Below are 132,685 nucleotides of genomic sequence, written 5' to 3'. Positions count from 1 at the left end.
AAAAAAAATGTAACAGGCAATTTTAGGAACCTCAATTTTTGAGCATTTGTCCATCCGTGCGCCACTGTGCAGCATTTTCGTTCGATTTTCGATCATTCGATGCTTCTGCTCCGCCAATATGGTTTTTGCGCTATATGAGTTTTGATGTTTCTCCCAAAATATTTCGATCCTCCGCTCTCCGAGGTGCAGATCGATGATTTGTACCCGGAATGGGGAAAAAAGGTGGTTTTCTCCATATCAATGTTTGTTCTCGTATCACGGCCACCGATCGAAACGTATTGAAGTCCTTAGTGCAATCTGGAAAGATGCGTGAATCTTGGGAGGAAAAAATTAACAAGTAAATAATTTATTTTGTGTTTTATCATTTTAATCACGTGATCTTCGCAATGTAGAGTCATTTGTTTTTGTAGCCAATGTCGAGCGACCGTTGGCGAATGGTTCTCAGGGAGTTCTGAAGGCTGGGCAAAAGACGGTCCAGCAATGCCCAAAGCGGTCCGGGCGAGTTTTTACCGGCGAAGAAAGAATCATTTGTGGAACTGAAATATTGAACAACAAAAAATTATCACTCAGGTACCCGCATTTCAATTTTAAATGAGTCCGATAGTGGCGTGGTGGTCATTTCAAATTGTTTGAAGTCACAAGTATCAGACTCTACGAAAAGACATAAATCACTGCCAAGGAGAGCGTATTGAAGGTGAATGCACTTTCGATGATTGCAAGAACTGAAAAATACCATGTGTTTTATTGAGGGATTGTGAAGGTAACTAAACGTTTTTGTTTAAACTAACTTGAGCATTTATTGAGCATGATTGACTAGAAGTTTTGATCCAGAATTTGCGAAGATGAACCGGGTGCACCGGTAGGACAAAAGTTCGATTAGGACAATAAATTTCAAAACTGCTATAACTAAAAACGCCAAAATCACTGTGGAATTCGTTTATGTCTATTTGCTAAAGTAAGGGTTGCAGAATCCATTGCCGTTTTAAAATATATAATAGCACGTCAAGTTTTTTTAGATATTGACTGAAAGTGCAAAATTTGATTATTTTGGCCATGCTTTTTTACAGCTTGTATGACAATTTATTTGCTTAATTTGCCACAGAATTTAAATTTCATGTGTATACCAATACTTCTCGAAAAAGTTCATAATACTTTCGATGTCTATAAGTTAATTTTTATGGTTTCGAAAAGTATTGTATTTTGCCATATAAGAGAAACGGAGATTGTTGTATGGAGACTGCAAACATGTTGAAAAAATCGATATAATCCTTATTTAATCGTGAAATATTATATCTGGAATGGAAGATAAAGCCATATTTTGCGTGCTTGGTGGATCAGATCACATAAAAGTATGATATATCATACTTCAAATTTCACATAACCATCAATGAAAACAGTATTTTATACAACTTTGGCAATCTGTCACTAAAAATTATGACGTACTTGAACATTTTTGAGAAGTTCAGCAACCCCAATTCTATTAGACACACGTAAAAATGTAATTGTAACGTTTTGTTGCGCTGTGTATGTTATAAACAATATGTTGAAGGTTCACTAAGTGGTATTAACTTCGTTTCATTTGTCATAGTTTTATTGCAAATACTGCCTGTTCCAGTAAGGTCGAACTTTTGCCAAACGTTTTTTAAAATAGAATTTCGATTATTTCAGCTTATACTTTTGCTTTAAGAATAAACCATTTATTCGATATCAAATTTAGGATCAATGTCAGGTAACACGTGGTTCATTCCAGTTAATGTAACCTCGACATCTTCAACGTCTTTTGAGATAAATTTTCTCACAATCTTCCTGCCAGTAAAGATCGTTGAAATGTTCCTAAACACGTTCGGCGGGACCACATTATGCAAAAGAAGTTTTTTCTACCGAAGCAAGAGAAATCTCACCAAATCCTTCACATGATCAGGAATCCGAATCCTTGCCACAGTAGTTTTTTTTTTCACCAATTCAGCATCTTAATTGCATACGTGAACCCTTCACTCACCTCGAGACATCTTCTCCGGTGCTACTCTCTTACGCGCGCGCCTAACCAAAGAATGCTGCATGAAAAACTCAGTCTGCCAACAACTGACTGTGTTGATGCTTTGTCGGTGGCAATGAAGGGAGGATTACGGCGCTCCCAAGAACGTTATTATCAGAAAAAATCGACATCAAATCTGTGCTCACCAGTCGTTTTCTATGGCTAAGCTGTATGTCTGGGCAACATTTTAAAAACATATTAGAATTCGTTTTCAAGTTACACCCTTTTGAATGTATCAGTCCACATCTTCTTCTTCTTCTTCTTGACATGACGTCCTCACTAGGAACCTACTCCTCAGCTTAGTGTTCTTATGAGCACTTCCACAGTTATTTACTGAGAGTTTTCTTTGCCAAAGTTGCCATTTTCGCATTCGTATATCGTGTGGCAGGTACGATGATACTCTATGCCCAGGGAAGTCAAGGAAATTTTCTTTACGAAAAGATTCTGGACCGACCGGAAATTGAACCTAGACACCTTCAGCATGGTGTTGCTTCGTAGCCGCTGACTCTAACCACTCGGCTACGGAAGGTCCCCATCAGTCCACATATTCAAAGAAATCAGCGATATTTCAACGCTTTTTATTCACCATCAAAACTTGGTCAAAAGTTGGTTTGTCTAGCTGTTTGCAACCTCTGGACGGAGTTTTGAATCAAAAAATCAACAACATTTCAAATTATGCCCTTTTTAGAAACTGGGTTTGTTCTAGGCAATCCTTCTATGCAATTTTTAGTACCAGAGTGTTACTTCAAACTGGAAGGAAATATTTCGTTATGTTTATCTACCAACAGGGTTCTGCAAATGGTGTCGCGTTACGCAAAATTCATTTTGTATTTGTATTGATAAAATCGGTAATGTTGCTTTCATGTTTCTGAAAAAATGTGTATTTACAATTGTTTTTTGTTTAAGAGGAAAATAACCCTCATCGTTTTACAAATTTTCAAAACCAGTTTTTTTGCTCAAAATTGAAGCAATGCTCAAGAAAATCTATCATTGCATAGCACTTGCTATCTGAAATACGATTATAGATTTTCATAAGAATTGATTGAAATTTGAACGAAAAAACTGGTTGATGATTGCTGATGATGGAATGATGGATTCTTGAGCCTTAATACATTCGATATTCTGCCACACGGTGGAGTAATTTGATCCGATACTGGTCAAAATTAATTAAGGGTTCTATGCAGCATTTGGAGGATGTCGTGCTTAGTAACGTGTAGATTAGACCTATTCATTATTTCAAAAATATCTAAACTTCCCAGTCAACCAATACTTTAATTTTACATGCCGAAATGAACTTCTGGTCAAAATTTCAGTCAATTTGGAGTAAATTTAGGTGTGCTTCAAATCAATTTTGTGTTTTTGGGCTATTTTCAAGCTTTATAATATCATAACTACCGAAAGGAACACCAAACCTTATCGGAAATACCTCTACACAGAAGTTTATCAAATTCTACGAACTTTTGTCGAACACGGTTTTATGATTGGAGCAAGCTTTAACATAGTTTGGTTGAGGTTTGTGTCTCGAGGTTCTTGAAAATCTCTATTTTCGGGGAGTGTTTTCTCTGGAAAGCATACCTGTATGAAAACTTCAGATTTTAAATTTCCAGACATGATGACTATGTACATCTAGAAGTGAATCCCGTTCAAAGTTACCATTTATCTTACGAAAACAAATTGTAAAAAATAGATAATTATGAAGCACATTTGTAAAACCGCTGTGAGTGAACCAAAAGCACCACCGTGAGCTTCAAAGAACATAAAAAAATGAACACGTTAGCACTGCCTTTTCTCAGTCGATGATGATGATTGTTTTCAAATCGTTCTAAATGGTCAGTGAAATGCGATCAAAACAATCATCAATTGGAAAGAAAAAGCAATGCTAACTTGTTAAATTCATTCATTCGTCGGTACATGTGTCACGCACGATTTAACTTTCATCAGGTTGCGATGCTGTGCTCGATCTTTGGGCATTTTTTGTAATTTATTGCCTCAAGCAACATGTGAGCAGTTGATGGTCAATGAATTCGTAGGTTTATTATGTTTGATTCCCGTTGACTAGAGCTTGAAGAAATAATCTCAATGTGTGTTTTCTTTACCATATATATTGAGAAAACTGTGATTTCTGGGTACTGTGGCGAACAAATCTGGATCAAACCATGTTTAAACTCAATTTAATCTTACTAGCGTCTTCGACAAACTTTAACAGAATAAAATTAGCTTTCAAATAGTGGTAATAGAAAGTAGTTTTGATTTTTCACATGCCAGATATGATTTTTCAAACCTTAAAATAAGCCCAAAAACACATTTTTAACTTGAAGCATACCGTAATCTTTATCAAATGAGCTAAAAATTTGACCAGACGATGTTCTTAGCATAAGAATTCAGAATACTACTTGACCGGATAGAAATTTGACCTAATTCTTTGCAATAATGTTTCTGGTACAGAACCTTTGGAAAGTGGAGCAAACAATCATGAATTTTGACACATACTAGAGTGATTGAATTTGATTATAAAATTAAATTATGCAAACCTTTCAACGATACCCTTTGAAAAGTATGTTTTTGGCGTAGTAGACGTATATGGTTTTCAGAACGTTTATAGTTTTCAGAACTAGCTGAAACTCAATAACACACTGGAGCTAATGAATCTGATATTTGGGAAAAATTATTCAAACGTGCCAATAAAGTGTTTTATAAATATTATTTCAGAAATTTGTAGAAGACTATAATAGCTTCCGAATGGTGGACCGAAAAATCACTAGAGCCATTGTACAGTGGCCAGTGGGGTTATTGCACCTAGTTTTAGGGCTAAAGTTATTAAACGTCTCTTTGAACATTTTTTGAAGATGCTTCCGACTATAGGAAAGTTGTAGACGACATTTAGGGTCTGCGTTTAGGGTGCAAATGTTAAGGATTTACTAATGGTGGTCTGAAGGATACGAAATTGTACCGCAAAGTGATGTAATTGAATTTGGTATTGATGATAATGATGATTTGATTCTACCATCTATTGTAGCAAGGCTCTGCCTATAGCACTGGAATAATCTGAAAAGCGATTTGATCAAGATTGTGCTGTTGTTCGTGAGCAGTAAGTCTCCTGTATGAAGGGCCAAAAACGGATGTGCGGACCCGCAAGCAGAGACACTTACACGAAACCATTTAGTATTTTGAGGATCATGTTTTAGCACTTGTTGAAGACGTTTACGATTTCAAAATAGTGATCTGAATATCACGGAATTCTGTCACACAGAGGAGTTATAAGATCAGATTATTAGGCGAAACTGTGAATACATTCCCCTTGAAATGTTTGGACGAACCTACATTTTTGAAAACGCTTATTCCTAACAATTCTCCAGCTCATTGTTTTAGCTATTATGGGAAACAGTTGTACTAGCTTTAAGCGTTGGCGCCATTCCTTAAATCCCTTCGCGATTTTTGAGATGCAAATGTGTGTTTTTTTTTCTCTCTCAAATCCATTTGATCGGATTTTGCTCTGGAGAAGTGACCAAAATCTGATTATAAAAGTGCCGGTCAGTGAACGTGGTAATCTAGACCTGAGACGAGACTCGCGAAGTCGGTCTTCTTTTTCTACGGTTGCTAAGATTTTCTTCTTCGATTCTGTGTTTACACAAATTTGTGAGCAAGATGTTCAAGCTTTTACATGAACTAAATGGCAAAGATGAATTGCGATTGTATCGTTCCAAGTTCAGAAAACCTTTTAAAGTTAAATTTCATATCCGCAAACGCAGTAAACATTGCAGTAACAAATGTTTAGCTTGTTTCGATTTAGTTTCGTCAGTGCAAATTAAATTAAATATTTCGCTGAATTAAGTTTTCTAGAAATTATTCCAATACTTTCCACATATTCGCCCACAAAATCAACTGGCTGCATCTGACGTTTCGTGACAGCGAAATCTGGGCTGCATATGACGTTGCTTTTTTTCCTCTTCGCGAGTCTCGTCTCAGATCTAGACCTATCAGAATCCTTGGGCTAGCGTTCCGTACGATTCTATTGGAAGACCAACGGGATGCCGGTACGTTTCTTGCACATCAGCATACAACAATGTCTACGGGCGTATTGTTCAGTCTGTCCAGATGTCAGTTGATACGTTTTCGACAAATCTTTGCTGCTAGCGATCTGTAGACTCACTCTCTGTGATGAATTCTCCAAACGCTGCGAACCTCCAGTCCACTTCAAGCACTTCAATTTCGAAGCCGTCGTCGATAAAGGCGTAGGTTCGTACAGGTTTCGATGGTCCGTACAGGATGACTGGAAGGATTCGGAAAAGAAGTTTCAACTGGCCTTGATGAACATTACAACTCTGCTGCGTTGTTTCGGCAGGGGCCACGGAACTAATTTCTGCCGTCGCTCGTTGTCTATCAGCAGTATAGAGAAGAGGATGATGTAAATATGAGGAACCGTTCATACTGCAAGGCTTCTGTTGTCGCCATGAACCATTGTGTTTTCGTAGGCACTTCATACATAATTTACATTCGCGAACAGCGGCCCACCTTGAGTCTACTCTAAGTTTTGCAAATCGCTTACAATTCATAACGGTTTGGCATCCACCCTTACAGATCAGGCAATGTTTTTCTGGATCGCTGGGTGTTGTTTGTTTCTTCTTGGATGACACCACTTGAAGCTTGCCATATCTGGATTCACATTCCGCGTTCAGGAAACCATCCTTCTGTTGGAGCGAAGTTTGGTGTCTCCACTAGCCGTAGCCCTCACTGAACTAGCATTTTCCGCTGTTGAGTACATCCAGGTACCGTAAAATGGGGTGAAGTTGATCACTTTTGAGCGATTCTGTTCTATAATTCCTAGTAGGATGCATGTATTCTCATCCAAATATTTTTAAAACCTGTACTGGTTGGATGTTTATCGAATTATAGAAACGAAATTTTTACGAATTGTTATCATAATAACAAAAATATTTTTTAGAAATCAAAAAGTGGAATTTTTGATTCCGGGGTGAAGTTGATCAATTACTGTGGCATGTTTCCTAAAATAAAGAAACATGCTTATTACTAAATTTGGGATCACTGATTCCGAATCAAGTCTCAAAAATCTTACAAGTTGTTGATAAATCGGTCAATTTTAGAATTGAATGTTGTGAAATCCAGAATACACCAAATAAAACGCCTAAAGGTATGCAATTTTCTTTGAAATTGGCAACTCGCTCACAAAAAGAACATTTTTATCTCTGAAAATGATTTTTTATCCTCAATGCAAATATAAAACTGGGTTTACAGAACATATATGGAATGTACGAAACAGTTTATTTAAATGGTGTCTTTATATAGCCTTGGCAATAGATGAATGTTTGGGGTAGAACCCTTTAACAGTTCAACGAACATTTCCTTAAAAATCGTAGTGGTTAACGCGCCCCAACTAGAGATCGGGGAGTCGTGAGTTCGATTCTCACTGAGAAGACGTGTAACTTTTTCGCAAATCTTCACATCAATTTGTCCATCTAATCCAATTGCAAATTATATGTAATGTTTAGCTTTTCGGTAGTTGTTAAACTTCCACTCGGCTGGTTGGCCGTAAACCACGATTCATAATTAAAACAAGTACTTAAAAATCTATTTTTCCATGGCATAACTATATTGAACGACAAACCGAATTCAGAAACATCAAGAGCAGCTATCAGGTAATACGATATGACACAACTTGTGATAATTGAAAACGGATAATAGCTCTCTTGGCAGTTCATACATGTGGGTACGGGAATGATCAACTTCTCCCCACTGATCAACTACACCCCGAATTACGGTACTAAAGTCGCTCAAGTTGGAGTTTGGTGTGTTCCTGGTATGTTTTGGGATGACAGTAATCTTTTCACTAGTTCGTACTGCAGCGATGCGTTGTAGACAAAGTCGTTTACTTCGCAAGCTTGGATTGTTGCCACCAAGTTCTCTACAGTTGGCGCCAAGTTTACAAGCGTCTCTAGTTGGTCAATATTTGGTGCCGGTAAAGCAAGAACTTTCTTTACAATCACCTGTACGATCGCTTTTGGACTGCCGTACAACATTCGAGGCGTAAACGTTAGAAGGGTGGAGCAGACGGCATCTCACTGCTTCTAAAGCTTTTCCTCTCAAACATTTCCGGAGACGCAATATGATATCCTCGTTGAAATATCCGCTCATTTGTGTCGAACTGTTGAGAACCAAGAAGAAAAGGCGCCAATCTTCCAGAATACCGCTGAATTCTGGGAGCTATTTTGTAACCTCTTGCCGTGCGTCAAGATGGCTTCGATCGAGAACGCAGACTGCACTGGCTGAGACATCGGTTCGAGATGAACACGCTGTATTGGAGTCGATCGCAGTTCTGGAACGAACTGATTTGCTTGCACCAATGTATTCCTCCTGGAGGGTTCACGAACTAGATGTTTTGTCCTGTCGGGGGTGGCGGTAGTTGACTCTGTTGATACGCGGGTTGATTGTCGTCTTGTCCGAGGTTTCGAGCGGATTTCTCTGTAGGCCGTCGCGCTTTGTTCGTCTCGTGTACGTATACCTCCTCAGCTGCAAGTCAGGAATAATATTTACGCATTGTGATCATGCGCTGCTGATCAGAACAAACTCACCAAATTCCTTTTTCGACACTCCGTTGCAATTCGTCGCTTTTCACATTCCATATTTTCAATCAACACGCTTAACACAAACAGGAGATAGAAAAAAAACGAGTCGCGTGAAACGAATTAAATTGCTGGATATATTACAGAGCACTTTCGAGAAAAACGCAAGCAAATCATCTTCCGAAAAAAAAAAAACACTTTTATCACTTTGAAGAACATGTTTCTACAGAACCCACTTGCAGTTGTACTGTTGTTGCATAATAAAATGCAATTAGCAAATGGTAAATAAAAGTTTAAGTGTACACGGAACCACAAAATCATCCCAACTTTGACTTCTCTTGACGCAATTCGGCTCTTCCGTGGGATTACCCCAATTTGGGTTAACTGACATACAGCTATCATTAGGTAATTTTAGTATGACAGTAGCGAAAAAAAACAACTCAGTGCAAAAATAAATCTACCAGCGTTAGCAAATGCAGTTTACCCAAATATGAGTTTGAAGAACTTATTTTTTGGGTAGTCTGATTTCTCCGTGCATGTTTTATACTAGCTATGTAGGCAAACAATTGTAGATTTGGACGACATTCTCACTATTTCTTAAACGTATTTACTATTGTTTGAAGAAATCGTAGGGTCACAAATTATTAACAATTTTTAAACAAATAGTGAACTTTTCTCACCTTATCGGTTTTTGCTGTATCATCTCTTCATGGTAGACGTGGCAGACTGGTCGTGTCAAGTGGTGGTAGTTTTTTTGGGTAGCACAGTGGAAGGCGAAACACAATGGGCTTGCTGGTCGACGGGTGCGCTTACAACTACCTAAAATCAAGGTGACGTAATAATTCAACATGGCCGCCAGATTTTTCCACTCAAAATAACTCGAGAAAAATAAAAACTATTGGAAACTTGTTTCTCTATTGTACCAAAAATTATATATGCATTGATTTCACTCGCCATATACGTCAAAATCGTTGAACATTATTTAGAAAATTGTTCATTTTATAGGGTAAATATCATTCTTAACATGGTTTTTAAATCCTATCTTACTCAGTTTTTTATTGTGATCTCAGAATTCAAAACGAGCAGAGCGTGTTTTCTGATGAAATTCAAAATGGTGACACAATCCAAAATGGCCGCCAATTTTTTTTAGCGTAAAAATGTAAGCTTTTTTTTCTAAGATGCGATTAATTTTGCTATATGCTCCAAGGGAAATATGAAACGTAAAGTAATATCTAGATAGGATAGATTTTAAAAAATCCACCAATTTGAGTGAACTTAAACGACCAACCTCTAATTTTAGCATATACTAGATATCAGTGACATAAAATTGGAATTTTAACGATGCGTGCCGATGCGGGCTGGTTTCAGCTAAAATTGCTCAATGTAAAACGTGAGTGCTCGAGTACACTTGTTATCCGGATTATTATGCAATAAAAAAAGTGTCGCAATGTATCATTAAAATAACCAAAACGGCTGCTATGGAAAGCATAGATAGCGCCACCGTAGCCTTATGTGTTTGACAGAACAGCAATGCTGTCACAATGTTAAATCCCATATACAGTGGCGCCTTTGCTTTGATGCGGTGAGCACTGGCAAAAACTACCTTCAATGATCCATTCATAAAATAATGTTAAATTGGCTATGTAATGTCTTGAAGCACATGAGCCTCTGAAAAAATAAGTTAATGATTGAAAACATGAAAAACAGTTTGTCGTTAGCAACATTTAAACATAAGAATGCCTCTTTAACCCTTTTATACTCAAACCCACTTTAAATGAGAGACGCTTTACACTTTAGCTTTTTTTTTTAAATGATTTTATTTTTGGCTAAAACTTTGGACTGCAACACGTATATCAAGAAAGTTTTTATAATTCTCGAAGTATTTTTGTATTTAAAAAAAATCAAATTATTCTATAGGCTTCATATGCCTGGGTATACAAAAATACATTTAATCAACCTATCACAGAAGGGGAGCCTGGTGTTACTTAAATATTGTCATATGATTTTCTGATAGTAACACGAAAAATGATATATGTTCCAGAAAAAAATATTATCATATATTAAAAAAGGTTGTAAAAACACAAATTTTTATTATAATTTATTATTTATTTATTCGTAATTATTTCAACGGATCTTTGTGACCTAATTGAAAATTGGGGTGGATAAATGAGTATTTCACTAGAAGGCAGCAACACTTATTAAACGAATGGAACAAATCATAACAATTATCACAAGGCAAGTACGCTATACAGGCACAGTTATTGCAAACACAAAGGCATTGTCTTTAACGTTAATAGAATAAACTAACTAAGAAATAGGTTCCCAAACACAGTTCCTGAATTCTCGAAAGTATAATCCAACTGGCCATGTTGATGAACGTAAAGCAGCTTCCTTGAAATTGACATCGATTCCAATCTTGAATGAGATATAGGGCAACATTGCTGGATTTTTCCACGCTGGGACAAGCATTTTTACTTCGATCGGGGCATCTGAAGAGAGACATTCTTGAACCATCCTGGACATCGCAAGCTCGGTTACATCGTTTTTAATCCTCGTGAAGAACAGCCAAAATTTTTCACCCGGTGCGTTCGTAGGGGCGGTCACATTTGAAGTACTGGTTTGTTTAGTCCCATGCAACAATTGCGACGAAGAGAGCGGCGAAGATCGTGCTATCGGAGGGTGCAGGTTTAGGCTGGCAAATGATTCATCAGTCGCTTTTGCGATTGAAGCGTGCGAAAGATTCTCCTGAATGATTCCGATTTGGCGTTTCAGCTCACAAATTTCCTTATCATAGTTCATCTTCTCATCCATCGGAGTAGCTTTCGGGTTATCCACCTTTTCTGGAGGAATAGCAGACTTCGATTTTGTATTCAAAATACGTTCATTTCTCATCTCGCGCATTAGCGGGGTGCACTGGTTGCAAAGCCACCAAATATTAGGACTGGATCGGCAACAAGTAACTACCTCATGATGTAGTTTTGCGCAAATTGTATGAAATACATTGTGGCAGAAACCTTCACAAGCAACGCTGTCAGCATCTCTCTCGATCGGTGTGGTGCATTGTTTGCATATCGGTCGATTGTTTCCACTTCTATTATCAGCCATTCTGAACATCAAAAACTAGCGTTTTCGACTTCGGTGCAAAGGCAGTAGTGAGTATTATTTCTTTTCGTTTTCTGCAATGCTTGATATTCTCTCGAAAACTTTAATGCGAACGATGAAAACACACAACTAGTCAATCAAACGCACATCTGAATGAATTAACGGAAACACGTTTACTAGCGAATTCTAGAATTAATCACAGCGCAACAAGAGACATCTTACGTACTCAGGCACAACACAACACACGATCGAAAATCGGTAACCAGAGGAAGCTTTAAGAAAAAATGGTAAAGGATAGGGATGTTAAAAATAATTTTTAAAAAATCAACACTAAATTCATATACATGCGAATAAACATTTATATATAATTTATATAAAGCGCGTAACTCTAAACGTTGTCAATCTTTTGCCAACCATTCAAAAATCACTTAACAACCCAATTCCGAACCAAGTTTTGATGGTATATTTTTTCTGATTATCATAGTAAATGAAAAAAAGTTTAAATACTACCGATTTCCTTTGAATTTATCGACTGATACCTTCAAAAAGGCGTATCTTCAAAACGACATTTACAATTTGCTCATAAATTTTCCATCGGCATTAGCCATAGAGAACGACTGTTGAGCTTAGATTTGATGAAGATTTTTATATTTATTTAATTTTTTGTTTTTCGATAATAACGGTGCGGGGAGCACCGTGAAGATGCGATGATGACGATGGATCCGAAATACAAGAAGTACCTACCAGTTGCCCTACTGTTATCGATGATGATGATCATTGGAAAAGGGTTCGAAAAAAAAAATGTTGTTAAAAATTATGCTAGGGTTCGAAACAACATGAAGAAAAAAAAAACATTGAGGCGGAGTCTTGAAGTCGCGCTCAAGTTTTTCTCTCACTCTCCATGGAACACGTCGAATCTACTCCTTGGTCGATGTTGTTCAGGTTTTCAACTCTTTTGCCGGGATCGGGCGCATTGAGAAAGAGAGAAAAACCCGGCGAGGACCACGCGGTTTGGCGCACATACACACATACCAACGGCTACGACCACATTCGTGCTCTGTGGATGGTTTTCCTTCGGCTTCCTCAGCATGGTCCGAGAAGGCGATTCAGATATTCTTTTGACTTCGATCTGAAAAGTTGTTGTCATTAGGAGCTAATCTTTTAACCTTTCATCGCAAAACAAAATCGCTAATTAATATTTGCGCCCACTTTTTTGTGGGTTTCGTCAGAAGAATCGCCGTAAATTAGTGCAATCGTGAGACGGAACTGTCGAAACTTTTTCGATAGTTGGCGGTATTGGAAAGCATAGCAGTTATTTGCATCGGAACCAGGATTCCATTGATTGCGCGCACTGTGATATAAACAATTGTGACGAACTGTGTGGTGAAACATACAATACGCTATCGAACTGTCACGTGTGAAGAGGGGACTTATTGGCAATTAAATATCGAACAGTGCTTTTTTTAACTGATTAGATCCGTTAATTACAATTTAGTTATAAATTATATGTTAGCTTAGATTCGCATTGTCTTGTTTTGAAATTTATTGAGGGGGTTTAGTTGCAATTGTTTAGTTTCTACTTGTTAGAAAGTTTATTTTTCTTTTTTCGAAATATTTTGCTTAAGTTTTGCACGCATTTGTTTTTCGTCTGGCGCGTATGTCATTGCTTTCGCGTATGTCAGCGATCGATCGCATTAGTTCGTGTCTGCTCGGGATGCTTTAAATGTGCCTTGCAATTTCGCAATCGGGAATGGAACACACGCCGGTTTCTTCGCCAACGACGGTTACGAGTGGTGTCATAGTACAGAGTTGTGCACAGGTGGTAGATGATGGTGGTAGATTACTGGCAGGGGGTGTTAGCGCTAGCGTAGGTAGTCTTTCCGATAGCAATCTTAGCTCGACGACAACGACGGCGGTCGCGAGTGACAAACCGAAGATTATCAGCTCGGCGGCCGGTTCCACAACGGCCACACCAGTCAAGGCTTCGTCCGGTGCGTTGACGACCACTTCGGCGGCTACCTCGTGTGTGCCCAGCCCAGTGCTGAGTCCGCCGCGGAAAATCTGGGGACGCAACAACAACGGTACAAGTGAGTAGAGTTTGAATTTTGTTATTGATAAATAGACGGCGTAAGCAAAATATATACACATTAGATCGCCAGTTTCAAGTATGGAATGATGTCACATGTACTAATAACAGTTGCACTAAGGCTCCACTTTAGTTTTGGTCTACTTGATCCCCTTTTCTTCTCATTAATTCTGTCAGGAAATCAAATAAGTGGTGTGGTTTTCACACACTTAAATTATTTTACGGATTCCGGTGAATTTCACCGTAATCTCAACAGCTGAACAGTTCGGTAAAATAAATTAACGGAGTACGGTACATTTTTACAGTATTCCGTAAAAAATCACCGGAATCCGTTAAATTCCGACGAAGTTACGGTGTTTTATTTCACCGAACTGTTCAGCTGTTGAGATTACGGTGAAATTCACCGTAAGAGCTTAGTGTGCATACAGAATTCCGAGTAAACTTTTGTAGATTACAAAAATGCGGTTAAAATGTTTGGTTTTTTTCAGGTTACTTAATTCAATTATGTTCCATAGAGATGGAAATCCAACATAAAGTTTTGCAATAAATTGTTTAAAATGAAGAAGGGATCAATTAAATTGACGTATGAACTACTCTACGTAGTGAAATACATTTATTAATTATGTTAACACAATACAAAAAAATGCACTATAACTGTTTTTCAATACAAAATGCTCTACTGCAGATAGTTATTTTTCAACCTCAACTAAATCTCAACCAATTTATTTTATTTTATTTTTTTTTTTTTGACTACCTAAGATTGATTGAAATTTTTCGGAACCTATAAGAACGTTTGAAAGCTATTAAAAAGTCACAGATTGGCCAAATTTAACTACAAAAACGTGCCAGAACATATACTTATGTATGAAAAATTCAACACGGCGATCATTTTGGTAACTCCAACGCATTTTTTCATTAAATGGAATGTACGAATGCGCGCGAGATACCAAGATTATTTACCGCGTTAATTTTCAGTAATATCCATTTTTGTTTTGATTCTTTCTAAATCGGCCTATCTGTAACTTCTAAATGAATTGAATATGAATAAAATGTATAAAAAAAACCGATGGGGTAAAGATGTGTGAAGTATAATCGAAAGCCTTTTTCCGATCAAAAATGAATACATAACACACGTTACAACAACATACCTACGTTTTCAAGTTTTCCAACTTGAGAATGATGATTCTAAGCACAGCCATTTTTAACAGAAATCATTGCCGATGGAAGCAAAACTGTCCAATGTTACAAAATTTTGTTGAATTTTGTTTTGAATTACTTTCTGTACTGTAACTGTAGTTAATGCGTTCATTTTTCAAATGGGACAAGTCAGAGTCTTATTTTTCCAACAGTTTTTCTTAGATGAAACAGATTTTTTTATTAGAAAAACATGTAGTTCAAAGACATGAATGTCAATTGAGATGCAAAATTATGGATTTTTTTATGTTTGGGGGCCTGGATCTTAGTCTAGTGAATTTATTTATCTGGAATTTTCACCGTAGTTGAAAAATATACTGAGTTTGGCTCAGTAAAAAAATCTCGACATTTGAAACACAAACTTTCTAATTATCGCAAATTTTCCATTTTGTGAAAAAAGCGTTACTACCGTACTGATTCAATTTGAATTCAATCAACTCAAACGAAAAGTTTCATTCCATAAGCTTGTTTGTCTGACCATGTTAATGAATTTTGCAAAAGGTGCACGATGACTTGAATGACTGTTTCATGGATTTTCAATAGTTTTCAGATTTTTCCGCAAAAATTTCGTGAGCACCAATCAAAGAATATAAGATTACGATTCTTAAGACGCCTTTTTTTAAAATTCCGTCGATCCAATGCTGAGGAAATTACAAATTGTTTTTTCAGTGTGTTTTTTGAAAAATGTCACACTTTTAAGTAAAAATTTAGTATACAAAATTCTAAAAATGTTTTTGGAAAAATGAATACGAAATTATAATAACTCTTTGCTTTTCAAATGCAGCTAAGAGAGTTTCAATTGGACGTGTTTGCACAGAGATATGGACAGAACGCTTCTGTATGTTTTTGAGGGGGTGAACCCAAACTTTTGCACGGGAGTGAACTTCATGTATTATATTATTATGATCCTTGATTGAAAGTGAACTAAAATCTAAATTTCACTGACTTTATGGACGTCAATTTTTCTGAAATCTAAAACTTTCAAAATGTTATTTTTAAATTAAGTACAAAATTCATATTTTAGGAATACAATATTTTCCCAAAGTTACACACTATCCGAAAGTTTATGGTCCAACACTTTTATCGAGCATGAAGATGAGTGAAAACATTTGGTTTAAGTTTTAGTACTATTCAATATTATACTTAAGTAATTTTGATGATTTTGAACATGAAAAACAACTCTCGTCGCGTCATGTCGCCGCCATTTCGCTGATTTTCAAGTTAGAGCTATTTGAATAATTCAATATTTTACATATATTTTAACGATATTTTTCATACAAAGTTTTTTTTAACACATTTTTATCCAATGTTCAAACACATTTTGATAAAACTCGGTCAAATACAAACAAAATTTATGTTTTCAGCCAAATTTGATTCCATTTCAAATTAAAAAAAGTTTAAAACAATATTTAAAAAAATACGTGATATATAAACAATCTCTTTTGAATCAATGAAAACGCTAAATAACATATTCAGATTACAGATTTCATTGATTAAGGCAATAAGCCGATAATCGGTTAAGGGAATAAGGCCAAATTTCATTTTTTCCGACCATTGTGAATTGGGTGTACTAGAAGCCGTTTCATACGTCTCCAAACTTTTGCATGGAAAAACGGTCAATGTGTACTTTGTTCTGTGTAGTACTGAAATAGTACTTTAGTACTGTAATAGTAGCAATTCGCTGATGATTCTATTTTTATTAAACTCATAATTAGTCTAAATAAACAACTCAGAATAATTGAACCGTGAACACCACTGATACTTCAGTGTTAATATGTATGAACCAAACTAAGTTACTGCTCCGTAGTTGTAGAATGTGTGATGAATTATAAAAACATATTTAGTAATATTTTATCAAAAATGTTACTTCGCCTTCTAATTTTCCAGTTCCCTTCCCCCTGATTGCGACACTAACCTTTTCTACGTGATTGAGTAATCTTTGTGATATGCCTCTATCATCAGGTTTTTTCAATAAGCTTTGCCTACAAATGCCATTTGAGAATGATCTTTTCTTAGTACACAGAAAGCACAGGTTTTGCTACACTAGGCTTAATGTTTCAATAGTGGAGATAATAAGCTGGATTCAACTTGATTAAACCGCTCAAAATTTAAGAAGCGCAATGATTGTACATGAATGTCTACTGTAAAACTATCGCACTATGAATGTGTCTACTGTAAATCTATCAACTATTCGTTTAAAGCAATCGCAATCATTATAGTACGCCTTTCCTTACGCCTGATATATACCTAATATGATACCTTGTCCCTAAACCATCATTGTGAACTTTTCTAACGATCTCAATTATTTAAATCTTGAGGGTTCGGGCAGAATACGGTTGATTATTTGAAGACAGTGCCAGCTGCTAGGGTCATATATTTATTTATTTATTTATTTATTTATTCATTTTAAACTTCAATTTTGAAAGAGGGAAAACCCCCTTTGAATGATTTCACTTTGGAATCTTTCTCAAAAAGGCACAAAACCTCTTTTCAAAAATCATTACAGAAAGAAAACTTAAGAGCAAAAGGCTCATCCGGAATAGTTCCAAATCGGAGCCGCCGTAATCATCATGAGGGTCCTTTTGTATCCAAATAACTGGAATTGAAACAGCTAAAATCTCCGAATAAGAAGAGTATAATTTGTTCAGAAAGGTTCACTATCTGAAAATATATAAAAAACGTATTAACTAAAATAAGAAATCTCATAAGAATACCCATATAAAATTTTTAAAATATTCAAATTTTTACACGTCAAAATATCACGGATAGAATTTGGTATATTGAGACCCACTAGGGACATAAAGTTTTCATATATATACCAAAACAATATTCGACGAGTTTCCATAAAGTTCGGGCCATTTAGTTGGCTGATATACTCTAAAAAAAACCTTAAGTGTTCATAGATTAACTAAATAATATTTGCAGAATGTACAAAAGAATGTTTAGCATTTTAATTTTTTGCTTAAGTTCTGAATTGTAATCGATGAACCAAATAATAATCGAACGATTGGACATCGTCCTGATGATGGGCAGCATCAAGCCCGAAACCGGTCGTTAAAAAAGGTAATTTATATGTCCTTTTAACGTTTGTAAGAACCATAAGTGTTGTGTCCTGTCTCGCGAAGCGTCGTGTGATTGTGATATAGTTCTTACGTTGCACAAAACCCAAAATAATGAGAATGTGTTACATGTTTATAATATTTTTGATGACTGCAATATTCTCTATGAATCCTGAAGAAGTATTTTGAGAAAATGTGCGAAAATACTGTGAAGCATAGAAACTACAGGACACTGTTTTTTCTTTTTTATTTGTTGGGTCGCGAAAAATTGACTTGATGGCTAGGTGGATCGTGCATCCGAAAAGTTTGAAAACCTATGAACTATTTGATTGCTCAAATTCTTCATTGCGTTGTTCAGATATAGTAGAGTACATTTGGACAATCTATAAGCGGACATATTTCAAATAAATTTAGGAAAATACCACTTGTTCAATGTTTTTTGCTAAACAAATACAGTAAGTCGAATAATAATGCACATTTCTTCAAGATCACTTAAGAATGACTACTGCGAATTGTAAACAAAAAACAAATCAGTTTCAGAATGGCTACGAGTGGATATCGGCATCTTATACTCTAGAATCTTGATTAATACAACATTTATAACAAATCCAAAACCAAAAATTTTAGTCGATTTCTCTCAATTTGACATAGTTGATGATCCTGTCAAAACATTGCGCATTTTTCGTTTTGTTTAACATTTTAATACCAAACATTATTACAGAGGTTAATTGAATGAATATATTTAAAAATAAATATAAATATATTGATATATTATTACCGTAATCGCAACACATAAGTTATTTGAAATGATAAAAACAACAGGAAGCATTCTAGTAAAAAGTATATCATTGCACTCCGCTCATTTAAGTTATTTAGTATGTTTATTATAAAATCAATAAACTGTAAGACATGGTCTTATGTTGAGTATAATATAAATATATAATAACATCAATTATATGGAGGTATGTACAACCTAGTGTTGGATAATTTGCTACAAAACAAAGTTCATATTTCAAATTCTTTCTGCAGAAAATTTCCAAATTAAGCTTTATTTGTTCTTTAGAACAAAAATTTGGTTTACATTGATTAGAAATAACATTTTGAAAGAGTTTTAAAGTTATGACATATAGGTGAATCAGTGTTCGGCTGAAAGAGCATGAGCATGAACATGATTGACCGCCCGCAGATGCTACTCCGTTATTGCAAGAACAGCTGTACTTACACAGAGAACCAACAGACACTACTCGGGATCAGTAGCATCCTCAATGTGTAAATACTGGTGCTCTCATTATTATGACAAACAATAACGGCGCCAGCTGCGTCCGAATGCAGGTCAATTTGGGGATGGGAGGGAAATGTTGACGTGCTACTTGCTTTATGGAAGCCGAGGAGTCCTCTGCACTTCCACAAGTAGACACTGGGAGTTTGGATATGGGAAAGGTTTGAGTAAAGGATTCGTTTTGGTAAACGATAAATGGATAATTTTAAATGAATGCGCTTAACCGGATTCACGATATTACTTGATAAAAGCATTGAACGCCGAACAAGTGTTCGTCGCTCGCCCCACAGGAGCAGGTGACAAGATCAAAGAATCAAACACTACTAACGCGATCCGCGATACTATTCCACCGCGGTACGTGAACGACAAGCGACATGCTTGATCCTGCCCTCGTCGCCCGCCCCCGCAGGAGCAAGCAACCAGATCGAAGGATCAAACACTACTCATGAACCAGTGTTCAGCTGAAAGCCTCTTAAATAAAGACAAAAAAAAGTTATGACATACCATTTCCTTAACTTCAAAAGGGAGAAAAAACTGCTTATAATTTCAGGAAACTAGTACATTTCAACCAAAACTCTTCCAGTGCTCATAATTTATAAATTTGATCCAACAACAAAAATGAAGGTTATTGCCCGAATTATTGAACGTTGTAGCTAAAATCATTGAAAACTGATATTTTTCGAAATTTAAACTAAGTTTCATATATGTCCGCTTATAACTTGTCCAAGTATATTTTTCTACATCTGAACAACGTAATAAAGGACTTGAGCAATCAAATAAAGCATTAAAATTTGTTTTTGAATGTTGTATGTTTGAATCTGGATAGACAAAAAAGACAGTTGCCAAAAAATGATCTGGAAGAACCTTAAAACATTTTTTTAATTTGTACTTTAAAAATGTTAAAAAATGAGCATAAATGTATTTTATTCAAGGGTTGAGCATTATAAAAAAAAAGATAAAAATACATAAACCATTTTTCTAGGCTTCTAGGTTTGAACCGTACGACGGTATGCACAGGAATTTGATGAATGACACTTGAAAAGCAAACCCCAGATGATTCAACATACAAATTATAAAGCATAAGCTAGATTGGCTCGTTACAAACCGTATTGACTCAAAAATTATCGAATATGCACAGTCAAACATTGGAACAGTTTTCCTTAAGACTAGGGAAATATTCTAATTGGGTAACTTTAGGAGGCTTCATTCATTTAGATTAAATGATGCCGCCGGCCACTTCCTTACAAACAATAAGGAAGAGAAAAGGCATGTAAGTTAGGCTTGCATTTCAATTCATATAATGACAGCTCGCCCCGTAGTGTTTCAAAAGTGATTTCCATACAAATTTTAAAACTTAGGATCTTAGTTCAATTTTCAACGCAGAATCGGAATGACTGAAAAATGGATATCTCTAAATGAATCAATTCTTTACACTTAATAGAAACCAGGAAAGAAAACCAGTATTTATCTCTGTCAGTGGCAAAAATTGGTATGATCAAACAAAACATCTTGCAGTGTCGAAAAACTCAGAATGCTGAAGATTTGTCTCTGAAATGCTCTCATGATGCAATGCCAAAATCTTTACCGTACTAACTTCAGAAGCAAAGCGAACACTAAGCACAAAAACTGAAAGCATTAGAGCAAAGAGAAAATATATTATTTTTCTCATATTGGTTCTTTATCTACATGTCCGCTTATGGATAGCGGGTAAAATGAAAAAAGTACCTTAGCAAACTGAGCAACGTCAGTGGCCACACCGAAAAAAGCAAACAGAAACAATATTTTTAAAGAAACGTACATAGTAAAATAAAACTAACAGGAAAATCTAAAAAAAATGCACCCTAGAAAGCTGCAATATCAATGCAATTTCTTGGCGATGCTGGTTTGAGGCTGACTGCTACTAACCCACCCCAATTTCTACTCGCGCTCTACTGGCCAGCCATCAGCTCATATGTTCCCGGCAAATGGTCTTCTTTGGGAAGCAAGCAGGCAAAGCTCTCGCCTGATATGAAAGAAAGATATACAGCAATCTTCGTCGACGATGACGACGGCGACTACGGTACCAAGTGCACACAAAAAAAACATAGAACACGAATACGGCGGAGGAACGCGAGAAAAAAAATCGAGCTGCTAGTGCCACCATAAAGAAAAGTGCCAATGTTTAAGGAAAAGCGGCAAAAAACGTCAGTACACGGAAAGAGTGAGCAACCTCGACGGCAGCACAGAAGAAAAGGAAAAGCGAAAAATATATGTGGGAGAAAAACAGCGGTGCAGTCGTCGTCGTCGTCGTACAAGGAAAATCATTAGGAATAGAAAAAAAAAAGCTCATCGCTTCATGTGGAGCCAGAATCTGCACGTTGGGTGGTTCTATTTGGAAAGGGAACGTTAAAATTTTGTTTGAAAAAGTGAATTATATACAATGATCAATAAATTTTGGCATATCTAAGGACTGTTCATTTTATAAAGTGGACACTTTGTTTTTGCTATATCTTTTTTATTTATTGATAAAATCGTAATCGGTTTTCTGTGCATCGTTCAACTATTATTCTACAATACTTTTAAAATATAAGATCTTAGAAAATGCTTTTGGTTGAAGAGCCAAATAATTTTTCCAAAAACTCCTAAGAAAAGCTGTTCGTCAAAGTTTAACATTATTTTTCGCAAAACAAAAATCCTAATTTTTATGAACATATTGTATGTTTGTATCCTTTACTATTCTACAAAAGGTATAGCTTTAAAAAAAATCAACTATATTCCACCATTCTCTGACATTAGGTAACTTTAGTGATGCACCCATTTATGGCCAAATTTGCTGATACACCAACCTTTCACTCCCAGCAAAAGAGGAAAGTAAAAAACGTGTTCAAAACTGGTCAGGTTTACTAAACAAACTATATTTGTGCAAACGAGAGCCAAATCGTGCGTTTAAACCACAGTCCTAAGCACAAATTTTACTGTTTATGGTAGTTTTACTAAAAAATCTCATACTTTTAAAATCGTGTACGCATATTTATCGATCTGCAGCAAATTGTAAATGGTTTTCTCCGAAAATTTCAATTGGTAATCTCAGAATAACATATTACAAAAATAATAGGTGCAAAATGAAGTCGGTTTTATTACAGCAGTGTTGCCAATTTTGATGATTGTCAATGTACTTCGAAAGGTCATCTAAGAATAAAGCAATTGTGTATCTATTGTGCTTTAAATGTCACCTGGGGACTTAATAAGTAACTCTATGAAGGCGTAAGTCATTTTTCATATCAATACTATATTAGGACTTCCGTCAGGACGTACTTTTAACCAAAAAATTCTACTCATACCGATCCCCTTCAATTTTAAATTGGTTTTCTCTAAAAATATAGGGGGAAAATGATGTTATTATATCTGTAAAATTGTTGTTCCAAAAATAACTTGATTTTTTCCATCAGGCTTCTAGTTGATGATACTTTCGAAGAACAAGCCCTTTTTGAAAATAAAAAAATATAAATTGTCGAATTTTCCAGCCAATTTCTAACAATCATTGATTTTGATAACCTCAAAAAACCAACCGTTCTAATCGTGAAATTTAATTATTTTGGAGAATTTTTATTATCACAACATTGTACAATACTAGTCAAACGATGTGCAGAAAACCGATTATAATTTCATTGATAAATTAAAAAGATACAGCATGCACAAGGTGTCCACTTTATAAAATGAACAGTCCTTATGAACGAATATAATTATTACGAAGAATCATGTGCCCTTATTAAATTTGCACCTCAGGTTGACAATATATTTAATATGCACTTGATCAAACCAATTCCAGAGCCTTATCTGATTTTGCATCAAATGAATTGACTGAATTTATCAGTTCTTTCAAATTCGATTGAAGGATTATTTCTATAAGTTAAAGTTTGTCACTGATGTACCTTTCTGGTTTATACGATTAGAGCAACCCCAGCTCCTGGAGCCGAATGTGCTCCTGTGAGTGCTATGCACGAATCCAGGGCAGTCATTTTTTGCTTCCACTCGGGTTCTTCAGCGCGTCACCGAAGCAAACACAGTAGAACACATCAACCAGGAACAGCAAGCACAAGAAGCAAAAAAAAAACGCGGGAAACGAGGAAATTTTCTTCCCCGCCCGGTGGTGGTCTTGCTATTTTCTTCAACTTCGACCGACATATTGGAGCTTTATCCTGCTGCCAGCTAGCCAGCCAGTATAATCTATAAAATATCGTAGCATAAAATACGATACAGTAGGGAGAATAGTCGTCAGCTTCTGAGGAACGAAAAGCGAACCGGGAGCAGAAAAAAATAGTGCACAAGGTTGAAGCACGGATCGGAGTGAAGGTTTTCTACTTCTGGGGTTGGCAGGATGGTCTTCAGCGGTCGCGAAGAGGGCCACTATTACCAACCGAGCTATGTACCGTAGATTTGGGGGAAATTGATTCGAATTTTATTTCTTGTAGAGCACCAATCTCTATGTTATCTGTAGCAAATGATGGTTGTTTGTCTTGGCTATTGTCGATTCGAGTGTTGTGAAGTTACTTTTTATTCCTAAAACAGATTTAAGCATCAAAGTACATAACGCATCAAATCCCTTTGGAAATTGCCTACATATAGAAGATTTCCGCGGAATTCTCAAAATTGTATTATTCGCAATATTGTTAAAAAAATTGGCAAGCTTATTCGGATTCAGGGAACCTAAATTAAGTATGCAGAATTCAATGATCGAATTTACAGGTAATATATTTCATCACAAAATTGGATACCGTAAAATGGAGTGACAATGATCAGAATGTCCCTCCCAGTAAGAAGTTCAAATCAACAGTTATCGATAGAATATTTCAAATGCACGATTGATGCTTCTCTTTCTTAAATTCATGAGCTTATGAACATTAGGAGTTTTGTAAAAATTAAGTGTTATTCATGTGTTTTTTTTTTTCAACTTTTTTAAAACAATGATTTTCATGATTGGATGACACTACCAAAGATTCATGTCTCATTTGAGTTCTGAAAATGGTATGAGCTAATGAGGTTCACCGTTAAGCTTGTTTTCCTGCATTAATTTGTATGGCGCACGTACTATAGAAAACATACCCATGACAAATGATCAACTCCACCCGAAATTACGGTAGCTTGCTTCTTACCTCGGGTGCAGCCAAAGAGCGCAAAAAAAGAGATGGGAAGGAATATTTGTATCGTGTGGCTCCTAACCGTCTGTGGATCACAATAAAAACAACACATTTCAGGGAGTTCAATTTAAGCTGGTTTCTCTCCTGGCCGATCCGGGCGTGTTTGCAAACGGGATTCAGGATATGCGGACTGGTGAAGGAGTAATCGCCGTCGCCGTCGTCCAGTAGTGCGCTTTTCGTATATGAAGCTGAGACTGCAGCGCGATGTCTAATATGTGAATGGTTCCAACGAATATGTGACGCGGGGCTGATGCTGGAGAAGCAGCAAACAAACAACCCGGTCCAGTCCAAATGGGACATGGACGTAGCCAGGAATAACAATCAGGGAAATATTCATCAAAACCCTACTAAGGATCTTGCCCATTTTTTTTTCAAAATACATCCTTTTAATGAAGAATGGACGAAGGGTTTGTCGAGGAATCGCTCAAGGCTCTCTATAGATTTTCCTACAATTTTTTTCAAGAGTTTTTTCCTCAAGATTCCTACAGGAAATATTCCAGCATTTTAACTGATAATTTTGAATTTAGACGTGGTTCATGGTCTTGTGGCTATTGCTTCTGCTTCATAAGCAGCAGGTCATGGGTCAATCCCAGGCTCGAACTTTGTAGTTGTATCTTTCACCGGCTTCTATCTTCCACTCTTAACCCATATAAGCCTGAGTGAAGGCAAAAAATACTAGCACTCTCACCGCTCAGCGAATACTTAACGGATTTCATCTTTTTTTTTTTTTGTCAGTATAGGACAAATGTACCATTAGTGGTGCACCTAAGGGAAAACTGCTAAAACATGGTGATAAAATCATGAAATATATGATTTTAACGTATCAGTCGATAGATTTCGAAAAGCCTTGCACCAATAATAGCAACACTGTTCCTTTAGTGGAGGTATGTTTTTAGTGACGCAAACCATTGATTTCTCATGGGACCCTCCACTATGGGTACTGAAGCATAGATCATACATCATAGAAAAATATCATATAATAATTTATTTGTGCGAAACATACCAAAACACGCGGCCTCCACTTTTGGAGTTGCCTCCATTAAGGGAGTGTTTGCCCTACTCGTTCACATGTCATGTTTCTTAAAAAGACCAAAGGATCTCGGGAATGTTTCTGCGGTCGGAGATTTTTCGGTGGGTTACTGGATCAGGTCGAGTGAAAAGGGTACTGTGTTTCTGTACTCCTGTAGATGAGAAAATTACAAGTCACAGATAATTTCCACAATCGGCTAATATGTGACCACTATATCCCGAAATTTTAAGAAAAACGCATCAGCGTAAATCTTATGAGAAACGATTGAATTGAACCTACAAATGAACATGTTTGGGTCCCCGTGACGCCTCAAATTTACTATAAAGTGGTCAATTTCTATCTTAACATGTGTGCCAAGCTAATGGAAACGCAGTTTTGTGAACTATTATGTATGATCTATACTTTTCGAGAATTGAAACGGTTTAGTATCCATCAAAACTTTAGCTGGTTCTTCAAGGCATCAAGTCCGAGTGGCCACATTCGGTTCATTTTAAATGGTGCACATATTTTCATTTATAAGGTTGAATATCGGATCTTAATGATTTATGCAAATTGGAATGATTGCCATTGCAAATAAATAAATATAACTTGGCATGTCACAAAAAATAGCCCTTTTTACTCGACTTGACCCAGTAACCCACCGGAATAACTCCAGCCACAGGAATATTCCCATGTTATAGAAACTTGATATTTGTACCAGTGTTCACTGAGTAGTCAGGGTTTTAGTATTTTTGCTTTCACTCAGGCCTATAATCTCTACCACATTTAAAACGATACGTTCATATCAATCGCTAGAACCACAGACGGACAAGAAACCGTTTTCCTTATGCTTCCAATTTTCCATATGCTAACCAAAAACAAGCCACTCTGCCATAAAAATTACCTTACCCCTCTATACCTTCTCGCTTGAACTGGCGTAAATGCAGAGGTATATCCGGTCTACTGTGGGCCAGTTCTAAATTCAACATCAATTCCTTCCCCTTCCCTTAATTGGTCTGCATTCCGACATGGTTACCTTGGCCATTATTACCTAAAGCTAGAAGATCACACTGTGGAACACTTTTTTGTCTCAAGCACCATAATATCGTTATTTACTTAATTTAGGGTTGCCGAGTCCAATGTCGCTTTCAAAAAGTTCATAGCACGTCTTGTTTGCGAATTATTGGCTGTTTAAAATACAGAATTTGACTACACACTTAGATTAAATTACTGGGGTCGGTAAAATTTTACTGGGTTTTGGAACTACCGAAAAAGTCAGTAAAATGAAAACTGTCGCCAAGAGTAATTGAAAAGCAAATTTCACCATGTTTTATTTTTTATCGATGCAAAAAGAAAGCTCTCTGCAAAATTTCAGTGAAAAATCTCTGTTTTTCGATTTCTGACCTTTTTTTTAGTTTACTGACTTTTTCGGTAGTTCAAAAACCCGGTTATTTTTACCGAACAGATTGAGTGTGTATTTCAGCTAACTTGCATGCAGGTTTACCAGCTTGTATGGCAAATAATTTGTTAAATTTGCCACAGAATTCATTTTTTTTTGTGTTTGAACAATACATATCAACTAAATTCAGAATACTTTTGATGCTTTTCTGATGGTTTAGAAAAGTATTATACTTTGCAATATTATAATTACGAAAAAAAAATTTATACAAACTGCAAGCACGCTGTAAAAGTCGATTTAATCTTAATAAAATCGTGCAATTTTTACCAATTTATATTTGAAGTCCTATTTTATTTGCTTGGTGAATTATATCACAAGAAAGTTGGACAAATCATACTTTAATTTTCATGTAAACATCAAGGAAGCCAGCGTTTTATACAACTTGAACTGTAGCTCAAAATTGTGACGTGCTGGAAACATTTCTGAGGACGATATCAGATTCAGCAATCCCAAATCTACTAGAAACATATAATTTGATGCTCTATCACGCGAAAAGGGTTGGTTCCTTGTGTTCAGCTGATCTGGCTATACTGGAGTAGCAATCACGGGTGGCCTATCAAGCTCAAGATCATTTTTAGCAGATGATGTGTCGAATTTCTTCAGAAAATTCTCAGTTGTTTCTCCAATAATTTAACATAAATTTCCTTAAGACTTTTTCATAAAAATCTTCCACGAATTTCTCTGAAAGTATTTCCAAAAATATCATATGATACATTTGCACATATCTCTACAAATGAATTATGGAATTTTTGTATCATTTCTTCAAAAGGGCAAGAAAATTGTATCACCAATCTTTTCAGTAAATTATGCATAGATTCCTTCAAAACACGTATAGATTTTTTTCTTAAAATTCCTTAATTTTTTTTGCATTTCTTTTGAAAGCTTTGGCAAGCATATCCGGTTGAACGCATCTAGGAAATGTAACTGGAAATTCTCGAGAGACAATCAATTTTAGAAAAATATGTTCATTTTTTTTTTTGTTCTTAAACAAAACATTGAAAATTCTTTCGTATAAATCTGAAACTGTTCGAGGATTCTGCATTTAAGAACTTCATGAATTTTCCCATAAAACCATTCCAAACCTGCATTTGTTTCTGGAAAAACTCATGAAGTATTTTTTTGTTTGGAAATCAAAACAAAGAATTACTTCATTCCTGTGAAATTTCTGGAGAAATTGTACAGAAACCTTGACGTAGAACTCTGAGTAGACCCTGTAGGAATCTTGTAGGAATTCTTCAAACACTTTTCAGGATGCCTACAGAGATTTTGGTTGGAATACTGGAGCAATTCATTATATCTCCTAGGTCTCCTGTTGTCACCGATCAAATTTTCAAACTTTTTTTCCAATCCATCCAAAACCGTTACCTAAACTCATTGCCTAGTCTAAAAATATGATTATTTCGCATTATGGACTTTGGGACGTTTCACATACACAACGAATGATCTCGATGATGGAAATCCTGGCTACGCCCATGAAATGGAGTGCTGAGAAAAGTGGAGTCTTCTGATGTGCATTGGAAAAAATAGCAGTACGAAGCTTTCTCCTTGATATTTCATGTCACACAAATGGAAGTTGGCCAGCTGAGAAATAAAAACTGCGCACTTCAATGGATGATTCAGAACTTGATCGAGATGGATTACATGTAAAGCTAATCAAAGAATGGGTTCATAAAGTTTGTTCTTATAATTTTTGAAATTCAGTTGAATAGTAGATCATACAAGAAAGCAACGCACAGGACATCAGTTCAATCCAATCAGTGCTCAAACCTGATTGGCTGACAGGAACAATTCTGGTTCCACCTATCCAACAGGATTTTTCTACGATTTTGGATCAATGTTATTCGCTTCCAGTTGATCAATTTGAAGGGTCGCGGTTTTCCCGCACCCTCCGCGTCAAACAAGGAGCGAAATGTAATAACGCATCAAGAGGAAGCCCGGGTAGGGTGATTAGGTGACCTATCTCTGTTTGGTGCTGCGTGTGACTTTTGTGCGCACCTCTAATACGGAACGAATTTTTTAGAGGGGTTCAAGGGTCGAGCCTTAGATTTAGCCTTTCGCTATGTCATGTGTCAGAATTGAACCGGATACGTGCCTAGTCCCTTCTCTTGTTTACCGTGATGGCAGTGGTCCACCAAAGGACCAGGGATTCTGTGACCGTTGGAGTTGTTGATTGTGGACATATTTTTTTGTGATTACTTTCTATCCAGTTCAAATGCGCGGACATGAACATCTGCCACCTGGAATGGGCTTAATTTAGGGTTTAGTTCGGAGATCGTGTGACCCTTCATTATCTGAACAAGTATGTAGGTTAAATTAGATCGTAGTTCGTGGCATACAAACGCATTAATTTACGAAACCTTCTCTTAAAAGTACGGTGCGTATTAAATCTGATCCGAAAGGACAAAGCATAAACACACATTTTGTTTTTTTTTTTCGACCAATGGTAACCACCGACCTCATCCAAAACAGAAGCAGTTTCGATGTATATGGATGAAAAAGGTAACATATGTGATATTTTGGACAGCTAAATATACGAACAGAGAATGATTTAAGCTTAAGTTGTTGCTTGTTGTTGAATTGTATACAATATATTCAAGAATGTACTGAGATTTTTTCCAAGAAATTCTCCTGTTATACCTCAAAGAGTTTTTCAATGCACAATAGAGAAAAAATGCTTTATTTTCAGAAGACCTTTTAAAGCACAATGAAACCCATCGAAATTGACATCACTGTTACAATTAAATCAATTGATTTTTTTCCATTTATTATTTTTATAATATGTTATTCTTTTCAATTTCGTTGCTGCAGATCGATAAATATGCATGCATGTTTTTAAAGGTATGAGATTTTTCAATAAAAACTATCATGAAGATGAAAATTTACACTCTAGAATGATGTTGATACTCACGATTTAGCTTTCTATTCTACAAATATCTAAACCGATTTTGAAAATGTTTTTCCCTTTACTTTTTTGCTGAGAGGAAATCACTAGAGTGACCCAAAGTTAGAGATTGGTAGAATATTTTTGGAAGATTCAAAGCTCTATTTTCATAGGAATAGCAAAGGTTATCAACATACAATATGTTCATAAAAAGACAATTACTGTTATGTGAAAAATATAGTGTAGCTTCGAAGTTGTATATTTCCATAACACTGTAGAATAGTAGGTGGACGATGCACAGAAAACCTAAAACTATTTCATTGAAAAATAAAAAAATATATAGCATTAGCAAAGTGTCCACCTAATAAAATTAAATTCCTTAGATTATGTAGATATTCTTCCAGAAATTCCTCAAGTGTTCTTTCACAATTCTTTTCGTCAACAATTCCGCAAAGCATTCTATTAAAAGTGTTATCTCGAAACACAGAAATCGCTTAGCGACATTTCAAAAAATAATTGAACAATGATAAGTCCATAAACTATTCCAAGTTTTTTTTTCAGTAATTTTTCATAGATTCCTGCCAATTCTGAACTAATAATTCCACAAATGATACCTCTAGGAGTTTCAAAGGAACAAACCATTCAACTAATTGCTTCAGGTGTTCGATCTGGAATTCCACCTAAATTAAATTCCTCTGGGAATTGGGATTTTGAATATTAATATAAAATAACTAACATATTAAAAAATATGAATAGGGAGGCCTATATTCGTATTTCTTCGCAACTATGTTTTTAAAAGCTGATCATGGAAACATGAAAAAATCGTGTTGAATATTTCAATAACTATCAGGAAACTATGAAAAATTGACTGTATTTGCTCGGGAACAACTCTAAAACTGTCTTCGTAACACTCTAATGTTTGGCAAATCAGGAGTCGTTCTTCAATTCAAAATGATTTAGTAAGTCAAGGGCCAAAAGCAGCTTTAAATGCTTATAAATTCATTCCGTACTTTACTTTTGATGGCACTACGTCCTTCAAGACATGACCTGCGCCTCAATGCACTATGGTCCAGGAATCAGTTTTACGCGGAAAGATGTATTTTGAGCTTTAGAATGAAACATTAGACAAAAACGGTCTTCTACAAAGTTGTTTGTATTAGTATGTTCCTTTGTTTGGTGTTATTGAAAATTAGGGTGGACCACATTTTCATAGAAATTGTGTATCTAACATTTTTATTTATAGAAATTATATTATACATGCTTCAGAAAAGTTGTAGACCATTCAATTTCAAGCAATTTTGCCGAAAAAAGTTTCACACATCCGTAATTTTTTGATATAATATACAATTTTATTTTGTCTTTTGAATGCCGTCAAAAGACATTTTTTATGTTTGCCCCAATCAGAGATATTCACAATCAAAGTAGGCATGTTTTTTGAGAAAAATAACAATTACTCCCAAACGGAAGGAGATAGCGAGTTTCTTCACTCACCAAATTACGCATTTTTTAAAGCTCTAAAAGTGTTTCATAGACTACTTTGATGATAAATTTGAATTGAAAACTCTAGAGCCAGAAAACCAGTTTTGTTCGGACCACCCTATGTCACCGTAGGAAAAAAGCTCTAAATCGGTCAATTTAAGAGATACAAAAAAACTTTTTTAGGCAAAGTTGCTTGAAATTGAATGGTCTACAACTTTGCTGAAGCATGTATAATATAATTTCTACAAATAAGAAAGTTAGTTACACAATTTCTATGAAAATGTGGTCCACCCTAATTTTCAATAACACCAAACAAAGGGCTTAACTAATACAAACAACTTTGTAGAAGATCATTTTCGTCTAATGTTTCAATCTAATGCTCAAAATGCATATTTCCGCGTAAAACTGATTCCTGGACCACTGTGTAATGTTACGTCAACTAATTCGGTCCATGGCTGCTAACCTCCAGTTTCTCGATCGCCCCACACTTCCAAGATCCTGCTCCACTTGGTCAAACCACCTAGCTCGTTGCGCTCCTCTTCGTCTTGTACCAGCCAGATTCGAGGTGAACTCCTTTTTTGTGGGATTGATGTTCGGCATTCTCACAACGTGTCCCGCCAATCGTACCCTTCCAGATTTGGCGACTTTCTGGATACTGGGTTCACCGTAGAGTTGCGCAAGCTCGTGTTTCATTCTTCTCCTCCATACGCCGTTCTCACATACTACGCCGTCCTAAGCACACGTTGTTCAAAAACTCCTAGCGCTCCTCCTCGAGCATTGTCCACATCTCATGCCCGTAGAGGACTACCGGTCTTATCAGCGTCTTATACATGGTACACTTAGTACGGAGGTGAAGTTTGCCAGACCGCAATGTCTTGTGGAGTCCATAGTAAGCACGACTTCCGGCATTGACACGTCTTCGAATTTCTCTGCTGCAGTTGTTATCCGACGTTACCAATTATTTGAAGTAGACAAATTCGTCCACCACCTTGAACTCATCTCCATCGATCATCACGCGTCTTCCAAAGCGAGCTCTCTGGAGGAATCCAGCCAGCAGATATTTCGTCTTCGACATATTTGCCTTCAATCCAACCCGTTCTGCATCACGTTTCAGCTTGGTTTACTGATCAGCAACCACCTGGAACGTTCTTCCGACAATGTCCACTTCGTCAGCGAAATATATGAACTGGCTGGATTTATTGAAGGTCGTGCCCGCATATTGAAGCCCGTCTGTTTCATAACACCTTCTAGCGCAATATTGAACATGGGGCAGGAAAGACCATCACCACGTCGGAGTCCTATGCGTGTTTCAAACGGGTCCGATAACGCACCCGAAATCTACACACAGCATTGTACACTATCCATCGTTACCTTGATCAGTCTAGCCAGTTTCATGGGAAAATCATACTCGTCCATAATCTTCCATAGCTCTTCGTGGTCGATGGCCGTCTTTCCATAGGCCGCTTTGAAATGTATGAATAGGTGGTGGGTAGGAACTTGATGTTCGCGACACTTTTGAAGGATCTGCCGCAACATAAAAATATGGTCTCTTGTCAATTGCCCGTCCACAAAACCGGCTTGATAACTTCCCACCAATCTACTTGCCAGTGGCGATAGACGGCAGAAGATGATTTGGGAAAGCGCTTTATAGGCTGCGTTAACAATGGTGATCGCTCGATAGTTCTCACATTCTAACTTGTCACCCTTTTTGTATATTGGGTATATTACTCCCTCCTTCCACTTCTCCGGTAGCTGTTCAGTATCCCAGATCCTGGCTATCAATCGGTGCAGACAAGTAGCTAACCTGTCCGGGCCCATTTTAATAAGCTTCGCTCCAGTCCCACCCTTTCTAGCTGCTTTGTTGTTCTTGAGCTGTTTGATAGCATCCTCAACTTCACCTATTGTGGGAGTTGGCACGTCTTCCTCATCCGCCGTGATTAAGCCATTCCTCCTGCTGCCTTGGTCTTCCTTCTCTGCGCCATTCAGGTGTTTATCGTAGTGCTGCTTCCGCATTTCAATCACCTCACGTTTGTCCACCAAGATAACTCCATCCTTATCCCAACACATTTCAGCTCGCAGCGCAAAGCCTTTGCGGGATGCATTGAGTTTCTTGTATAATTTACGCGTTTCTTGAGAATGATACGGCTGCTCCAACTCTTCCAGGCAGCGCTTTTTATCCCGGAATAGATGGGTTTACTGCCTTCGCTTCCGTTTGTATCGTTCCACGTTTTGACGGGTACCTTGCCGCAGCATAAACGTCCGCGCTGCATTCTTCTCGTCCAAAACCGTCTGACACTCCTCGTCGAATTCCTTCCACGAAGCCAATGGCGCCTTCCGCTGCGTTTTTAATGGCTGCTTTGTCATTACTCCAGCAGTCCTCAAGAAAAAGGACTTCGGTAAGCTCTCCCTCTTCCGGCAACGCTACTTCAAGGCTTTGCGCGTAACCAGTTGCGACTTCGGGTAGCTTGAGTCGTTCCAGATTGTACCGTGGCGGACGTCGGTACCAAATGTTGTTCACAACGGAAAGTCTTTGGCGCACTTTAACCGTCACAAGGTAGTGGTCCGAATCGACGTTTACGCAGCGATAGGGTCCGACACCCTTAATGTCTGAGAAGTGTCTTCCATCAATCAAAACGTGGTCGATTTGCGATTCAGTCTGTTGGGATGATTTCCAGGTGTACCGATACAGAAGACTGTGCTGGAAGTAGGTACTACGTATGGGCATGTTCTTGAAGGCGGCGAAATCAATCAGTCTAAGGTCGTTTTCGTTCGTAAGCATGAGTGATCGTTAGTAAGTGATCGTTGAGATCTTCGATAACGATTTTGACATCATGGCTTGGGCAGCTTGTAGAAAGCGTTCCTATCGTCATTGTCACTTGCTAGGTGAGGGCTATGCACGTTGATTATGCTGATATTGAAGAAACGGCCTTTGATCCTCAACTTGCACATTCTGTTGTCGATTGGCCACCACCCAATCAGGCGCCTCTGCATTTCGCCCATCACGAAAAAAGCTGGGCCAAGCTCATGTCTGTTGCCGCAGCTCTGGTAGATTATATAACCATCCCTATACGTATGTACCGTCGATCCTTTCCAGCAAACCTCCTGCAGCGCTACGATGTCGAACTTGTGGACCCTCAATAATTCGGAAAGAATGCGGGTTCTTCCCAAGAAATTGAGAGACTTACAGTTCCATGATCCGAGTTTTCAATCGTAAGTCCGTTTACGATGCCTGGGTCTACGCTGATTGTTCCGGTGCGAATTTACATTGTGTGCTTCCTGTACTTATGTTTAATACAACTTAGAGTGTCCATCCCGGGACATCCCGGGACAAAAAATCCCGGGATTTGATTAATTTCGGGATTTCTCGTTTCCCGGGATTTTATTTGTGATATCCCGGGAATCCCGGGATTCCCGAAATTTACGTAGAATTTGATGAAAACCACTGAATTTCAATTGTTAATGACATTTTTCCTTACTATCAACCTAATCAAGAATAAACAAGTAATTATTTTCATGAAAATATCAATTTACCAAGTAAGAAACACATAGTTTTATTTGTCTAGTTGCAAAGTTGTAATGCTTTTTTTTCAACATTAGCCATTTTTATAAGCCTATGCTGAGATAACAAATTTGAAAGTACACATAAACTACCACAAATTGCAAGTCGGTACCATCTGTAAAAAGTAGGCACTGATAAAATTAACTGAGAAGTTTTCAATCTCGTTTTTCATACAAATATTCAAAAAAAAAAATCCAGGAGATTGGAACATGTTTCAATTTCAATGAAACTTTCATAATTTGCTCTTTACTCCGTGCAATGGGACTTACATGCGTTTACTTCTTATTATGGGACAATCCGACTTGGTGTTCTTTCCTAATTTTACTGAACAAAAAGTGATTTCTAGTTAGTGCAGCTGAAAGATCATTAGAAGATATAATAAAAACTAATATCAGCTCAACTTGGACCAAAATGCAGATGGCACTGACTTGCGATTTACGGCAATAAACTTCAGTCAATAATTTTCAGTAATTACATATGTTTTAGCATAATCTACAATAGCTTCAATGATCTTCGATCGTTTCTTTTGTTCTAAAGTTTTTATGGCTTTTCAAATGTTTGAAGCCAATTGCTTTAATATTATGACTTAAGTTTTTATCATGCTTGCATTCATAAATGTTATAGATAATTTGAAAAAATACATAGCAAACCCGTAATTAGTCAAGCTAAGTTTTGATTTCTGTTAGGTTTCTTCATCAGAATATCTGAAATGTGATATGCTATAATTAAAATATTAAAATTTACATTATCTGTTTATTTCATTGAAAAAACATTGTATTGTTAAATTTGAACTTCCATTTCAACCGAAATGCCAATTTTATTAAAAAAATTTAAATCCCGGGATCCCGGGATTTCCCGGGAAAAGCATAGAATTTTGTCCTGAATCCCGGGACGAGAAAAATGGTCGGGAATTGGACACTCTAATACAACTGGCTTGTAAGGCCTGCACCAACTCCCTGTCTCGCCGGAGGACCATCGTGCACAGCACTGTTTAGAGTCCCACGCTGGCACTAGGACGATGATCAGCCGCTCCTAGCATGGAGAACAGACACTGTTTTGAGCCACTCCTAACATGGAGAACAGGCGCTCTTATAAGCTACAGCCTCAGAAGAGAGGAGCCCCCCCTTTTCCTGTCCTAAGCACATCTCCAAAGCGTGCTTATTTGAATTATGACTTCAATAATAGAACAATAATTTTGTTCAAGATCTTGATATTCAAGAGAGGCTTGAAGGGCCCATAAAATCAATTCCTGGATTCATAGGAAAGAGATTGTTTTTGCATTCTCATTGAAAGATTTTCAAGTAATCCTCAAATACCTGGCGGCCCGCGCTATGTTTGGAAAGCATTTAGGTGGCTCCCATAAGCAGATAAGTTGAGAACCACAGCGCTTGTAGATCTAAATGCTTATACTCAATGGTGTTGTATAAAAACTTTAACAATCCCATAACTAAAAGAATCAACATTGAAATCAAAACATAAGCCCAGAATTATCTATAGAAATTTCATAAGCTGTTCGGTAATCCAATCCGCATGGTTATTAAATTAATTAACTCATTACGCGTGGTAAAGATGGACAAATTATGGGTGAAATTATGAAAAAAAATCCACGTGCTCGGCTGGGATTTGAACCCAGGACTCTTGTATGCTAGAAGATGGCTTGGTGACCCAATAACTGAGTTGGTTACAAGTTTAGAATTCAAATCCCTACAGACGGCGCGGACCCCTTTCATAACCCCATAGTTTGTTAGTGATTTTCCGAAGAATTTAAAAAAAAAATCCTTAAATAAATTGCTTGAAATATATTTGTGAGAAAAATTCTTTTTTGTGTGGATATAAAATCCTGTTGATCTTATTCTGAGCAATCCTATTTGATGTTAGGATATTAATCTTTGGCCCGTCTTGTAAACGATCCGAGGAAACAGAACAACGATATAAATCTACCTTGCGAGGATAACTGCCTGTACGCTCATTGCTTACATCCTATACGTACTTCTAACTAGGCTTGTCCATCTGGTTGAAAACCGTTGACTTGCTTCAACCGTTATAAAAAAAACAACGATGGACAACATTGGACATATGCTGTCCTGGTTTTGATTGTCGGAATTCTCACACAAAAAAAATCAGAACCAGCACATCTTGTTCTCAATATGCGTCTCCAAGCATCTGGACAAGTTTTTTTCATTCCTGCGGACATCCTTCTAAGCATGAAAAAAATCATTCCTGTAAAGCAACAACACAGCACGCTACTAAAGAAGCATTTATTTAGATTAAAGCATTTTTTCTGTGATTCGGTGATCACAATGCGCGTTTGCTTTCCATATCGCATAGTAGGTTTTTTTATGCTCGCTACCTTCGGTCTGTCCCTGCCGGATCGCCGCGTTTATTCCAAGGAAGAGACCATAAATGTACGTCTGGGAAGAAGGTAAATCGAACACACGACTGCAGAAGGACACTGGGAGCACTGGGAGAAGGAACACGAAAGGGTAATTTTTATAAGCACACATCGCCAAGAAAAGCAACAGCCCGGTGGACACGAGTTCAAGAATCTTATGGGCAGTAGAACTGTAGAGAACCGAGAAAAAAAATCTGTTGAAGAGGTTTTGAGATGAACGTTAGTTTTATTATGTGCGTAGAGGACAAAAACGTGATTTGTTCGGGATATCTTTTATGCATCTTGTAATACAAATGAACCTTTCTCGAATGCATGCAGGGATTAACGGGTGGAACACCTTGTGAGCGATCTGTGAATGTGGTTTTTGGGCGCCACATGGCCGCATGGATGATTGCTTCTATTTGATATCGATCATTCAATGGCTCATGCAGGCCCGGATTTGGAGGGGTGCCGAGGGGGCAAATGCCCCGGGCTCCCCGATCAAGGGGGAGTAAGTAGCTAATTCCATACGACGATCATCGGAACTATTCCGTTTCAATGAAAATTCTTTTATTCAAAATTCAGCAAAGTGACACAGGTTTTTGGAAAGATACTGTCAAATTAGCAGTGCCCTATGCCCTGAAATAATCTTGATAAGATGAAGATACTCGCTAATTCATACATTCTTGATTGTACCATCAGGATACTGAAACTACTATTCTATCGAACACATCTGAATTATACCAGAAATACTATATTTTTATATTTTACTGTTCTACATTATTACATTTTTTTTTATTTTTGATAAGAGCTTCAAAATTGATTAATATCTACTGAATTTAAATAATTACGAAACTATACCATCATCTGCAATTTGTCGTGCATAGTTCTTCCAAACTTTTGAATATCTGGAACATTAGAATTATAAAGCAAGGAACTTAGTCATGAGCCTTGGGGAGAGCTCGTACAGCTATTTCTGGAAGATGTTAGTTGACCGAGAGTGAAGCCTATGTGCTTTCTGAAAGCAATTGCTCCTTGTTCGCAAATACTAGCCGTGAGTTCCTTTCCTGTTATGAAAACCAAATTGAGTATTTCAAATCATACTGTTCAATGCAATAATAAGTTTTGACAATGAATGCATGAAATCAGTAAATTTCTCCACAATAAAATAAAATAGTTAAACGATTTGCTTATTGCTTCAATAATGCCTATCATTCAAGTCCATTTATTGGAAATATCTGCGGTAAAATTGAAAAAGATACGAATATAATATTTGCTATTGTTATCCAAGTCTCGATTAATCAGATAGTCTTCATTTCAACTGGAACATTTTTAATTTTGGACTTGATTGAGAACAATTCAATCAAAAATCAATCTAATCATGTGCTATATGCGACTTTTCAAGTAGTTTATACAGATGGTTTATATTACACAATATTCACGAAGTGATATGGGTATAGTCAAATTCGAGTAATATTAGAAATGTTTTGATTTTTCCGGATACTTCACTCTCATAGAACTTAACTTTTATATGCTTAGCGTTTTCCGCTCATTTTGTGCCAAGGGCCTCCGTCAAGAGATCTGACCCGGGCCCCCCGAAGCCCAAATCCGGCACTGGGCTCATGAGTAAACACATATCGGTAAATAGACGACAGAGTAAAGTGGTGCAAAAGTGTGGGTGGGTAAAAGCTTTTTCTAGATATTTAGCTCATTTCACAACAAATGATGTGAACGCCATGGTGATTCGAAAGCTATTCAAGTAGGTAAGAGACTTTCATACCCTTTTATTTTAAATCGAATAAAATTTAAAAAAGATTTAGCCATTTATTATTTTTAAACCATAAACTGTGATTTTCGATCATAACATTCCAGCACATGTAACAAAATAAATATGCAAGTTTTTATTCATATTTTTTTTAAAGTAAAAACGCTGTTTGGCATATTTGGGGCTGCTTTGGGGTAAAATGAATTAGCAATGTATCATAGTGAAATTTTATTATGATGAGAAATTTTATTGCAGAAACATTAAGTTAAAAAGTGATGCCAACTTATACAGATGGAAGAAAATTATAGACATCATGTTAAAAACTGCATTTCATTGTGTTCAACCCGTCTTAACTCGCCCCGATGTGCCTTAAATGTTTGAAATCGTATTTCGCAAAAATAGGCAATATTTCGAACAATTTACTAACGAAACAGTTTTGTTTTTATTCTCAATATAGCCTTGGCAATATTCGATTGTTTTGAGAAAAATCCGTCAACAATTAATGAAACATTGCTTAAAAATCTGTTTCTAGAGAAGATTCCAATATGACGTCAATCGTTTTTCGGGATTTCTAGACCCCCTCTGTCACGCTTTTCCAATACCTAATAACCCCTGTACTCGTAAAAATGCACCAGACAAAAATGCCGGTTCGGTGCCTTCCGGACCTTGAATACACGAAGCCCAGCTCATTTCATGGTTTGCTGAACGAACCAGGCACAACACTTGGCCTTCAGAAATAATCCAACACCTTCCGAGCCTTCACAGGGTCAGCTGTCTTCGATTTTTCTCCCCTTCAAGCCCGCCGCTCGGTCGTCTGAGAATTCTATAAAAAATTTTACTTACCCATCTCATACTCGCAGTGGGATTTTCCATGACGGTGCTCAAAATTCTCAGGAGATTTTCTTCTTGTTTCGATGTCATCTCAATAGTAACTGAACCGATTGTTATGAAATTTTGCACATGTAAACAATACACTCCAATCTAGTTATCCCCAGATTTTCATTAATTTTTACCCACGGACAAAAACGTTACACACAAATAAAAATGGTGCATATTTTTTCGTTACACGAAAGTTCACTTTTACACTTTCATAAACCCCTAATCTGCCCATAAAAGCGTAACTATCCCATATCAGTAACTAATCCCATATCAGAGGAACGCCAATTCAGCGTCGATAATGCCTGTATAAATGCCCAGCAGAACATCATCGTGTTCAATACTAAACGTTCAGAATTATTTTGAGTAGCTTCTCACGGAAATATAATTATAATTACATAAAAATTAAGAAATTTCTCTGTGGCCTGTTTTTAATTGCAATGCAACAAAAGTAAAGCCATATCATACTCACCACCTGGTCAGAACGATGACTAAGTACAGGGCAAAGAATTTGTATACTATACACGGCAACGCGGATCTACTCAAATCTGAGTTGTTTCAACGCAAAACCGTAGTTGAGCCCAATAACCCAAATTTGGCTAAATTTCCAAGGCCTCCGTTAGGTACTTTGTCTTTGAAGCCATAAGAAAAATTAACTTAAATTTGGTTTGATTCAACGCAAAATTGAGTTCATTCAACCTTGAGAATAATGCATTTACCCAAATTTGGCTTATTGGGCAGAACTACCCCCAGTGGGTAGGTGCAGCTCTCTCTATTTTTGACAACATTGGTGGAGAAGAGAGATAATACCGAGAGATTTTGGGTTGAGAGAATAATCGATATACTTAATGTTGGGTAAAGTCAACTCATTTGCGTAAAATCAACTTGCATCGCGTAATATTTATAGTCTCTTTTGCCGTTCAGTTTGTTTTACGATTCCGATTTTGAAAATGCCATCAAAGTGTACAGCGTCATTCTGTGCAAATACACCAAGCAAATCCCTGAAAAATGTCAGCTTTTTCCGGTTTCCTAAGGATCGTATCCTAAGAAAAAGTGGGTGAAATTCTGCCGACTACGCCTCGGTAAAAGTGTGACTGACAATTCAAGATTTTGCAGCGTAAGTTACAAGGGATTGGTAATATATGCTTTTTCTATTGTCTCTTATGAAACGATAGCGGAGCTCGCCCATATGAATGTGAACATCAACAAAACAGCTGGTGCAAAAGTGGGGAAATGAACCACGGCACACAAATTCAACGCTTCAACAAATTACTTGCGTTTCATTCTAAAGAAATGGATTCACACTTCCTTTTTTTGTCTGTTATCTATGGTTCGATTATCCGAAGAAACATTTGCTTTTCTGCAGCTCATTACCATCATCAGCTTTAGCAGATTTCGTTGCGCTTTATGCGTTTTGTACTGTTTACTCTTAAACATCCGAAAAATATAGATGTGTGAGTGGAATTTGACTCTGGAGTATAGATTATGCTTCCGATAAGCTGTCAAATTCCATAGTGAAAAAATAAGACGTCATCCCTCTGGTAAGTTATTAATATTATTACACACTATTAGCTATTAGTTTCCAACATTCGCATTGAATTACAGCTATATTTTAATTACGAGCATGATGTTTACGGGCCCAGATAGCCGTAGCGGTGAACGCGTAGCTATTCAGCATGACCAAGCTGAGGGTCGTAGGGGCCCAGATAGCCGTAGCGTTAAACGCGCAGCTATTCAGCAAGACCAAGCTGAGGGTCGTGGGTTCGAATCCCACCGGTCGAGGATCTTTTCGGGTTGGAAGTTTTCTCGACTTCCCAGGGCATAGAGTATCTTCGTACCTGCCACACGATATACGCATGCAAAAATGGTCATTGGCACAGTAAGCATGGTCCGGAAGATAGGCGCAGCGAGTCATCGAAAACATCTCAATTAATTTGGGTTCGAATCCCAACAAAGGAAGGAACCAAAATACACATATGAATCATACCAAAAAGAAAAAATAGGAAGACAAATAAAGGTCGTATAAAACGCTGACCTGACATCTAACGAACAAAAAACTGCAATAATATGTTTGCAATTCCGTTGCAAATCAATCAACTTTTTATTGAGAAGTTGATCAACATAACGGCCTCTTCCTCCTACCAAAAGAAACAGTGCTGAAAAGTGCTACTTTTCAGCAATATTTTCGGTGCTGAAAAGTAGAACTTTTCAGTACTGTTTTGGTAAGCGTCAACCGTGTGAGTCGAGACGAGTCGTTCTCACCACGGGTGACGTGAGGCGACTAATGTTAATCAAATGGAAGCGAGTCGACACCTCACAGACTCGTCTTGCCTTACATGCTGCACAGAATAAACACAATTGCATCTGATTCTTGAGTTTATTTTTTGTTTGGCGTGAAGTAAGAATTGTCGGAGTCCTATAGCGAGGTGACTCTCGACTCGAGCGAAGTGACTTTCCATTTGGTTTATACGGCGAGTCACTTCACTAGAGTCTACAACCGTTGTGCGATCAGGCTCCGACACAGGTTGGCGATTCTGATGTGGGATCGGATCGTCCAGCATTTGTAGTCAGCTGCTGTTTGTACTTTATTCACTGTTCATTCCTCTAATAGGGAATATGAACCGATGGGAGCGAGAAAATTTGTGACATTCATGGGTACTACTGTGTCACAGCCTACGTGATTGAAAAATACTGAATTGAAACTACGCTTGGCTGTATGCCTTTGTGGGTTCTCTTAAAATGTTTTGTTTGTGCTTTTAGAGTTCATCCAATTGAAACGGCATTTTTCGAAATAGCAAAAAATATTGTATGCAACTCGATGCAAAACTCGATTTTTTCAGCACTCATAGTATTTATCCAACTCGGCGGGCCTCGTTGGATAAATGTACAACTCGTGCTGAAAAAATCATCATTTTGCAACTTGTTGCATAAATAACTATTTTGTGTTTCTATTTTTGACCTTAAAATAATGGCTTCCTTCATGCATTAAATACACTTTGGCTAAAACTTTTATATGTTACAGACAGTAACTATACTTTAGCAATTGCCAACATAGAGCTAGGAAATGCAGCCATATTTACACTTTAATAGTGCCCTTTTCCACTCTAATACTGCATTAATGAGACATGTAATGTAGTATGACATTATATGCCATACTTTATAGTAGCATATAAAGTGATATTGATGCAACTACGGTTACTTGGGAGATGATAAAATTTGTCACTAGCGCCTCCTAGCAGATGAATTCTCAATCAGATCTGCTGAACAACTTTGCAGACGACACTAACCTTCTAGCTCATTTAGATGTTGAGATATCCGTTAGAGGCCAATTTTGAACTCCTCGTGTCCACGCTATTTATTGTGATGGTAGAGAACTGAATTGACATTAATGTATATTTAAAATCTATTTTTCCATGCCAAAAAAAAGGCTTTGGGGTTTTTCATAGAGTTTTCGACATGTAGAATCTAACAAAAATAGTCCGGTTGAAAACCCCGTGTAACACCATCGTGACTTTCCCTTGTAAGCCTCTGCTGCGAACTTTTGCTTCAAATTACTCTATATAGAAAAATGGAAATTTCCGCAAAAATAAATTAGCTAAAATTAGTAATTTTGATATTAGGCAACTTACACTTTTTCCGTGAGATCATATTTATATGGCTCAAACTTTTGTCCCACTGTTTATATCATTTGGCCCACTATGGGCTAAAAATGGTTTACAAACATTATTACAAAATCTAATACAAATCAAAGCATCATTTGTCTTTTTTAAAACAACAAATATTTGCCACTTCTCTAAATCTAAATCGATTTCTAATACTTGGAGAGTATTAAGCAAGTCTCTCACCTGAAGAGATTTCGAACCGTTATGTCATTAACAACATTTTTTCCGAATCGAACTAGATATCTTAAAAAGATACTTCTGCCCCACTCGAACATGTGCCCACCTTACTTCTACACATACTGCGTCAATCGGCACAGAGAACAAAAGGTCAATAAAAAATTAAGAAATTTATTGCTGTTTCGTATATATTTCTGGCCTTTTGCCACTGTACCTTATGTGAGTCTGTCTTCCGCGACCGTGAATCTTAAGACAATTAGAAACGAAGTAAAAAATCAAACACCATTACAACAAGCCTCGGCTGACCGACAAAGGCTGATAAAGAGTCGGCGACAAGAGTTGCAGGGCTAAACTAGTATCGGCAGCCGGAGCGGCTAAACGTGAGACCATAGCGATTAAGAAAGTGCAAAAAACCGGCATTTGGCCGAATCTGTGTTTTTTTTCCTCCTTCAGCATGCTTGCGTTGGGCTGCAATGTTGCAATGGAAACGCCGTCTCATATATCTTGGTCGAGAAACCTGGCGACGTGTCTTTCGGAAGAATTTAGCTTTGATAAAAAGTGCGACGAGATACGACTACCTATACCGTATGCGGCTGGAGACCACCAAAAAATTCGTGCTGGCGAGCCTAGTTTTTCTTAAATCATTTGTTGGAAATATTTTAGTGAGGTGAAAAAACGAGATATACAGAATTATGGAAGGTTTAAATCGTTTGAAAAAGTGAAATGAATTGCTTCAAGGACAGTTTAGGTCAGATGCTTTACGAAACACATGTGTCGAAATCAATTTCTGAAATCCATGTTATGTAATGCAATACATACCCGACACGCTAACCCCTAAAATCCCGTAAAAAAAACTTGAGTTTCCGGAGAACAGTAGGGAGCCGGATCATATTCTTGGGATTTTTGATTCACTTCAGCTGTAGTTTTTTTGAAAGCTACAAAGTTCATATTTTACCACAATATACGTCCTACTGAAGCGCTTCTTATTGCAAAGTTTTAGAAAATTCGGCCGAGAAAAACTCCCCATGCCAAAGTGAATCATGAAAGTGCCCAAATGGTTCTGCACCCTATCAAATCAAATCTTGAGCAAGCACAAATTCACAGGTATAGTCCTAGATCAGTTGTGTAAGGGTTTCCTGCTTTCCATTCGTTACCCTAGGAACTACACATTAACTTTCAGACCAGATTCACGTATTTCTCGTTATTCGAGAGTTACTTTGAACAGGTCTTTGGGGCCGTCCATTAATTACGTATGGGATTATGGGTGGAGGGGGGGGTTTGAGATTTCTTACGCGCCATACAATTTATTTTTTATTTTCATACAAAAAGTCTTACCATGGGGAGAGGGAGGGTTGAAAAATCCCAAAAATTGTCTTACGTAATAAATGGACCGCCCCTTTGCAATAGCTGAGGTACGGTAAAATAATCAAATGGCTGCCTACTGAATAAACTTGTGGAGACTTTAACATTCTCTCGAAGATTTGGATGTTATTCGTGTGAAATTACTGGCCATGAAATTGATGAACATAGCTAAACATGAATATGTCGGGATATCAATCTATACTAGGTATCAGAAGGCCAGCTCCAGAGGCACGTTCCCTGTCAAATGGGAGATTTGTCAGCATATTATCCATACAAACTTCGAAGATATACCTCTGTACAACCTACGTATCAAATTTCAAAACGATACTGATACTGGATGAGTCAATCTGATCGAAGATCATGTCAGGTTTAATGGACATTTCTGTATCTGCAAAGTTTGACAGCAAAAGCAAAAATGGTAATATTGGTTTATAAAACACTCAGACTGTGAACTATTAATTTAAGAAGCAGGTTTTGCCCCTGTGAGAAACGTAATGTCAGAAATAATGAGAAGAAATAATAATATTGTAAATTAAACAACATTAAACAATGACCATTAATATATGAGCATACACAGAAGTATCGAAGCGTAAAAAATGTAGAAAGTACAGTTATAACGGGAAGTTGTCATGTGCATATCATTATCATAAGGATCCAATTTTCCTAGTATAACTATCCGTTACATACCTGATAGCAACATGAGTCAATGAACTATACACATGCTCGCTGCATATGTTTTCTGCATTATGCACCATCCAGTCCGATTCGTCCACTCCCAGTGACCTCGAAGCATAACGGGATCCACCGAAACATGTTCGAAAACCCGTTCGACCATTTAGCATAATTAAAAATTTGACGAAATTACACACTTGACCTCGAGAAATTACAACACCATATCGCGCCCCGTCCAGAGCAGGAACCAACACAAGGCACGTGCTCGCATCACCTTGTGTCCCTCGTCCCAATTCAGCAGAAGTAGGAGAAGGAAAAATTGCAACACTTGAAAGACTGTGTGCGAAGAGGGGTCCCAAATTGGGCGAAAGTAAATAATGTTCCTCCTCGTCCTGGACCTTCTCCAGGATGTGAACTGGGATGAGCACGTGTAACAATATTGTTATCTCAATGTGGAAGAAATATTTTAATCAAAGAGATATTAGTACTTTATTTTCGCATTTCTTCGAGGGCTGGAAAGTGCGACATTGAAAGAGTCACCCTTCTCGGGATCAAAGGCATGCAGAACGTGTGAAGCGAACATTGCGTTTACTCCAGTACTTCCCAAACTGTGTATCGTACACTCTGATGTACATGATGACACATGATGTAAGTGATGGAACGACACCGACCGTGTCCTTAAAGATTTATTGAACAAAAAAAATGTTATTTTACATGTTAACATGACATTTCCAGAATCAGACACTAACGTATTTAAAATTCGACACAAATTTACGTCATTTGCTTGCTTCTTTTATGTGCATCCCAAAAAAAATAAACATTTTTTTTTGTTTTTAGCACTTTTTCAGGTGCGCCTCAAATTGATTTACAACTGGTCGGCTTTAAGTCAGAGTGTACCAAGTGACAATTTTGATAATTTGAGAAAAATGGGTTTAAATTCTAACGCTCTGTAATTTTTGAGCTCGTTTAAATTTTGGTTCAATATTTCTGCACATCTTTGTATTACTTTCAAACAATATAATGTGAAGTGATAGTCATAAAAAATCATAATCCAAACCTCTGATAGAACGATTTTTTGATGGACTATGTGTACTTGGTCCACTCTGACTGAACTAAAGACCACCGTTCAGTGAGTTGGTTCACACTGACTGAACAATTTCTAGGAAAATAACAATCATTTAATGCTTGCATGGTCATACTTGGTGCATATCTCCAAGATAAGCAGATTATCAAGACCCTTCAACACCAGTAAAGTAAATTCTCCAATAATCCATATCGTCAATACCGAAATCAGTGGCATTACGATAGCTTGAAAATTAAGGTTTTGCATGGTCAGGGCATTGAAGACCAGAAATATTCAAATATGCGTTCAGTCAGAGTGGACCAAGTGAAAATCTTGAGAACCGACCAAAATATGCTGGTCCAATAAGCGGGTCCTAGGACATGCCATACATACACCATAGAACTACCAAAAACTTCTATCGGACTCTGAAATTGACTCAAAAAATGCAATAATCAATTAGTTTATTGCTTTTCAACACTTGGTCCACTCTGTCTGCACAGAAATTGTTGCAATTTTTGACCACCGATCCGAATTTGGTGAATGGTCAAAAATCAAAATCAAATGCATCGAATTAAGTAATATTTATAAATTTCTATTGAAGGATAAGTATAAGAATCATTCAATGTCGAAAAATCTGACAAATCTCTTGAAATGTTTTTCATTTCCTCGCATTCCTCAGCGCGCTGAGTATTTTCGCTGTTATGGTAATAAGCACTTGGTCCACTCTGATTGCACACCTTCATCGATTTTTGTTGATCATCCAAAGTAAATTTATTACATATCTCTCGCAATTTACAGCATTCATGATATCTGATTTAAGTGTAACGGAGGTAAGGTAATTTCACATCTAATAAGACAATAAGCCAAATTTCCCAAGTTTTGTACTTGGTCCCCTCTGACTTAACGCCGACCAACTGACTTGGAAATCAGAAGAATCTGTTTGTAACATGGTCGTGGTCATACTCAAAATTTTGGTTTTTAATAAACTGTTCAAACAATCATCATAGTGTGGTTGAAGTAGCACAAACTTTTCCCCAAATGTCGGTTCCTTGAATGTCGTGTATTCGAATGTCGTTTCACCAATCGTCAGTTACCCGAATAGCTCAGTTCCCCGAAAAATTTTAATCGCTCATAATTGTCTTAACTTTTTTTCATTTAAAGGTAGTGAACGAGCCGATCATCGGATATACACCCTTCTTTATTTAATTGCCGATTCTTTCAGTTTTACCGTCTTCAGCATTTTTGGCTATATGATTAGGCAAGAATGATCGATTATTTCAATTTTGTTGATTGCTCATCAGCACCCTGTCGCTTAAGACAATTCTTGCACCTTTTTGAGTTGCATTACTTTTCGCATAACTTTTCGGGGAGGCGGGTCATTCGGGGTAAAAGCTTTCGGGGAAACGGGTCAATCGGGGGACCTGGCATTCCAGAAATGACATTTGGGGAAATGGCATTCGGGGAAATGACATTCGGAGAAAACTAGTACAATCGTTTTAGTATTGTTTTGATTAACAATCAAATATGCTATTGTGATTCTATTGGATGCATTAAATCTAAATTCTTGAAATGCAAAACTTGCTTCAATCAATCAGGCACTTCTATCATGTAAGTCAATTGTGTTAGAAGGTAGCTCAGTAGAGTCTCGGCTCCCTTTGACGTACACAAATTTTGTATCGGTTTCTTCCTCCCAGGTAGAATCAACCACTTCTACCATTTATTTTGTCCACATAAATTTTCGCAAAATATCAGTAATGACGAATTTCATCCAGAATGAGTCGAAAAAAAAAATCGTGCTCGATAACCTTCGATTTGGATTACATTTTGCACATGCTTTTGATATGGTAAAATAAGTGTTTTCCATAAAAAAAAATCTATACTTTTGACTCAAGCATAATTTTTTAAAATGATGTACAATTGTTTGCAAGCAATTTATTTGAAAAATTCTAACTGTTTATCAGAACGTAGTTATTTTGACAAAAAAACATACAACTTCTTCATAGAACATTTTTCTCTAAAATCAACAGTTTCGTAGTTAGAATTTTTCACAAATATTGCATGCAAAAAGTTATAGGCCATTTTCAAAAGTTATTCTTGCGTCAAAATGGTCGATTTTTCTATGGAAAACACTTATCCTACCATAAGGAAAACATGTTCAAAATTTACTGCAAATCGAAGATGGTCGAGTTCTGTGACTGATCGATTTGACATGGCATTCGTCTGATGTGGGTAATATGACAAAAATATAAGAACGGCCAGGCCTACTGTGCAGAGTGCGGATTTTGAAACGATTTGAAAATAAAAAGGAAAACACGAGGGCAATCGTACAAATCGTTTCAAGCTCAATGAGATATGCAAATTCGTTGGGAGAATTTAAAAAAATATTGGAATTAGAACGATAAAGGCGCTGTTTCCTTCATACAATTGCTGTGATGTAGATAAATCAACCACAGTAGCCTTGAATATCTATTGGCGCGATCTATCGGTACTCAAAGTGTCAAATCATTTGTTTTATTTTTTCCATAATTGTATGTTGAAAAGCAAACAAATGAGCGAAATCAGCCTTATATCTGGGATCACTAAAGCCTGATTTGCTGCCGACAAGTAATTTCTTGGCCTTCTTGGGAAATGAAAAGAAATGTCAGTTCGAACGGGAGTCGCTGTAGAAGATTTCTGCAAGGAATCGGCGAGAAATTCCTTTTCAGCAGTAAATTAGGCTTAAGGAAGAAAACCTCACACATTGAAAGTTGCTGTTTGATGAGCTCCATTGGCGGATATCTAACTTATGCTTTAGCTTCAAAGTGCTAACAATACATTTTTAACTTGATAGGGCACTATGGTGTTTCTCCAAGTGAGGAATAACGGAAATTGCATGTTTAATGTTAAAAGAAACAATGATGGCATACTTCATTTGAGTAAGAAAACTGCTCTCAATGTGTTGAAGGTCGATTGAACCTCAAATGAACGAACTAGTAAAATAACTGTTTTGAAGAACTTTTGTATCCTAACTGATACTTAGACGATCAGTCAGCTGCAGGACAAATCAATAGTACAACTTCAAGTCGGTGCCGATGCTGCACCTTTCACCTGCAGCAAAAGGTATCGAGAGATCACATTTCATTTCAAACTAGTGGTCCCGGCAAACTTCGTCTTGCCATCAAGTAGGCTGTTGAAAAGTGCTTTGAATAGTCCCATACAAAATTACAGTTCCGTTCACTCTCGTGTTTCCAACTTTCCTGGTAAATTTCCTGGGATTTTTATACACACAAACACGTCGGAACCCTTGACGAACATAGCGGAGAAATAATCATCCAGATCCGTTCACCCGTTCGTAAGCCATTTCGTGACATACAAACACCATTCCATTTTTATTTATATAGATATTGCAAATCAAAAAGTTTCCTTGGACCTCACAAAAACTGCTAATATTTTTTGCAGAAATTTGCTGGTTTTTAAGTTACAAATATTCGGACAATTCAATATTTTACATATATATTCATACTAATTTTATTGAGAATATATTTATCCATGATGAATGTTTTTGTTCAAACTCGATCAATCATAAACAAAATGGGTGCTTTCAACAAAATTTGATTGCATTTCTAATAAAAACGTGTTTTAGAAGAAATGATTGAAAAGAAATTGCTAATACGTGAATAGTCCTTTCTTGAACTATAAAACACAATATAACATATTCAGATTACATATTTCTTCGATTAAGGCGATGAAATTAGTTTTGGCCATACTTTTGTTTTGATCATAGTGCGTGGCTAACGAAGTTAATACCACTCCATTGGGCTGACTAGCCTAGCTTTAAACGCCATTACTAGCTCTCTGAAACAAACATAATAGTTATTTAGGCAACAAGTTGCAAAATGATGATTTTTTCAGCACGAGTTGTACATTTATCCAGAGTAGTGTGTGATCCTTTGACTGCGACGCTTGCTCCTGCGGCGGCGGGTGATGCAGTCAGGATCAATCGTGTTACGCGCGGAGTGCAGGGGGGGGGGAACAAAAGAAGAAAAGTGGCGTGACCCGCATATTGTTTCAGTAGTGTGTGATCCTTTGACTGCGACGCTTGCTCCTGCGGGGGCGGGTGATGCAGTCAGGATCAATCGTGTTACGCGCGGAGTGCAGGGGGGGGGGGACAAAAGAAGAAAAGTGGCGTGACCCGCATATTGTTTCAGTAGTGTGTGATCCTTTGACTGCGACGCTTGCTCCTGCGGGGGCGGGTGATGCAGTCAGGATCAATCGTGTTACGCGCGGAGTGCAGGGGGGGGGACAAAAGAAGAAAAGTGGCGTGACCCGCATATTGTTTCAGTAGTGTGTGATCCTTTGACTGCGACGCTTGCTCCTGCGGGGGCGGGTGATGCAGTCAGGATCAATCGTGTTACGCGCGGAGTGCAGGGGGGGGGGACAAAAGAAGAAAAGTGGCGTGACCCGCATATTGTTTCAGTAGTGTGTGATCCTTTGACTGCGACGCTTGCTCCTGCGGGGGCGAGTGATACTGTCAGGATCAATCGTGTTACGCGAGGAGTGCAGGGGGGGGAAACAAAAGAAGAAAAGTGGCGTGACCCGCGTATTGTTTCAGTAGTGTGTGATCCTTTGACTGCGACGCTTGCTCCTGCGGGGGCGGGTGATGCAGTCAGGATCAATCGTGTTACGCGCGGAGTGCAGGGGGGGGAAACAAAAGAAGAAAAGTGGCGTCACCCGCGTATTGTTTCAGTAGTGTGTGATCCTTTGACTGCTAGTGCAGTGAAAAAGTGTATAGTGTTTCGTGGTAACCCCAGCGCGGCGACGGAAAAAAACAGCTTTACATCCTGGTAAAATCGTACTCTATTATTACATGCTCACCTATTACAAATTGAAACTAAATACGTGCCAGGGTCGAAAATATAATTTTCGATTCGGGAAGTGTAAAAGCATTTCATATATCCATTTGATATCTGAGTGTTTTTATGCGGGGCTTACTGTAAATGAAAATGACCTCAGAATGTGTGTGTATTTACTGCCATTCTTGAAATGGGTCGTTGGAATTTCAGTAGAGCTATCACCTTTCATCTCCTGGGCTAAAATTGTCTGCAGATATAAAGATATCGTAGGGTATCAATAAATACATGCATACAATTTTCTTCCATAAAAGCACTGCCGGTCAGTGGGAGGTGGATTGTATCACACACACACACACACACACACACACACACACACACACACACACACACACACACACACACACACACACACACACACACACACACACACACGAGTTGTACATTTATCCAACGAGGCTCGCCGAGTTGGATAAATACAACGAGTGCTGAAAAAATCGAGTTTTGCAACGAGTTGCCTACAACATTTTTTGCTATTCCGAAAAATGCTATTTCAGCTGGATGAACTCTATAAGCACAAACAAACATTTCAAGAGAACCCACTTGGGCGCACATCCATGCGTAGTATCAATTCAGTATTTTTCAATCACGTAGGCTGTGATACAGTATTACCTACCCATGAATGTCACAAGTTTTCACACTCCCATCGGTATCAGGTAAGACAGCACAAACAGTAGCTGATTACAAATGTTGGACAATTCGATTCCAAATCAGAATCGCCAGCCTGTGTGGGGTCGTCCATAAATCACGTGGTCATTCATGGAGAGAGGGGGGGTCTGGCAAATGATTACGGTCCACACAAATTTTAAAATTTTTGTGTGGACAAATGACCACGAGGGGGGGGCGGCCTGGAATCCCAAAAAACTGATCACGTGATTAATGGACAGCCTCTGTCGGAATCAGATCGCACAACGGATCTAGAATCAGATGTAATTGTGCTTATTCTGCGCGGCATGGAGGCGAGACGAGTCGAATGAGGAATAATTGTCGACTCGCTCCCATTGGATTAACAATAGTCGCCTCACATCACCCGAGGTGAGAACGACTCGTCTCGACTCACACGCCACGCAAATAAGCACTAATGGCATGAAGAGACTGGGTTGTTCGGTTGACGCTTACCAAAACAGTACTGAAAAGTGCTACTTTTCAGCACCGAAAAGAGTGCTGAAAAGTAGCACTTTTCAGCACTGTTTCTTTCAGTAGGAAAAGTAGGCCGTTATGTAAACTATTAAATAAACTATCAACTTCTCAATGAAAAGTTGATTGATTTGCAACGGAATTGCAAAAAATAATTATAAACTTGCATATCTTCACATCAATTTGTCCATCTAATCCAATTGAAAATTATATGTAATGTTTAGTTTTTCGGTAGTTGTTAAACTTCCACTCGGCTGGTTGGCCGTAAACCACGATTCATAATTAAAAACAAGTAATTATAAACTGTTGGTCACTGGATTTGAATAATTGTCTACTTGTAGCTTATCTTAAAGCCATGATCCTGTACTTGACCTCAAACATTAATAGGGTGTTTGTAATCATCTCTTATAGATTGTAAGACTAAACATTTTTTAAAAGACTATCGGCCCTCGCAAATAATGTCTCAAAAAAAATTAACTATCTCAAATTATAAAAAAAACATTTTTTATAATAAATTGAGGAAGTGAAAAAGGCACATGGACATTGGTTTTTATTGTTTTCAATGAGAGATCTTTGTCGTTCGGATAACTTAAGGACACTCTGTATGCGTGTTTAGTAAATTTTGAGTTGCTAAATCCGTTGCCGCTACCTGAAATATTCCAGCACATCAAAATGAGGTACAGGTCGTTCAGTTTGTATAAAATGCAGGTTTTACTGATATTCAAATGAAATTTATACCATGATTTATTAAACTTTTTGGTGATTCAATCCACCTAACACACAAAATAGGACTTAAACTCTTGAATGAGACATATTTTGACTAAATATCAATTTAATGGAATTTTTAAACATGCTTACAAAATTCGTTGTTTCTTTCATATGGCCAGATACAATGCTTTTCCAAATCATCAAAAATTACCTTCTTAACCTTCTCTTGGATCTTTAAAAACCAGACGTTCTGTGACATTTTTGAAAATAGGTGGCAGTATTTCGATCCCTGAGAAAAAAAAACTTGTTCCACTGTGTAAATTGAGTATTCATTATTTTCAATGCATCATGTCAGCGTAATACTGGTTTGTAACTTAAATTTCCCAATATTGTTTAAAACTCTGCAATAAAAATAAAATTTGTTTTGTGATCTAAAAAAAACTTTAAATCTTTAGAATAGAGCTGAGAAAAGCAAGCTATTTTTTTTTATTTCCAGTAATACTTTTTATTGTTACGTTGTAAAAATTAAATATGAAAAAAAATAAACTTTTCATGAAACATTAGTAAGTTTTTCACCGTCAAATTTTTCCCACAAGTGCGCCGCGCCATTTTCAGAAAATTGGTAAGGGCTCCACAATCTTAAGAAGTTTGGGAACCTCTAATTTACCCAGGTAAAGAATACCAAAAAGAACTCGAGTAATTTGGTCCACAGAGCAGAGCGAGATACGAAATTGCAGTTCGATGATCAATTAAGAGCGTTTCCCTTTTGCACTATTATTATCGGGAACGACAATGACGTGTACGTCACGTGTAAGGAAGCGCCCTGACGATATGCGAGGAAGGAAGTTGAGGGTAGTTGAACGATCACAAGCCGGCAGCTTCCTTGAACCTGATGATGCGGCTTACCGTACGTAGAAAGTGAAAACATGTGTTTCGCACATCGCATCGCACCGGTACGAGACGGTGGTCGTATACCGGGTGCAACCTGTTCTTCGCCGGGTGGAAAATGCAATGTCAATGTTACCAGCAGCATTGTCACGGGAGCCGACTAGGTATGTGAAGTAGGACATTGTTCGTATTGTTACGAAGCTGTGATCAATTATTGTAAAAATTCTGTTAGATACATATGTGCACTAGCCTGGGTCACGGTTATACGAAAAATTTAGGTTCGCGCTCCAGTTCACTTTTTGGATTGCATTTGGGTCCCATAACAACTGTGCAAAATTTCAGCTAGATCGGTGAAACTATATTTTAGCGCCAGCCGTTCAAAGTTTGTATGAGATTTACTATGAGAAAACTTACTTTTGCAAAGAAAAATCGCCAGAGGTCGCCCATTGACCTCTATACAAATTCCGAACGCAGACCTCGATAGGTATTTTTACGATGAACAACATTGTCGAAGACCGCAAAGCTATTGAGAGCTGATATTTGGTCACAATATGCGTCGTACTGAAGCGTTTCTTATAGCAAAGCTTCGGATAACTTGGCCGAGAAAAAAAAAAACCATGCCAAAGTGAATCATGAACGTTCAACGCTAAAAATTTTTCGATAAAAATATGTTCACTGTGTTCCGGTTGAAAAAAAAAATACAGTGAACACTAGGGCGGTTCAAAATTTAAAAATGTTTGAGAATCCAATCCCCCATATGTTCCTAACCATCCTTACCATAAAAATAGTGTTCTGTGAAATTTTCAGCTTTCTAGGTGGTGATTTAAAGGTGGCCCAAAGACAATGTAGGTTTATATGGAAATTACTATGGAGAAATTTTGAAATATGTTCTAAACACGCTAGTACTGTAATGTGAGTACAAACTTATTATCCCATAGTAAAAACTCATTCTTCAAACCATAATAAAGATATTTTCTGAAGAGAGAAATTCAATCCAACGGATAGCAGAAGAAATATTCATGGGTTTGTTTGCTATTATTTAGCTTAATATAGGATTATAGCCCTGCAAACATGTACAAAAATCCCAAATAAAATAAACTCAAAAGGGATTTGTTTCTTCAACAACATCCTTCATTAAGGTTTGAGGAATGAGTTTTCAATATGGGATGATAAGTTTCTACTTACATTACAGTACTAGCGTGTATGGAACATTTCTCAAAATGTCTCCATAGTAATTTCCATATAAACCTACATTGTCTTTGGGCCACCTATAAATTACCACCTAGAAAGCTAAAAATTTCACAGAACACTATTTTTATGGTAAGGATGGTAAAGAGCATATGGGAGATTGGATTTTTAAACATTTTTGAAATCAAAATCGCCCTAGTGAACACATTTTCCTGTAAATTTTCTTCATTTTGAGCGAAAAAACTGCTTCTGAAAATTCTGAGATCAATGACGGATCCTGTCCCCTGAATGTATCCAAGTAACGCTATTTGCATTCATCACACGAATTATTTGTATTTGACAGAATTTCGCGTTTCAGTAGCTTTAGGAAATATTCGTAAGATTCACATTTCGTTGATAAGCGTTTTTGTATTTTTTTTTTTTTGCGTTTGTCTTTTACCTACGCGAATAGCACTAAATGAAAATTCTCGAATACTTATTCAAACAGTCGTAAGTCAGAAGAGTTAAAAAAAACCTTACTTTCTACTCTGAACCATCTCGATTCGTTCGATTGATTTCGATGAAATTTTCAGGAAAAGTCATAAGTGAGTTATATTTGTTATATTTTTGAATCATGCAATGAAAATGTCGAATTCGGTGATGGGTTTGGAGTTAGGACCAAATGTGTTGGGATGCCTAACGTATATCGAAATGGAAATGATGTAACAATTCAAGTAACGTTATCAATAATTTCATTAGACAAATTGTAAATTTGCAAAAAAAAGTTCTAAGGTCATTCATGTGGAAGAGCTTGTAAAACATCAAGTTGAGAAGAAGGCTCTATTCCGGTTGGGTTGTAAGACCAATTCTATTTATTTTTAATTCTATGCGAAAAATCATTACACTCAAGCCGTCACACGACAACTGCACAAGAGGTCCCAAAAATGGCCATACGAAGCCCTAAAAGAAACTTTCACCTGTCCGAAAATGATCTGAACCACTTTATAATTCATGACATGGCATTTGTTCACTTCTGGGTACAATACTCATGAATTTTTAGCTGTCAACGTATCAGTGCATTATATTTTGGTTACATCCCTTTTGGCTTCCAACCGAAACCGAGATCCGGTGACTATGTTTCTGGAACGACCACAATAATTCTCTGATACATTATGTCAAGTAAATCAATGTAACATTGACTTTATGAAGTTTCAGGCAAAGTGCAAGACAAGGCAGCATTTCCCCTATAATTATCATTATACAATATCATAAGTATCCCTACAAATTTGGTCATAAGTCCAAAACTATCACCGAATTTTAAATTTTCAATGCATAAATCAAAAATATAACCCATAAATGATTTATTTTTTCTGTAAATTTCATCGAAACCAATCGAACGATTGCGAAGTTGCTGTACGATAAAATAAATCCGAATGTTAAGTCTGTTAGTCCGTGCTACACCCTTGCTTAAACATGTATACCTGAATTCGAACTTCCAACATATGAGAAAGTTGGCTATTTCAATTTCAAATAAAAATGTGGACCACCTTAGTTATAAATATCACCAAACAAAGAGTCTTACTAATACAAACAAGTTTGTAGTAAACTGTTTTCGTCCATTTTTTTTATTGTAAAGCTCTTAATGGATCTTTCCGCGTAGATCTGGTATCTGAACCATAGTGCACTGATGGGGAAATGGTTCTGGTGGTCGACCCAGGTACTGTCGTGGAACCGTGAGGTAAGAACTTGTGAAGACCGCATAGCTATGTTAGGCGCTCCTTCCTGATTGTCGATTCATCATTTCAGAACCTCACAATATACAAATGCAGAAATGGTCAAAAACCTAAGACTGCTTTCAGTTACCTAATAACTGTGGAAGCATCCTTAGGACATGAAGCTGAGTAGAAGACTCTTCTTAAGCTGTGATGTAACGACAGATATAAGAAGAATAACGTCTATAAATTATTGCACTCTCAATTGGTGAATGCTCGTCGCATTCCTAATAATATTAGTTAGATCGTACACAGAAGCGTCACTTGATGCTTTCAACGTAATAGATGAAAGTTCTCTTACCTATCATTAAATCTGCAAAAAAAAAGTCTGTTTTACCTGTTCATTTCATTACTTCCAACTACCATGACGTTAACAATTTTTCTACGTTCATGCTAATTTGGCGAAGGTGGTCCGCCATGTTTGAACCTTTTCCTAGATCAGTTATATTTGCTGTAGGAGTAACAAAAAAAATCACCAGAAACACCGAGGAGGGTGCCGATGCGTGAACTTCTGAAGCGGGCAACCATTTTCGAACAATTACAGAAAGATGGTTCGGTTTTATATGTAGTTATAATCAGAAGCCTAAGAAAAAAATAAGAACAAGAAGCTCTTCCGTCCGAATGACGGATGTCCGATTGAGGAACCAAGGGTGAAAGCGCCCAACAGCCAGCCGTGCCAGATCCACCCTTAATTACAAATTTTATCATTTTTAATTATGCCCGTGCTACGCTGGCCGGTCGTTCAGCCTACCAAGAATCTAAAAACTGTTAGGGAGTGGGGTGAACGAGAATCGCGATTTCCCGGGCTATCAGTGCGTTTGTTTGCATTTGCCAAAGGAAAACGGGGACTGGCCGAGGGTTAACCGAAGTTACAGAAATAACCATCGCCGATTGGTGGAAGGCGAGTATTTTTTTCTTCAGGCTGCTGTTTGGTTTTAGGTGGGAGAAGATTTTTGATCTTAAATTAAATAAGCTGTAATTGAATGAGAATTCTCGCACCCTTTTGCGCGCGAGAGGGAACCAATTTGTGACGGCATCGGCGATTGACGGTGGCTCGAACTCACAGTGGTCGCAGAAATATTGTAATCTAAGCGGTTGCAATTATTTGGATCTAAGATTGAATTATGCATAATTTTGATACGCAATAATTACCTCGAAATTTTGTGACTCAAATAGCTGTAGTGGCAAAAGCACGGCATTAAGACCATGCTGAGACAGGTTCAAATACCGCCAGTCGGAGATTTTTCGGATTGGAAATTCACTTTATTTTCCAGGATATAATGGTTGCCTCCGTGTTTTTGCCAAATGACAAAGACAAACAACTCTGTTAATAACAGTGGAGTTGTCGGAGTTAATGGTCCTGCTGAGAAGCATGCTCTGCGGTAGTTGTAAATAACGCTAAAGAGATGAATAATAAGTTTAATGTGAAACATGTCGGAATCTTAACATGGTTGTCATGGAGGAAAAATACGACTCTTACTTAAAACTAGTTTTGCATTTTAATCTCGCGGTGAAGTACCAGCTATGGACATAATGATTCCCTATTTCGCCATACGTGATAATTTGATTATATTCAAATTTTAAATCATTCAGTGTGTTTTAGTAGTATGATATCAATTCAATCTTGATGTTAAAACATTCAAAAATATTCAAAATGTGAAAGTTTCCGAGAAAACACATATGGCCAAATAGGGAACCACTTTAGCCATAACTGGTACACTTTCCCTATATAAAGCTTATTTTAGTAATAATGAAAAACGAAAGTAATGTGTATATAACAAACGTTTCCACGATAAAATTGTGTTATGTGATACTAATAGAAGATTATAAAAGTACGTCGGCATTCAAAATGTCGAACTATTCAGAGTTATTTTTAGTAATGACGTAAAATGGAAGGTGTGTGTATATTTATATTATATGAAACAGGAATAAGGGTTTATTTCGACACTTGTAGTAACGAACAATCCATAGTTTGTTTCAAAATTACATAACGTAACGTTGCTATAAATAAAAGTGTTATCATAAGCATGAAACGATCTCACCAGTTGATAACCCATCCTTGACTGCACACGAATATCTTTTCGCACTCAAACAACGCGAACTAGGCACAATTGATCTTGCATCCATCGCCCCACAGAAGCATACAATGGAATCAAAAGACCACACACTACTTTATAAATATTCTTTTCGAATGGCTTAAATAAAAAAGTAATTAGTTGATACAAACCACTGTGATTAACGACACGCCGAAAAATTGCGGAGAAACATCAAGAAGAGGGAAAGGGTTCAATTCTGGTGGGTAGCACAGTCAGTCAGTGCACTACAGTGTGGTGGGAATCATCGAACTTAACGCAGAATATGAACCTTAGCGCTTCGGAAGATTTTTCCATTTTGGAAAGCAAACAACCGCATTAATCACTGAAGTGGAATAGCATAATGGAGTTATGGTGTTTCCTTTTTTGAAATTTGATCTCTGATAAAAGTTTTTGGCAGTTTGGTGGGAATGATTTGTTTGACGTATTTTAATTCTATTTTTGGCTTGATAGATGGAATCACGACTTTTTTGTTTTTGGAAAAAATATATTCCAATTAACTAGACTCATATTGGCTGACTTGTTCTTATCGAACGAAGTTTCCTCAGTAAAGGGTTATCTCACCGGTCTAAAATCTTTCCGAGTTGGACTTCCTTGGAAATTGAAGTAAAGGAAGTATTCGTAAGTGGTAAATAAATACAGTCGAAGCTTGCTATAACGACATCGCAAGGGACCGTCGTAATAGAGAAAAGTCGTTATAGAGAACAGTTATAACATTATAATATTGTTCATAGGACCGAAAAATGTCGCAATAGAGAGCTTTTGTCACTATAAAAGTTGTCGTTATAACAAGCTTCGACTGTATACCTAACCAGAATTGGCCATGACTTAAACTTCGGTACATCCAATAGTTCATTTTCATTTATTTAGTTAACATCTCTGAACATATAACACTGAATCAATAATTTCATGCTACAACACTCGGTTCGTGGCCGCATCTCTCCATCCTCACTTCTGCCACACGCACCAACGGGATCCGAAGCGAACATCTTCTCCGCAGGGTTGCTGTCCGGCATTCTTGCAATATGGCCTGCCCAACGTACCTTTTCAGCTTTGGCCACCTTTTGGATACTAGGTCCGTCATAGTGTTGGGCGAGCTCGTGGTTCATCCTTCGTCGCCACACACCGTTTCCCTGCACACTGCCAAAGATCGTCCTAAGCCCCCGGCGTTCGAAGACTCCAAGAGCTTGAAGGTCCTCGACCATCGTCCACGTTTCATGCCAATAAAGGACTACGGGCCTAATGAGCGTTTTGTACATGGTACATTTGGTGCGGGTGTGAATCTTTCTTGACCGCAGCTTATGGAGCCCATAATAGGCCCGACTTCCACTGATTATGCATATCCGTATTTCACGGCTAACGTTATTGTCAGCTGTCAGCAAGGATCCAAGGAAGACGAACTCGTCGACCACCTCGAACGTATCCCCGTCTATCGTAACACTGCTACCTAGGCGAGCCCTCTTGCGTTCGGCCCCACCAACTAGCATGCACTTTGTCTTGGCTGCATTCACCACCAATCCAACTTTTGCTGCCTCGCGTTTGAGACAGGAGAATAGGTCTGCTACCTATTCAAATTTTCGGCCGACAATTTCACATATCATCCGCGAAGCAAACAAATTGACTGGATCTCGTAAAAAAAATGTACCTCGGCTGATAAGGCTGGCCCTCCGCATAACACTTTCTAGCGCAATATTGAACAACAGGCACGAAAGTCCATCACCTCGTCTTAGTCCCCGGCGGGATTCAAACGAACTGGAATGTTCGCCTGAAACCTTCACACAATTTTGCACACCTTCCATCGTTGCTCTTATCAGTCTGGTGAGCTTCTCGGGAAAGCTGTTTTCGTCCATGATTTTCCATAACTCTACACGGTCGATACTATCGTATACTGCCTTGAAGTCGATGAAGAAGTGATGCGTTGGAACCTGGTATTCACGACATTTTTGGAGGATTTGTCGTACATTAAATATCTGGTCCGTTGTCGACCGGCCGTCAACGAAGCTGGCTTAATAACTTCCCACGAGCTCGTTCACGACAGGTGACAGGCGACGGAAGATGATCTGGGATGTTGCTTTGTAGGCCGCATTTAGAAAGGTGATTGCTCGAAAGTTCTCACCATCAAACTTGTCGCCTTTCGGTAGATGGGGCATATTATCCCTTCCGTCCACTCATCCGGTAGCTGTTATGTTTCCCAGATTGTGCCGGTGCAGACAAATTTCCAACCTTTCCGGGTCCATCTTTATTCTTTCAGTTCCGATACCATACTTACCAGCAGCTTTATTGTTCTTAAGCTGATGAATGCCATTCTTAACCTCGTTTAAAGTGGCGGCTGGTTGGTTATCACCGTTTGCAGTACTGGTGAAGGCAGGTGTCAGGCGGTGTTTTTTCGACAGAAAAAGGTGGGTCTGCTGTTGACGTTTCCGACTATAACGTTCCATGTTCTACCGTCCCTTGCTGCAGCATGACCGCCCGCGCTGAGTTCTTGTCCTCTAGAACGTGCCTTCATTCCTCGTCGAACCAATCGTTCCGTCGACTCCGTCCCACGTACCCGACGTTGCTCTCAGCTGCATCGTTGATGACTACTTTCACTGTTCTTCAGCAGTCTTCCGGTAATGCACCCTCGAGGTGCTGCGCGTATGAAGTTGCGAAATCCGGTAACTTAAGCTTCTTTATGTCATACCGGGGGCGGCCGTCTGTACCAGACGACGGAGAGTTTTGGGCGCAGTTGAACAGATAGCGGTCAGAGTCGATGTTAGCGCCACGATAGGTTCTAACATCGATAATGTCGGAGAAGTGCCGTCCATCAATCAGAACGTGGTCGTTTTGTGATTCTGTCTGCTGTGGTGATCTCCAGGTGTATCGGTATGGAAGGCTGTGCTGGAAGTAGGTGGCCGGATTCTTGGAGGCTGCGAAATCAACAAGTCGTAAGCCGTTTTCGTTCCTCAGCCAGTGGGCGCGGAGCATTCCCATAGTCGGTATTAATTCTTCCTCCTGGCCAACCTGAGTGTTTAAATCTCCTATGATGATTTTGACGAATTGGCTTGGGCAGCTGTCGTACTCGCGTTTGAGCTGCGCGTTGAAAGCGTTTTTACATCATCAGTGCTTCCGAAGTGAGGGCTGTACACGTTTATTATGCTGAAGTTGAAGAACCGGCCTTTGATCCTAAACTTGCTCAGTCTCTCATTGATCAGCCACCGCCCGATCACGCGCCTCTGAGTATTGCCCACCACTACAAAAGTTCCCAGCTCGTGTGTGTTGCCGCAGCTCTGGTAGATGGTATGGTTACCTCTAAACGTTCGCACCATTGATCCATTTCAACACACTTCCTGCAACGCTACGATATCGAAACCGCATGTCTTCAGTACATCGGAAAGTATGCGAGTACTTTCGATGAACTTGAGAGATTTGCAGTTCCAATCACTAGATCTCTTACGTCATTGTGGTCTCGATTGATTCTCTCGTTGATTATTCATTGCTTGACCCCCTAGATTTTCGGAGGACCATTCCCCCTACATGTTTGGAGGGCCGTAGTGCACAGTTTAGCTTAGAGTCCTTCTCTTGTACTCGGACCCGCTGACGCTGTTGTGAGACGCTCCTCTAACATGGCGTACAGACGCTCCAGGTTTGCAGAAGCAAATCCCTTCTCCCCTTCTCTATCAGCATACGACTAAAATTCCCACCGGGGTTGATTACCTGATCTTCCCTAAGGTTGCTCGTACCCCGGCCAGTACCGCGAGGAGGTCGGGATAGGAGTTGCTGGGCAGGAGGTTAAGGATCACACAGAGGGGTCTATTTTATTCCTTCAGGTACGGGAGGTACCGATGGTACACTATGCCCAGCATTTACCAACCAACATCTAATAGTCTTAAGTGCTAATTACCTCCGAGAAATTTTCATAATTTTTGATACAAGCTCGAAGCAAAATATGGATAAGGAGTCGGTTCTATATTGACTTCTACAGATGCTTTTAGTCAAACATATTTCTACCATATGGCTATCTACCACCTAAAAGAATAATTGAACATCATTGATAAATATAAAGCTATACATCGGCTAAAATTCCATTCGAAATCCGATAAATCTCAGAACTTTTCAGAACTCTGGTAATAACTGACTTACGATCACAGCACGATTTATGTACATTTTAACATTTGAAAAATATGTTTCTACAACAAATTTGCTACGTACAACTAGACATAAAATAAGGTACAATTACATTTTGTTTTTTTTTTCCAAATGGTGAGTTAATTCCATTTATTCAAGGCTTGTCAGACTGATATGATAGAGAATCCCTTTTCTCCAAGATTACCAAAAAAAACATACAATTTTATTCGGCCTAGTCGCTTCCAATGTTGCCTAGAAATTATCCCACGTTTTTATGACTAATCGCTGCGCGCCCTGGATGCCTTCCAGTCAGATCGCCTATATAAATATATTCCGGATCTATCCATTGTAACACCCAAGAACACTTCCAACAAGCTCGGAACTACCAAAAAAATTGAAATTCCCACAGAATCTCATTTACATACGAAGACTCATCATCATCACCATACAAATCCTTGGCAGCAAAAAACAGTAACCACTGAAAAAGTTGAAACAAAAAAAAAACTGTCCTTCCAAGGTGTGCTCCGTGATCCCACCGATGGATTGTATCACCGCGCACTCTGCGCATATGCCTATAGGAAAATTATACGTCAAGGATCCTTCTAATCTGCTTCTTCCACCACTTTGCCGAGGACGGAAGGATTGGATGCTGCCTCGGCATATGATGATGATGCTCTCGGTACAGACAAAACAAACAGGAGCAGCACCTTCAACCCTTTCCTTCTGTTTCCTTCCGACAAACGACGACTAGGACGAAGACCGATGTGGCATTGTTCTCGAAGGTAAGGGGTCAACTGGTTTCTCTCACCCCTAGCATCATCACGCGGGATAATGCGTTCTCGCGACTTGGTACGGCATTCAAATCATCGTCCTCGGCACGTAAATTTGAATAATCAATCGTGGTGGCTTTTTGTGATAGTTTTTTTTTTGTCTTAAAGACACCAAACATGAGATCGGGCGCCTAGTGAGTGAGAACTTTCTCGGAGCATCAGCAGCCAGGTAACAACGACGGCGAGGTCATTGCTGATAATTTATGCATGCGGGATAAGTTTTTTTTTTGTCTTATTCGGGATTCCTCACGTAATCAGTTACTTTTCACGGGAACTGGGAGAAAGATGCGATTCCGATGCCAGGATGGGCATTTTTTTCTGGCTGCAATATCGTGATGCTTGCCGGGCTGGCAGCTGTGCTTACGTCTTGGGAACAGACGGACCAGAAAAAAATGTAGTGATGCTTCTCAAACTCTGTGAATATCTAAACATTTTTTTCTATCTCCTGAGATATGTTCCTTGTGGCGTTTTCGGTGGCTGAAAGCTGTAGAATTTTTTTCAAGAATGGGTTATTATCCAGCAGATATTGGAATCGTTTTCCCGGCTCTTTATCACTTATCCTACGAATAAGCATTAGGAAGAGCAGATCTGAATGGAACCGATTAATAATATAGTCCGAGATTGCTTCGGTTGGTTTGGAAATTCTATCACGCAATCTTCGACTGCCGTTTTCGATAATCGATGCTTTCACGTATGGGAAAATAACTGTTTCACTTTCTTTTTCTACGTAAACTGGGAACAGCTTCTGTTGATGGATACCGTTATAATATTCTGTTATTAATAACAGTAAGCTTCAAAATGTTGCTTTGTGTTTTTTCTGTTGTGTTGAACACTTCAATATTTGCTTGAGTATAGCCTCAGAAAAGAAAAAAATTTGCGCAAAGTGTAGTGTTTTGTCCGTTGATCGTGCTGCATGTAGAAGCAAGCGAGGATCGGGAACACATCGTTTGGCTTGCGTTTGTCGTGTAATATCACGAATCCGGTAAGGCATGAATATGTCATAAATCAAATCACCAACGAAAGGTGGCACCCAAGTACTTACTTTATTCCACTAATCAATATCATTTCCATAACAACTGTTCAATCGCTAGCTATAATGGTTGTCTAAAGGGTGTTTAATGAAAAATAAGAATTTTTCAGTCAAATAGCAAAAAAAATCAGTGTTCAGTATTTTTTATTAAAAATATGATGTTTATTCTTAAAAAAACGTCAATGAATATTAAAGAAGAGGCCCTGACCAGCCGTACGACGCAACTTAGTCTCGATGCTCTCACAAGGGCACTGACATCCACCTTCCGGATCCTCGTGGTCAACTGCTTCGTATACTTGGCCCGCCAATTTATTTTTGTACACTGGGGCACTGAGGGAGCCGAAAAAATCCTGAATGGGACGGCACTTGGGCAAGTTGGTCGGGTTCCTTTCTTTCGGCACGTATGGTATAACCGTAAAACCCTATAACACGCTCGCGGAGTGCTTTCTGTTTCGACGCCACCCTCGATTGAACTGATAGCACCTGAACGAAAAGAAACATGCCACTCATTTTTAGGGAGTCCAGAGCAGTGCTGGGAATGGTAATAGTAGTAGGTTGAATTTCGAGAAACTCTCTTGATTCTTCCCAGTACAGTAGTTCAAAAACGTGAATCTCATCAAGTAGTCTATGTTGCGTGCATGAATTTTCCAAAACAGGAGTGTCATTGAAAGCTCTAAATGCGGGAAATGCAACGGGAAATAGAATATTTATCTACAGTAATATTGGGTAGCCCTTAGCAACGGGTATTCTATTTTCAAGGCGACGGGTGTGAGTTTCACTGGCTTCGCTGACTGTGATTTGCTTTAATAGGCTACTGTAGAGTGAATTTCAAAATTTTTAAAGTCTTTTTACGTTCTTTGCTTTAATTACAGTAAAGTATTGAAATCATACTAAATTTTTACTGAATTTTTACTCATGCTCTTTCATTATACATTCGCACTAAATGACCAGTACACTGAAGTCTGCCAAATTTCCATTGCTTAATGATATTCTCCTCTTTGTACCGTTTTGATTCATATTACGGACACTTAAGAACTCAGTGAAGTATAACCCAGCATAGAGTATACAAAATAAATCATTCTGTATGATTCCTTAGCGCTATCGAGCGTAGGAAGCCCTTATCTTTCGAATGGTAAGTAAAGAATACGTTTCCACAACTTGAATAATTTTAAATAAATCAAAATGTGTGGCCTTTTCATGATTCTTATTCCGGACGCTTCCTCACTTTTATCTCATATTCCGGACACTTTGAATCGAATTCCGGACAGCTTATGATAGTCATTAATGGAACAGTCAAATCATGAATTGAAATCGTCAAACCACTAAAGAGACATCTAAGGTAGTTGGGCATTATAAATTTTCGAAGATATTTTTGGAAAAAGCTTAATAAAACGAGTTTCGAAATTAAGAACTTTTCAACGGCAAAAATTGAAACATTTCGTGTGAAATGTTTCCCATACAAAGTAGAGTGTCCGGAATTTGAAGCTGTCCGTAATATGAATCAAAACGGTACATTTGCAGAAACTCGTGATTCATGCGTCTGCGCCCACATCATTTTCTAGTATCCCGCCAAGTATTATCTTCTGTAGTGAACGCTGGAAAACACTGAACACATGTCGCAATAGTACCAAGATGCAAGCATATTCTTAAACAACTTCAAACATATCGCCATCAAATACTACCTTAGCATCACACAATGGGCGATTTTCATAAACACCAGTGGTTCCCAACCTTTTTGAAGGGGTCGCACCTTTTCGATTTTTATAACTTTGCACGGATTCCAAAAAATAATTGTTATTGAAAACGAAATTTATGAAGACGGAATGATTTGTCTGAACTATAACCATTGAGTTAGTCTTAAACAATATACAATTGCGTGACGCAAAAAAATAGAGTTTTTTTTTTGCAATAAGAAGCACTTCAATACAACGCATATAGTGGCTAAATATGAATTCGGAAGCTTTAAAAAAACCTCACTGCAGAATTTAATGAAAAGTGACAAGAATATAATCCAGCTCCCTATATTGTAATAACACTGAAATGGTATTTTCTCAATTACTATAATCATCTCCAGACATTCATCAAACAGTTCCTTAGAAATTCAACAAGAATTTTGGCGAAAATGCGCTTGTGATCTTGTTTGGTATGACAAGAGCATCCTTACCAGGCACAAGAGTTTTTTAATGTTCCACAATACATGACTCTGGAGGAGTTCACCGATGATATTGGGAGATGACTATACGTAGTATCTTTCCTGAACTTCACTAAAGAATTTTTAAAAACGATCTTGCCAAAAACCAATCAAATTGTTGTTGGTCTTGTTCATGGGAAGATTCCAACAACAGTCTTGCCATACAATACATTTCCGGAATTTGTTGACAGTCACCTCAGAAATGTCCCCAAAACCTCCTTCAAATCACTTTCAATATTTCCTCAGGATTTCTTCTAAAGATATTATTAAAAAACTACAGAATCCTCGTTAGACATTCTCTATAGATTTAAACTGAATGATAATAGAAGGTATTTTCTCTTGAATGATTTCTAATAGATTTTTTAAGGAACGTTCATGAAATTTATGAGAGTTAGTAATGGGTCTAGGAGAGATACCGTTGAATATCTCCGCTGGAATTTTAAGCAGACTTTATCAAAAAATCGTCCAGAATTATCTTAAAATTCTAACCATAATTGTTTCTACAGTTGTGGAATGCTCCCTGTATCTATATATATAAATAAAAATGGAGTGGTGTTTGTATGTCACGAATTAACTTCAGAACGGGACACCCGATTTGCACAATTCTCTCACTGTTGTCTTCTTGAGGGGTTCTGACGTGTTCGTGTGACGAACAAGTTTAGGGAAGTTGTCGGAAAATTTGGTAAAACGGGGGAGTCCTAATATGTCATTTTGTGTGAGAGATAAGATGACATTTTTCAACAGCCTACTTGATGGCAAGACGAAGTTTGCCGGGACCACTAGTAAATCTGCGAAGAATCTGTGAAATGGCTTCTGCTGATAACTTAAAAAAAAATTCGCCTTTCCAATAGAATCAGTCAATATTTTTCGAAATAAATAATCTGGAGTCCCACTACTGATTGGGCAATGGTCCCCCCAGGATTTTTTTCAATGATTTCACTAAGAATCTGGTTAAGGTGAAACAGTTTTGAATCAACTTCTAAGATTGCATGGAAACTTCAAAGGCACAAATCTCGCGAATGAAGCATCCAACAACAGTGTACTTTTTATTTTGGCTTTGTGCACTAGCAGAAAGCTTAAAATAAGAAGATCAGAAACGTTTGCCAACTGTTCCACCAGTTTAGTGCATTTGAAAACGTGAGTAGGGGTACAAGTCGGCCATTATGCCGGCCATCTTTGGATTCCGAGATGTTTCACCTTAAATTGCAAATGATTAAGCCAAAAAGTATGCTACAAATATTCAGTGGATACCTTCAAAAACGTTCTTAGTAACTACTTCTAATTTAGAATCACTATAAAAATCTCAATAATTTAAGTCATTTTTTGCAGTGACTTCGCACCCCCTGAGAACGCTCCACACCCCACCTAAGGGTTCGTGGACCACCGATTTGGAAACCCTTATATAGACTAACAGTCAAAAATATGTTTACCATCATAGTTGTTACTTTTCTGATACATTTTTGATATTCTGTTTTAAAAAAACAAGTTTTCGTGACAAACTTTTGATTAGGGCCTTTAGCGAAATAATGGGCTTTATTATTAATATCCATATAGGCCACTTCTGTGATTAACGTTGCGAAAACCATTATAAATATCATATCATACATAATCAAGATGAAATAAATCATGTTGTGATATTCAATTATCCCCTGAAATAATTTTAAGCTGTCATCAAAGTAAAATTCATAAAAATATTTAAAAAAAATCCTAAAGCCCTAAATCAGAAAAGTGCAAATATGTACAGGGGCCTTCCTTAGCCGAGTGGTTAGAGTCCGCGGCTACAAAGCAAAGCCATGCTGTCTATGTTCAATTCCCGGTCGGTCCAGGATCTTTTCGTAATGGAAATTTCCTTGACTTCCCTGCGCATAGAGTATCATCGTACCTGCCACACGATATACGTAAGCAAAAATGGCAAATTAGGCAAAGAAAGCTCTTAGTTAATAACTGTGGAAGTGCTCATAAGAACACTACGCTGAGTAGCCGGCTCTGTCCCAGTGGGGACGATAATGCCAATAAGAAGAAGATGTACAGCTAAATTCTTCACAATCCTTTAGTTAACATCATAAAATTATAGTTTCTTTTCCAATCTATCAATATGTCAAAATTTTATTTGTTTACAAACATTGTAATTATAAATACGGGTGTAATCAGTACAGTATTTTGCTTTTATTTGATAAAAAATTCTTCTAAAGCATATAAAGTACAATTCGATTAAAAAAATTAAAAAAGAGAGACTCATTCAGTGGGACTGTTCAAAGTCCGGGTCAACGGAACATTTTTTCGATGGTGATCCATCTGTGTGCGGATATAGTTGAAAAATATTTTAGAATACACAAGCTATTATGATTTCACAAATTAATCTCTTCTATAACAAGATATTCTTCCTGCTGCTTAGAAAAAAGTATTTTGTGTTAGTTGGGATGCATATTTCAGACGTCATCCGTCGACTCCCATAATAATCCAGTCACATAGAGTGACAACTTTCGTGAAATTCCAGTCGAGTCATTTTTATCAACTCGACTTATAAAATAGACCCCTAATACTCCGACCGATTGGTAAAACTGCTCAAATCCATACTTGCGAAGCTAAACAATTATCTCGTCTTTTCCAGCTGCCTTACAGTTCTTCAAATCTATCACTCTTTCTTCACTCTTCATCGAAACAGTCGTTTCGCTTTCTCGTTGACTAGTGCCAATCACATCCCGTGCCGTTTTGATTACAGTTTCGTGGATAGAGTCCCATAAGCTGTCGACATGCGCAAAAAACGTTGATTCTTTCCAACTTCTGGTCGAGCTTCTCGATGTACTATGCAGCTAAACCGTCCTTTGATCGTTGGATATTGTTATTTCTCGAACTACTGACGCACTCAAACTCCTCTACTTATAACGAGATGATGATCCGAGTCGATATTGAGGTTCAGGGATTCTATTGACATCTTGTTCTGGGCACTCTCCATAGCCCATATCTAGTCTCTTAAAACTCATCCTTATGACCTGAATGACTTTATATTAGTTAAAGGGTCATAAAACTAAATAATGAATAAATAGAACTCACCCTTCATGTAATTGGACTTTATCGTTCATTGGTGCACATGTATATGCTGATTTTCATTTCCCTTCACTGTTAACACACAGATTCGGTCGTCAACCGGTTTCCATCGAATATCTTATTTCATTCAATTATTGCTCAATAATAATAGAGAGTAATAGATGTAGTAATTGAATGGAATGTTAACTATAAAATCCAACGATCGGAATCCACATTCTTAGGTTTGGGACGACATTATCAAAAAGTTAGAAATAATAGTCCGATAAATATAGGAAAGCGTAGAGATAAGTGGGTTTTTATCAAAGTCAACGTTCCAAACAAACTTTCAAAATTTTTATAGACAAAATTCTCTTCTAGAAGTCTACGTAATTTATGAACCGCGCCTTACGAGATGGCCATATCAATGAAACTAACATCCCTATTCCTTGTAAGTTTATGATTCCCACGGTGCAAATTTGGTCAAAGCCCAACCATGTTTCGCTCCTACTCCACAAACAGTTCCGGTACCATGATAACCTTGCCGTGTACTAGTCATAATAGCAAAAAATGGCAGTATGATTCAAGCATTGATCATAGTTGAAATAAAAACGAAAGTGAAGAAATCTTCGTTCGGAGCAAAAAAAAAGTATCCTGCGACCCGCTTGCGACGATTCATCGTCTGGAAGAATATGCAAATCAAACGCACACAAAAAATGGTAACTCAAATCCACTGGGTTAGCAGCAAAAAACGAGACCTCGGAAAAGATCTTTAGGGACTTGCTCATACGCAGCCCCCCGAAACGATGTCCTAATCGAATTGGGATAAAATAATGCTGGTATTTCTTTATACGTACATTCAGCAGGACGAAATGTGAATTATGTCAACGTAGCGTAGTCAAGTTTATTCATGGAAAAAAAGCGTGCGCAGCTTTTTAGCAAATTAAAGAAGCGTATAAAACATCATTTGGTCTTTTTGAACTTTGATTGTGAGCACAGAATGTGTGTTTAACATAGATTCATCAATACACAGTTTTAAGTTGAATTAGGGGAGATCCCCCAGTACCGGACACTTAAGCCACTAAATTCATAATTCGAAAAATATTGATTTTATGGGCTCGTGTTACTCATTTACGATAAATATTATCATTTTTATAGTGTACAAAAATAAATTTGAAAATATAAATATGAATTTTGACATTGAATTTAGATAATGAATTTTAGTACCAAATTGATTGATCTTGAAAGGAGGCACCCAATACCGGACACGATCTGGAAATGCCTATAATTCTGTAAATTTGAACATCATTGAATGTGTACACTATGGGAATAGTTTATAATTACCAATTCAATGCATTTGCAACATTTACAAGAATAATTTGAGTTTTCCTTAGTTTGCAAGATGCCTATCAAAAACCTCTTTCATATTTGATGAAAAAAAGCACATTTTACGATGTTGTTCTGAATGTTCATTCTTCTTAATTTTATTGCATGTTTTATACCATGATCGACGGAACCCATGAAAAATGAAAGTATTTTGAGACACTGATGCAATAATTACAAAGATAACATATAACACATCAAGCTGTCCGAAACTGAGGGACAGGAGATGCTTAACCAAAATTGTAATTTGTCCATATTTAGTTCAACTATGGTACAAAATACATTCATACTATCAAATAAGAATTATGCTCGATCATGTTTGCGGGATCCAAAGTATTTTTTCATATTCAAAATATTTATTAAAAAGGCTCAAAATTAAGAAGATACGTCAATTTTTTAAAGATTTTCAAACTTTTCTATTTTTTTTTTTAAAGGCATGCATATTTCAAGGATGTGTTATTCTACGCAAACATTAGTCTAAATAATAGCTTTCTTTTCTACTAATACACCATCTTGATTGGACCATGATTTCTCAATGTTTCGACTTTGTCCGGTATTGGGTGCTGTCCGGCACTGGGGGATCTCCCCCTATACGTTTGCATATCGCGAAGATCACTTACACTTGTGAGAAAAGATGTTGAGAGTAGTAAACTGCCCATATTCGCTCAAACAGTCCCAAGTATATAGGAAATCCCATAGAACATGGGACTATTGTGCGTATATAGGCAGTAAAGAAGCAATGCTTCCTCAAAATAAAATATGGTATAAAAAATAGATAGAACAATGTCTACCCAATCCAATCGATTGTTAACCTATTATTCGGTGATGATTGCTTTTATATTGCATTTTTTTAAGATGAATTCGTGAAAAAAACACCACATTTAATCATCACTATGTGTCGTCAAGCACCGAACGGTTGTTAACTCTTTCACAACTCAATTATACGTCACCGTTGGGGTGTAAGCGTATCATCATTCCATCCCTAACCCCACACACAAAGTCGTTCGATTCGAAATTTCCCGCCAAATGAAACTGCTGGGAATTGGTTCCTAACCAAAGGGGTGTGAAGTTTACTCTTTAACTCTTTCCCGTAGTACTTCAGCACATTGATTCTAATCTGATAAATCAGATTTTTTTTCGTGAAATATGCAAAAAACTTGGTAACGCGATAAATTGTTTGACGATGTTTTAACAACTTTGAGTTGATTTTTTACCGAACCACATTTACATAGGCCGTGTAGAAAAAAGCGGCTTCAAATTGGCTGTTTGATCGCTGCCGCCGCCACACCGCCACCGTAATCGAGTGTGGATGTAAATTTGTTTGGAAAAATTATGATGACTTCTGGCATTGTCGGTTAAGTGAGTTAAGTTTTTTTTTCTGTTCAATTGTGATTCATGAGGCGTTTGAGGAATAGGTTTTCTCCTGCATGAAAACTACTGAAATAATTGATGAATCTGACAACCAACAATTAACCCTATTATTGAGTGGAAGGTTCATTATTGTTTTCCTTATTTTTTTTCATACGTGCTATGTTAACAGATGTAACAATATCAAACTAAGGTGTTGAAATTTCCTATAGAGCTGATTTGCCCATATGCTTTGAGAATTATAGAGAATTATTGCGTAGATACTAACTGTTTTCGAACCGCACATGTCAGTTATAGCTTATTGATTTTTATCCAAATGAAAAATCTTCATTTGTGTTCATTTCTTGGGCAAACGGGAATATCAAAATAATGTCCCGAATCCAACGAATTTCAATCTCATATCTCAATCTGATACTGAAAAGATGTAAATTTGGTAAATCTCACCGCGATTGCTCACCATCTGAAAATATTTAGACAAGATCAATATTAGTTCGTTGACATGAAACCAAACTCATTCATTAGCAGAATGGCACGATTGAACAGAGCATCCTCTAAGACAGGTCTGCCAACCTTTTTTGCCTTTTTTGCCATAAATAGGTTGACAGATGACAGTTGACATATTATTAGTTATTCTCAAATAACTGGGAGTAGAAAGAAACTTTTGAACTGTAAATTTTAACCATGATCCAGAACAGGATTTAACCGAAGGATAAATAACTATCAAACTGTAAAATTTTTACTAAAAGATTAACGAATCGGTCTGTGGATGAATGTGAAGTCAAGGATTAGATGCTGGTTAGCATTAGCATTAAGCATTTCGTACAAATTTGTGGATGGTACAGTCATATATCATTGTATGAGGGTTGCTTTCTTCCCGTCCTCAGAAATCTGGGACTACCATTCAACTCTTAGACAAGATTGACGCATCCTCCAATGGTCTATAGCTGTCCTGTCTACGTCCTTGCGAAAGCTGGATGATTAATTGTACACCTACATAAGAAGGATGCAGAGAACTCTATGACCTTTCATAGGTGTTACGGGATCTTGTGGAATGTTGATGGAAAGGGTTGTGTCATAGTATACATTTGGTAGACGTTCTGGCCGACAAATGTTTAATATTTACGCGTTGTGATCATGGGCTACTGATCAGAATAAACTCATCAAATTCCTTTTTCGAAACTCCTCTGCGTCGATTCTTCAACAATGAACACTACATAACATAAACGGACACGCTTCTTTGATCCGTAACTTAGCACTACCCATCAAACTGCACGCACCACGCAAACATCGACAAAAACTACAGTTGATAATTTATCCCCAAACGAGCATCCACAAACCGCATTCATTTTTTAAATCAATACGGTTAACACACACAAGAGATACATAAACGAGTTGTGCAAAATGAATTTGACTATAAGCTAAAAAAAAATTACAATACTTATTACCACAAATCATTCTATAATCACCGAAAAGAAAAAAAACTTTGAAAAACATGTTTTCATAGAACATTTATACGTTGCATAGCACCATCCGCCGAATCTAATTATCACCAGCTGAATTGAAAAACGCGGAACGAGGTAAACGTGACACAAAATTCAAAACGCAGCCGCCTGCGCGCACGGCTTGCTGTGATCTCAAGTTTAGGATCAGATGCTGGTTGTCCACTTTTTATATAATTTTATTCTTTGTCATCTGTCAGCTCATATTTTGTTATGGATTCGTTAATCAATCAATAAACATGCCAGATAATATTTTGGTCTTATTTCTCAACAAGATAAAGTTAACACTGCCCCATGCTTTTTTATAAATTTATGGTCTTTTATCTCTTATATCCTACAAATCTACAAATTAATAGACAAAAACCAAGTTGGAAGCATCCGTTTGTCGTAAATGTTACACACAAGTCACTTGTTATTTTATATATGTTTTAAATATCTCTTCGAATATCCAGCCACAACCGGTGTTTCTACCCTAGCTGTTACGGGAGAATGGTTATGCGAACCCCTGAACGCTGTCGGACTACGTGCAATTATATGTATGTCAAACTTCGGTGTTTTCGGCTTTGCTCTGTCGTTGTTGATTATAAACAACAGCAGGAGAACCAAGTTTGTTCTTAGACGAAAACACCGAAGCTGTAAGTAATGTCCTATTTTTATGTTTATACTAAAGTATTTTAACAATAAAATTTAGCTTTATAGCATGTGGCAATGGAAACTACCGTGTGTTCATCATTATTGCCCTGCTAAAAGAACGGTGTATTTCGCTGTTTGCAATACTGTAAAGAGCTTCGACTGCTCATCTCATGTGTCGAGGCTAACCACATCTCGCGATCAGATGGGATGGAGATCGGTTGCTGTAGAGCCAAAGGACAACACACTACATTGGATAGCTGCTCATATCTTGGACTGGACAACGCAATGCCAGTTGTAACATACCGTTTTACATGCTAACTAACTTGCATCGTAAGGTCATAAGTGAACTGGCGCTAATGCACGTCCCAAAGGTTCAAGTGGCAGAATTAACTTCGAGTGTATGAATTCGTCCGCTCATCTAAGCATCAACCATACATTCTCACTTGAGTTCATCTGATCCTAGCGATGAAAAATGGAAAAACTTCAGCGCGTTCCTGCCTCGAAGTGTTACGGGGGGGGGGGGAGTGTTACGTGAGAATGGTTATGCGAACCCCTGAACGCTGTCGGACTACGTGCAATTATATGTATGTCAAACTTTGGTGTTTTCGGCTTTGCTCTGTCGTTGTTGTTGATTATAAACAACAGCAGGAGAACCAAGTTTGTTCTTAGAAAACACCGAAGCTGTAAGTAATGTCCTATTTTTATGTTTATACTAAAGTATTTTAACAATAAAATTTAGCTTTATAGCATGTGGCAATGGAAACTACCGTGTGTTCATCATTATTGCCCTGCTAAAAGAACGGTGTCTTTCGCTGTTTGCAATACTAGATGATTATGCTCTTGAGTAATTCATATTAGGACAACTTATTATGATATTTTTCAGTATTTTGCATATACTCTGGTAAGTTTCATGTCATTTTAGGCATACATATAACCATTGAAAATTTATTCACGGAGTAGAAGATATATCTACAGTGAATAATGGGTCATCTTTTTCTTTTTCTTCGTCTTCTTTCTGGTGTTACGTAATAATAGCGACAGAGCCTACTTCTCATCTTAGTGTTCTTTTCGGCACTTCCACAGTTATTAACTGAGAGCTTTCTGCGGTGGACTTCGAACTTCAATTCATACGATAGATATGAATGCGAAATTTTAAAATAGTATTCAACCACCTAAATAAGTAATTTCTTATGAAACCTTGAAAACGACAATTTTGAGAAGCCTTTTAATATTAATTTAAAATAAACTATTAGCTAAAGGGGCCTACTTTAGCTAAGTGGTAACGACCGTGCCTACAACGCAAAGCCATGCTGAAGATATTTGGGTTTGATTCCTGGTCGGTTCAGAATCTTTACGTAATGAAAATTACCTTGACTTCCCTGGGCATATAGCATCATCGTACCTGCCACACGATATGATGCGTAAATGGTAAATTCGACAAAGGAAACTCTCTGTTAACAACTGTGAAAGTCCAATTTGAACATTAAGCTGAGGAACAGGCTCTGACCCAGTGGGGACGTAATGCCAAGAAAAAGAAGAAAAATTTGCTAGCTACCGTGACTAATTTGTTGACCGTTTTGAGTCATATTACGGACTTTTAAGGCCTCTGTGAAGCATAACTCATTAAAAAGCATATTAAATGAACCATTCAGTATGATTCTTCTGAATTATCGTGCCTACAAAACTTTTGACTTTTAAATGGTGTGTAAAGATTTTGAATCACCAAAACATTGAAGAAACAAATTTACATGGATATCTATGGAAAATGCATATTAATATTGAAACATTTCGTGTGAAATGTTGCCCATACAAAGTAGAGTGTCCGGAATTCGGAACTTTTCGTAATATGAATCAGAACGTTACCTAAGTTTTATTTTATTATTCCCAACACATTCTAAAATATTTCAAATTGGCCTATTGCTACGACAATATAAGCATAGTGTGCATTGCATATTTAACTGCTATTGATTAACAATAAACAACTTATAGTTTAATCGGTCATTAAGCCACACTCTAAATTTTTAAAATCGCTCCGCGCTGAAATTTTTTTGGATTGGTCGCCACCAGCGAAAGAAATTGATCAAATTTTGAGCGCAAAAGGCTGCATGGTTTGTTTTGAATTTGTGCTCTTGAAATTTTTAAGTGCGGCTTCAATGCATCTTCACCTTAAACAATATATTTTGTTTGTAATTTGTAATTAGTGTGTATTTTGCTGTAAACATAAATTTGTGCCTGGTATAAAGTATGCATGCCATAAAAGTATCGATATTTTGTGTTTCGGCCAGCGAACTTTTGCCCCACACTAGATTCGAACTCTCGCCTCACCTGTGGGGCAAAAGTTCGTTTAAGCCAATCACTTCTAATCAATCGATTTTAAAATCGTTATAACTAAAAATCGGGTAAATATTTTGACACAGTGTGGTATTTATTCATTTTGAACGGGTATAGTTTTTTTTCTGTAAATATTGATTATTTCACTAAGGTCGAACTTTTGCCCCACCTCACTATACAAAAGCAAAATGTGCTGTCATGTCAAAATATGTCAGTAATTTTTCATTTTTCTCGTGAATGTCAAATTTTGTCTTGAGAATTATTCATTTTGTTATTTCTGAGATCATACAATCTATAATACGAAACTTTGTAGTTTTGTATGAAACGACTGAAAACATCAATTTTTTTGTTTCTTGAAACAAACAAATGTTTATTTCTTGACATCCCTCTCCCTAATTTTACAATACCTAATATATGGTTTGTCATATTATTCTCTCTCTTGTGGGTAGCTTAGCATGTCAAAGAATAACTGATTTTGCTATTTTTCTATCTTCAAACTGAAAGCACCAATTCTTGATCCGGCACTATTTTTCGTCCCATTCATACGATGTTGATAGAAAGACAATTTACACCGTCTTCAGCCAAAGGCTGCACAGACTGAACAATCACGAACATTAAGCAACGGACAACACGAAATATCTAGTAGCCCAGTGATGAATTTTCCGTTTGACGAAAAGTTTTCACCGACCGAATCGAACCCACGCTTCTTGACACACAATACGCCTAAACGACTGTCGCCGCTAACCGCACGGCCACGAAGCCCGTTGGCCTACTTTGTATGCAAATCCTGAAATTGGCACAGAATTCGTGTAGGTCTAAAATTTGCGCTTTTCCCCTATTTCTTCTAATATCCATTTTTTAAACAAGATTTCGTACATATCACGCCATTTTCATTCATCTGTCAAAATGTGTGTACTTAACACAATTCCACGATTCACAAACTTTATGAAATATGTATTCGTAAACTATACGTTTTACAGTTCGTAGATAGGGCTTCCGTATTTTTATTTTTTGCGTTTGAGTTGCAATGTTCGTTTACAAATCTGTAATGCTTTATTTCACAATTCTTTTCTTTTGTCATTTATTTGTTCTTGTAATTTCAAATTTAGATATAATATTGTTCTTTTGTCCAAAAATATCAGTTTTTGAATGCCCTTTTGAGACAGATTTCAAACAAAACAATGTCAAAATTCGTCTTTCTATTAAATTTAAATGTCAAAATTTACCAATGGCTTGCAATTCTTTTCTCCCTGGGATATCTTCTGCATTCGCTCTTCCTTCGTGCCCGCATCGATATGCGCCAATCATACGAGCAGAACCACCACACGTGATAACCGAAGATCTTCTGCTCAGGATTGTTCTCCCTCTCCCTTCGATGATCGACGACGACGAGGGTTACGACTGCTGGGAGGTGTGGTTTCAGACCCACAGGCTTTTTTTTTCTCGTCCTCTCAGATGCACGTTTCCAGCAATCGGATACGTCGTCCCGCAACGGGTTTTCAGCCTCTGTTGTGTGATTTGCCCTTCGTGGGTCGTGATTTCTGCAGACAAACCCTTCCCACTCTTCTGGTTTTTAGGTTTCGAGAGTTGTTTCCTTTCCTTTCCAGTTGTCCCGCCGTGGAACCGAAGACGGAGACGATGCTGTGAGTTTTTTTTACGCTTTTCTTCGGGAAGGGATGAACCAGTTGGACCACCACGCACGCATAAGAAAGATTATTGTCGAAAACGTTAGGCTAGGGTTGTAACGGTTTTTCGCAGCATCCTTTTGTTCACAACTTTCCGAGCAGCGCGTTTTAGGCGCCGAATCTTTACGCATTTTCTCCTCATTGAACTTCTTGACGCAATAAGAAGGCGATTTGCGAGAAGAGCTGCGTAAAGTTGATGGGGAAATTAATGATTTATAAAAAATATGAATGATAAAGGCATAAATTAGAAAAGAAAAAAAATAGCGAGCTGGAAGGAGATGTTTTCCGGCAGTTGGCGAAGGGGTTATTTTTTCGGCTAGGTTCTCAATCCGACCGTTATTTTTAAATGCTTCTACACAATACTAGAATGATTAGAATGTTTTGCTAAACTTGTTTTATTTCCTTTTCTTTTCAGTGGTTGAAACGTCTACTCCGTCCAACGAAGCCGAGCTTCAACTGTACCGGGTGTTGCAACGAGCTAGTCTGTTGAATTATTACGACACGTTGCTGGAGATGGGTAAGATTTGTTTCGTAAATTGATTGCATCTTTTCAGTTTTTTATTAATTCAAGCGGCACATGGGCGTTGAATCTCTAGTTATAATAGTGTGCAAGGTTCAGGATTGTTAATTCAGCAACAGCCAGCTTAGTTCAATTAGAAAAATGTATTAGATGGGACTGTCACTGAGTTGCTAATGGTCTTCTTCTTCTTCTTTCTGGCGTTACGTCCTACTGGAACAAAGCCTGCTTCTCAGCTTAGCACTTCCACAGTTATTAACTGAGAGCTTACTATCCCAATGACCATTTTTGCATGCGTATATCGTGTGGCAGGTACGAAGATACTCTATGCCCTGGAAAGTCGAGAAAATTTCCAACCCGAAAAGATCCTCGACTGGTGGGATTCGAACCCACGACCCTCAGCTTGGTCTTGCTGAATAGCTGCGCGTTTACCGCTACGGCTATCTGGGCCCCATGTTCCTAATGGTCATACAGTATTATAGTGCCACGAAATTAACAAACTCATGCAGACAAAGAAAACGCACCTTGTCCATAAAACAAACACTATTAAATATTGTTACAGAAAAATGTATTAAAATTACACAAATTAACTTACAGAAAACAGTTGGTTTTTAACACATTCTCTGTGTAACAATATTTCAGAGTGAACGAGACAAAGTTTCAGCTTAACGTATAACAAGATGAATGCTTTTTAGACCCCCATATTGAAGTTTGGCGATGATTCACGAACGAATTGTCAGAAACTTTTCAACAAGAGGCACTTCAATACGACGCATATTGTGGCAAAATATGAGCTCAGTAGCTTTCAAAAAACCACACTGCCGAAGTGAATCAAAAGTGCCAAGAATAGGATCCAGCTCCCTATGTTCAAGCCGTTTGAGTTAACAAAATCCAAGGTAAAAAGCAATGAAGCAAATTTCGATTTTATAAACTACCATCTGCACGCAAACAAAAAAAAATCTGCTTAAGGTGAAGATGATTCGAAGCCAAACCTCAAATTTTCAAGAGCACGAGTCTGGAGTACCAAATGTCCTTTTAAGCTTAAAACTTAATCGATTGATCACTAGCTGGTGATGACCAATCGATTATGTTTTCAGCTCAAACAAGTGTTAGGTTATCCAGATATGTGCTCTCGAAAATTTGAAGATTGGCTTCGATTCATCTTCACCTTAATACGAATTACTACTAGGGTTGCTGTACACAGCAACAGCAACAGAATTACTCAGAATTGCTCAAAATCTCACTCAAAAGCAAAAGCTGTCCCACTTAGAATATTATGCCGAAGCTCGGCTTTAGGAAACCGAGATCCGCACAGCCGACCGCTCGGCAATGATCTCGGTTTAATTGTTTTAACTGATAAACTCGGTTTACGATGAAGCATTTTTTCTGAACGTTTAACTGAAAATCTCGGTATGAGCTAAACTGACATATCAGCATACATTAAAAACAAATAAAATTGAGGTTACCGAGAACTTTATTAGATGTATTTGTGATTTATTCCCATCATGAGAGTCTAAACTAAGTTTGAGTGTGGGCATACGTATTTGAGATTTCATTCTACATAATTTTAAACCATAATTGACTCATTTGATTGAACGAAAACATTTTATTTCATCGTTTGAAACTCATACAAACTTACTCGGATCCGACTTAGATATCAATTTGAAGACATGACGGTTATTGAAATTGACATGCCATCGAAAATCCTTCTACGTAGTCCACACACTTAGATTTTTTTCAAGAGCTCGGCTGTGCGAATCTCGGTTTCCCGATTTTAACCGAGACTCAGCTAACGAACTGTCCGGTTGCTTAGCAACGAAGCACGATTTACTGATACTCGGCATTTGTTTCCTGAGATCCCTGTGGGGCTGTGCGGATCTCGGTTAAAATTAGCCGAGATACGGTATTCTAAATTTAGTGTGCACAATTGCTTTGCGACAGATGAAAATTAATAGCGGCATTTGAAGACTGTAATTGAAGAGAAAAATGCACATTGATCTTACCTACTGAGGATATCATGCAGCCTTACATCCACCTGCTTCAATATTCCCATTTTTAAACTTATTTCCAAACTTTTTTCAATGTTTTCACGTTTTTAACTCGTAACTTTCTGTAGACAAACTACCGATGAGCTTTCTTGTTTACAAACGAAATCAATATGGCGGATAGTAAAAGAAAATGCTGAGAATCTCGATAAAGCTCAATGGGGAACCGATATGTCGGCATTTCAGAAAACTGAGTTTCGTGAAAACGTTGTTAACGATGATTTTCAACTGATTTCTCAGCAAATTATGTGAATGCCGAATGAGCTCAGCAATTACAAATACCGAGCTCGCAAATAGTTTTTAAGTGTGCACCCGTAAACACTGAATAAGAAAACTGAACAAAACCGCTGATTCCTTAAAACTTCTGCAAACTTAACTCATTTAATTTGACTTATTCGTTATTAGTTTTAATATGCATTTTTTACTTTTCCAAAATCTTGAAACCATTTCTCAAGAAAATCTGGTAAACCATTTCAGAATTTCTTCTTTCAACAATAATAATCATTTACCGAAATTTCATGGAAAAAATTCGAGGATTTTATGCTAGAATAAGGTTAACTTCCAGAACAAAAGCAGTCCGAGGGAAGAAATTTCACAGAACATTTGATGATTTCAATCTAGTCATAGACATTTCTTTGAAAGCTATTTTTTTATATCGAAAGGACCATCGAGATACGGAGCGATCGAGACAAAGAACATTATTTTAATGAAAACTAGATTGAAAGTCACTCCGTTACAAGGAAAATCATAAACAAACAAACTTCATTTCGAGTTTGCAAATTGTTCTGAATCACCATCAGCTAGTGATCAATCGATAAGGTTTTCAGCTTGAACGGGTGTTCGATTCTTCAGATTTGTGCTCTTGAAAATTTGAAGTTTGGCTTCGATTCATGTTCACCTTAAACGGCGAGTATTTGTTTCCCTTGTCTCAGACAAACCATCTAACGGGCCGTCCATAAATTGCTTGGTCATCTATGGTTTGGTCAAAGACCACGGCTCTTACAAATTTCTAAACGTTTGTACTGGCAAAAGATCACGAAGGGAAAAGAAGGTGGTTTTGAAAATTCAAAGTAAAGACTACGTGGTTCATCGGCAGACCCCACCAAAATCTTAAGAGGAAAATGCTGTTTAACAATAATGATTGGGCTGCTGTCGTTTCCCTGAATATAATTTCCCGGAATGCCACCTCTCCGAATGATCCGTTTCCCCGGGGAACCGACATTCGAGGAAAAAGTAGCACAACCGTTTAAGATAAGCTGCTCTTACATATGTCTAACTATGTTTTATTGTCATACCACTGGATTTTTGTTTTCATAGTTATTCTTCCTTCTTTTAAAATTGGCTGTTTTTTCTTATTGTATTTTCAAAGGGTGATTTGTATGGTGTAATATTCCTTATATGCAGTGTTGTTCAGACTCATTTCCCCGAAAATAACATTTTCCGAACTACGAAGCCACGAACTACTACAACCATGCTCTATCTTCCTAAGATAGAAAAGCAAATGGTTAAGCTTGAGTACTGCACACAAAATCGATCAATTTTGATCCCAGAGAGCCACAATTCATGTTTCGGTGAAATGAAATGAGTGAGTGAGTGAGTGCGAATCATTTCACCGAAACTTGAATTGCGGCCCACCGAGATCGAAACTGTCGGATCCCATGTGCAACACTCAAGCCCAACCACCTCCCCCTCCATCTCAGGAATACAACGCACAGTTATAACAGTTCATGGCTTCACAATTCGAATTTCGGGGAAATGAGTCTGGTCAACACTGCTCATATGTACAAAATAAATTGATGGAATTTGTTTTTCTGCTTTCATAGCATATTCTCCCTTCTTTTGAACATATGCTGTTCTTCCTAAGCTTGTTGTCTTCGTAATTATGTAGATTTATAGAACAAAATGACACTAGAAAATTTCTCTTGTCTTTGGTAATTTCTTTTCATTGCTAAACTTAATAGCTACAAAATATCGTAATCTGTGTGCACTAGGGTGGCTCATATTAATCAGGCCACAATAAAATACTGTAAACATTTGAGCAGAATCCATCAGCTCTAAAGAGGGGCTGAACGAGCTTGAAGTTTGTAAGGAGAAAATCGTCAAAATATATAAAAATTGTACGAACGGTTCAACTTATATTTCCGACCTGTATTTGATTAGTTTCTAGAATTTTTGATTTAAAGATTCTCCAGTCAATAAATGAAAAACTGCAACAAACCGAAAATCCTGTCGTAAAAAAAAACAATATTAAATAATTAAATATTAAATGCGTTCACTATTTACCATTTACCTGGATTTTAATACCCCAAAAATTTCTTGCTATTTTTTCTGGGAAATGTCCCATTCTGGGAAATGGTTTCCTGGGGAATGGATTTCTGGGAAATGTCCCATTCTAGGGAACGTCATTCTGGGAAATGTCGTACAATCCTACGGTCACCCCATTCACAGTCCTGCGGATAGGACTATCGGAGCCAATCGAACATGACCGGCAGAGAGTGCTAGAATCGGTGGGCAGTATTGTAATCGTAGAAATGTTTAAATGAACACAAAATAACGAAAATAATTTACATATCAGGAAAAATTACCAAAACTTTATTGGTATTATACCAAAGTGCAGTTCAGAAATATTCGGCGAAATTTGACCTCAATCCAAGTGTTTGGTTTATCGAGAAAAATATAATTTTGCTATTGTTCGAATAAGAAGGCCACTTGAAACCTTGAACATTTTCCTAAGTTGCCACCGATTTTAGTGAGATTTTTACGTTGCCATTTCTTAAGTTTTTCTCTCCAGTCTCTGAATAAAATGTCTTTACAACAATCCGGAAGTCTTGCCATTTAACAACATATGAGTTATGCCAAGATAAATTTTTCTTCAGTTTTCCTGCGATATGAAACTGGCAGCATTACAAAAAAAAAAAGTTATTTTTCAAAAACGCTCCCATTTTGTTCAACTTTCGTGAGCCGTCCCGAGTAAAGTCCAACATCAAAAAGAAAACAAGTTCATGTTTTCAGCATCAAGTAGATATCACAATTTGATATCGATTTATCATTGAAATGTTTGATATCTTTATTTTTTTAATTTTCGCTCTGCTATCATTTTAAATATTAGTAAATGTGTTCATTTTATGTAATTATAAATTTATTCGTGCTACATGTATAAACATTATGTGAATATAAAAATAAAGTATTTATTTTGTCGCAGGCTCGTTTCGATATCAATCAAAAATTTATACATCTCTGTGAGTTCTCGATTTGCCCTCCAATTTGCTGAAACTGACAGCAAAAAAAGTTTTCAATTTGATTTCATGGGACCAGTTTTTCTGCTCTCAGTTTTGATACTTTAACCGTTAAAAATACCAAAATGACACCAAACTGAGTTATCAAAATCGGCGACATCACAACATCAAAATTAGTTTTCAATATGATCGCAAGCTTTGCTCGGGGTATCATCATTCATCACATATTCAAAAATATTAGAGCTGTATTTTTTTTTTATTTTGCTATAAAGCTGTCCACGTTTCGGTTAGGGTGGTCCAAAAACGGCTTTTTTTTCAGCCCGGCTCACCCCGGGAGTCGTTTCAGAGCTCCAAATAAACAAATTTGAGGGGTGTAATTTAAGATTTTGCTCCATATAAAAATGTTTTGCTCCATATAAATATGGGCAATCTTAATATTAGATAATATAAGAAATATGCTGAATGCTAAAAATATTTGAAAATGATATCCAAGCAACACAGTTTGTTTCTCATATCTCTTGAAACTAATCTGAGTTGAAAATTATTGAAAATATGACATACAATTGCATGCAAGCTGCGTTTCAGTACCCACAACTCAAGAAGATTCATCCCAGTTTCAGATGAGTTGCACCTCACGTATAGTGTAACAACGACAAACTGCCTCACCAATGCACTATATAAGCGACAACATTGCTTTGTTGCTTTTTAATTTACTGCACCCTTCGGAATACAAGTTCATCACTGGCGAAATATGTACACGCCCCAGAGAGCTAAAGTTTTTGCTAAAACTTTCGCACAATATATGAGAAACACCATATAAACAAGCAAACCGTTGCTAAAACATGTTTTCGTTGTTACGTGGTATGTAAGGTGCAACTCAACCATATTGCAACTAGATTGAAACAAACAAACTGCTAGCTATCAAAAACGTAGTTTAGTGCAACTTTCGCATAACAGGTATGAATCTTCTTGAGTTATGGGCAATAAAAAGTAACTTGAATACAATGAACTTAATGCTTTAAATGCAAGTAATTTGATACTTAACATTAAAATTGTCATTTTGGGAGAAGTTGCAAGAAATTGTTTGAAAAGTTACTGAACACATCTTGACAAACATGACTTCATTGATGTTTTGAGAAGACATTTGCAACAAATCTCGCCGTTTCAATAAAGTTAAATGTTAAACATGGAGTGAAAGGCAAGTTCATTGGAACAGTTATGAAACTTCATATGCCTTCAATATTAATATGCAACGAAACTAGTACTGGCTATGTTACAAATGCTTTTATTGATACATCTTTGAAACCATTTTCGGATTGCATTTCTTTGAAAGATGCCTCTCGTGCTACTTGAGTATGCATTTAGCGATGTTTGAATCATACACTGTTTTGTATTGTAACACGATTATGTTCTGAGCGCTGGCCCGCTCAAATGTGTTATGAAAACTGTAAACTTGACTGCCCAGCAAAGTTTGAGTTGGTTGTAAAATTTCATTTATTTTATAAAATTAAAAAAGTCCTCTTAAACTATCACTGCATGAATAGTTATTAAGAATTCATTCAAATACAGTTCCGTTGTAAACCCCGCCAACACATTCCTAGGAAATTCTGTAAAAAACTCTTTAACAATTCTTGGAAAAAACATATAATAAATGCACACACTTTTAAAAAAAGAGTACAGAATATAGATTAGAAATAACTACGGGGATTTTTTTTAGGTTTTTAGGGAACTGTCTGAAAAATATCGTGGGAAAACTTTTGCAGAAATCCTAGAAATATATTAGGTGGTAATATCTGAAACAAGTCTTCGAGATACCTTTATACACATTTTGAAAATAATTCTCTAGGAGTTTCTGGTGCATGGTGTGCCAATACACGCATTTTATTAAACTTGCATGAAGTTTCGATATTTTTTCAAAAAAAAAAATAAGTTGGTTATCAAGAAAAGCTTACTGTAAAGTTCCAAGAAGTATCATATCATTATTCTGTTAAGAAAAGATGTTTTCCTTCTTCCTACTCTCATTACACCATCTAGTTTAAATGATAGCTCATGGGTAGAAAATAGTATCCTAAAATTATGATCATTTCATTATGGAATTTGGTAATCTTGATATCAGGTATCCAAGATAGTTAATAGATTACCATTATCAAGCGATTTGAGACGTATTTGAGGTTTTGTCCAACCTGGAGGCCCGCCACTGTTAGTTGATCCGTTCTAAAGCGAACTGTAACCATGTAAACACAATTTCTTTTTCATATGGTTTGATTAGCAGCGCTACCAGCTAAATAAACAATGTTATATCAAACATAAACCAATACCCTACAAACAAATTAAAGGAACTGACACCCAGTCTATAGTTTCTCAGCAATCCAAGTTGCTATCTTGCTGTACATGCGTCATTATTAGTCTCTCTTCATTTTTAAAGCAGTGTTGCCGGCTACTATAATACTTTTTAACGTTATATGAAACATTGAATGGCACTCAATGTATCCTTAAACATGTCGGCATATTCAAATTATTGATCTTGCATCATATTCTCGTAGTTTCACTATCTATTAAAAGAATTTTCTTTCATATTAAACATAACATAACACTTTAAAAAAAACATCACCCTCAAATGCATGTGCATTTGCTCATACATTTTCAATCCAGTTATTTTTATTTTACACCGAATGCCCACTGTACTCGTATTGAATATTTTTTGTTTAGCATATGCAGAGTTGCTTAATATCAATCATATCAGCTGATGGCTGATGGTCTAAAACTATCACTATCACTAGCGAGCTATCAATATAACTTTGATTTGACAACCAACAGCAGTGATGCGACATCGCACTCTAGATCATAATCACTGCGGAATGAGTGACCACGTGGTAATTATCCATGCTATTACTGTTTTTCAGTGTTGTTGGTCAGTTTCATTCTATCTGCAACACTGTCAAAAATATCGTACTGATAACTTGCCATTTTAACTGCTTAATTTAAGGCTGAACTTAACCCATCAGTGATATCCATAGTCTATCGCCATCAATGCACTTGTGATGGAGTAGACAGCATGATGTTGAAGTGATATAGATTGATCCGAAATGTATCGCAGTCGGCCTGTACAAATCAGCAAATTTGAAACGTTGATAGTGACAGCGAGCAACTCTGAGCATATGTACTTTGAACCGCATTCAAAGTACCCTAAAGATACCACTTTTTGATAATGCGGTTAAGTTTGATGGTGGGGGACTCACAACATACTAAACGAAATAACATAATGTCTGTTAATCTGTTAAGCAAAAATAATGCATTAGTTAAACGTATTAGTATAACAATTTTCATTGAAAGCAATAACATTTGAAGCTTTATATTCGATATCTTTTCAAGAGTATAATTTCATTCCAATTCATACAGACGTATAACGGTGTTTATCATGCATGCTTCTTAATTTTAAACGCTTTTGAAGGTGATTTTTGCTAAGTTAACATTTTGCAAACATGTTCCAACTGTAATAATACCAAACAGTAGCTTGGTTGTCGATTTTCATGTGGTTACATACATGTGTCGTGGGTTATCACGATATCTTCTCCTTCTTCTTGGCATTACGTCGCATTACTGGGACAGGGCCTGCTTCTCAGTTTAGTCTTCAATAAATACTTCCACAGTTATTAACTGAGAGCTTTCTTTGCCAAAGTTGCCTTTCTCTGACAAATAAATTATATATGAAGAGCCTAAGCAAATAATAATCTGAGGGTGATCCGAACAAATTGGGAACAGCCTCTTTCCGCACTCACGACACTGATTACTCAAAATAATGTTTTATAGATCGAATGTTATTTGAAGATGCAAATTAAACTAAAAACTTTATGAGAAACATTTTCAAAATCATATCATGTATATTTCGGCACTACTACTATTTATTACTAGAGATCTACTCTAACTGAAATATTGCCAAAAGCATTTTAGCCTGTAACGTGGCTTGAATTTACAAGCGCCCGAAATTTTCCCTGAAAAAGTTTCATATTATCTCAATAAACAATTAGGTATCTTATTGGGATATTTCATTGACCGTTATAAATCCTTTATAAGATTTATAAATTAACGTATCTAATTTAATGATTTCATTATTTCAGGTGGCGACGACCTACAACAGTTATGTGAGGCTTGCGAAGAAGAGTTTCTCGAAATCATGGCCCTGGTTGGAATGGCATCCAAGCCCCTTCACGTGCGAAGGTTACAGAAAGCGTTACAGGAATGGGTCACAAACCCTTCCGCTTTCCAGAGTCCTCTCACAAGCATGGACACCCCATCCAGGTTGACCTATAGCCCCGGTCCAGGGTCTATAGCACGCAGTGTCGGCAGTTACCCAACAGCATCCGCACCAACCTCCAGCTTCATTGCGAACCCCTCATCGAGTACAAACCTGCAGCCGTCATCTCTTGGGCAACTAGCCACTAGCTTAACAGGCAGTATAAGTAGCAACGTGGTCAGCCCTATCGGATCTACCACAGCTAATCCACTGCAGCTATCGCCCAGCCTTACCGAAGATCAGGTCATAAAGATTATCCAAGCAGCGGAACGACTGTCCCGAACGATTCCCCGACATCTGGAACCACGGCAGCAAAATGTCAAGAAACGAACCACCCGAGACCTGGAGCAGGTGATCGCCATGAGCGAACACGACCCTCGTCGGATGGAAGAGATCCGGAAGTATTCCGCTATCTACGGGCGCTTCGACTGTAAACGAAGGCCTGAGAAGCCGTTGACTCTACACGAGGTGTGCGTGAACGAAGCTGCCGCCCAGATATGCAAATACGTGCCGGCTCTTCTCACCCGACGAGACGAACTGTTTCCACTGGCTCGGCAGGTCGTCAAGGAATGCGGTTTCGGTCATTCTGCCAGTATACGACTGACCGGTTTATGGTAATTTACTATTTGTTTCTTTACTTGTACAACAAACGGAGCAATTAAATGTTTGATTTCATACTCAACAGCCAAACGCAACCCAGTCGACACGAAGAGATGGATACATCGCAGCAGATGAAACGAGCTCGCTTATCCAGCGATACCAGTTCCGATCTCGGAAAGGTACATAGATTATTTCAGCGGCGGTGACCCTCCAACAGTTCCAACGCTAATTTTGAAGTGCTTTTCTAGCTGCTCATAGATTCGTACAATTGATCGCTTTTATTCGTAAATCTTAGCTATTTATCAGTTCCCGCACATTTTGGTTACACACGCAGCAAAAATTACGGCTTATGTTTCTTCCGTTACAGCTTCCTCCTACCACGCAATATATGTGCCTCTGAGCTTCCGCTTACGCTTCTTCCACCCTGGTTAATAACCGGAGCAAACGCTTAGAACCCGCTTAGTGCTTAGTGCTTAGGACGCAGAATATTAACCAGAGCTTCCTCTTCCGTTGTTGTTACTGTTGATCCTTGCTTATAGAGTTGGCTTTTTTGAGCATTTAAGTATCCTTTTTATTTATTTACTTTATATTTATTTTGTTTACAAAATTTTTTTATTCGTTGATATTTGTTTATATTCCATAGGTATTTATTATTTATTAACATATTTTGACAAGGTGATAGTAGTTAGGTAGTTTCATTTGTATTTTGTTGTTACTAGTCAATAGAATGAATGAAAACAGCCATTCATTTTTTGTGCATGCTGTAGTAAATAGGATTAGTTTATGTCAAAACTAATCAATGTTGACGATTATCCATAGACAAACCAAGGGGCACGACAGCCTACTGATCTTGAGCTAGATCATGAGTTGCTTTTGAGCAACTAAGAGCAACTCGACTCGTTCGTCATTTCGTGCTCATAGCAACCGTCTGTGTTGAGTTGTTTGTTTTACAGTGAAGAATGTTCGTAGCGTGTCGTATGCAACTGGGAATCCTTAGTATTTTTCTGATTGAAAATATGTTCTTTCAGCTTTGCCCAAATTATGATCTTTTATTGAACAAATTAGCAATGATTCAGTTGCAGTGCAATGCAAACTATGCATTACCACGTTGATGTAAAAGTACTGGTAGAAACATAACATAAAAGTGCAGCAGGTATATCCGTCGGCTTAGAGGAGCCTTTAATCAATTAACTGATAAAATGTTTTGCAGTTAGTTCCTTATAAGAACGCTACATATTCCATGACTTGTTTGGGAATGAAATTAGGGAGCAATATCATTAAAATGCCGACAAAATCGCTAAGACTAGCCTCATCATTTCAATTTTATCTCACATTCTTGAACATTTTAACAATGAGCCCCCTTTTTCATAACAACAATCGTCAGCAATTCACAGACATCCACCCGACATATGTTGAAATCAGATGAAAGATCGGACTGGAAATTTAAGTTGACTATTAAGGTGTGCAATAAGTATTAGGGTGATTCAAAACATTAGTTATGCTTCACATCGCTCATTTGATTCTACATAAATTTCTCCCAATATTTGAGCTTATTTGGACAAAAACTGAGACTGTTCAATCCCTTCATTTACTATGGGAATTACTATGGGCAAAAAGTACTGTTGAAGAATTCCTGGTTGGATATAAATTAATGACTGATTACTAAGGCTTCCAGTTTAGAAACGGTCTTCGGCAAAGTTTTAGCATACGAATGTATTTAGTAGTATCAGCGTAGCTCTAACACTCAAGAGCACTTAGCCGAACACTATTGAATTGCTTGCATTTTCCATAGTAATTCCCATACAAATTTTGAAGAGCTTGTTAAAACAGGCACGGGCACCATCTTCAGCCATTCAGCTGCACAGACTGTAACTTAACACTAGACAATGGACAATCATACTCCTCCCGAGATGAACTAGCCCAGGGCTAAAAATCTCGTTAATAAAGATAGAAAAAAAATCATGTTCCAGTGGCACAGCCGAGAATCATTCTTGACGGAAAGCTTCAATGGCTGAAGCGGGAATCAAACCCACACCCTATAACACGATGCGAGACCTGACGACACTAGCCACCGTCTTAGTTTTCATTCAAATGAGCGAATTTGATCTAGAATTGAATGAATGGCGTAGAGCAAAAACTAATTTTTGAACCACCCTAATAACCATAGAAGCGGGTTTGTAGTTTGTACAACATTAAAAGTTAAGGTAGTTCAAGTCCATGCGTCAATAATGTACCAAAAAAAGTATTAAACAAAAGTGCATTTTCTATTTAAGCTTTGTTCGCTAGCAGAATGTTCAAAATAAGAAGATCAACTTCGTACGTTCGTTGTTTCTGCAGATTAGTGTCTTTGAAATCGTGAATTGGGGCACAATCACACCGCCATTGTGACAGCCATGGTTGTTTTTAGACATGTTTCACCTTAAAATAGGACAGAACTCAATAGCAAGTGTTTTAAATAATTACTCATTTATGATTTGAGCTTATTTCCAAACTAAAATGATATGGTTCTTCAACAAATCAAAGAACTTGAGAACTTCCTATTGAATCAAAACCACAATTTAGACCAAATCTAGAGAACCAAACGACTGCGCTGACAATTTGATTTGTGCCAATTGGCACATTTTCACTTCTGAACATTTTTAGCTCTCCAGATTAATGAAAGGTTATCTCTTTCTATCTGATTTTTAGTTTTGAAAAAAGCACAAATCTCAAATGAATCCCAAACTATCAATGTAAAATGAAGGAAACAGGTGTAGAAACTAACTATAAGTAGCAATCCTCGCATGTGAGAGGCTCATAGACCATTTACAACTCTAATTCATACGACGAATCAGTTCCAACTCCCTTAACAGCCTTAGCAATCGCATACTTTTCTTAACATTGATAAACTTCTTGAATCACTGCGATGTTTACTTTCCCAAATATTCTTCTATCAAATCCTGACCCAATCCGAATCTGCAAAATTTTCACTTTTCAAACCAGAACTGGGGTAATTTTTTAATCCCAAACCCGACTTGTCAGACCCTGGTTCGGGTCGGGGTTTGGGTTCAAAACCCCGAAACCTAACCATCTTTACCGAATATCATAGTGTTTCAACGCAAATTTGCAAGTTTATCAAAGTTTAAAGAAATGTGTCTTAGTTTGCACGGTGTCAGCAACTATCCGTTCTCCATTAGATTCAATGGTACCGTAGTCCGGGGTAACATTGATCTGCGGGGCAACATTGATCGGTATGATCCTTCTCGTTAAGTATAGTGAGCATGATTTCAGCAAAATCATTTAAAACATTTATTTAAACATACTTAAATCTTTTGAAAACCAAAATACAATATATAATCACTAGCGGTGGGTGCCAGTACTTGTTTTAAAAATATAAAACTTGCGACATTTGCATTTTCAAATAAAAAATTTAAGAAATATCCCAAAAACTGATCAATGTTACCCCGGATTACGGTATTCAAACCCGTGGAAATGATACGCATGGTAGCTCACATTTTCATGGAGATGACCAAGTAAATATGTAGGAAGTTCGATAAGCAATAGATTTCGCGGTGTGATAAGGGTTATAGTAGACCAAAGTAGCTAAAAACGCAAAGAATTGCGTACAACAAGGATGAATAGTCGTAGGGGAAGTGGTGGTAAAATGAACAGGGGTGTTAAAATGAACACCTTACTGATTGCAGACAAAACAAATTAATTATTTGATTAACTTTTAACCGATTTTATTAGAAATGTATTACCGTTTTAAGCTATAACCTTTGAAAATTGTATGATGAACACTTCTCAAAACTTAAATTGGATGTGTTCATGTTCATTTTATCACCAAAAACGATTCATTTCACCTGCATACTGTAGATAAAACACCTTATTCAGTTTTCGTTATTAATAAAAATTTGAGAAAATTCAGGCTATGACAAATTTCTTGTCGTTGCTTTAAAAACGCTTCGTTTTATAATCATCTTAAACCAAAGAAATTTGTTGTTTTCCTGTAAGCAACAAGAAAATTATCCTTAAGGTTTCTAGTTTATCACCACTTCTCCTACTTTTGTTTGTATGTTTCATTATGTGCATGGCTTCGCAAACGCAACGCAATCGAACCGAAGCAAAATTTTGTGAGGACATTGTTGACGTATTGATCGACGTAATGTGGCCGAGGATTATTCTATAAAAAAAAGTTATTATCAGCCTCATAATTTGAGTAGTTCATTTTGTATCATTAGCATACGTAGTTTCAACATATGTTTGACTAAAGGGAAAACAAAAGGGAATATTACATACAGTTAATTTAAAAACAGAATTGTTTACGTTGTGTTCTCGAAATTGTGTTTGTTGTTTGTTCAGATACCCGAAAATGAGTATTTTAATACAATAAGTTGATTGGCACTTTGTGTTGTAAATTCGTTGTACAGTGGGCTTCCTGCTTTGTCATTTACAGTTGATCATTGTTTTGTAGGCGTTATACACTGCTCCTCTTCGCATAATTGTTCCATGTATATAGGAAATCCTATATAACATGGGACTGTTATGCGAATAGAGGCAGTACAATGGTCGATAATATTTTAATTAAGCCTAATATTTTTCGAAAATGTGCAAGAAGTAGGGTGACTTGTTAAATTTACTGCATGGAGATTTTTTTAAACTTATTTCAATCAACCTAAAATTTGCATTGATATTCCCATATAGAAGCGCATCTTGCCGTCTCTTGAATAACGAAGAAAACAAAACTGTTGAGTACTCTGTTAGTTCTACCTGTTTAGATTATAAGGGGAATATTTTTTGCTATTGATAATACTAGACCTAAACTTTTTCATAAGTAGGTGATGTATCACACTGTCACCTACACTGATAGTAAATCAAAGTACAAAAACCAGTAAATTTATTCTTTGACCTATACATTCGTTTAGCAGAGCTGCCATATCATAAAATATTTGAACATAGCATGAGTTGCACATACTCACATAACAGTCCTTTTTAAATAGGAAAGCCCATAGAATATGGGACTATTATGCGAGTATGGACAGTGAATTGCACTCGTTTGAACGTTAAAAAGCGACCGTAACGATAACAAATTATATTTCGTTGACAAATGAATGTAAGCCTTACTAAAGCATTATGCAATCTCTATTGTTTCCTTTACCACCACAAAAACTTAAGTCAGTTTCTCCCTACCTGGAAACTGAACAGCTATATTTGATTTTCAATCGGGCTTAATTGAACTGACTTAATAATATTTAGAGCTAAAATTACATATTGGGATTCACGTTTAGTAACACAATTTAATCATATGTGTCATTTCAAAAGGATTACTCCATCATTATTCATCATTGACACAACTTGTTACTATTATTACTAGCTGATATTGAAAAAGACAGCTTTTTGCATGTTTTGAAATATTTTTCTTGTTTTGATATCACAAACTTCTTCAAAAAAGCTCAATCAGAACGGTGACAATTTTCATTAAAAGAAACTCTGTTTTAACTTGTTTGCCATATCAGTCAAATACTTAGCGTATTGCTACGAATACCAGAAATAGAACAAATTATATTCACAACTCAAACCCAGAATCTTTCGATTGCCTTAGAAACTGAACACATTATCACAAACAAATCGACGTAACACTCGAATTGTTTTCATCGTACAGAAAACAGCACTCAATTCTAAAATTTGGTAGTTGGCTAACGGGTCACTCGTAGCGCTCATAACTCTTTTGTCGAGTTTGACATTTGCGCACTACTGCCCCCGTTACGTCTGTGCGTTTGTCTGTGACGTTATGATATCATTTCAAGAAGTGTATGTATGTATGTAGGTAGCCACCATCCTTGCTTGAGTTTTGCTTTGCTTGCGGTTCCACTCAACAGTAAGGACAAATTTCATTACCAATCTGACTTCAACATACTGCTGTATGAAGGGCCAAAAGGGGGGTGGCGGACCCGTAAGCAGAAACATTTACGCGAAACTTGCGGGAAGTAGAGAATCTCCTTCCAACAGTATGATCCAACAGATTGAGCATTGGATTTTGCAGTACTTGTCGAGCTTTCAACGGGATGGTTTGTTAGAAGAAGGGCGCGTCAAATTGATTACAACTGTTGGAGAGAAAAATATAAGTTTCAAGAGAAATATATCATTTCAAGAAATACTCCTAAAATGTAGCAATTCATAAAAAAAACTGTGCTTTAGTGCGCCTCGGCTAAAGAAATGACTAGGTCGAAATAGACGGTTACTGTTTTTTGTATCTCATTTTTCATTCAGTGTAGTTGTAAATTTGATACATCACCCTTTCATGCAAGCGTTTAATTGTAGTATCACCACGACCAAAATATATTCCCGTAGAATCATTATCTTGGTATTTATAGTATATTTTAGAAAGGTATTGGAGTTCGACTGAACGAATAGCGTTTTCAATATTTACAATTAATACAATTAGTATCAAATGTTCAATTTTCAGATATTATGCGTTGCTTAGGTATCATTTTCTATAACGTATACATTGTTTGCGTATGAATACATTTTTTTTTATCGATTTTAGTAAACATAAATCAGAGTTATATTGTTAATTTTAGATATAAAGGTGTAGCAGAGATTGTATTGCAAATGTTCCCATTTCCATAAGGTAACAATTGATTATGCCTAAAATATCAGGTAGGGTAATAGAACAGATGGGATAAAATAAATGTTTTGTTTGAAGTTTATAAGTCTAATCTCAGGCCTATAACATCCCATTTAGTTATTCGAGAAAAGCCGATTAAGGTGAAAAAGCTTGGAATCCAAATTTCATACTTTACCAGCACTCCGAAGACACAAACCTCGCACAGGAAGCATAAAAAGCCGGTGTTATTTCTTTTTCGGTTTGGTGCACTATACGCTTACTGGGAAGTACCATTAATGGGTAAAAGAGTACCCATTTTCAAGTGGCTTAACTCATTAAAAGAGTTAAGTCGACTTACCCATTTAAGAGTATTCTCTTCGAACTTCAACTAATGGGTATTTTTCGCCCTTGATCTTTGGTTCAAACATGAGTAATAAAACCCCATGGGAATTTAGTATGTACCGTCAAGCTACCATTCACCGTGCATTTAAAAAAAATTTGCATTTCAATAAATTGTATAACTTTTCCAAATAATTTGATGCGTACTAGAATACCACTACGTAGCGTGCAATTATATAATAATTCAGGAAAAAATATAAAACTAGTGTTGGATAACAAAAAATACTCTAAATATATGTTTGAAAATGTCATGTTAAGGTCGCCTCGTACCGTTCTATGACACCATTTACCGTGCACACTAGTGCACCATTCACCGTGCATATAGTTTTCGTCATGATTTAATTTTGTATCTTGAAGAAACGTTGGTAATGGAGCAACTATGTTGCTAGTAGTGTGCGCACTCATTTTTAAGAGCATTAAAATCTTCATTTATAATAAAAACCATAAAAAGTATAAAAATTTACTAAATAAATATTTTTTTATTAAAATCATTATAGGAGGTTGGACTGTATTGTCCAAACCATTTCATATTCACTCAAACACCCAATATGAAGTTTTTTAATCACGACATAACAATAAATCTAGTATTACCGAATAATTTTAAGCTTTTTACAGTAATGCACGGTAATGGGAACCATACATATTGCAAAGGGTCCATTTACCGTGCATTTGGGTTTTGACTGAAACACAAGAAAAAATATAAATTGCATAAAATTTCATTGCTCATACGATGAAATACATCTAACTAGTAGTATCCACAGGGTAAACTTGTTGAAATTTTGAAAAATTTCATACTCTAACGTTAAAATGAAAAATGGTAATTTTTGGCGTTTCTACTAAGAGTGTTGAAAAATCTCATTATCAAACAGAATTCATATGATTTTGACTACATAAACAAGGTTTTTCAAAATGCTTTGTGACAAAAACTACTTCATTTTATCAGCTTTATCTTATATTGCTGACAAAAGAATAATTTGTGAAAATTGTATGAATATTCTGTAGGAATTTGTATATGTGCACGGTGAATGGAGCCCGCACGGTGACTGGTGACTTAACGGTAAGTCAAATGTAGTAAAAAAAAGTGATATTAGGATTAATAGACTGTAATGTTATAGACTAGAACTTTAATGTATGTCAATTGATTAACGTAGAAAAGTATATTAAATTGATTTCACATATTGTTGTAGAGTACGAAACTATAATACAATATAATAATACAATACAACAGCTGTTCGATCAAGTAAAGTATTTAGTGCATCATTGATTAGTAATATCTTCATTCATTGATTTTAGACAAAATAGTTGTCAAGGTTCGGAATATATTCAGCAAAACATGTTTTGAGCAGTTTCAAAAAGGAAATCATTTTGTCTAAAACCATACTAAATTATTTTACTAAGGATACGATGAAATTTTCATAAACGGCAGTCAATATCATCTCCTGCAGTAGGTTCACTAGTTTTCGAAAGGACTCGTATTGGTCACTCATTTGAAAATGAGTGACAAATAGTAAAGCGCATTACATAACCATAGAACATTTCTTTTTGATTGAATGACACTCAATTTGTGAGACTCTATTTTACTGGATCACATAAATTGATTGTCATTCAATTGAAAAAAAAAAAGTTCTGAACCAACAAAAACTTTTACCCATCCGGTAATATTGCACCCGTGTTACTTGTCCTCTTTCTTAAGTTATCATGGTAACAGAGTCGCTTAACATACATTATAACTTAAGGTGAAGCTGCATCGAAGCCAAAACTCAAATTTTCAAGAGCACCAATCTAGAGAACTGAACAGCCGTTCAATCTGAAAATTTGATCGATTGGTCACCACCAATCGATTAAGTTGTCAACTCAAACCGCTGTCTGGTTCTATAGATTTGTGGTCTTGAAAGTTTGAGGTTTGACCTCGATGCATCTTCACCTTAAACAAACACAGATTTCAAGCTAAATGCACTCTTTAAACATCCATCTTATTCCTCAACACCCTGCCACCAACAGAAACAACTAAAGCCAATCCTAACCATTATATTTTTGATAATAAAAACTACTTACAAAAAAATAGAATTATTATTGTAATTAGCTTTATTTCAAAACTAATGTAAAAATACAGATATAATTAAAGTTTACGATTAACGTAGTTTTCAAATGGGTTGGGAAAATGTACTGTAAACAGTAAAGGATCAACAAATAGAAACCATTATCTGATCAACGTAGCTACAATGTTTAAAAATTTGTGAACAAACACTAATAAAACAAAATCAAATTTGAAATCCGGCCATCAAAGCACAATAGAACACGTCAACAGAAGTTATTTGTAAAATCAGAAACAAAATCTCACACAATTCGGCTATCGGACATGCACAACGCAGCCAAACGGTTTTCACAGAACAAACCTTTTAAACCTGGCTTCAATTCTACATGTGCTAGATGTACCGCTTACCGCTTCACGCTTCCGCAATATCAAGTATTCTTAGTTATTTATCAGTATTTTGTACAAAGTAGTTTTAGATAGATAAGGTAGATGCTCTGTAGTAAATGCTTAATGCTTTTGATGTCCATTAGTTCACAGTATGATTTCTTTGTTCAACTCTCAGATATTAACATACCGCCGCCCTGTTTTTTCTTCCCAGGAAAATTCCGATGACAATAGGGACCTCTCGAGCGCGTCGCTGTACCAGCACATGGCGGACAAACCGTTTGACTTAACCGATTCAAGTAAATTTTCGTGAGTATGTTAGTGGTAAAGTTGACCCTTCCAGAGGAGCCGACATTTTGAGCCGGACACCTCCAAAGACCCACTCAAAATTGAGTCAAAAATTTTACCGCTTCTGGAAGATGTCGAATTTGTTGCTGTATTTGTGGCTGAAACTGTGAATACCGGAAACGTTTTTTAATTCTTGCACTTTTCTTTCTAATTTCAGATTCACTCGATCCGAATTTGATGACACAGATTCTCGATTTAGTTTTAGCAATTCAAGTTCGTCACCAGTTCAAGTAATTGAAGCCCTTAACCTTGTTGGACGCCTCTTACAAATTTTCCTCTTTTTAAAATCCCACTTCTTCCAGACTGGAAACGGAATCGACCGGGATTTGAACGAGCACGAGTTTTCCGACAACCTGAGACAAGCGGGGCGTTCGCTGTTACCGCACGACAGCTCACTGGGAGTGCAGGTCATATCGTCCTCCGGCGGCCACATAATTGCGGTGGCCAACCCTGCACTGGCCCTAAGTCCGGCGCTGAGCGAGGCCATCACCATCAAACGAGAGGCGATGTCACCGGAGTTATAACAACTGCACCGAGTAATGAGGCAACGGATTGTACAAAACTTCAATGAAAGATAGGCGTTTAATAGGATATAGCTTTGGTGAGGGATTAAGTACTAGTCTAGTAACTTTTCAAAAGTTCTAAATTATTTCCGTACTAAAGTTTGGCAATTTCAATCTAGATTTATTTTGGCAATTGTGATCAAACACGCTAAATTTCTACAACGTATAGACTGTTTCTTTTGGTTTTTTTTATATAGGATTTGTTTTTATTTCCTTTTTAGGTCAAAATTTTTTCTGTTCTTGTTTTTGAAACAAAATATTAAACGATATCAAGACTGTCTTTATTACAAGGTAATGATTTAAATCAATTTTAGTTCTTTTACTTTTTTGATTATATTAATTAATGTAAATAGTTACTGCTGAAAAAAACATAGCTTTATACACATACCTGTGTATATTTCGTAGCTGTAATACAGTTTAGTTATTTAGTATCATTTGCACAAAGTTGTGTATCAATTTCTCAAGGTGTATATTCATTCATAATAAAGCTCAAGTTATTCAAAACCTAAAAAAACTGCATATTGTATATTGCTTGGATTCATTTCACAATATATTATCGTGATATATTTTAATTGCATGGATTACTTCAAAACTAATAAAAATGTACAAATTGCGATTTAAAAACTGGTAAACTTATTTTTATTTCATTAAGAAAAAACCCTGAGTATAGTTCTTCATTTTACACTGGCTCATTAACCTTCTCCTTGACCCAATCGACAAACTTGGCTACCCTGGTGTAGACTCCAGGAACCTCCGCGCGGGCACATCCAATTCCGTACGACACCACTCCAATCTGATAGTAGTAAAAGTCGACACCATCTCGCTGTGGCAACATCAGTGGGCCACCACTGTCCCCTTGGCATGAGTCCTTGCCACCCTCCAACACCCCAGCGCACGTTACCGACTCGTCAAATTGCTTATCCGAGAATGCCTTGTTGATTTTGGCGTACAAATTCCGACACTCTCCGTTCGCAATGATTGGAATTTGCAGTTCCTGCAGGACATTAGCCGATTTGCCGCCCTCCTGGGTTCGGCCCCATCCGGCAACGAACGGTGTGTAACCCTCGAAATTCCGACTACGGATGGGATCGCTGATCGGCATACAAATGGGACGGACAGCGTCTAAAACAGTGAAAATTAAGCGATTAATATATGAATCAAATTAATAACGTTGTTACTTACCATTGAAAGCAACATCTTCCCCAAGATAAAGCAATGCCAAATCGGAGTGGCCATCTTTCTTATCATAGCTGGGGTGCATTTCCATCTGCAAAGGTAACAAAACAAAAACATCATTAAGAACATTGAATTTAAATAATAATGAACTGAAAGAAATATTTTTCTTAAATGGTACATATTTATAACATTTCATTGCTTTCTAAAAGAGCGAGATTTTAATAATAATGCTATTTTTTATATCTAAAATTAGAAATGCCATCAAACTTGACCTAAGGTATACATTTTTACATCAATTGCAATTCAATGATGATTTTTCGAAATTGATATATATAACACAAACAGAAAGATTGCCCAGATTTTCACATATTTTTCTCGACAACAAAAATTGATTAAAATGTACATTTTACCTGCATTATGCTGGTTAAATGAACGGTGGTAGGTCATTTGGCATAATGGACGTTTGGCATAAAAGTCGAATGGCATTATGAATCTAACACCAATTATTTCTCAAGATGATATTCGTTTTCACGTTTCTATTGAATCCCTTTGACGACATCAGGCCTATTTAGGAGTTATTAATTCAAAATGACACTTTATTCAACAATCATATGCTCTTCAATATACTAAAGCATATTAGAAAAGTTATTACCATTCATTTCAATATTAATTCTTTTTTTTTTAATTTCGCTATTGGAATAAATTTTTGCACTAAAAATTTGATGTATTTAGCACAAACTTACCATTCTTTCAAACATATGATGTTCTTTCGTGAAATACAAATGGATTTTCGATTTTTCTGTAGTTTTATAAAGCATATTAAATTGAGATTTTCTGAAAAATAAAAGAAAATTCAAAAGGGAGCTGATTCATAGTGGGGAGGGGATATTGTGAAAAAGGGTCCAAAAACAGCGAATTTTCGAAACTTTGGACGCTTATATTTCAGAAACAGTTATATATAAAATTATACTTTCTACGGAGAAGATTTAGGGGTAGTCGGGGCGGTTTGGCCAATGGGGTGGAATGAGCACCCCTTGAAAACTGCATAAATTCTTGAAATTTCATCTGATATAACATGCAACCCCAAAGCTAACAAGGAAATGTAGCAATAGACATGCTACAAGTCAGTGTTCTAAACTCAAAGAAAAATAAATAAATGAAGTTTGAAAAAACTGCCCATATTGCCCCGAATGGCTCTTTCAAAGTTTATAATTTTAAAATGATGAAATTTGACTGTTAGAATGATTTTAAAAATTTAATCTTTTCGCACGGAGTGTTCATAAATACTAATAACTTTAAAGTGTAGTGAAAAAAATAGTTGATTTTTTAGATTATATGAGATAATTTTACAACCAAAAATAGGGTGCTCATTTCACCCCATCGATAAAAAATCGACCCAAAAAATTACAAATTTTAAAAAAATTCCAATTTATTCGGTAATTTTATAAGACAACAGAAATCATACAGATCTAGTGTATTGATCTAAGAATTGTTGGAAATCACGCAAAAATCCTAAATTTCAACCAGGAAATGGACAAACATAGTACACATTAGTTTGTTACTATATGGAGCTTACATATTTGTTATGACGTTATGTATGTAAAGATGCTTAGGATTTGGAAGAATGATTACTTCAGCAAAGTTTAGAATCAAGGTCTATAAGCTGCATGTCTGCTTAATTAAAAAAAAAACTATCACTAGGAGGCGCTGGTGACCATCAAACATTTCACATTTATATATCTCTAGTTTGAGTTATATTAGAAGACTAATGCCTTTGGCAATGTTGTTCTTGCCAGTAGGAGGAGCTAGTGAGCATTAAAATTAAAAACTCCCATATTCCAGTATGAAGATCAAATAGCAGGCTGTGTTTTCAGTAAAGCTGCTAGTTAGCAGAGTTGCTCGCTGTCACTATCAATAAGTAAAAGTTGCTGATTTGTACAGGCCGACAGCGATACAAATCGGATCATTCCATATCATATCAACATCATGCTGTCTACTCCAAAATCAGTGCATTGATGGCGATAGATTTCAAATTTCTTGTCTCAAATAATGACAGCCATTGAGCTACTGATCAACTTTCCCGAAGACGCCATTCTTCTAAGTGGTCAGAGTCCTGAGATATTAGCAAAACAAAAGTATCGTGCTCACTAACGCCGCCTGGTGGCGGAATTCCGAATTTGAAGGATCACAGCATTTCAGCCCTTGATTGTCTAAACAACTTTGTCGAAGATGGTTTTTCTATATTTAATCTTGATCACGAGATATTTTATGTTGAACATGAAAAACCAAGGGCGTCCAAAGTACAACGAAACGCGACTACCGAAAGGTTAATTAACTATAAGTAAACAAGTTTCGCAATTATCTTGGAAAACCAGAACGTGTTGATAATTCAAAAAATCTTTTGCTCAAAGCGTTAACTGCCCATAAAGGCATAACTGTCCCATATGGAAAAAGTAGGCATTGAGAAAATAACGCTCAAAGATTGAAGTTTGCCATCTCATACAAACCTTCATGATTTTCCAGTACATTTCTGCATACCACATTCATTCAGCACCAACGCACAGATAACTCATTTTGCTTCTATTGATGAGCAAAAAATATAAACTTGAACATAAATCTAGTTTCGCAGTTGCTATTGAGATTGAAAGTTCAAATAGCGACTGTTATGCCTTTATTTTTCAATATGGGACTACACCAACTTCATATATTTCCACAACATTTTCAAACATTTTTTTTATTTTTATACGTAGGTATAGTGAAGTTTATATTAAAACATGAATTTAACGATGAAAAAAGGAGTTGATTCGAAAATCAATATGGGACAGTTATGCTTTTATGGACAATTAAAAGCTATCAGAAATCATTAAAAAGAGGGTGCCAAACATTACGATATTAATGTGTCTACTTCGGACATCCGATTGAAAGGAAGACGTTGATTGAAAAGTTCCAATATAAGAAAATGCACGAGAATCCCAAGGAATGTCGATATCAAACTAGTTTTAAACATAAAAATTGGGTTTAGGTCTATCCACATAAACAAGATTCGAAATATTTTATTGAAGTATTTCGTTCCAAGGAATGATTCTCCCAAAGATTATTGTGTCATCATATCCGACTTTCTTAAAAAAAACATGGTCGGTAGAAATTTTACAGAACAGAAAAGCAATTACTTTCCCATGATGTGAGAAATAAAAATGAAAGTGTTGTACCATCAGTGCACCAGATTCCGCTCATTTAAGGGAAGTTATGTGTTCAAATGTTTATTATAAAATAACTATTGTGTCGATCAAAATTATTTTTAAGTCACAATATAGCTCCAAGTATAGGTAATCAGTGGCAAAGTTAAAAGAATTGGAAAAACTATCGTAATAAAATATTTAATTGCTTTTGTTATTGTATCTAAGTGTTCCTATTTCCGCTCATGGTAAACAGATTTTGGGACGAACTTACTAAAAAATGTTTCATTTCAAATTTCGTTATTTATCCTGATATTTTTTAATGTCAAATCATTGCTACTACTGCAATAAAGAAGGCTGTATACTAAAATCAACATTTCTTTGAAATTTTGTTTAATTTTTTGCATAAGCGGTTATTGGAACACACAAAAATACCTAATGGTCCAATAACCGCTCACGAAGTCTTGTGTTTTCAATATAAAGAATTATTTTATCAAATGAAAATAATGTCAGACGACTTTATTTAAAAGTTGTTAGTATTGCTAGAATATACCCGTGCGAAAAATGTTAATTGTTGACACGAAAAATATTTTTTACATTAGTGAGCGGAAATAGGGGCATGAGCGGATACTGGTATACACTGATGGTAGTTATAATGTTGTCGAAGGATTTGAACAAACATGACTAATCAGAAGAAAACTGAATTGATAAGAATAAACGTTTTTTTTTTGTTTACATGTTACTTATGTTATTGTTTATTAAGGCTCCTTAACAAATGTTTAAGTTCAAACAAATCGTAAATATATCTGTTAGTTTTTCAAATTATTGTTTAAAACGAGGCAAGTGAAAAGGAAGGATACATTTTTCAGAAACTTTTTCTGTATTTCTCCTTCTGTTTTACATAAAAATCAATTTCATATTTGGTGATAGTATTTGGTCAATTGAGTCCGCGGCTACAAAGCAAAAGCATGCTGAAGGTGTCTGGGTTCGATTCCCGGTCGGATCTTTTCGTAATGGAAATTTTCTTTGACTTCCCTGGGCATAGAGTATCATCGCACCTGCCATACGATATACGGATGCGAAAATGGCAACTTTGACAAAGAAAGCTCTCAGCTAATAACTGTGGAAGTGCTCATAAGAACACTGCGCTTAGTAGCCGGCTCTGTCTCAGTTGGGACGTTAATGCCAAGAAGAAGAAGAAGATTTGGTCAATTGATTCTGTTGGTCGCTCCTAACTATGGATGTGAGAGGCGGAATCAATGATCAATCGGTCACTAGGTGGTCATGCGAAGTGGCATTTTTTTTTTGTTTCCGTACGGCTCGGTTTGTACGATTTGGACAGTATTTTTTATGGATAAATTCCTGACCCTGGAGGGATCTGTTCTGCTTTTTACCAAGCAGAATGTTACTATATAACGTCAAATGAATAATATATTTTATTTATTTTTTTTTTTTTTTTTTTTTTGCGGCGAATAATATTGTTCATTCCGGAATTCAAAAAGAAAAAATAAAAACAATTAATTATCAAATTATCTGTTTCCATCGCCAGCTTTTCAGGCGAATCCTGGCTTTACCTTTTCCAACCCCCAATTCCGTAGTACTTATGAGGGCGTCGGCGCGGTAAATGGCTGGGCATGGCGTACCATTGGTACCTCGCGTACCTGCAGGAATAAAATAGACCCCTTTGTGCGGTCCTTAGCCTCTTGCCCAGCAACTCCTATCCCTACCTCCTCGTGGTACTGGCCGGGGTACGAGTAACCTTGGGGAAGATCGGGTAACCAACCCCCGGTGGGAACTTTGGTCGTATGCTGACAGGGAAGGGGGGGTTTGCTGTTGCAAACCTGGAGCGTCTGTACTCCACGTTAGGAGCGGCTCACAACAGCGTCTGTTCCCCATGTCAGGGGCGGCTGATCATCGTCCGAGTGCCAGAGAAGGACTCTAAGCTAAACTGCGCACTATGGCCCTCCGAACATTTAGGGGGAATGGTCCTCCGGAAATCTAGGGGGTTGGTGTCAGGCCCTGCGAGCCAGCCGTAAAAACACATCAGCACAGGAACGTCAACGAGAGAATACGGACCGGAACAATCGGCAAAGACCACAGCGACGAAAATGGACTAGCGATTGGAAACTCGGTACGTGGAACTGCAAATCTCTCAACTTCATTGGAAGTACTCGCATACTCTCCGATGTACTGAAGACCCGCGGTTTCGACATCGTAGCGCTGCAGGAGGTGTGCTGGACAGGAGCATTGGTGCGAACGTTTAGAGGTAATCATACCATCTACCAGAGCTGCGGCAACACACGCGAGCTGGGAACAGCTTTTATAGTGATGGGTGACATGCAAAGGCGCGTGATCGGGTGGTGGCCGATCAATGAACGAATGTGCAAGTTAAGAATCAAAGGCCGATTCTTTAACTTCAGCATAATCAACGTGCATAGCCCACACTCCGGAAGCACTGATGATGACAAGGACGCATTTTACGCGCAGCTCGAACGCGAGTACGACCGCTGCCCAAGCCACGACGTCAAGATCATCATAGGAGATTTGAATGCTCAGGTTGGCCAGGAGGAGGAGTTCAGACCGACGATTGGAAAGTTCAGCGCCCACCGGCTGACGAACGAGAACGGCCTACGACTGATAGATTTTGCCGCCTCCAAGAACATGGCCATTCGTAGCACCTATTTCCAGCACAGCCTCCCGTATCGGTACACCTGGAGATCACCTCAGCAGACAGAATCGCAAATCGACCACGTTTTGATCGATGGACGGCACTTCTCCGACATAACCGACGTCAGAACCTATCGTGGCGCCAACATTGACTCCGACCACTACCTGGTGATGGTGAAACTGCGCCCAAAACTATCCGTCATCAACAATGTACGGTACCGACGCCCGCCCCGGTACAATCTCGAGCGGCTGAAACAACCGGATGTCGCCAATGCGTACGCGCAGCATCTTGAGGCAGCGTTGCCGGATGAGGGCGAGCTCGATAGGGCCCCTCTTGAGGACTGCTGGAGGACAGTCAAAGCAGCCATTAACGACGCTGCCGAAAGCGTTGTCGGATATGTGGAACGGAGCTCAAGAAACGATTGGTTCGACGAGGAGTGCCAAGAGGTTTTAGAGGAGAAGAATGCAGCGCGGGCTGCAATGCTGCAGCATGGTACGCGGCAAAACGTGGAACGATACAGACTGAAGCGGAAACAGCAAACCCGCCTATTCCGGGACAAAAAGCGCCGCCTGGAAGAGGTGGAATGCCAAGAGATGGAGTTGCTGTACCGTTCTCAAGAAACGCGGAAGTTCTATCAGAAGCTCAACACATCCCGCAAAGGCTTCGTGCCGCGAGCTGAGATGTGCCGGGATAAGGATGGGAGCATCTTGACGGACGGACGCGAGGTGATCGAAAGGTGGAAGCAGCACTACGATGAACACCTGAATGGCGCAGAGAACACAGGCACAGAAGGTCAGGACAGCGAAGGCGATGGCTACGTCAGCACAGCGGATAGCGGAAATCAACCAGCTCCCACGATGGGGGAAGTTAAGGATGCCATTCAACAGCTCAAGAACAACAAAGCCGCTGGCAAGGATGGTATCGGAGCCGAACTCATCAAGATGGGCCCGGACAGGTTGGCCGCTTGTCTGCATCGGCTGATAGTCAGAATCTGGGAAACGGAACAGCTACCGGAGGAGTGGAAGCAAGGCGTTATATGCCCTATCTACAAAAAGGGCGACAAACTGGAGTGTGAAAATTATCGTGCAATCACCATCCTAAACGCCGCCTATAAAGTGCTATCCCAGATTCTCTTCCGTCGTCTATCACCTATAGCAAACGAGTTCGTGGGAAGTTATCAAGCAGGTTTCATCGACGGCCGCTCGACAACGGACCAGATCTTTTCCGTGCGGCAAATCCTCCAGAAATGCCGTGAGTACCAGGTCCCTACGCACCATTTGTTCATCGATTTCAAGGCGGCATACGATAGTATCGACCGCATAGAGCTATGGAAAATCATGGACGAGAACAGCTTTCCCGGGAAGCTCACAAGATTGATCAGAGCAACGATGGACGGTGTGCAAAACTGCGTGAAGATCTCGGGCGAACACTCCAGTTCGTTCGAGTCTCGGCGGGGACTACGACAGGGCGATGGACTTTCGTGCCTGTTGTTCAATATTGCGCTTGAAGGTGTCATGCGGAGAGCCGGACTTAACAGTCGAGGCACGATTTTCACGAGATCCGGACAATTTGTTTGCTTCGCGGACGACATGGATATTATTGGGAGAAAATTTGAAACGGTGGCAGATTTGTTCACCCGCCTGAAACGCGAAGCAACAAGAGTCGGGCTAATGGTGAATGCGTCGAAAACAAAGTACATGCTGGTTGGCGGAACTGAGCGCGACAGGACCCGCCTAGGAAGCAGTGTTACGATAGACGGGGATACCTTCGAGGTGGTGGACGAGTTCGTCTACCTCGGATCCTTGTTGACGGCTGACAACAATGTTAGTCGGGAAATACGAAGGCGCATCATCAGCGGAAGTCGTGCCTACTATGGGCTCCAGAAGAAACTGCGGTCAAGAAAGATTCACCCCCGCACCAAATGCACGATGTACAAAACGCTCATAAGACCGGTAGTCCTCTATGGGCATGAGGCGTGGACTATGCTCGAGGAGGACTTGCAAGCTCTTGGGGTTTTCGAACGCCGAGTGCTAAGGACGATCTTCGGCGGCGTGCAGGAGAACGGCGTGTGGCGGCGAAGGATGAACCACGAGCTCGCTCAACTCTACGGCGAACCCAGTATCGTGAAGGTAGCTAAAGCTGGAAGGATACGCTGGGCAGGGCATGTTGCAAGAATGCCGGACAACAACCCTGTAAAGATGGTGTTCGCCACGAATCCGGTCGGAACAAGAAGGCGTGGGGCGCAGCGAGCTAGGTGGATTGATCAGGTACACCAGGACCTGGAGAGCGTGGGTCACAGTCGAGGATGGAGAGAAGCGGCCATGAACCGAGGGAATTGGCGAAATATTGTTGGCGAGGCTTTATCAAGATAATTGATGTAAAGCCAAATAAGTAAGTAAGTAAGTAAGTAGTTATGAGGGCGTCGCTGAGTCGGTGGTCTCTCATTAAGTAAGTGCTTCATCAACATTTCCTTCATCTATCCCACCTTCTCAATTTCTCTTAAATAAACAAATTTTGAGTGATTTATCAAACGTTGTGAATTGTCTACACCCTGAGAATTTGATACACTTTGAAAAGCTTAACAGGGAGATATATAAATAAAAATGAGTTTCAGTGGTGCGTTTTGCCCCAAGAAGCAGTGCATCGTGCCCCGCATGAATAATTATTCACACAAAATTTTTGTTTGAAAAAAGATAAATTTTTCAACAATCTACTTTAAATAAGGAAAAAAATAGCACAACACCATATAGGGTGTAGGCCCAGATAGCCGTAGCGGTAAACGCGCAGCTATTCAGCATTACCATTCTGAGGGTGGTGGGTTCAAATCCCACTGGTCGAGGATCTTTTCGTAATGGAAATTTTCTCGATTCCCAGGGCATAGAGTATCATCGTACCTGCCACACGATATACACATGCAAAAATGGTCAATCGGCAAAGAAAGCTCTCAGTTAAAACTGTGGAAGTGCTCATAAGAACACTAATCTGAGAAGCAGGCTTTGTCCCAGTTGGGACGTAACGCCAGAAAGAAGAAGAACCATATAGGGTGGGGGCACAAACCAACTAGGTTCGTATATTTTCACGTTCGTTTGGTTTTCACGTAGGCAACAACATTCATCCATCAATAGTCCTAATTTTGGACACATATTGATCCATGTTATAAACAGCAAACTACTTTACAAATATCTGTTAAAAAAAAAACTCAGTTATGTTTTTAGTGTTCCATATCTTATACTAAATTAAAATTCGCACCGTCAGTTTGCAATTTTGAACCTAAAAACAATAGCTGTGTTCAACGAGCTGCTCGAACTTGGTTGCAACCACTTGCGAGTCAGCTTTTGGTGTTCATTGAGCCACTCCAACCTACTTCGAGTCGCTCGGGTTTGTGTTCATTGAGCCGAGTCCAACCAACTCCGAGTCGCTCGAAACAGGTTGGAAGCTAGAGTCCGAGCTAGTTCAACCAGCTCGAAGTAGCTCGTGTTTTTGACGTTTAAAAACGTAAACATTGAAAAAAAAAGCAAAATTCCGAAGCGATACGGATTGTTAAGTGCGCGAATTTTTTTTTCACGTGGAATTCCGGTAAATTAGTAAAAAGAGTAAAAAGAGCGTTCATTGAGAAAGCAGCTTGGAGTTGCTCGAAGTAGCTTTGACAGTTATTTGTTGACAAAAAATACGAGCTAGTACAACCAACCCCGAGCAAGTTCGATCAAAGTCATTGAACACAGCTAATGAATGCTGAGAGTATGGAACAAACTGGTCAGAATATGGCGCTGTCTTTCATATGGAACTTGCACGGTACTTGATATTCATCTTTCATAAATTTGTCACCTCCAATTCCCATTTACAGTTCACTGAATCATAGCGGCAAGAACCTACTCACCTTCACTACGGCAACATCAACGTGGTTCGTTTCAGTATCGGTTGATGTGTCATGCTCGCCTAGACGAACCGAAGAGCTAGAAATGGGAAGACAAAATTGAATTTCAAATCGTGTCATCATCCAATATTGACCCAACAAATCTTACAGATCTTTGCGAATGCAGTGAGCCGCAGTTAACACGTGACGGTTGGTAATCAATGAACCGCCGCATTTGAACGAAACTTCTCCGAGAGCATTCTTGTATCCGATCAAGGCCATCCACGGCCAGCCATGTAGGGCAGCCGGAACTCCACCGACAACGCGGTTGTGCTCTACTTTACTGTATCCGCATCCGGTAGCGGGGGTGGGTAGTGTCGTTAGAGCATTATTCTTTGGTTGAGTTGGACCTTCGGTGGATGGAGCTGGAGGAGCAGGAGGTGTTACCGTTGGCGGAGGAATTGGAGGAGCTGGTGTGTAAGCTTCTAGAGGACAACATACATTCGGCTGTATGTAGTTGCAAATTGCGTTCGATTGTTGAATGAACCTGACGTATTCGGGATCTTTTTGCCGTTGCAAGAATTCATTCAGTAATGAGGGGCATGCTCGTAAACCTGTGAAATTAAACTGTGTTTAACGGGTAAATCGGAAGATGACTAACAAATATCCTTACTAATGCAATTTCCTTCTTTATTATCCGGTCCAATGCAATCAGCTAGACGGATGGGGGCCAACGATGTAGGGGCCTGCGTCGTGGGCCTTGGAGTGGTGGTAGTTGTGGTAGTAGTTGTAGTGGTCGTCGTCGTCGTTGGTACTTCCACGAAAGGTGAACGAGTTGTCGGATTGGGATCATACTGCACCCCATCGGTACAACAGAGTACGGGATAACCTCCCGAAACTCGATTGCCACAGTTACGTTGCGACGCGACTAAGAAATTCACAGTCTGTCTGCTCCTATCGTACTGATAGAGGCGCACTAAGGTGGGGCAATTCGGCAACGACTGACAGACTCCTATTACACCGTTTGGTGTGTAACATGATCGAGCTGTAGGAATTGATAAAACATTAAATATGTAGAAAAATTTAAGAATCAATTTTGCGTTTGTCATTGGCAGTAGTTCGTGTAAGATAACCATTTATAAAGATTTATATACTTAGTTGAAAAACCATCTCTCAAGACCTTAGTTTTCTCCATAATAATCGACAAATCATATACTTTGTTAAGAGAATTGTATATTTTTGATTTTCATCTTGACCTTCGTTTCAATTTACTAAGGCCCTAATATTAGTAGGGACCTAAAACTCTCCAGACGTGTTATACCATTGTGACACGTGCCAACAGCATATAGGGTATCCGTACTATTATGGTGGAACTATGCATGATGTTTAAATTTAAGTCTTATTTCACTATCCAAAACCTAACTATTGTCGTATTTTAGAATGTTACTGTCGTAGATTGACAATGTAAGTATTTTGATTATAGATCAGTTTTTTTTTATCTGAGACAACTAATTGCTAAATAAGAATTGAATAATAATTGTTGATATCAGGATACCCATTAACCCGTATAGGCCTGAGTGACAGAAAAAATACAAAAACTCTCACCAGTGCGCATCGTACCTTCGTACTGTGCGTACACGAATTCTCTCTACTCTTGGAAGTTTCAAAAACTACCTATACTGCCGTTATACGCTTAATTGTCCCATGTTCCAAAATATGCAATTGAGAAAAACGCGTCCACATTTAACACATTTGGGCCTCGTATTGACCAGGTGTGTGGTAAATTAAAATAAAATCTTTACAATAGTATAAATAACAGAGTGTTCATAAGAATCAAAAGTTTATATTATAGGAATAAAGTAAATTTAGCAACAAAATTCTAAGTGGGACTGTTATGCCTAGAATTACGGAGTTTTTGGTGAATTTCTACGCATAACAGTCCCACTGATAGTAGTGACCAATTCTGGGCTAAGCATACTGCTGTAGATGATCGGTCTTACGTATATGTAAATTGTACCGAATGTAGAGGACGTATATCCTCAAGACTATGTTAAGGCACCTAATGAAAGCTAAGGTTTGATATGTCGCTAGATAGGTCTCAGGACCGCCAATATAATAGCCTCTTCATCTGGGGAAGAGGGTAACCAAAAAAACCTGTTATGTTATCAAGTCATCCAAGAACCTTTGAATTACCCTTCTTTAGCCTTGATTTGGGAATTTATGAGGTTTGATGTTACCAGCTTGGTTTCAGAACCGACAGTTTAGAGGCCATTTCCCCCAGAGAACCGGGAATTCGGAACACTCCGGCATGTGGTGAAGTCATTCAAATACATTTGAACCACCTTTAGACTTGATTTGCAAATTCATAAAAATTGATATGTCACCAGCCAGGTCTCAGATTCGCCAATTTAATGTCCACTTCCACCAGTGAACCGGTATTCGGAACAACCCAGCATGTAGCCAAGTCATCCAAAAACGGCCGAGCTATTTTTATTTAGACTTGCTTTGCTAAATCATGAAGTTGATTTGTCGCACGCCATGGACTCGAAATTAAAGTGGTTACCGATTCGTCAAATGGGATTATTTCAGTACTCCCCGTGATGAATCCAAAATTACGGTGAATTTCTAATCGATGACTGCGGCTCCAAAAACTTGAAGAATTTTGTGATTGACCTGATTCAACTGAAATTCATTGAAAAACGGATGGGAAATAATATTTTGATATTGAAAATTTCAATAAAATTTGACGTTACACACTACCAAAAAATCATGTGATTTACGTCTTTTGGGATGCACATAAAAGAAGCGAGCCGAATGACGTAAATTTGTGTCAATTTTTAAATACGTTAGTGTCTGATTCGGGAAATGTCCATCACAGTTCCATAGTTTTCGTGTCCTTTAACATGTAAAATTACTTTTTTTGTTCAATACATCTTCAAGGACACGTTTTTGTGTCATTCCATCACTTACATCATGTATTATTCAGTCAAATCCAAAATTACGTCCACTGTAATTTTCATTATTTTTAAGAGTGTAGGTTCGCATGAATGATGAATGCATCCCGATAATACAAACACATAACACATGTTGTATTCCACATAGGACGTAAAACCAGCGTAACAAGATGTTCAAAACGATTTTCCCAAACACCAGCTAGTTCAAAGACAACTGAATATTGTGTTCGAGAGCAGCGCAGCGAATTGTATAGTGTGACAATTATGCGTAGAAATACATTAGTGGGACAGTTATGCGTGGAAATTCAACAATGGGACAAATTGACTTGGCTTGCTTTTCATTGAGTTTCCAAACAAAGTTAATTTTTGATAAGTGTTTTCTAAAACTATACGTAAAAATAAACTGTTTGATGACAAAAAGTTAAAATGCACAAAAAGTAACATGGGACAATTATGCGTATAACGGCAGTATATCAATTAGGGGATCTGGGGGTATTATGCCCATAGGGGGCAAAACGCGCCACCATCGATTTGGACGAACGACGTGTTTTAGAATGCTTTTTTTCACCCTAAATCATAGAAAATGGATACACTGAGAGGCAAAATAAAGTGCCCACCTCACCAGTTTTCGAATTTCTCTCATTGATTTGGTTCACATTAAAGTTATCACACTTAAATCTTTTTTGATATTTTATTTTTGATATTCTTTTAAAGTTGCACTTACGAAATTTTGATAAAAAAAAAGAATTTTACTCAAAGAAAAAGAAAATCAATTTGTATTGAAAAAAAATAGTGACAAAATAAAGTGCCCACTTCCTTCTTGGCCCCAGAAAAGATGATTTAAGAAAAATAAAAAGCAATTTAATAGTTAATGTGTCCTCCTTTGGCCTTAAGGACTTGCTGGAGGTGTTTCGGCATGCTTTTCACCAGGTTTTGTAGGTGTTGTGGTTCTAGTTCTTCTCAGGCGCGCTCCAAGGCTTCAAAATAAATATTTTTGTTGGTAACACCAGTTTTGTCAACCCTGGCACGAGAATCGCCCACAAATTCTCGATGGGGTTGAGGTCTGGGCTTTGGGGAGGCCATTCCAGCGGTTTAATCCAACAAGACCGGAAGAAAGACTTGGTCTTCTTGGTAGTATGCTTCGGGTCGTTGTTCTAGAGAAATATGAATTTCTCTCAAGGCCCGTCTGGATCAGCGAAACCTCCACATTTTCCTGCAAGATGTTGATGTAGGAATCTGCCGTCATTATTCCGTCGGTTTTCACAAGGTTTCCTAGTCCACTCCATGAAAAATACCCCCAGACCATCACATTTCATCACATCACACCTCCATGCGTCACCGTTCCTTGGATGTAGCGCTCCTGAAGCTCGAGCTGTTTAACCGAAAGCGGCGGGCTCGTGTGTGGTGCAGAGCGCCACATCCAACGAACGGTGAAGCATGGAGGAGGAAATGTGATGGTCTGGGGGTGTTTTTCATGGAGTGGAGTAGGAAGCCTCGTGAAAATCGACGGAATAATGACGGCAGATTCCTACATCAACATCTTGCGGGAAAATCTGGAGATTTCGCTGATCCAGACGGGCCTTGAAGAGAAATTCATATTTCTCTAGAACAACGACCCGAAGCATATTGCCAAGAAGACCAAGTCTTTCTTCCGATCTTGTCGGATTAAACCGCTGGAATGGCCTCTACAAAGCCCAGATTTCAACCCCATCGAGAATTTGTGAGCGATTCTCGTGCCAGGGTTGACAAAACTGGTGTTACCAACAAAAATATTTATTTTGAAGCCTTGGAGCGCGCCTGGGAAGAACTAGACCCACAACACCTACAAAACCTGGTGAAAAGCATGCCGAAACGCCTCCAGCAAGTCCTTAAGGCCAAAGGAGGACACATTAACTGTTAAATTGCTTTTTATTTTTCTTAAATCATTTTTCTGGGGCCAAGAAGGAAGTGGGCACTTTATTTTGTCACTATTTTTTTTCAATACAAATTGATTTTCTTTTTCTTTGAGTAAAATTCTTTTTTTTATCAAAATTTCGTAAGTGCAACTTTAAAAGAATATCAAAAATAAAATATCAAAAAAGATTTAAGCGTGTTAACTTTAATTTGAACCAAATCAACGACAGAAATTTGAAAACTGGTAAGGTGGGCACTTTATTTTGCCTCTCAGTGTACAAATACTTTTCCCAATATGTTTTCATGTGATATTTCTCAACCAAATCGAAAAAAAAACGTTTTTCGCTAATTTCGTTGCACTTTTCTGCGATTTTCAATGTCATTTTTCAGGTCGATAAATAACTAGATTTCTGAAACTATTACCGAGAGCCAACTTGTACACTGTCATTGTTTGTATTACATGCAAAACATATGTTGAATTTGTCCAAAATAAGCTTATTGAAGGACCTAAACTTTAATCAACTCACGGGGCAAAACGCCCACCCCTATTTCATAACACCAAAACAGCCGTTTGAATTCAAATTCTACCAAACGTAATGCCACGTTCAAGTTACGCAAAAATTGGAACCTTACATATGTATATTTTTCACATCAGCATGTATACTATTATTGAACAAAAACATCTGAACGAACGCCTGGATGTATGCAACCTATAAACAAGCATGATTGTGTGCGTTAGTTTACAGCATGGCTAATGCCGAACTCAAGCGGGGCGTTTTACCCCGCAAATCAAAACATTTGCAGTTAAGCAAGCATTTTTTAAGAACTAATTCATAAACCTCAGTGCGCATCGTACCTTTGTGCTGTGCGTACACGAATTCTCTCTGCTCTTGGAAGTTTTTTCAAAAACTACATAAAGCAATAAAACAGTACCGTAATTTCGGGTGAAATTGATCATTTTTCACTGTTTTCTTGGTATGCTTTCTAAAATATTATCAATACCATACAACTTAATGCAGGAAAACAAGTACGACGGTGAACCTCATTGGCTCATGTACCGAAATTTTTTAACAAATGTGATATTAGTGCCAAAAATCAGCTCTAAAATTAAAAATCGGGGAATCCCATTCCGGGGTGAAATTGATCACTTTCCAATGTTATTGAAGTTAGTTTTGAAATCAACTTTACATACTTAATTTGGGCCTGCTGAATCCAAATATGCTTGCCAAATTCTTAACGATACAATGTTTATGGAAATAATCAATAATTAAATTTCAAGAATATCGCGAAAAACGCCTAAATGTAGGCAATTTCCAAAGGATTTTCCTACTTTGTAGCAGAAAATTGAATTTTTCAACAGAACGAGCAAATTGATAAGAGTTTTGATAATAAAATCTGTTTCGGAGATATATTTTTAGCATCCTCACAAACTTTCAGGTTTACACCATGTCCAAATCCTTGTTTAGAACTAAAAGTTTATAGATGATAATCAATTTCACACCAAATTTGGTTCCAGAATTTTACAATATTTTCATAGAAATAAATATTCTGTGGCACAAAAAACTTCACTATACACAATTAGACATTATTTAAGACAAAACACGTTCATTTACTATAGGTTGCAATGTACTTGGTGCACTATTAGTAAGAAATAAAATCGCGTGACACGGTGATCAATTTCACCCTACTGATCAATTACACCCGAATTTACGGTACTTTTCAGTGCTACAAAAACAGTACTTTTCAGAGCTAAAATTAAAAACGGTACTTTTCAGTGCTACTATTTTTAATACTATTGATCCCTTTACGATCCTTGTTTGGACCCGTGCCTTCGATTTTTCGTTGGACCCGTTGGCGAAAGCTAGCGGTGGTAATCCTTCTTGGACACCGTCTTGGGAAAAAACCTCTCGAAGGTCACGTCTTCTTTCGTTTATTAACTTAACATGGTTTCAACAACAATGAAGGGTGAATCTCTGAATTCACAACTTCCTTCCGAAAAAGTGGGATTTAAAACTGTCACTAAACGTGGCAAGAATGGAAGAAAGGACGTTTCCCCGGAATGCGAGTTTTCTTCCAAGGGTGAAATGAATAATTGTATTGAAATGAGCAATCCGTTCGATGCTCTAGACAAATTTTCCGAACACCAAATCGAAGCAGCCTCTAGCCCTGGTTCTTTGATTCAAGTGAGGAAGCAAAGAGTGCCGCCTATCGTGGTCAGTTGTTTCGAATTTGGGGTATTTAGGCAGGAGATCTTGAACTCCATCAGAGGAATCAAGGTTTCCTTCCAAATCGCAAAGGAAGGAGACTGTCGCGTTTTGCCGGAAACTCTTAAACTTCTTCTCAAACATCTTGAAGAGACGAAGTAATTTTTTTTACTTATGACGACAAAACTGAACGTTTGTTCAAAGTTGTCTTGAAAGATATCTTAAGATCAAGAGATCAAAAATGGATTGAATGATTTACTTGGATTTTCCCCAGTCCAAGTAATCATTATGAAAAAGAGAACCCAATCTGGCATTCTTAGGAAAGGGCTTTCTCAAGAATATTATTTAGTTCACTTTTAAAAAAGATCTAAATAATATTAATGCTTTAGAAAAAGCTAGACTTATGTTCGATGTCCATGTGACATGGGAACATTTTCAGAAACCTGGAGGAAATTTCCAGAACCCACCCAGTGCCGTAGGTGCCAAAAGTGGGGTCATAGTACAAAACATTGCCGCATGGATACTGAATGCATGATTTGTGGAGGTTTTTCTCACGCTAAAGACATCTGTCCTGTGAAGGATGATACCACAAATTATGTATGCGCAAATCGCGGGGGCCATCATAAGTCTAACTTTTGAGATTGCCCTTCGAGTAGGCGAGTCGGCGAGGCTCGTGCCAGGCAGATGAACGGTGATGTTTTTCGTTTCCGGAATTCCCCTGGTAGGGTATCGAACAATGCTCATTTTTCAGTTAACGATCGCTTGATTAAGAATCATACCCATCAGGTGGATTTAATCATGCTCATTCACAAACTAATTTTGTTCCGTCGGATAGCCGTTCGAATCTTTTAATTTCAAGGAAAATCCTATGCCGATATCGTAGCAGGTAATTTAAACTCCTCCCATTTTCATACTACGAGTAACCGTTCTAATTGTATCAAATCAAATGTAAAAACCCTACCGTCACTGAAAATTTCTATTTCGCCTCTTCATCTACCAAAAATCCTAACGGAAAATTATCAAATAATTTACTGATTTTAATTTTCTAATTGAACAATTGATTTGATGCAATGTTCAAAACCACCACTATGACTGAAGCAGTCCAAGTTGGTGTAAAATTTACAAATCAAATTGTTATTGGATTACGTTTCTCTAATGGATCTAAATAATAATTTAAACATTTTAAATTGGAATGCTTGTTGGTAAAGAAAACGTTCTGTTTAATTTTCTAACAGCTAATAACATACATATAGCAGTTATTGCTGAAACTTATTTGAAACCTGGATCCAAACTTTTTTGTATATCGTAATGATCGACTTAATGCGGCATGTGGGGGAGTTGCAATCATCATTCGTAGGCTTATAAAACATCAACATTTATCGTAATTTGAAACTTTAAGTGTTTCTTTTGAAACATAGCTTGATAAATATACTTTCATAGCTGCCTAATTGCCTTTTCAATGCTCTGGGCAGCAAGTTAATTTGATCCAAACTGACTTACAAAAATTGAATTGAATAAGTCAATTTTTTTGTCATTGATGACTTTAATGCAAAACATCGCGCATGGAATAATTCGCAAAGTAATTCCAAAGGCAGAATTGTATTTGATCAGTGCTCTTTAGGATATTTCTCAATTCAATACCCTGATAGCCCTACATGTTTTCCTCTTCTAGAAACCTTTCTACGATTGATTTGGTCTTAACCGACTTGGTCATCTTTGTAACCAACTGGTTACTCATGCTGATTTTGATTTTGTTCATGTCCCTGTTACATTTCAAATATCCCATGAAGATATTCTCAATCCTATCAGCTCCACTTTCAATTATTTTAGAGCCGACTGGAATATATATAAAACATATATTGACTCTAATTTTGATTTCTTTACAAACAAAACTTGATATTGACAATGCTCTTGAAACTTTAACAAATTCCATTTTTGAAGCCAGATATCATGTATACGCGCTTCATATCAAGAGCATAAGATCAGCTTGCCATCACATCTGCACTGGCTCATGCGCCGTCTCATGAGAAAATCTCAATGTGACAATGCATTTGAGCCTCGCAGGCAAAGGTTTCAGAAGCAAGGAAAAGGGATTAAACTATAGATCAAACTGCCCGTAGGCAGTTTCAAAGGACTGACGTGGTTCAACGCGGTTGAGATTCTAGAATTTGAATTGAAAAACTTCGGCTGGCCACCGAAGAAGCATCGGCATAGACCAAAGTCGTATGCTTCCGTGGGGCTATTGTACTAGGCAAACATAGCTGTATAAAAGTACTCCTAGTAGAGTTACATATTTCTCAGGAGCATAGAAATGTACTGACGAGCCTCCAACCAATCCGTCTCTCAGCTCATAGGAATCCTAGTGTGCTGCGCTAGAAGGAAGCTCACGAAAATTCTAAAAGCGTGCTCTCGGGGGAACTCGTCTCATGCGCTGCTCGGCGCTACGGCGCACCATCGGTAGCCAAGTTGTGAAACAACTGCTTAGTAACGAAAATCCTCTACAACTATTTTCGCCTCATTATGCAGGTGTCTAGATGGTCTGCATGATATGGTCGAAGACTCGCGATCCAAGAGTTACAATTTCAGTTCTCATTGTAAACTTTTGTAATCACTTCAATCATTGCGCTGAATTTTAAACAGCACATGTGACGGAGCGCATGAGACCGCAGTGAGACACATCTCAAGAAAAATGAGGCGCACCAAAAAGGTCTCACAATGTACAGCGCGCCCGTGAGCTTTCAAGCAATGAGGCTCCTTCACCTAAGGCTACAGCACGTGCACAGTAACTCTACACCTAGTAAGCGCATGTGACGAGCCTCACGAGATGTCTAATGAGACTCGCTCACTAAGATATATTTTGTAGGGGAAAAGCACCAATTTTCGACCCATTCATACGATTTCAGCCTACTTTGTATGGAAATCCGAAAATTGGCACAGAATTCTTGTGGATCGAAAATTAGTGCTTTTCCCCTACGTATCTGCATCTCGTGTCACACATAATCTGTGAGCTGCGATATGAAATATCGCATGGCACACCAGTTGCAATACCAAAATGTGAAGTCCGTGAAGGAAATTTAAATCCGTGATTATAGACGATGATCTTAGACTCTTGATCCGTCTAAAAAACGTGAAAAGAAGGTAATTTTCACGCACTTGCGATCCTACTGAGAAATTTTTGTAGCAGGATCTGCAGAAAGAAATTGAAAAATGATTTTCACAATTAAAGAACAAAAATTGTGACAAAACAAATATTTCTTAATCTAAAATTTTGAAAAAACCTCAGAAGCCAATACCGGCATTGATTGAGAAAAACGAATTATTACTAACTAATTGCGAAAATGCTTTTTTTTTTTGTTCAGGACTTACAAGTCCAATAGAAAGTTACTCAGGACTTTCAAAACGTTTTATTAAATTCATAGGTGACTGATTTGCAAGAAGTGAGAAATGTAATTGAAAAATTCATAAATATGAAAGCCCCTGGCGATGACGGATTTTTTTTACATCCTCATCAATAAACTTCCATAGAGTAGCTTATTATTATTAGTTGATATATTTAACAAATGTTTTCAGTTGGCATATATTCCTGACAAATGAAAAATATCTAATGTTGTACAATTTGAAAACCAGACAAAAATTCTGCAGAAGCTTCTAGCTATCGTCCAGTCAGTTTGCTTTTCTCAATCAATAAACTTTTTGAAAAGATCGTTTTGAACAAAATGATGGTCCACGTCAATGAAAATTCAATTTTTGCCAATGAACAGTCCGGATTCCGACATGAACATTCGAACACTCACCAACTTTTACGTGTAACAAATTGTATTCGTTTCAACAAATCTGAATGCTATTCAACTGGTCTTACTCTTCTAGACATAGAAATAGCATTCAACAGCGTTTGACAAAAAGGCTTGATTGTAGAATCAAATAACTTTAATTTTCCAACATACATATAGATGTTTTTCCGCAACAGTAAGTAAAAACATGAAATGTTGGTGATTTTACTCGCACAATCAAGTATATGTCGCTAAAATTAAAAGTAATATGTGCATTTTTGACAATTTTCAAGTTTTTTCGTGAGATAGTATATGGTTCGAACTTTTGCCCCGCTGATTCGAGGTTTTGCCCCTATTTGGGCCAAAAATGGTTTTGCAAGAATTTATGCAAAAACTAATACATCTCGGAGCATTTTAATAATAGGCCTAGAAACGATTCTCACCAAAAAACGTGTAACTTTTTCGCAAAATTCACTTCAATTTGTTCACTTAATCCAATTGCAAAGTATATGTAAAGTTTAGATTTTCGATAGTTGTTAAAACTTCTACACGGCTGGTTGGCCGCAAACAGGATAAATCAGAATTGAAGAGTGTCTTCTGTTGTGTCGAAATGTCATTGCAATTGGCTAAAACTTGTAGAAAACAGGGCCAAAAGATCATAAAAATTTGGTATTGAAAAGTACGTCAGACGCTAGAGAATGATATACGGCACAGACGCATGAATAAAGCAAGTCATATCGAGCTAATATAGTTTTTGTATGAAATATTTTAGCCTTTCCTTAGCCTCGCGGTAACATTTATAAAGCAAAGACATGCTAAAGGTGTGTGGGTTCAATTCCTAACCGGTCCAGGATCTCTCCGTAATAGACATTCTCTTGGCTTCCACAGATAAGATATACGAATGGAAAGTTTCATTAGATAATTGTGGAAGTGCCGATAGAAGTTGGCTTCATCCCAAAGGGGGTTGCTATGTTAAGAAGAAGAAGAAACAGTATTTATGAAAAAATAATTTTAAAAAATAAGCTTTCTTCTTTTACTTTTTATATGAATGCTTTCACATTTCACGTATATTCACTGAGTATTATTCTTATCGTCACCGGACGGGACTCGAACCCACTACCTTCAACATGTTCATCTTGTATTGCTGTGCGTTCACCGCTTCGTCTATTGGGAGCCTTCTTCACAGGCATCTACGTAAACCTTTGAACAAATCATCATTTTCTTCACACAGCTTAGAAGCTTTAAATTATCCAGTGGTCAATTAAACAAGTCAATATCAATTTTGCTTCGTCATTAAATGCACCGACTGATCAATCAAATGGGTACGTGATCCACACAACTCTCTTCCGATTCTGTTTGCACTGCTGGCTGGCGGTCAAACATTCTCAAAATACCCCTTCCGTTCATTCCATTACTGTTGTAAACTGCTATAGAACATGTACGCATGTAGAATGCATTTAACACAGCTGAGCACCTTTTGAATGTCACTCAAGTTCTTCGCCTTAAAAAGCTCCCTTACAGTTATCATCAAGGTCGAGACGCCGGCAACGCTCGAATACACGAAAGACATCATTTATTGCGATAAAGACACGAACCGGCTTTACGTTGAAAATATATCCACTTCTTCGTCAACACAATTGAACACTGGCAAATTTGGTTACCATTCACCATAAAACTAAATCCGGGTTTGGACCTTGGCATTTATTTGAAAGTATTTCCTTGATGATCTGTTATTCATATTTTTGTTTGACATATTTGCATAAAAAATAAAACCACTGCTTCAAATAACTGTAAAACCGTTTCCAAGAAATTCACTTCATACCTTGTGGATATACACTTTGAACTGCTAAAACAGTGAATATAACGAGTTTGAGGATCCACATTTTCTTATTTTTGATACACTAAACCGGATTTTTGAAACTTCCTGTTAATCACATATCAATATAAACCAACTAAACACTCTTAGAACTTTCAGTTCTTATTCCCTCAGAAGACGCGGCGAGACTAACCTAACCCGTTCCTCCAGTATCAATTTTAAGCAAAAACTATAAACGAATTGCGGATCGCAAACAACTGGTTGTCGTCACGCACAAATACATTTGCGCGAACTTGCTGGCTATCTCAGTCATAAGCATGCTAGTCAATTAGCAGTCTCGGTCAGGTCGTTGAGGGAAGGAGATCAGCGCAAAAAATGAAAACAAACCTCAATAGCTACCTAGGTGGACACGATGATGACGATCCGATAGTCAGAGTTCACACCGATGACGATCGTTATCAACTATGCGGCGAGCACGATCACCGGTAGCCGAGATTGGAAAAATGAGATTTTGCGAATCAACAATGAGTCTCGTGACGGACAGGAAACTTCCTCGGAGGATGCAAATTTATGACTTGCGATACATACATAGGCACAACAGGACGGGAAAAATTGGAATCCCCGTAGATTTTTTTGTACGCGCTTGCCATGTTTACAGTCATTCGAGGAAACTAGATCGCGGAAACTATAACTGTTTCCTTTGCTAATTAAATTATGCAGTTGTTTCATTCTAAGCAGCAGGGAAAACCCCGGATGAGGTGAACTCTTGTTGAGCTTCTTTTTCCCATGGACACTTGAATAATTACGACATGCTCTGCTGTTTCACACACCGGAACAATTGGGGCACGCTGAAGACTTTGTGTGTCCAAACTTGTAAAGGTACTGTAGCAATCATGTCCTGACAAAAACTGCGTCAGGTGGAAGTTCACTTCCCCCTGGTTTCTTCTATACCAATCTGAAACCTTTGGTATTAACTGTTGGGTCCATCTACCTTTAGTGGAGTTATCCCATTCCTGCTGCCAATCTCTAAGCATTGTCTCTTTACACGCGTTACGAATTACCGCGGGAGCACGTCAAGGTTCAATCCTGGGCCCGATGTTATGGAATGCGATGTACGATGACGTACTGAGTCTGCCGCTTCTGACGGGTGTTCAGATTGTTGGCTTCGCCGACGATATCACCCTAGTGGTCTATGGCGAATCGATGGAGCAAGTAGAGTTGACAGCAGTGCACTCTATTTCCATAGTTGAGGAATGGATGAAGTCTAGGAAATTATGTCTGGACCGTCACATGACTGGTCAACAACCGCAAGTCCGAGCAACGGGCGCTTATCTCGGTAGGTGATTGCACCATAGAATCCAAGCGATCCCTTAGCCATCTTGGGGTAATGATCGATAACAAGCTCAGCTTCGCTAGCCACGTTGAATATGCCTGTAAAAGCGGCGATAGCGGCGCTATCGAGGATGATGTCTAACAGCTCTGCTGTAATGGATCATTGAATGTAACTTTTTCGATGCTCGTCACATAAAAACAAAGGCACGTATAGGATCACTTGCTTAAGAGTAGCAACCGCATACCGAACGGTTTCTAAAGAGGCTGTGTGCATCATAGCCGGGATGACGTCCATCGGGAAGATGCTCAATGCTTCAACCAAAGAGGTAGCAGAGGAGTCCGCATCGCGTGCAAAGAGGCAACGCTCAGAGGTTGGCAGCAGGAATGGGATAACTCTACTAAAAGAAGATGGACCGGTCGGCTGATAGCAAATGTGTCCGATTGGTATAAAAGAAACCATGGGTAAGTGAACTTCCACCTGCCGTAGTTTTTGTCAAGGCATGGTTGCTATAGACAGTACCTGCATAGATTCCGGGAACTCAGAATCTCCTGCGTGCTCCAATTGTGCTGGTGTGTAGGAAACAGCTGAGCATGTCGTGTTCGATTGCCCGCGTTTCATTGCACGCTACATTTGGAGGGGACACGTCTCCCGACAATATAATAGAGAGAATGTGTGCGGATGCCGAGTGCTGGAATGCAGTAACTACGGCTGTCACTCACATTAGAATTTTTTGTTCTGATGGTTCCATAGGAGTTTTAACCTTCGGGCTGTCGCGCTGTTGTACTTTGTACAACAGTTGTGATTTAAGTATATGCTATCATTTTACAACAAAGATATCTATCGACACCAAACCAAAATGTATTCCTCAAGAATCTTCTTAAGAACAGTACTGGACGGTTTTTATTTACAGTATGACCCTTTATAATGCGGTAAAATCAACAAATGTACATGAAAGTCGCATAATAATGAACGCACTATATACGGTTCGATTAAACCACAGTTTAAAATCGGTATATCTCAAAATCCAGATAATATAGAAACTTGGGGTCTTTAGTAAAGTTGTTCTGGAGGCAAAGCGCTATCTGATGGTACCGCAATTAATTCGGAATTTGACCGCTAGGTGGCAATAGTGGGCATGGAAGTTTTACTTTTGTTTTGCAAATATTTCAGGATCCTGATCATTTAGAAAGATGGCGTCTTGGGCAAAGTTGTTTAGTAAGTTAAGGACTAAACAGAAGGACTAGCAGAAAGCGTAGTATACCTAACACAACAGTCTACCTAGGGAATCAACTAGTAGAAAAATGCGTAAGAATAAGAGATTTAGGAGTGATTTTAGATTCCAAAGTTACTTTTATAGATCACTATAATACAATTATCAACAAGGCAAACAAGATGTTAGCATTTATAAAACGATTTAGCTATAATTTTCACGATCCATATACTATAAAAACATTATACATAACCTATGTGCGTTCAATTTTAGAATACTGTAGCATAGTTTGGTCACCATTTTCATCAACCCATGAAAATCGTATAGAATCCGTTCAAAAACAATTTCTGTTGTTCGCACTTCGAAAATTAGGTTGGACAAGGTTACCTCTACCATCTTATGAAGCACGATGCATGCTCATTAATATTCAAACATTGAAGAAACGTCGCGAATTTGCAATGGTCTCGTTCGTAAACGATATAGTTTCGCATCGTATTGACTCGATGACACTTTTATCAAAATTAAATTTTTATGCTCCTTCAAGTCAACTGCGAAGTCGTAGTATTTTTTATACAAACCATCACCGCACAAATTATGCCAAATTTGAGCCTTTAAATCAAATAATGTCTGTTTACAATAAACATTGCGAAACCATTGACTTTACTATGATGAAATCGGAACTAAAACAAAAATTTATGTCATATCAAAATTCGAACTAGATTAAGAAAATTACGTTTTCAAACTATATAATATTAAGTGTAAAATTGTAACAAAATGGTCTACTTCTGATTGACGAATAAATAAATAAATAAAATAAATAAACTATCATTGTTCGAGTTAGTTGATTCGGCGCTAGTGAGCATGAAACCTTTTGTTTGCAGATATCTCAGGAGCCTGACCACTTAGAGAGATAGTGTCTTCGGCAAAGTAGTTCAGTAGCTCAAGGACTATCATTATTTGGGGCAAGAAATATGATATTTGCCACCAGGCGGCGCTAGTGAGCATATTTTTTTTTTGTTTTGCGGATACAGCAGGATATTGAATTTTTAGACAGGCACCTTCAGCAAAGTTGTTCAGAAGCTCAGGAACTATCATTATTTTACAAAATCTCGGACTGTAAGGATTAAACAAAGAAATAATTTGAACTACTGAGCAACTATGTCAAAGACGCCATCTTTCTAAGTGATCAGGCTCCTGAGATATTTGCGAAACAAATGTTGTATGCTCATTACCGCCGCCTGGTGGCAAAATTTTGAATCAACTAGATCTGACAATGATTGTTTATAAGTTACCGAGCAACTTTGCCGAAGACGCCATCTTTCTAAGTGGTCAGGATCCTGAGATCTGCGATACAAAAGTTTCATGCTCACTAGCGCCGCCTAGTGGCAAAATCCCGAATTTCATGGCTAAAATAATGATGGCCCTTGAGCTACTGAACAACTTTGCCGAAGACGTCATCTTTCTAGGTGGTCAGACTCCTGAGATATTCGCAAAACCAAGGTTGTTGTACAAAGTACAACGCGCGAAGTATAATAAGTCTATATAAAGTATACTGCATTCTCATAGTCAAATAACTTCTAAGCCACTCAATAACCTTTCCACCAATTCCTAGTTTTCCTAGAGTATTAATTATTTTTTTCCTGTCAATTATTTCAATGGTTCTTTTTAAATCTAAAAATATGATCATAATAACTTTCTTATCCTTCTTCTTCTTCTTCTTGGCATTAACGTCCTCACTGGTACAGAGCCTGCTTCTCAGCTTAGTGTTCTTATGTGCACAATAACTGTGAATTAACTGAGAGCTTTCTTTGCCAAAGTTGCCATTTTTCACATTCGTAGGGGGAGATCCCCCAGTACCGGACAGCACCCAATAAGCATAAGCATAATAAGCATAGATGACCGCACAATTCGTAGTTGCTACTCCGTGATTGACCAGAACAATCGAAGTTGCACAGAGATTTAATGAATGGGGCTTGGGATTAGCTTACCATTCTTCAATGTGCACAAATCGAGAGCTCAAAATCTGAAAGTCAATAACGGCGCCGGCCACGTCCTTACGGTCATCGGGGAAGGGAAGGAATGTTAGTTCGACAACCGTTGTTACTAGAGACCGAGATCACCTCTGCATCTCCACAGTTGTCATGGAAAGGATATTGGGTTAGTGGGATAAGGTATAGATCTGGGAGTCACCAATGTTTGGTGATGCGATCCATGATATAATCACGCCTAACCAGATTCGCGATATTATTCGATAATCGCATTATACTCCGAAGAAGTGTTCATCACTCGCCCCCGTAAGAGCAAGCGACACGATCAATAGATCAAACACTACTGGCGCTCGGGGCACTTTTTCACTCTAACGTGAACGACGCGCGACAAGTTTGATCCTGCCCTCGTCACCCACCCGCGCAGTGCAGGAGCAAGCAACAAGGTCGAAGGATCAAACACTACTTTACTCGACAGGTAGCGACAAATAAAAAAAAATCAAATATTTAGGGAAAAAGAAGTTGTGAACGACGGAAACCGATTGTGTACACTAATCCTAATGCGCGACAGCTTTTTTGGCGTGTCCCTTGCGGTACGATCCTGCATGTTGTCCATGGCAAAGGCTAAGCTTATTCTTTTGAACGCACGCGTCTAACACATACCGCACGAGTGTTCTCAACGCATGCCATGTATAAAACCACCTTCCGCGTTGGCCCATCAACGAAGGGAATGATTCGTTCAAACTCGCAATGTTACATTTCATGAACAAGCTTAACTTCGCCTACGCACCAGATGTGCAAATCTCTCACGACGCCCGAATGCTTCTCCCACGAGTTGAAAGTCCTTTACCCCACACAATCCCGCGCTACGGCAACGCAAAAAAAAACAAAGGAACTCTCGGGAGTCACGCTACCGAAGTCACACCATTCACCGCCGAACACAGTGGATGAGAATTATCTCGCACACAGTGTCAACATGGACATTAACACATGCACTTTCATTGCGGTGAGAGTAACAAGAGAGAGATCGTCCGAAACGTCTCTCACTCTCAGATTGGTGGGTGAGAGGAATGTCGCTGAAAAAAAAAAACCCACAGATCAACATTATTCACTTCCTCCACGTGCTCTGATCTCAACATTAATCAGGAAGAGTACAGCGATTCACCCACGCATTTCATTTTCGCTGTTTCAAGTGAGACGGTAAATTGTGGAAACGGAGACCCGCTGCCCATGGGGCTCAAGGAAACCATTGCAAAAAATGAACCATCACGCGTACATGTCACCTTCATTTCGGTGAACGAGCTGAGATTGTTGTTATCGATCCATCCACCGACAAACCAAACCCACTCAAAGAAAAAATAAACAACACGCACCGATTTCACAAACACATATACTAGCGGGGAATGAGTGGAACGCTCGCAATCTCCAACCTCCCATACACAAATAACACACCTCACACAGCATATTCACCCATACGATGAAGCACGCTACCACACTTACAATTTCACCCTGTACCTATCACTCGTGCTGGTCATAAAAGCAACAATTAAACATTAACGTGGTGGCAACAGGGAGGTTTACTGCAACGATAGGAAGTACCTAATAGGTACATTTCAGCAACACGTTTGCTCCAGCTGCGCGAAGAGAATGTCAAGCCACCTAAAAATATCAAGAACCAAACCTGTTGAACTTTCAGCGCAAGCCATACCATCCACTTTCATTGTACCGCATAACACAACACTACTACTGCACACGGTCATCATTATGCCAAAAATCACTCACACTACCCTGATATCAAGGTGGTACTCCTCTCACACTAAAGAATTGGATGTGTATACGCTTGAGTTAATTTGAAATAGGAGAGAGAGAGAGAGAGATACGAATAAAGAAAAAATACTTCCTTATGCTCGGATCCATTGGCAGCCATTTTTCCCGGTGGTCACTGATGTACTTTCAAAGCAATTTTTCACACTTAAAATTGTTACACTGGGCTAGATTTTAAATAAATTACATTGGAAATAAATTCCTGGTATGGATTCACTTAAATTCACGAATTAAAATAGACAATATCGTACAAAAATGATATAAAACAATGGACACGCACAAAATCACATATATACTGAGCTGGTGTTGCCAGCTTCTCCTCAGTACCGGACAGCACCCAATACCGGACAAAGTCGTAACATTGAGAAATCATGGTATAATCAAGATGGTGTATTAGTAGAAAAGGAATCTATTATGGAGACTAATGTTTGCGTAGAATAACACATCCTTGAAAACTGCATGCCTTCTTAAAAAAGTACAAAAGTTTGAAAATCTTAAAAAAAATGACGTATCGCCCTAATTTTTAGCCTATTTAGTAATTATTTTGAATATGAAAAAATACTTTGGATCACGCAAGTATGTTCGAATATAATCCTAATTTGAAAATATGAATGTATTTTGTACCATAATTGAACTAACTATGGACAAATTACAATTTTGGTTAAGCACCTTTTGTCCCCCAGTTTCGGACAGCTTGATTTGTTATATTATATCTTTGTAATTATTGCACCAGTGTCTCAAAATACATCCATTTTTTATGGATTCCGTCGATCATGGTATCAAACATGCAATAAAATTAATAAAAATTAACATTCAGAACAACGTCGTAAAATGTGTTATTTTTCATCATATAAGAAAGAGGTTTTTGATGGACATCTTGCAAACTGATAATTATTCAAATTGTTCTAGCAAATGTTGCAAATGCATTGAATTTGCAATTATATACTATTCCCATAGTAAACACATTCAATGATGTTCAAATTTACAGAATTCGAGTCATTTTCAGATCGTGTCCGGTATTGGGTGCCACCTTTCAAGATCGATCAATTTGGTACTAAAATACATCATCAAAATGCAATGTCAAAATTCATATTTATATTTTCGAATTTATTTTTGTACACTATAAAAATGATAATATTTATCATAAATGGGTAACAAGAGCACATAAAACCAATATATTTCGAACTATGTATTTAGTGGCTTAAGTGTCCGGTACTGGGGGATCTCCCCCTATATCGTGTGGCAGGTACGATTATACTCTATGCCCAGGGAAATCAAGGAAATTTACATTACGAAAAGATCCTGGGCCGACCGGGAATCGAACCCAGACACCTTCAGCATGGCTTTGCTTTGTAGCCGCGGACTCTAACCACTCGGCTAAAGAAGGCCCAAACTTTCTTATCCTTTAGAGCTTTTTTCCATTTAAACAGTAGCAAATTTAAAGCTGTTTCACAAAAATGTTGTTTTCTGAAACCTGGTTGCTCTGGCAACAAAATGTCATATTTGTTCACAAAATCCATCAAGTCTTCACCTCCAACACCTTTTCATATACTAATAATATGTTTATTGGTCTTCTGTCCTCGGGTTTTTGAGAATTGGGAACATTTGCCAGTGGTAAAACTAATGATTTTTTCCATCCAGATGGGAACTCTCCTCTGCTAAGGGATTTGTTGATGAGCACGAGAAACTCATGTTTAATTGCTTCGGATGCATTAATTAATACCGATGTACTGACGTTATTGATTCTACCACATTTTTTCATATTTAGTACTGTGTTTCTCAGTCGTGACATATCGATTGGTTTAAAAGTAGACCACCTGGGTTTATTAACTTTTTCAAAGATTTCCATAACATTTTAGAGTCACTTTGAATTGCTCTTGGCTCCTGTTGTATAGCCGTCTTCATAGGATCACGCATTGCATTGACATAATTATTTCTTTTTCTTTGGTATTCTTTCCAATCTTCTTGACTACGCGATGTTCTAAATTTAAAATGAGCTTCGTCCCTACATGATATCATCCCATGTAATGAACTCGTGTACCACGGTGCTGTCTCAGTAACAGTAATCTCTTTCAGCTCTACAATATAATTTACAGTATCTTCTAACGCTTCAGCAAACATGTTTGCAGACTCGTCAACACTACTACATTGATGAAAATCTCTCAATTTTCAACGGAGCTCGGATTGCAAACGTACTTTAGAATATTTTTTCCAACTTCTTATTTCAATTCTAATAGGT

At 37.8% G+C, this 132,685-nt stretch overlaps 2 protein-coding genes across 3 annotated transcripts; one reads left to right on the top strand and one right to left on the bottom strand.

Annotated features, from left to right (window-relative positions):
• Positions 1–12,476: 12,476 nt before the first annotated feature.
• LOC5573597 (NGFI-A-binding protein homolog) lies at positions 12,477–101,073 on the top strand. 2 transcript variants are annotated; one of them, XM_021849192.1, is made up of 7 exons: positions 12,477–13,802; positions 79,993–80,094; positions 89,494–90,283; positions 90,355–90,448; positions 99,888–99,972; positions 100,179–100,251; positions 100,324–100,498. In XM_021849192.1, the coding sequence occupies exons 1-7, from the start codon at positions 13,439–13,441 to the stop codon at positions 100,349–100,351; spliced, it is 1,536 nt and encodes a 511-aa protein (XP_021704884.1). In that variant the 5' UTR covers positions 12,477–13,438; the 3' UTR covers positions 100,352–100,498. The 2 variants fall into 2 exon arrangements, with proteins under 2 accessions (XP_021704884.1, XP_001654731.2); XM_001654681.2 differs by having other exon boundaries at positions 12,762–13,802; positions 99,888–99,982; positions 100,324–101,073.
• A 121-nt stretch (positions 101,074–101,194) lies between these two features.
• LOC5573598 (venom serine protease Bi-VSP) lies at positions 101,195–124,289 on the bottom strand. The gene is made up of 6 exons (XM_001654682.3): positions 124,101–124,289; positions 112,131–112,502; positions 111,627–112,071; positions 111,482–111,557; positions 101,767–101,851; positions 101,195–101,706 (listed from the first exon to the last, which is right to left on the bottom strand). Exons 1-6 carry the CDS (start codon positions 124,159–124,161, stop codon positions 101,264–101,266), a joined length of 1,482 nt encoding a protein of 493 aa, XP_001654732.1. The 5' UTR covers positions 124,162–124,289; the 3' UTR covers positions 101,195–101,263.
• Positions 124,290–132,685: the final 8,396 nt, after the last annotated feature.

Source organism: Aedes aegypti, chromosome 3, assembly GCF_002204515.2.
Source record: "Aedes aegypti strain LVP_AGWG chromosome 3, AaegL5.0 Primary Assembly, whole genome shotgun sequence".
Lineage (NCBI taxonomy): Eukaryota > Metazoa > Arthropoda > Insecta > Diptera > Culicidae > Aedes > Aedes aegypti.
This window is presented reverse-complemented; position numbering and strand designations above follow the sequence as displayed.

What these genes read in the sequence shown, in the direction of transcription:
- LOC5573598 (XM_001654682.3), bottom strand. Translation starts at nt 124,161, where the DNA reads ATGTGGATCCTCAAACTCGTTATATTCACTGTTTTAGCAGTTCAAAGT. An exon ending in TAAAGAAGGAAATTGCATTA is followed by an intron (nt 112,072 to 112,130) that starts GTAAGGATATTT and finishes TTAATTTCACAG; the next exon opens with GTTTACGAGCATGCCCCTCA. An exon ending in GGAAGATGTTGCTTTCAATG is followed by an intron (nt 101,707 to 101,766) that starts GTAAGTAACAAC and finishes TCACTGTTTTAG; the next exon opens with ACGCTGTCCGTCCCATTTGT.
- LOC5573597 (XM_001654681.2), top strand. Translation starts at nt 13,439, where the DNA reads ATGTGCCTTGCAATTTCGCAATCGGGAATGGAACACACGCCGGTTTCT. An exon ending in CGACACGTTGCTGGAGATGG is followed by an intron (nt 80,095 to 89,493) that starts GTAAGATTTGTT and finishes TCATTATTTCAG; the next exon opens with GTGGCGACGACCTACAACAG. An exon ending in ATACGACTGACCGGTTTATG is followed by an intron (nt 90,284 to 90,354) that starts GTAATTTACTAT and finishes CATACTCAACAG; the next exon opens with CCAAACGCAACCCAGTCGAC.